The sequence below is a fragment of the Pezoporus wallicus genome, unplaced genomic scaffold (assembly GCF_028554395.1).
Source record: "Pezoporus wallicus isolate ANWC-B61680 ecotype Strahan unplaced genomic scaffold, APGP_CSIRO_Pwel_v1 scaffold_2584, whole genome shotgun sequence".
NCBI lineage: Eukaryota > Metazoa > Chordata > Aves > Psittaciformes > Psittacidae > Pezoporus > Pezoporus wallicus.
This window is the reverse complement of record NW_026642851.1, coordinates 6,514,539-6,616,898: the sequence shown is the minus strand read 5'-3', so window position 1 is coordinate 6,616,898 and position 102,360 is coordinate 6,514,539. Positions and strand designations below refer to the sequence as shown.

The window sequence follows — 102,360 nt, the reverse complement described above, 5'->3', positions numbered from 1 at the left end:
GATATGCAGTGTAAGGTATTTAATCTCTTCATGTCTCTGAAAGAACATGAGAAGGACCTGCTTTTGTGAAAGCAGTGATAAAGCAATCAGTCCATTGCTCAAAAAACATTTCCAAAACCAACAGACTACATATGCAATAGTTGAGAGTTGTGTACCTTTTAGAAACATTCCAGGCATCTGACAGGTTGATTTAAAAGACATGCTACAGAGCCGTACTTGAGATACTCAAGAACTCAAAGCTTATTCTTTAGCTGAGTGAAGCTCACTTCTTTTCAACTTTGTCACTAATAACAAGAAGAATTAGAAGAACAAGTAGTACTACAGTGCCTCAGACCGGAGGCTCATCTAATAAATTATCTTGTCTTTAACAGTCTAATAATGGGCACTTTTAGGAGTGTACAAATTAGCATGTACTGAATAACTCTTCCTTGCTACATCATCCTGTTTTCTTTGAATTAACAGTTTAGGAACCTCCTGAGATGGAGTTTACACTTGGATGATTGTATTCAAGAGCCCCTGTGGGCCTTCCCCAGAAACATGGCAAATTCATTTTTGACAATATGCCACCCTATGGTAACTAAAAAGCTCACGATTTTATCGGCTTCCATAATATTTACCCTCAATCACTTAGTCTAATGAAAGTCTAGAAAGCTCTTAGTGCATTTAAACCTCATTGAGTCCAGTAACCCCATTAAAAAGTTGATAATTTTGTTAACTGCCTGTCACTGTACATGTATTTTTAGGGTTAATTTTCCCAAATACATTACCTTGACCTTCATAACATTAAATTTGGTTTCCATTTTATTATCTCATATCTCAGCAGTGGACAAACCTGCAGGTGTTCACAGTCCAGCTCCAATTTTGACAACTGTGAATAATTATGAGTTATCAGTAAACACCATCAGTAGCTCTTCCCTTCAGGTGACTCAGGAGATTACAAATAGCACATGACCTATATACGCCACATTTATTGCATCTTTCAGGAGAGTTGTTAGGCCTTATTTCCCAGTACAAAAAACACACTTAATCTTCTCTAAGCTATCATAGATATTTCCTAATTCCTTCCTTATTACTGTTTTTACCAGTCTACCTGGGAGAAAATTATGTAAGCTGTTTTACAGCGCTCAGGAAAGATAAGGATTTTTTTACGGACTGATGTGCTATTTGTGACTTGCTGTTCCTTTGGCACTGGAGGTGTTTTCAAGAACAAGTTATGTACAAACAATTTTGAGTTCTTTTTGAACAACTCCTAGGATATTGTTTCTTTTTTTTCTTTTTTTTTTTTTTGGCCAATATGTCAAATTTGAGAAGAACGTGATCAGTATTACAGTAACGTTCACCAAGCAAATCATGAACAAGGCCTTGTGTTCCTGGTATGGATTAACCTTCTGTTGCAAGTTTTCACTCCACACAGCAGTGATGTGTGTGTACATGTATGTGTAGTGTTTGCATAACAGCACATGCGATAAATAAAAGTCTATGTACAAGTAACTGAAGTCTTCCATTATTAACGCTTTATTTGAAGCCTCTCAATCTGTTGCTGTTGATAGCATCTTAGTGAACAGCTGAAAAAATGAAAACAGGAGAAAAGAAGTACTGTTAGTAAGTCCACCGATGCTTTCTGACGTGTCAAAGTCATATTGCTTCTAAGTGCAATTCCATTTCACTTCTTGAAAAATCTGTAGAGAAATAAATGTAGCTCATTAAAGTCTGGAAAAACATAAAACTAACAAAATGGACATTTACTGAAAGACATGAAACGGACATTTACAGAAAGACCAGTGATGTGGTGAGATGTCTTCATCCTGACAGTAAGACAAAAAAGTTGGTAATAAAAGTGGCCATATTTATATCCCCAAGAGGGGTGAGTCTGGTGTGTAAACAAGTTTCTGAAAGTGAGCCAGGAGAATTCCTGTTAGTTGTGCCACTAATGATAATAAGCTAATGCTTTTTGCATTTTTGCAGAGATTTTCAGTTTTAAGATTTAAAAGCAATTAACTGATCTTGAGAATGCTTCTGCAAGACAAACACACATTATTATCCCCTCATTAGTGAGGGAGACAGAGGCACTGACTACCAGAACCAACAGTGAATCACCCACATCTTCTGTTGCTAATATTGTACGAACTGACCCTAATAGCGTAGATGATGACAAATGTCTACCTGGAACATTAAAGCGATGATCCCATAAGACTTGTGGCAAGGAGGAAGAAAAAAAATAAAAGGGAAAAAATTGTACACACATTAGAATAGACATTAGACTAGAAAAGGAGACAATTCTGGCTGGAGAGAGAAGACCAGGACTATCTTATTCATCCTCCCAAAAACGAATCATGAAATCTGAATCACTTTCCTCTCATCTCCACTGTTGTTCGTTTGCCTCCAGGTTCTGTCTTCCAGAGCGTTACCTGTTTTGTTTCACTCAAACCCTGCACCCTTCGTGCTGGCAGTCCCTCAGGGCAGAGGGAGCTGCCTTTCTCTGGAGGTACATCCCGGAAAACTACAGTAATTCACATGGCACCGCGTTGACCTGCAGAAAAAAACTCAGTCTCCTGTCATAGCACAGATGGCGTCGTAGGCTCCAGAGCTTCTGCCAGCGCTTAGTGCACTTAAACAAAACTAAAGCGGATGGCGGCCTGGGCCGGCTGAACGGCCGAGGCCCTCTGCTCGCTCGCTAGATGGCGCCGCCGGCTTCCGCGGGAGATAGCGCCCCTCGACCCCCAGCCGCACCGCGGCCGCTCTGCGCTGTCGGATTTACCGGTGCGCCGCTCTCACCGCATTCATCTGCTCCCCAGCCCCGACCCGTCAAACAAGGGAGAGCCCAGCTCCAGTGAGCCTGACTGGCTCCCATGGAGACGGAAGGGTAGGCTTCACCGCTCCCTGCCAGTGCGTGTAGGGCTGCGGGGACGGTAGTGCGGTGCCGGGGTCCTTTTGCTGGCGGTGCGGGTGTGGAGGGAACGAGAGCCAGGGATGGGTGGAAGGGAGGGATGCGCGCCGTGCAGACTTCCGAGCTGGGGAGCAGGGCTCAGTGCTCCCAGGACCTAGGGAGAACTCGCGGATTCGAGCCCATAGCTGCATGTTAACAAGGTGGAGGGCAACAGGTGGCTGTGTGCCATGGAGTGTGGGGCAAAAGAGGGAATTGGGAAGTCTCCCTTCGCTCTGGGGCACTGTTCATTTGTGGTGCCTGGCTCGCCATATTAGAAGATGCTGGAATTGTTGCCCATTTGCTGCTAGAACGGCTGTAGTAGGGAGGATGGCTGAGTCATGGAGTCGCTGCAGGGTTGAAGGTGGAAGGGAAATCACCTGGTCCATTCCCTGGCACTGAGCAGGGCTGTGGGTATCTCCAAGCCTGGAGACTCCACAACATATTTGGGCACCCTGTGCCAGTCTTCAGTGTACTCATTAGGCTCAAATCTGGGGTCTTTTATTGTGCAGAAGATAGGCTCTCCAATGGTCATTCCTCAATCCCCTGGCCAGAGTCATCCGGGACACCTAGAAAGTGGTCCAGGATGGGGAGGACCCTTATCCAAGGCATTCAAGTTGCTTTGTAGCTCCAGGAGAAATAAAAGCTTGCTTATGAGCTGTGGATGGTCTGTGATGCAGCCCTGTCCTCAGCCCCTGGCTCATGCAGTACTGGGATGCCAGTGAAGATGCCATTGTCATCTCAATGTCTGTGTGATCTTGTAGGAAAGACATTTCTCCATTTCGCAGCTTCTGCAAACCTACCTAGAACTTGACTCAGCCAAAGTTCAGAGTAATTTAAATCATGCAAGTTCTGTTTCTGTTAAAGAAGGGATCAAATCAGGAAGTGGAACGATGTCCTCTGGATCTATAGCAGATTTATGAACAAGGAATTCTAAAGTTAGGAACATCTGGGAACTGCTGAAATGCAATGGAGAAGCTAATGTTCAGTTAGGAAGAAAAATCTTGTCTCATTGTACTGCCGTGCTAATGAACATAAAACTTGTATCATTTCTTTTAGTTTAAATAATCTTTCTCAACCATAAAAGTTTGCAAAAGTTTCTTAAGTATTTTATAGAAATGCTGAAATAATTACATTGAGAACTTACATTTAAATGTCTTTCCAATATGTCTCTTTCAAACCTCTATGTGGTACATAGGTAGTCTTGGGAAACTGAATTTTCTCCAGGGTATCCTATATATGTATAACAAATTAGAAAAAATCTCTATGGGGCAGGCATAAAAGGCAAAATAAAAGCTAAAGATTCAGGGGAACAAAGTCATAGAACAGGAGAAAAGAGGAGAATGTGGCTAGGATCAATGATTTGTGCTTTCATAGGAACGTCTGTCAATGTTCTTAACATTTACTTAAGAAAAGCTCTCTGCTCAATTTCCATTCTGGATTAGTATGAAAAATAAAATCAACAGAAATTTTTTCATTTAATAGAAATTTTGTTTCCCAAAGTAATGGTTTTGAAGGGGGGGGGGGGGGAAGATCTACCAGGGCTGCTTTTGGTAACTGTTCTCTGAAATAGCCTGGAGCTATTGACGATAAATGTAATCAACAAAAAACGATTAGTGTGTGCTGTGCCAGATTGCATAAGATACCAATTAAGAATTGGATCCTGCAGAACTCAGTTACTGGGAGATAATTGATTTGGGCTTCCTATGTGTTAGTGGGAGTCTAGAGGTTCTCATCAGTCCCTATGCTAGATCAAGTAATTGCACCCTAATGTATCCATTTCTCTGCGCTGACCACAGAGAGGGCCTTGGGTGAGTAGTTTAGCTAGATATGCCTGCATTTTAGATAGCTACATTATGTGAGATTAATACCATCCCCTTCAGATGTCTTAAATAGCTGAGCCTATAAATGAAAGAGATGATAGTGTTATTGTAAATTATTATGATGGAAAATATTATGTGAAAATGTGTCCACAATTCTTCTTCCTGCAACTGTTGAAACTACCCTAAGACTATTTCCGCAAAACTTATCTTCATCTTCTGAAGACATAGTAGGGTTATTTGTAGAAATGTGAAGATTAAAAGTTTATTGTAATAAGCAATTTACACCCAGGTTCAGTCTTTATACTTTGTCCAAGTGCAGAGGTTTAAAATATGTAATTACTGAAAATAACCCTTAAAGTATGCAGGGTATACTTTACTTCTGTTTTCCTAAATGTTTAAAGTACTTAAAATACTAAAAAGACTACAAATTATTTTTATAATTGTAATGAATGAATTTGCATGTTACAAATTTTATATAATTCATACAGGGAATTTGTAAACCCCATGGCCCATATATGGTCCAGCCTGTTACATACAGCAGTTTATAAAGGTCAGCAAAGAGAAAAGTAAGCCTACTGATACCTTCTAGAGACTATAATAAACAGGTAGAAGAATATGAATTAATTAATTAATGGACAATAGCAAGAAGACTAATTGTTTCGTGATGCCTTTCAGGGTCCATTGTTTGACAGATAACAGAAGGGTTTAGAGAGAGGATTAAATTTTATCGTTCTGGGTAATGCATTTATTTTGTATAAGGGCTCATCGTTCACAGTGATGCTGCTGTGGGTCTTTCTCTTGCAAATTGAATGCAACCAGGTAAAACCAACCACAGGCAGCAGTGCCAGTCCTGTTGTCTATACTAGAATTTTTCATTCTGTCAACAGTTCAGTCCATTTTGCAGCAGTAGTATGAGGTACAAAGTGTTCTAACAGATGCAAAAGAAAATTAGCACAGAAAGCTGAAAAGATTAATTCTTGGAGAACGGACTTTGTAATTGTGAGACATCAAATTAGTTGTAATCCCACACATCCCCCTGTTTTAACTCTGGTATTTCAAACAGTATCATACCAACTCTTCTTTGGCTACAGTTGAAAAATAAAACTTTTCCTTCGGCTACAGAAAGACTGAAGATTCTGTATTTTCATTATTGAATTACATTTTCCTGTCACAAATTTACCACAGTCTAGTTGCAGAGGAGGTGGTGTGTCTTCAGAAACTGGTGAGGAAAATCAGGCAGGAAAAATCCTACATGAATACACGTACACGCATCAGTATAAACACTTATATTTGAAAACAGTGCTGGGGTGTTTTCTCCACTCTGAAGATAATTTAAACAGAGTCATTCAAACAGTGTTTTTCTTATCTCAAACACTGAACTGACAGTGTGTTTAAGTACACAGGACTTTTTGAAGAGAAGAGAGATACATGCAAATAACTGACTTGTCCAGAAACACTGGGGTTTGGGTTTTAAGCATTGAGCATTGAAAGGGGTAGGAGTCTCCTCTGCCCAGTACAGATTAACCAAGTGCAACCCAGCCATCTTCTGCATCTGAGCAAGGCATGAGGTGTGTGGCCAATGTCTTAGTCATATCCAGTATCAATTCCAAAAGACAAATACAGAGGCATCAGAGGGTTCAGATGCATTGGTCTCTGCCCCTGTGGTGGTTCAGTTATTTGAGACTTACTAAATTGAATGACCCAACCTTGCTATGGCAATACTGTTCTGTGCTGCAAGCAGTGGTTAACAAGCCTACCTGATGTGAGCAGGTCTGCTCAGGGCTGTAGCCCTCCTCTCAAGTCTTTCCCCAGATACAAGTACCACTGCCCTGGCTCACTCTGCCCTGGCCTATTTTCACTGCTGTTCTCACCACAACACTCTCTGTTGTTCTGTAGGAGGCGCTTCAGATCAACCGTTGCAGTGTCCTAGTATCTTACAGAAGGATCAGCAGCATACCTTAGGCCTAGCATGTGATCCTGTCCATTTCTTGGTCAGTCATAATGTTATTCAGTCTAGCTGCAAAATAGCTTTACATAAAATAGTATGTATACCAAAAGATTTTCGTATGATAACACAGATAGCTAGCATGCAGAGGAGCCTGACTATTGAGCTCTCCATGCTTCCTGAATAGTGTTGATACCAGCCCAGTTTTTCCTGTGTAGGCTTCTCTGGAGGCTCTAGGCTTTAAGTTAGTCACAAGAATACCTCTGTTATGAGCTCCCAGTTTTTACAGTTAACTTACAGAGAAACAAAATTTAGTCTCTTCTGTTGTATGTTTCCATTTTTCTTTTGGGAAAAGCAATTTTAATTTATCAGATTCACTAAGCAAGGCATATATGATAGGATGCAGCAGCCTGTACTGTTTGTAAGCATAGAACAGGAAAAGCACTTTCAATATTTACTTGTCCAAAAGTCAAGCATAGCTATATATTCCCTGATATCTGTAGCACACACCAGGAAACAATTTTATCTCTAGTCATCTTCATGGGAAGCAGGTGGTGTTTTTCTCATCTGCAGAGTTTTCTGCAAAGTTCTCTGAGCTATTTCCTGTTTCTTCCTGAAAATAGCAGTGAGCATTTCTTTATCAGAGGAGTTGGTATTACAGGGCTTATTATAGTAATTTCAGGAATTTCTTTTTATCTCAGGGCTTTTATCTTGGGGGTTTAAAAAGTGATCAAAGGACATTAATTGTAAAGTTTACTTTTGGTTTACTTAATTTTAACTCAATTTTAAATAACCTATAGGGTTTTTGTTTGTTTGTTTGTTTATTTGTTTTACCAGGTCTCTTGGTTAAGTAATGTCATGTATACAAACCAGAAAGGGAAGAGCAGTACAATCCTTAGACGTCTTTCCGTACCTGTGATTAGTGAAACTTCTCTACAAACTTAGCTAAAGGTGTGTCAATCCAGTAAAGAAGTGCAGTGGTGAAAACTGAAAGCTCAGATGAAACATATTGGTGAGGTGCCCCGTATTTTAAGATAGCCCTTGATAAAACTGAAGTCAGTATTCCTAAAGGAAGGGATTACTTACGTTCTAAGTACCTATCAATAGCATTTCTACTTAGGAGACATTATTGTTTACTGAATATCTAGAAAAATGGTAAATAATAGTGGTAACACAAATGTTCTTAAGCTGCTTGGCCATAGGCACAGATGTAGATAATAGACAGTATCTATTATTCTAGATACTGTCTTCTATTCAGCATGACATCATCTTTTTGACACTCAGAGATGCAGGTATTGTAACAGGTTTTAAATGAATGTTGAAAATCTGAAGTTAGCCATGTTCCCATCATACCCTAGATAACACTGAAGTAATACAGCAGGAAAAAAATATTTAAAGAATTGAGTATAATGATTTCCGTTGTGTACAAGAAAGAGAATTTCTGCATTGAGTTAAATAAAATAATTTCACATAGTAAATTTCTGTCAGGGCTTTCCTGTAACGCCTCTGGAGCCAGCTTTTCAGCCATGCTCATTTATATGAAAAATATGTGTACTACCCAAACTAAACAAAAGAAATTCCTTTGGAGGGGATTTTGGAGGGAGTATGTGTGTGTATTTATAGAAATCCACTAACTGTATTTGTGAAGAGAGGAGACTGTATCTGCGTAGGAAAATGCAAAACTGACGTAAGATTTTCGTGAGTTGGAACATACAGGCTTTTCGTCACCCTACATCTTGGTATGTGCATCTTTTTCTTGGATATCTGTAGTTGCTTCTAGTACACTCATTCTGGTCAAACTTTGTAGCAGGTTTTGTCTGTTGATGATGCTGGTGGGAAGTACTGTCTCCATTTTCCCTTCTGTAAGTGGATAAAATGAAATCAACACCCTTGATTTTAATTGATTTCAGAATCCAGTAGTGAATGGGATTGCTTTAACCAGAAATCAGACAAATACAATATGCATGTGAAATTTCTCTTCAACACTTATTTTTAATGGGCTTTTTTAGCTATTCAAACAAACAAAATATTATGTCTGGTCAAAACCAGATTTACTTCAGAATAATCTGCATTTGCTACATCTAGATACAGATTAAGTTTATAGACTTTATTTTAATTTTTTTGTTTTAAATGTGTAATTATATTCTTATATTTGAGCATTTAATTATAATTCTACTTAAAAGGAAGTATGCTTACCTATAGCTTCTCTTAACATCTCTGTGTTTTCAGGAGCTTTTCAAAGTAAAAGAAAATGTTTATTCTGAATGCTTTAATTAAAAAACAAAACAAAAACAAAAAACCAAAACAATTTAAACTTTCTAAGTCCAGATGCTCCTAACAATTCCCCCTAAATCCACTTACTGGTGACAACTGCTCTCACAGGGACGTGGAGCTACGTATATGTAAACCTCTAATAGGATGATTGGCTCTTTAATTCCAAAAATATCTGACATCCTCAGTTGAGATACCATACAAGACAGGAAATTAAGAATCAGAACTCTGTTCTTTCTAAAAGTGTTTTCAAATATTTTCATTTCGGAGCAACTGCCCACAGGATCCGTAATCCTTTTAAGGTGTTTTCTGAAACATGAAAAATTTCTTGAATGGATGTGTTGAGTGTTAGAGGTGTATCATGAGCATTTTACTTGAGCTGAAAAGGATCTTCTGTAAGTTTAGCCCCTTCTGTCAAGAGACAACCATACTGTGTGGACGTGTTTCCTGTGGTAATTGTACTTCCTAAACTTAGCAGGTAAGGGAAAAGTGAGCAGGAATGCGAAGTTTAACCAAACAAAATGTTCATGCTCTGGACCACTTTCAGTTAACGTTGGTTGGTAATTGAACTCATGCATTTTCTTGCAGATTATCATTTTGCAATCAGGATAGTACCAGCGTTTTATTGCATATGCTCCTACCATGCTGTAGATCAAAAATGCCACAAGAATGTGTCTAATCTTATTCCTCTAATGCATCAACTTAGCAAACAGTAATGAAAGGAATCACCAGTTCCAACATTTCTACAAGAAAGTTTTCCTTGCACTCATCAGAGCAAGATACAGCTTTTTTTATAATATATTCAGCCGAAAAAAAAAAAAAAATTGTTTTGATCTTAGTCGGTATGATATTTGAGGGAAAAGCCTACTAAAAACTGAGGTTTATTAAAAATGAATGGTCTTTGACAATTCTTCTAGCTAAGCATAGGGGTCTAAAGTATTCATGGTGGCTGTGTGGGACTGATGGTAATTTTACAGGATTTATGGGAGAGGCAGACTTCTGAGGAGGTAGTCAGGAGCTGTGTAGGGCTTGTCAGTATTTAGGCAGGTAAATCCTGCTATTGGGGTCTACAGATTTTTCACACAAGCCTATAATGTTTTACATATTACATTATATAATGAAAATATAGTATGAGGTATTATTTACCTTAATGTATAGAGATATTACTTAATTTTTGTTTTTTTTTACAGATATATCCTTTTTTGAATGAGCAGATGTTGGTGTTCCAGAAGCCAGACAGTGCATACATTTCTCTGCAGTCTTCCTGCCTTGTGTGTGAAGGTTCTCCCATTTGCCATTTGACAAAATCCATTGCAGATTTGTCTGTCTACACACACTGTTCTAAATATTTAAAATGAGCATATATGTATAAAATACAGGGGTTAAACAGAATAAGTTGTGATGAGGAAAACAAAAACGTTAAATGTTTCAGGTACATTTCTAAGCATATGTAAGGATTCTTTGAAATAAACTTTGATGTATTTTTTATATGTGTGTATTTTTCCACTATACAAAGTTAATTTCTTTCTAATATAACATATCATCATTTTGTATGATATGGTAATGTATAATCAAATATCGAAGATATTATCTTTCATTTTTCTTTAGTCCTATCCAAAAGTTTGGTGATTTTCCATGGAGTATCTTAATGGTGTCTGCCAGAAAGTTTACTTCAGTATAGTCTCCTACCGATACCAAATTGGCAGCTGAAAAAATATTAATAACACATCACAATGTCACATTTTTTCACAGTGTAAGTCAATAAACACATAAAAGATATGTAAAAAGATGTAAAAGACACTGATTCTTGCATGCAGTATTCACTAGTCTATTATATCACTGCATTGTATTTTGAGCATGACTCTGAGCTGTATGGATGCAAGTTGGCACAAGGACATGGATTTTGTTTAGCCTGTGGTATTTTGGAGAAGAAAAATTGATGTCCTTCAATACCATTTGGAGAAGCCCAAGGACAACACAGAATGTGGTGCAAGTAGGCTGAAAGTGGTACATATGATGTAGTTAGCACCAAGTATGTTACCACTACAACTCTATCACCCACCAGCGGCTCTGCAGCATTTTTAGCAGTGCCTGAAACTATGTACTGCAAGGGTAGATAGGATGTGTAAGGAACCCTTACACACTGCAAATTACACATATTACGCATTACAAATACACACAGCCTTGTTAGGGTCTTAAGAAAATGACGACCTTCCTGGCATGGTCAGTGGGTAAAATGTAGGCAAAAGTCTAGAATTAGACCAGTCTCCAAATGTGACCTTTCATTCTGGTTATTAGTGTGATATTTACATTCTGTAGTAATTTATTTTTCTGTAGAACCATTTCAGGAATTCTGCTGTCAACAGCTATAAAGTAAATTATCTTGCAAAGCTACTTTTTCTGTTTACTCAATCATAGGCTCATGTTTTCATACACATGAGGAAACATCCTACACATTAACACTATATGTCTGAGTGATACTTTTAATCATAAGAGAGAATATGAGGGTTTCTTGCAGCGCTTCCCTATGTGTATGAAAACACGGAATTCTGAAATATATGCTGCATCATGGCATTTGTCACTGGACACTCAGGAGAAGTCAGAAATGTAATATGTAAAATGTCTTTTTCTCTCCCCTGGTCCACATACTGTTCTTCTCTCCAGCTTGCAGAAGCTGCATGGCTGGGCGTGTTTTACTGATTCATACAAACTGAATGACTCCTCCATCTCAGTTGTGGGCCAGCCAGTGCGATCCATTTAATAAATTGTGCCCTGGAACTAACAAAGGCAGCTTTTCTATTTTACATTGTGTGGGGATTCTCTCTTGCTTGGGGAAGAAAAAGAAAATGTTTATTCTGAAGTCTGTGTCTTCCTGGAACTGTAAAAGTGTTTATCTTCCTACCCAATTACTGAGGTTTATACAACTAGTAGGAATTTAATTTTTGGGGGATATTCATATTTCACCTAGTATTTGAGATACCAGACACCTCTGTCTTTGACATAGTTTTATTGTGAAAAAGTACACTCAGAAAAGCAAGCTAAAAATCTTTAAGTTTGAAGTTTTAAAGTAATTTAAGATTTGCTTAGCAGTATCATCCATTCTTTCATGTGTTTAAATGACATCTTCAATCTTTCTGAAAAGAAAACCCACTCACCTAGTCGGGCACATTTCTGGTGAGCTTGAGACCAGCTGCTTCTCCTGGAGGTCTCAAAGTAATAGCAGTGACTGTGGAAAGGTATCCAGGATTTGTGTCGCTTTGATTCAGGGCATTTTCCCGGAAGTTGTGGTAGCTCAGTAGGGGCCATTACTGATAAGAGATCAGGTAGTTGGAATCCAGTTATTTTATGGAACTTTTTTTATCCCATTATATTATTTTTTATATCCCATTATTATTCTATGATTATACTAGTAAGACAAAACTAAAGAGACAATATTAGGTTTGTCATTGTAGAAGAAATGAAGCATGTTCTATACTGAGTTTGAGTATGGCTTCGATTTTGATTTTTAGAGAATATTTTGCTTTATTTGTCAAGGTGTTTGGGAAGATACACTAGTATACGACGAAGTATAGATTTCCTCTAATTATGATTTTTGTAATTACTCTAGTCAACAAAATATCCAGCTGGTTTTCTGGCATAAATATCTTCCTGATTAGTTAAAACTGCTGTTTTTAAAATGTCTTCTGAGTCTTCAGTCTCTCTTTTTGACAGGATCAAAACCTTATAGGAGAAACAGTGACTGTGAATGAAAGTGTTGGTATGACTAAACATGGCTTGCAGGATTTTTTTTTTTTTAAACTGCTTCCTGAATATATTCCATAGTGATTTATATAATGGGAAGATTTTGGATGAGGAGATAAATGCAGATGGAATGAAAATTAAATGTTCTGCCAAATTACATTTTCTTCCTGTGAGTCTTCTACAGTCTATTTCTTTCCCTGTTAAGGAACATTCAGCACTCAGATTAGATTTCCAGAACATTAAAGTGGAAAGAGACGTTTTATATCAAATATGAGGATTTTTTTCAAATTACATCATTTTAGACTGTATTTTGGCATGCAATTTTAAAATTTATAACTGTTCAAGATCCTCCATAATGTTGAGAAAAGCAAGAATATAGCTAAATTGTTATATTTATACTTGTTTCCATAGAAATCGTAGAAGTTTGTGCTTAGAAAGCTCCTCAAGGGGTTATTTATTTCATCCTTGTGCTCACAGGTGACATGAAGTTGATATATAATTATATAATTCCTAACAGATGTTCATCCTGTCTATTCTTAGCCAGCTGCAGTGATGGAGGTTCCCTGACCTACTCAAAGTACTTATTAAAGGCTTCTGTTTTCCTTGACATATTTAAGTCTGATACTCCTTTTCAACTGATAGCAGACATAGGGGAGAATTTAATTCCATTCCTTAGGGCTCATTTTTAATATTCAAAATTCATAATCTAGATCCTCTTTAGTCTTTTGCTTCTTACTCTTTTGTGCAACACCAATTATGATATTACCTTTAAATTCTTGTAATCCTGGTCATCTGAAAACTCTATCTGACTGAGAGCCTTTTCAAACTTTGGTGTCCCAAACTGGATACAGAATTTCATGATGTCTAATCAAAACAAATCTCATTGCAGGTGAATGACTTTTCCTATAAGAATGAATAATTAAGAAATTAATGCATATTCAATCCTTTGTTTCTTGGGCTTTTGGCAATTATTGTTATGAACTGATTTATTTCTGGGAATAATTCATGTCAATATGTAGAGCTAGTTAGTTAGCTACTCATGTCTTCCTTTATACTAATGTCTAAACCAAGTATTTTTCTAGTGGCTTCTTATATTTACCACAGTTGATAAATCTACACATCCTCTACTTAAAATGCTTTTATACAATTGCTTACCATCTGATTTTTTACAGAGAGAAAAGATTTTTTCCTTGCAAGAAGCTGTCTTCCAGGTGCCATCAGTGTCTAGGCAGACACATGCTAATGTCTGACCCTCAGGTTTTACTGATCCTTTAAAAAAAAAAAAAAAAAATCACTGATCTAGAGCATGTTAAACAAAAAAAGTTATTTTAATCCTTGTGATATAAATTTCAAGAGTAGCAATACAGAGCTCACTGCTATTCTAGCATGTACCTGAGTTTAATGCACTCCTCATTGTTCCATTTTCCTGTCATCAGCATGACCTCTCATGAGAGAAACGCAATCAAACTGTTGGAGTAAGGAAAAGGATATGAGTACATTGATCCTAGAAGTTATAAAGCAAAGTATTATAGCTCCCTGGGTAGTTTCACTCCTTTTTTAGAATCACAATATTGTAGGGTTTGTATTACAACTCCAGAAACACCTTTCTTTTACCCTTCTCTGTCTGTTCTGGCCTCCTTCGTGGTGGACAGCTCCCCTTTGGTACTGTCTTGTAAATCTTTGTTAACTTCAGCTCAGCCTGTTTGGTTGGTTGGTTATTTTCAAGGATATATACTTGAAAGGCACTATTATTTTCAAGAACTTTCTGTCATACCTTCTGTCTTGACTAATGAGTGACTGCCAGCAAGTTCTTTTGAATAGGAACGAAATAAAATAAACTGAGATAGTGCTTTATATTTGACTTGAAAAACTGACTTTAAATTGTAGTTATTATTGACAGAATCATCTAAATGGTGATTCTTGATGCAGTTATCATTACCTCTAGTTCTTAGGATTTCCCTTTCAACTACACCAAATCAGGGTACCTGAGTGCTTAGGAGGTTGGAACTTTGTCAAAACCTGAAACAAACTACTAAGTTGCCATGCAGAAATTTTAGGAATGTCTGTTTTAGTGGCTCTTGCCTCTAGTTTCTCAAGCTTGAGTAACTTTCTGATGTTATTTCACTCCTTTGAAAAGGATTTTCTGAAGGAGATATCTGCGAGTAACTTGAAGGTGAAGGAGAAAATTAGAATGTACCTTTGTATTTCTCCACCGCCCCAGTTGATATTTCTTGGGAGTGTTATTAGAGGAGCAGTAGAGCTATGTATTATACTGTATCCTATTTTCCTTCCTGCATGCCTTGGCCAGTGGCTAGATGGGCAAGAGCAGATTGACTCAGATGCAGATTAAGATGCTGTAGGATTTCTGGGTTTCTCTAGAGTTGTGGATGTCAAAATGAAGGGAGGATGAATATAGAGAGGAATTACATAGTGTGAAGGGCACGTTCTGAAACCATGATACAGAAATAAAGAAGAAAGGCAATGTGGGTGTTCAAATCAGTCTGTATTGACCTGAATATGTAGAATGCTATTTGCAACATTCTGAGGTTTAATTTCAGTGCTAGCAATGGAGAGAATTTGATTGCTTTAGAAAGCAGTTGCCATCTACTAACCCTTAGCCATTCAATTATGATTTTAAATAGAGAAGTAGAAAAGAATTGAAATCTTTCCTCCTGCATCCTCTGCTCTTCCTTTTCATGACTTAACTTGTCAAATATGAAAATACTCCTCATGTGTGCTAACTTCTAAAACCTGAATGTTACATTTATATTTTCATTTTTATATGAAAATCAAATCACTATGAAACCCAAAATTTGATTCAGTCTATCTAATATTTAATGCCATTTTGTGCTCTAAGATAGCTAGAATACTCAAACATTGAAATTTTTTATTGCAATTGCTAGTGTAATGGTAGATGAATAACCTGGGGAGAAGGCTGAACCAATATCTGTATCAAAGTGAACTGTTACTTGAAGTAACATTGCTCAGATTTAACGATGTTAAACACTAAGCAGTATTTACCTGTTGTATTTTGTGGCCATCTTCTGGATGTAAAGTATCAAACAAAACAGATTCTACAGGTTTTGGGGAATCTGGACCCCAACTTGTATAGGAGACAGCATTTCCATCACTCCAAAAGAAGTTGAGTTCACTGAGAATATCATTCAAACCAATCCAGGGATCACTTGAAAAGTTCTTCAAATGATATGTGAGAAAAGCTGGAAAAAAGCCAGTAGAAAAGCAGATAAACACATAATCAGACAAGATATCAGCTCCTAAACAAATCCTTAACTATTTAGATCATTAAAGTCTTGTATATATATATTTTATATATATATATAATTATATATATATTTTTAATTAGCATTTGATCAGAAATTTCACCAAGTTTGTTATTTCAAGGTTATGCTAAGCCTTTGTCTGTGAAAAGCCTCAAGCAGTTAAAGTATTTGGAACTATGAATCAAGCTTGGAAAGAGGAAAGAGAAAAAAATATGCCTGTTACCTAATGAAACACCATGTTACCTAATGAGTTCACTTATTTCAATACTCGAGATGAGCTGATTGACTAATGGAAATTTGTAGCTGTACACAGCTGCAGATGGATGACCAGGAACACAGGCAAGGTGAAAATGTGTTTTCTTCTGACATTCTACTATTGAATTAAGTTTCAGAATGCAGACAGTCATTTCAGAGAGGTATAGTAATATACCTCTTCCTATTTCTGGCAGAAACAGACCACGGATTCCTTTTCTTTCTCTGTGTCTAAAACTACAAATGCAAGGTCTCAATTTGTTATTTTATGATAATTCATACCCTATAAATAATGTAAAGTGGTTTGTGTGAAGCAGGAGGAGGCAATCTTTATTATCAATAGCATGCCCTAGACGGACAGCTCCAGTTCTTCTAAAAAAGGTTCATGCCATGGCCATATAACCCACATTGAGTATACATATTGTAAAATACATACATTTACATACTGCCTCTTTTTGCCATTTTCTTTGCAGGAAGTGACCATTATATACAGAGTAAATGCTATCTGTTACATGAAGGGCTGTTGCACTATACCTTGTACTTGTTCATTGTGTATGCTTGCCAGGTTTCCTCCATGGTCCAGATAAATTCTTCTTGCATTATACCAGTATTCATAGAAAGAGCCAAAAAATTTGTAACAGTGAGGAAAAATGAGAGTAGACCGCTACTGAGTGACAGCAAAAGGAATTTAGGTTTGAATTACACTAGTTTTAGTAGAAATTAGCCTAGCTCAGGCCCAAAAAATAGTTTTCCAAAGTTAACAGGGACTCAGCTCTGGAACCAGGTCAAAAGCACTGACAAATTGAAAATTTATTCTGTGTCTTTCTATTAGGGAACTGGGAAAGTCACAGCAAAGCTCAACCAACCATTTATAAACCACAACAGGAGTCTGATGAAATTCTAATGCATTAACTGACTCAGAGATTTTTGAGAAGCCATACTCCATTATTAGTAAAAGACAAAAGAGTGCTGACTGTACAAGAAAAGCCCAGCCGAGGGTTTTACATGAAATCACATGAACTTTCTGAAAAATGTTTCTGACCTGTGGTCAGTGTGCTTTCATGGATACATTGAGCCTTTTTCATTTTACAGCTCTTTAGTTAATGGGAGATATGATTCATAGTTATTAAAAAGTGTGTAGTCATCGTATTACTAATACTCACTCACCCTGGATTGGGTTTGATAATTATCAGTCTGCCTAGTGTGCCCTCTCCACATTTCCAGCTCACTCTCTGCTCTGTGGCATGGCAATAACACTTTCAGAGACTTATCTTGCATAGCTGGTGGAATATAACAATTCTGCAACTGCAATAAAAATGCAAAAAACCTGTACTGGCATAAACACCACTGGTGTGATTTTCTATGGTTGTTTTCATAACAATACTGTATATACTAGAAAAAAGAACTCTCATTCAATAAGTACATCAGATTTGTCCCTTTTGGGAAGAAACATGTAATTTACATTGAAATCTCTTTGGAAAAATTTGGCCTTATTTCTGGTTTGTTCCAGCTGAGATCACTGATGTTACTCTATAGCTGGTACTTGCAGTTGAATTCAGTTCTTTTTTTTTTCTAAGTGTGTGAAATTTAGCATTTTTTTCAGTTTATCTCAGATGACTACTTCTCAGGAAAACAGAAATCTATAAAACCTCGATTTTGCAAGCATTAGAAAACTGGTTCAATTTTTAATGCAGCTTTGGATAATCACTGTCAATCCATAACTGAGACACAAAAGGCCTCTTGCACTTTCTCAAGGACTAATACCATTGTGCTTAGATGGATGTTACCATATCTGATTTTTTAAATAAAAGCCAATCCTCAGGACATTCTCCAGGAGAAAACACTCTAAAATGTGAAACTGCATGTATGTTCTATTCCTTTGATAACTGTTCTCTAACTAGTTTTTGAAAGACCAATTTGCTGTTGATTTGAATAGAACATTTTGTTTGTGCAGCTGAAAAATCAGTGATGGAATTGTCCCTGCATTCCCCATTAAAATAAATTTCTTATATTCCACTTTCATGGCTAATATTGTTCCTGAAAAAAACTCAGATGTAATGACTTTATTATGTATATTTTCCCAATTTGCTGGGAAAGAATGGATTAAAATTGGTACGATATGGTTAACATATGGGGGAAGAACAGTACCCATAAAAATACCTTTTTAAAGAAGTCGTGTATCTCACCATCCTCATTATTTAAGACCACACAATTTTCTTGATCTGTGGCAAATTTGGGCTCACCTGGTGCCCAAGCTACATAATGCACCATGCTTCCATCCACCCAACTGAAAAAGACCAGCAACAAAACAGTAGCAGTTGCTCAGACAATGTTCATGGAAAAGTTCAGAAATATCTACCTTAGCACGACAAAAGTATTTTTTAAAAAATCACAGCCAAGTCTGTAATTTGAGTTTCCATTAGTACTGGAAGCCCTTAGACAACTAAATCCTTGCATGTTAAGTCAAAGAACAAAAATTCCTTTATTTTTAACATTACCTAAGTATTCATAGCATGTATATTCCCTATAAAAACATGTAAAGCAGTGGTTTTGCAATGTAGTTGAACCAAGGGAGAGCACTCATTTCAACGTGCAATATAAATCTCTGAACCTGCATTTAGCTCCCTTGTAGTGGTCCCTCCAGAAGGAATTCTGGCAGTACAGAACCTTTACAACCGCTTTCTGTGAGTCTTGATACAGCTTGTTTATCTACCTTAACTGTCAATGAGCATTCTGAATTAATCCTACGAGGTATGACTCCAATTTGCCATTTTTTAAGATCTAAACAAACAAAAAAAAAAGTGCATTTAGTTAGTGCTTTCTAATATTTAGTACTTATCTAATGTGAGAAAAAGTAACTTTTGTGTTATGGAAGCAAATAGAAGAATACACATTGTAGAAATGGTCATGTAGTGACCAGGGAGCACCCCTGATGAAGTAAATACCATACAACACATATTTTTGCTTTATCATCTTTAATGCTGCTTTCCCAGTTTTGGCTGCATTAGTGGTATGCTTTCAAAAGCTTTCGAGGTTGTTCTCAACTGAAGAAGAAATGAAGATCTGAGAAAAAAAAAGTATACTTTTTTTTGGTACTTAAGCAATGTGCGATTCATGTGTCTCAAGATGTCTGTTGTTTTCCTCCTTTCATATCCTTTCCCATACAATAAAAGCAGGCATCTAATACCATGACACAGAAAGGAGATTATGTGGCTACTTTGGTATTAGTAAACCTGACAGGATTATGGCAGAGGTTTGAGGAGGCAGCCATGCCATTAAACTGTTACCATGCCCCTGTCATAGTTTTGGCACGTGCCCAACAGAACAATCTCAGGCAGTGTATAGGCAGTGCCCCTGAAATACATGACCAGTTTTGATGTGTGTTGCAGGAAAACCAATTCATGCAGGTCCTAGTTCATCAGTCCCTGACCTGGATCAGGCTAAATCTTTCTTCGAATAGTTGTTTTGTGCAGCAATATGGCATGGTCTATGACCGCCAGAGATATGCTGCCAGTAGCCTCACATCTACATGTTACCATGTATTCTGGACTATGATATTCAGATGAGAAATAACAACCCTCTCAAAAAGACAGTTTTCTCAGTATGCAACCAATCTGCCTGTTCATTACTCCTTACATATATTTGGTCATGGGCAGAACTCTTTACCCTAGAGAAAGAATGTACCCACCCTAGTAAATGGCAAATTCTTTTGTACTTATTTTCCTAAAGAGAAGCTCTATTCTGTGGAATAAATATTTCTTTTTCATGAAACATTTATATCTACTGCTAATAAAGTGTTTTAGTATTATGCAACAAGCACGTTCTCCTGCATTTCACAATCATATGCAACAGGGTGTACAGGCCATATATTGTAGAAGATAGCCAAATTTCCTCTTGTACTTTTCCACAAAGATTTTCTTTCACTATTATTTCCAATACTAGCAAAATCACCATGATTGTTTTTGCAGAATGTTCTGGCTTTCTCCAGAGAGGTCTTTTCTGTGCTGAAAAAAATATTCTTTGTCTCTTTTTTTAATCCAGCCATCTTCTGTGACTTCAAATACTGAAACACAGAAGAGGAGCCTCTGTATTCTTCACAATTCTTATACAAACTTGGTGTTGTTACATGATACCACCCTTCAGATAAGAGAAAATAAACAGAAGCATACTGGCAGGAGGGTCCAGAGGTTCTGGTTTTAAGAGTGTCCCTGTAATGAAATGGGAAAAAAAAAATGAAGGTGTAATACGTTTCTGAAATATTAAACCAGTATAAGTGTTCAATTAGTGGAAAGTGTCTTAATGTCTATAAATTTTTCATATTTTACATATTCAACACAGAATATATATATATAGTATCTTTGGTACAGAGAAAAACATGGATGTTCAGGGTATAACAGTGGCTTTACAGGCCTACATCTCTGTCTTGGTAGATTTTTTTTTGTAAGTGCATCTTGCACATCAGGAGTGTTGCCTAAATTAAATGACTGAAGTTAATCTGAATGAGTACTTGTTTCTGAAAGAAAACTGAAGCATAAGAACACTTCACCTCAGAGATCCTTCATGGACGTTGTCGTATATCTGGACAAGAAATTCAAATACTAAGCATTGTTTTTTGCTTTGAAGTGTTTTAAATTGTATTAGTATTCATTTACTTATGAAACTTTTGGCTGTTTTGTTCTTTTGTTTGGGTTCTTTGGTGTTTGTTTTTTTCTATGAAGCCACTTTGTTAAGAATCACATTTGACTGAATTTCCATCAATTTTTGAGAAAAAATTGAAATGAGAAATTTCCGCATCACTCAGAGTGGGATACTGGAGCAATGTTTCTTCAAACATGTGAGGCCAGCATGCATAAAAATGTAAGACAAATGTCACCTTTTTAACTTTTTTCCATGGAATAATTTGTAATGTTTGTGTTGCTGTATGTGTAATTACAGTAAATAAAGTAAGTGTGTAACACACCTGCTTGGGTAAAAAAAAAAGTCATGTCACCTTTTAAAAATAGTCTCTGGCATGATTCATTAAAAGATTTAAAAGAAAAAGTGTATTTCTTTTCTGGAAGTACAAAGTATTATGACTCTTTCAACATCTTTCAGTATGATATTATGCACTGCTGACTAGTGATGGTAATTTCTTCAGGCTGTAATTTCTGTCCTTTATATACCACTAATAATTAACAGTATACAACTACTGACACTTTTGCTAATGATTTTTAGTTTAGTGCTGATCATGCAGGTGAGGTCTTACAAAAGAAGTTACCAGGAAATGTATCTTTACATTTCTCTGAGATAGATATCCATGACTATTACTTTTGAAGCATGAGAAGCAAGGACAATGTGTTTTGGTTAAAATCAGATTATTCTGAATAATTCACTAGCACAGAAAAGAAATAATGTTATTTAGAAAAATATCACTTTAAACATTAACCCTTACTACTTGTGTTAAGGAGTGCAGGGAGCCATAAAAAAAATAACCTTCATTTCAGCAAGCCTGTTGTTATAGGAGTTTCTTTACATGTCATATTACAAAGTGAATGATTCTAGTATGCTGGTAGACTTTAGATTAGAGTAGGTGGATTAGAGTAGGTGACTAGAGTGTCCTTGTGTAGCATTCTAGCTACACCTGGGTGGAGGAGTTTCTATTCACAAAGGAGACAGACATTTAAAGTGATTTTTTTTTCTTCCAAATTGTATTTTTTTTTCCCTCTCTGCCCCCTTAACCCCCAAATTGGGAATTTCCTGTAAGTGAAAGTTCCAAGAAATGTATATTTTCATGTCAGTTAAAGCATCTGTTTTGATAAAAAAATGCTTTTGTGCTCAGCAGTGGATTTTACCAGATAAGACCTTGAGGTTGCTTTTACCTTATTTTCTATAATTTCATAATTGTATAAGCAAGTATATTTTTAGCAAAGCTTATCATATAATACGCTCTTAAATAAAACAAAACAAAACAAAAAATTTATCAGGAACAGTTGAAATCTTTCATTCTGAAAGTATTTATATGTTTTGGCCTATTTGTCCTTAAGCAAAATTCCCGTTCAATCTACCAAATTTTCTACCAGCATGTAACTTGGAGAAATTCCGGTTTTGATAGAATGGGATTAATCTTAAATTTATTCCTAATGTGAATTTAGAGTATAAAGTAACCTACCTTTCTTTATTTTACAAATCCAGTTATGACAGGGCACCATAATCCAGAACATGGAAGACTCTTTCCTGATTGCTCCACAATATTCAAATGCAATGTTGTCAATATAAGCATTCTTCTCATAATCCACCTAAAGAAGAAACACAGCTTTGTTTTTCATTCTTATCATACAGGGGAAAAAAGTTGTACTCTGGAAGGAAAGAGAAGTAGAACTGAAGTTTCAAACCACTCCTTACTTTCCTCTTACACCTGTGCAGTCTATGATGTGGGCTATTAAAGCAATACAGTCACTCCACAAGAAAAAAGAATGGGTTTATGCAGTGTTTTACAGGCTTTTGCAGTCCCATGGAAACTTGAATCAAATGAGGTTATAAATCAATAGCAGGGGAAAAGAATGTGGCAGTGTATCACCAGAGACTAATAAAAATCAAGAGAAACATTTCTTGTGTTTGCCTCGTAGATAATCATGTCTGTAGCTGTAATTAGTACTCTACCTAGTTTTCTATGCCATCACTGTTGTGATAGTGTAGACTCAGGATTTATTCGCCTCTTTTAAACCAGCAGAGAGAATTACGATTTAGAGTTACCTAGGTAGACCTTTTGGGAATTCTTATATAAATTTCATCCTCACCAGTCATGAAAACAGCTACAACAGCCAAGGTCAGAACAGAAGGAAACTGGCGAGGTCAAATACTGGTGATCCATCACTCCAGGAAAGCCCAACATCAGAATCCAAACACTGCAAACCTATCCAGAAAGGCTGAGATGATGGTGTTTCTTTTTCTAGAGCATGAAAAAGCGTATCATGGAGGAAGGGGATGTGTGTGGTTAGCGCTGCTAAATTTTGAAAGTTACATGGGACAATAACTCTCACACTTACTGAAGATAAAATTTAAAGAGATTTTAAAAATAACAAAAGGGGTCAAGTAACTCCCATTAACAAGTAGGTTAAGGTCATGCCTTAAAATTTGCTACTTTGCAAATGATTGGGCTGAAAACACAGCACATTATTTTTCTTCACTGATGTCGTAATTAGTGTTCATTTTAGAAATAAAATGCTCAGATTTTCTGGAAGACACAATTTAATTTCAAGACAGTTCATTGAACAATCTTACAAATGGGCCTGAAGGAGAAGCATTCAGTTTGGTTGTTGGATTGGTATTCTTTAATTTAAGAGATTTGCAGTTGATGACAAATTTTAGGAACTCCAAAAATGTCTTTGAAAATGGTACCCATATGAAACATATTCTCAGCTCTTTTTCTTATGACTACGATGTTAAACAGATAAAGGTTTTCAGCTAATTATCTCAGGAGCAACACAAACATATTATAATTTAGTCCTATATAAATTTATTGTTGCACAAAAATATAAATTACTAGATAGTTTGTTTACTTACATTTTTAAGTTTTCTATCAGTTTGCTCTTCGCTTCTAATGGCAGCCAGGTCTCCTTCTATTTCTTTGCAAAAATCTCGGGCTTCATGTTTTCTTTTGCTTTTCCTCTCTCACAAAACCCTATAGATATAGGTAGAACAATGTTTCAGCATGTTAAAGACAAATCTGCTGACTGCCTTATACAAGCAAACTAGGAAAAATTCCATTACAGTTATGAGATATAACATGGATTAAAGATTATGCTAATTGGATAACCTAATGTATCACTGCCAGAGCGATAGCTCTGTATATTGTACATAAGCTTACTATGTTTATGCAATAGCATGCCATTCTCTGAGTTTAGATGCCCTGTTTGATGCTCTTCTGTCTCATGAGTGGGAGTGTTGGAAAAAATAATAATTACTCTGAAATATGAATGAATGCTATCGCTTGTATCCCAGCCCAAGGGACATCTGGAATCAGAAATGGTTTGGGGAACAAGAGGAAGAGTGATTATTTCAGCTAGTTTTTTGCATAGAAATTTTGCCTTTACTTCAAAGTTCTGAATATCCCATAGTACAGCTGCATTTCCAGTCCTTAGGACAACACAAACAGCTTCATTTCCTTTGTGACATATAAAAGAAAATTGAAATGTGTTTTAAAGTGGTTCCCTAGACAGTTTTACAGCTCATGTGATTAGTTTACCAAAGATTGTTCAAAATTTTAAGTGTAGTGTCTGCTGAAAGGAAGAGTGTTGTGAAAAGAGGAAACCAGCAAATGGAGTTCATCATCTTCCCTCCCCTCTGAAAAGCTTTACAAGCACATGAATAACCCCGTGCCTACCTCTTTCCTATACCACTCACTGCAAGGATCTGGCAGCACAGGCTGGGAGGGATTTCATGCTTTCCACTCTGATTTTACTTTTGCAGTGAAGAGCCAGGAAAGAAGTACTTTCATGGCATCATAGAAAATCACAGAATCATTTAGGTTGGAAAAGACCTATAAGATCATTCAGTCCAACTGTAAAAATAACATTGCCAAGTCCACCACTAAACCATGTCCCTAAAGCACCACATCTACATGCCTTTTAAATACCTCCTGTGATGGTGGCTCCATCACTTCACTGGGCAGCCTGTTCTAATGCCTGACAACCCTTGCGGTGAAGAAACATTTCCTGATCTCCAGTCTAAACGTCTCCTGGTGCAATTTAAGGTAATTTCCTCTCATCCCATCACTTGTTACATGGGAGAAGAGACTGACCCACACCTCACTACAACCTCCTTTCAGGTAGTTGCAGAGTGATAAGGTCTCCCCTGAGCCTTCTCTTCTCCAGACTGAACACCCACAGTTCCCTCAGCTGTTCCTCATCAGACTTGTGCTCCAGACCCTTCACCAGCTTTGCTGCCCTTCTCTGGACCCCTCCAGCACTTCAATATCTTTCAGTGAGGGGCCCAAAACTGAACACAGTATTCGAGGTGTGGCCTCAACAGCGCTGAGTATATGTATCAGTGACGCTCCTGTTTCAAAGGCAGAATGTTCGTATGTGCCATCATATGAATATATTTTAGCAAATTTGGGTAACAGTTTAGAATTATAACATAGAAAGTTCCTTAGTAGCATAAATTTATTCCAATGGCAGAGTAAGGCATTGCTGCATTCCAGTTTGTCTACAGAACGCCTTCAGCAGTCACCCACTTGAACATGCCTTGTTATTCTGTGTCTGAGAGACCAATCCAAAAATACTTCTCAGAGCTCAGACCAATGAGGCTGGTAGGTAAGCTTGCTCATATCTGAAATGACAGAAGTCAGATAGGGGTTAAGCCTAGCTTTCCCTTAGTCTGCCATTTCTCATCATCGTAAACTACACAAGACTAGAATGAATGGAGTCTCTGTTAGGTTTCCTTTTACATGGAAGTATGTGCTTAACTGGTACCAGATAGACTAGTTTCAATAGCAGGTGAAGCTGCACTATAGTGAAAAACTCCTCCTTACAAACAGAAGAAGCTGTGATCTGTTTTTTTTCAGAGTAAAGTGCTGGAAAACATGAATGTGTAAAATATATTTAGTTAGAAAAGACACACGGTATTTATTGTTGGTTTGTTTTGTTTTTTTTTCCTCAGAAAAAGTATATTCTTTTTTTCTGGTTTCACATTTTTTTCCAAAAAAAGCTCTCAACTATTTTAAAAAATTCCAATACTATTGCATCAGCTACACAATTTTAAACTGTTTCATACCTGTCTCCTATACTCTTTAAATAACTACTGCTCTTTTCGCAGGTTTTCTTTGCTTCTAAAAAGTTTACAGAGATACGTCCAACCAGGTAGCAGTAAAAACCATGTCTTTCCCAGCCCTGTCAAGAACATGTGAAATTTACTTGCAGTAGTAAAAGCATACGTTATAGTAGTTAACTTCAGTGTATACTCTTAAATCAACTTATTTTTAATATAACCAAATATGATAATGTATTAAGTTGAATTCCAGTATGCTACTGGAAATTAAGCTTACTAAGCATGTAGACAGAAGATTTAATGCATGAGTCCAGCTTTTTTAACAGTTAGTAACTGATAAAGAAGTCAGAGGCACACAGAATGGAGAGTGCATTCAGAATAAGGTGAATAAAATACTTCTTTGCTCAGAACCAAAGAGTAGTCTGTTTTATAGTGAGATGCTAACTCAAGTTTCCTGACGTTTCAATGCCAGAAGAATAGTAACTAGACTAATTATTTGGACTCATCAGTTCACCTAAAAAGTCTGACTGAAGAGGTAGCATAAAAAAATATTGAAAAGCAAAAACCTCAAAATTACACTTGAATTCCAAGTCACTTTTTCCCTTCTATACCAGCTCAAGATTTGCTTGCTGTACGCAAGAAAGGTAAATAAAATCTGGTTTCAGTATTTGACTGCTGCCTAGTTCTATCTAGCACAATAAGTCTTAGCTCTGTTCCCCGTATGGGGTTGTGGGAAATGTTACTAAATACAGAACTGTAGTACGTAGGAAAGTAAAAGGAGGGAAAAATAGAGGGGTGTGGGAAGAAAGCAATAGAATACAATTACTTGTTCAAAACAAACTCACTCATAAAAGCAATTTGATTGTTTTAGTTTGGCCTCAATAGTGAAATTTGTCATCATCTTGCATTATGTCACATAGTCCAGAAATGGACCCCAGTCTCTAGTACGTCTTAAGGCAACCACAGGTGGTTGTAGAATAATATAACAAATATGTAGAAAACCTCAGTAATGGCTTCAGCCTCTTTCACAGACAGTTCTGAGAGATAATGGGCATGACTCATATTGACTAAAAAAATTTCAAAATAACTATTTTAAGAAAGGGAATATAATGAAAATTATCACCCTGAATCTGATGTACAATCACACTTGTTGGGGGAGGGGAAGAGGGAGGCAAAAACTATCAATGTCAAGTGGAACTTGTGAAAACAGACTTCACACTTGGAAATTGTGCAATGGATTTTTGCTAACCAGATTCTTGGTTAAGCTTTCTTTTTACCTTCAGGCAGGCAGGATCAGCCTTTGCTGTCCCAGAAACTCCTTGTAGTGAGACTCTTCTGCAGAGTCTCTTTCTATCACAGGCACTGTCTGCCCAGTATCCATCCTAGATTCAGTTTGGAAAGAGGTGAAAAATAGTGAGGTAGAACCTGTTTGTTTTTGAAACTTTATTGATTATATTTTTTAAAATATTGTTTCAGTGGGAGAATAAAGATCTGTACTTTTTAATGAATTCCAAGTATTTATGCTTAATTGTGTGGTTATATTAAGCTAACTGTCACAGGCAGACTGTTAAGGTTTGCTTGGCATATAATGTACTCACAATCAGATATGAGCATTGATTTAGTTATCTTTAATGTAATTTTAAATTTAGCTTAGAACAAACAACTTTTGTAGTGAACAAAGATGCCGTTCTCTGACCTGTTTCTGACTTGCATTCAAAAAAACCCTAGAAAGAGAAACAAAAAGCAAATAGTATAGTGCTACACAAATGTGGAATGATTCTACCTCTCCTGCCACAGTGACACAATCTTCTTGCCCATTGACTGCATGGGTTGGTTCTCCAGGCAACCATTTGGTGTATGGCACAGGAGTTCCATCACTCCACTCAAAGTACATTTGAGTGTTGAGGTAATTCAGACCAATCCATAGCTCGTCCACAGCTTCTAAGAACAGAAATTCAGCTGTGTTAGTACCCAATCAGAAATAGTCCATAGGAGCAAAACTTCATGCAAATAAGCAGAAAGTACAATAGAAATTCACCCAGATTAAACAACAATGGAGTTTATTTTAAGATCTAATACACAGTCTTCTGTTAAAAAGTTAAAAAATTAGATACCAGCAGGAAATGAGACTCCTCAGCTTTATCTGTAAAAGCTCATTACTGTATCTATAGCTACAAGGTGTTTGAGGCAGATAATCAGCCCAAATATTGCAGTAACTTCAGCTGCTATTTCCTTTAAGTGATTTCATGCAGTAAAAAAAAATATTAAAAAGAAAACCAACAGAAAACCAACACCACAAATTAAAATCAAAACAGAAAGAAAAAGGAAATGAAGACAGCACCAATGACCCCTTGTGTATTTTTGGTGTTCAGTTGAGGGGTTTTTAAACCTACATATCTGCGGGCTTCCCTATAAATATTCATAACAAACAAAAAAAGATATATTTTTTAAACCTGTAATATGTCTAATAATATAATTCTACAACTATATCAATAGATAGAAATCTGTTACATCAGATAGAAATCTGTAGAAATACTCACTGTAGCCAAGTTGAGAAAATATGAAACCATGCTCTTCAGGGTTGTGGATACTGGCCAGATTGCCATTGCTCTCATTGCGGGAAATGAGGGCTTCTTTCCAGTCTCTGGGATCTCTGTGAACCACAAAACAGTGATCTCTATCAGCCAACCTTCTGGGCATTTAACAGGCTCTGCATCACCTGAAAATCAACAGATATTTCAAGTTATTAAGCTGTGCAAACTGAAGCCTAGAATAATTGCAAGTACATTAGAAATCAGGAAAATTAAATGTTTATAAATAAGTAGTACTTCATTCCTTGTACATTTTAGACTTCATTGTTGCACACTGGACTTTTGTAGAAAACATACTGCATTTAAACAAAAGAGGAGAATAATAGCTTCTGGACAGAGGACTATTTTGGAATTCCATGTAGTGTCTTCACACAATGTACCCCACTCAATTATGTTTTAAAGACATTATTACTGCAGCCCAAATAACTCTCTACACAGAAGGCTTTCCATACTAAGTTTCATTAAATAAATCAGAGAAAAGCATAGTAGAAAAGTGGAGTGAAGGATCTTGCTAATTTTGCCATCTTTATGTTCTCCAGAAATCCCACTGAGAAGCTGGTTGAGCCTATTGGTACCATTGTTCCAAGCTTTCCATGATAAGTCTCAGTGTTCTCTTATTAGAATGCTCCGCATGAAGGGTGAGGCATCTCTAACTTCATTTTCATATTCATGCAGTCCATGATACATTTGTGAAGGTGTATGGCTTAGACCAGTGCCTCTGGAGTTGTGAAGAGTAACCTGAAATAAAAATGGCTTCTGTGGTTTCCAGGTTCCAACAACATTTCAATATTTAAACAATTTGGTTAAAAAAAAACAACAGTATGCTTTGTGCTGCGCCACTTATTAAAGCAGAACAACAAATGACAATGCTTTTAAAAAAAAATATTTCAAATAGCCATGAAATTTCATTTAGTGACATAAATCCTGTTTTTGTCAAAGGGTTTTTATTTGCTTGACATACTTGACGGAAGAATGAAAGGATCCAGTGTGGAGTTTTCCTTTTTACAGATATAGCCAACTGTCAGGTCACACGGCTGTTTTTTCCCATTTGGCATCTCTTGTAGGATTTAGTACTGCACAGTTTCTCAGGCTGAGGCTCAGGATTTCCTTCTTTGAATAAAAATCAAATTAATTTTATGTAACACATATTCTATGTCAGCAGCTAAAAGAGCAATTTACTTCCAGCATTTTCATATGCCAATTGCAAACTCAGGACTTGCTACAGTTACTTTTCTACTGGAGATAAGAAATGTAATTTAAAACTACCCATCAAACACTTCTTTACTTTATAATTTTTGCTTGTTGCATAACAAACACTTCTGCCATATTTAATTACAGAATAGTAGTCTCAAAAATAAGACATTCCTATAAGTTTTGTGGAAACTGTTGGCTCACACTATAGAAATACCAAACTTTAAGCCTGCACTGATGGAAAGACTGCAGCAAGTCCTTTTCTTGTTCCCCCCTCCCCTCCCTATTTGATCAGCAGTACCTCCCTTAAGGAATACATCGCTCACAACCAGTTGCAGAATAAATTATGTTGTTGCCCAGTCAGTAGATGCTGGACTGACGAGCCCAGGGTACCTGTTACTGCTGCAGCTGCAATGCCCTAACACAGACTGTAGGAAATCGGAGTTCATAGTTTCACAGCTCATGAAACATCTAGTTTTACACACAATTGTTGCCAGGACCCAATTATACTAATAGGACTAAGTACTGAGCTTAAAACACTCATGTACATTCATAAAATCAGACAGGTTAAGTTTGAGCTGATATTTTGGGGCAGGCACACAGTAAGGTAACATCTTAACATAGCTCATATTCAGACAAGGAATTTTACAAATGTAAAGAGAGAAGAGTGTCCTTGAGAGTAAGAACCATCAGGTGCTAACAATAAAAGCAGACTTCAAAACTTTAAAATTAGAGTTCTAGCTCTGCATTGTAGAGCTAAACCAAGCTTAGTGAATTAATATTATTTGTTAAAAACATGAGACAGAAGCAAAGTGCCACCAGTTGGTTAGACATGTCTGGTGGTTGAGCAGGGAAGAGTGGGAACCTACTCTGGATGAAGCCTGGCAGGGTAAGCTTCCTCTTTGTGGGAGCATGTTAAATAGCTTCTAGTTTCAAGAGATGTGTTCAGCAGAGCACAAAAATAATAATATTAAATGCCTAAAATAAAGTATAAGGCAAACCTTTTGGATGGGACATACCAAATCGTATGTGAAAACTAATTTCCTCATTTCCACAATGCCCTTGTTGGGGAGTCTTTCCTTTCTATATGAGGTTCTGGTCCAATAGCTTTCAGTGGTATGCTGGAACAAAAAAGTTCCACTCAAGTCTTTGGGAAAGGACCTTTCTGCATATCCCTTTGGCAGCTTGGCTGCTGATTTGCTCCTTGCTGCAATCAGAGCCCAGTTACACGCACTCACAATTGCTGTCTCTTCTCTGCTTGCCACTGCAATCAGCTCTCCAGAAGGTTCTCCATGAGCACTGTCCCTGGAGAATGGACAGTGTTTTCCCCTTCTTAGAGAGATCTGCAGAGTGGTAACTTCCTTCCCCCCCCCCAAAGATACAACTTACAATAATTTTGCAGTAAACTGGACATGTATAATTAATTCATAATAGCCACCGCATGGGAATAAAGGAACTTCAAGGGTGTGGGATGTTTGACCTGAGAGCCAGCTGCTCCTCTTCTCTGCAAGGCTTAAGGAATTTAACCAGCTCAGCTAAAGGTAGAAAACCCTCTAGCAGCTCTGGGCTTTCTCTTTGTCCTCCGTGCGAGATAAAAACAGGTGGCACCTTTGAGACTTGTGGAAGGCCAATATATATGTGCATTTATTCACCAAGCAAACATACAGTATTTTCTGCAACTGGCTGTTGCTATGACAATCAAGTTACTTTCAAAGATAAACTGCCAGTGATGTGAACTCTATTTACAGTCTCACTTGAATGTTAAAGAGGAGAGAGTGAAAGAGGAAAAGCATAAACAGTGAAGGGGAAGGCTTTGCAAGACTGATGCTCACTGACAGCTGAGTCCTTGCAGGATGCAGGGTCTGATAACCATCGTGAGAGCTGAAGAGAAACACAGAGTATTTAACTGACTTGAAGGCATTTTTAGTATGCTACAGCTCAACTAGGGCTTCTCATTGAGTCTGTTTCTGGTACAAAATGAGTTTATTTAGCTCTTTTGCTTGAAGTTACTTGTGATATACCCAGTGAAGAAAAGCATCACTCTCAGCTTTTTAGTTTCACATATTTTATAAGCTTTCAACTCAATTCCCTCATGTTCATGGGGAATACTACAAGACTGTAATTAATATGCATTCATCATACTGTCGGGAAACATTAATTCAAAAAACTGCCAAGAAAATGATTACATGGTGCCCCCTTAAAGTACCTGAAGGGAATGCCACCTCTCCAGTGCCAGCCACTGTTGAGATTCAGACTGTTCAACTCAATCCAGAGAGAGGATCTCTTGCTGTCAATAAGATCTAGGTAACCAAAAGAGTTGAATACTAATAAAATTTCTTAGGAAATTGTCTGCATTGTCAAAGTTCAGAGTAGGATAATAAATGTCTGCTTTCTAAGTTTCAGTACAGATTCCTTATTTACTGGCAATAAACAGTTTATTCTGCAAATAAGGGTAGTGAATGGCAAAAGACTGTTTAGCATAATAGTTTATCTGAATGTAAGGCTATTCTATAGTTATATGTAAGGAATAAGCTTTGAAAACTGAAACACTGATATTTGACAAATATTTGATAATATTTGTTACAAGTTTGCTTCATTATAATGGAATTAATACAGGGCCTTTATTCTAGTCTTGCATAAATCCAGAAAGTCTTTAGATTTTTCATAGTGTTTTGTATAAAATTTGTACAGTATTTGCAAAAATCTGTTTTATAGATACATATACCATTTTTATATCAGCTATTCATCATAATGTTATTAAAACAATGAAACATTTGTAATCAGTCCAAAAACCTCCTTGCTTCTCTTTTAACTGAGTCTTGCTTATTAATTCGCCTTCTAGATACTTTTCTTCATGTATCTCTGTGATACTTAATAATTCTGCATTCTGCTGCTGGCAGCTCTTCCTTGCTTGTTGCCACGTGAGAGCGGACTGGTAGTTTATCTGGTAGTAGGTTCCTGTTAAAGGATCTGTATTCCAAAATCTGTCATTGTCTGTATGAGAAAAAGGAAATTTAGTGTTGCAGTTTGTATAAGCACCTTGCCCAAAAAATTATGAGAAAATTTAACTACAAGCTTACTTATGAAATGAGATTCTGGAGCAAATTAGCTCAGACTCTCCAAACCTATACTCTTCTGTTAGCTTGTTCTTTGTTAAGCAAAAAAGAGCTTGCCATTGATTTCAGCAGAGATGGGCCTGTCATCCTTTATTTTGAGTTTCCTCAGTCAATTTGATAATCTCCAGGTGAAAAAATAATAGTGTAAAGAGATCAATAAAGCAAAACTGTACCTTGGTCATTATCTACACTGAAAACCTGTTCAGCAGCTCATGGCGTATGCCTGAATAACGCTTGGCTGAAATACAACTGAAATGCAAACATTTCCAATGATAGACAATTTTATTTTCGAACTATGCCATCATTAATTACATTGGCAACACTACAGGCTTGGGGCAGAGTGAATGGAAAGCTGTCAGAATAAACCTGGGGATGCTGATTGATGGCTGCTTATCATAAGCCAGCTTGTGCCCAGGCAGCCAAGAAGGCCAGCAGCATCCTGACCTGTATCAGAAATAGTGTGGCCAGCAGGACAATGGCAGTGATCATCCGCATGTACTCAGCAGTGAAGAGGCTGCACCTCGAATTCTGTGTCCAGTTCTGGGCCCCTCACTACAGAGAGACATTGAGGTGCTGAAGGGGTCCAGAGAAGGGCAACAAAGCTGGTGAAGAGTCTGGAGCACAAGTCTGATGAGGAATGGCAGAGGAAACTGGAGTTGTTTAGTCTGGAGAAGAGAAGGCTCAGGAAAGACCTTATGCTCTCTGCAACTACCCGAAAGAAGGATGGAGCAAGGTAGGGATCAGTCTCTTTCCCCAAGTAATAAGCAATGGGATGAAATGAAATGGCCTCAAGCTGCACCACGGAAGGTTTAGATTGGATATTAGGAGAAAATTATGCACTGAAAAGGTAGTCAGGCATTAGAACAGGCTGCCCAGTGAAGTGGTGGAGTCACCACCCCTGGAGGTATTTAAAAGATGTGTAGATGTGGTGCTTAGGGACATGGTTAAGTGTTGGAAGTGGAAGTGTTAGATTTCCAGGTGGACTCAATGATCTTACAGGTCTTTTCCAACCTAAATGATTTGATAAATTTTGAAAAAAGTATTCCCTATTTCTAGTCTGCATGTTTTTTTAGGTAATTGGAATTTCTAAACTGTCTGGCGAGAGCTTACTGTTAGCAAAATTGTTCCCTGGGCAAGTGCTAATGAGCTGTATTTAAAACTTCCCCTAACTTTCTCTTTTGTTGAGAAAAGTATATGGAATTTCTTGATTGATTCATTAGAAGAGAAGTTTTCTATTTTTCATTGTGTTTCTTTATTGCTGATTCACTTCAGATTTTTAACATTCTTTTTTAATTGTAGACTCAAGCGTCAGTGTCCCAGCAATTTTATAATGCCAAATACTTCATGTTTGCAAGTTTATATCGAGGATGTCCTGGGATATTTCAGGGTATGCCATGTAATATTGCACCAGGAAATAACTGTCAGTAATACTAGTCAAAATTGTGGTGGTAGTAATTGGTGGTTGATATTGAATTACACTGGTTTTCCAGTGCAATTCCCATCAAAATGACAAATAGTGAGTCTGCGATATAGCACTGAAAAGTTAGCTTTTGGGCAGCCTTTCTAATATCTTCATTAATGCCGTATTTTGGTGTCCTTCATCCTGCTCTCAGATGCACATACATTTGTCTGTTAGGATAACTTTGTCTTGAAATGTAATTTCAGACATTACAAGGGAAGGGCTAGCACTGCTGCTATTTCAGTAAGACCTTTGAGCCAATTTTCTCATTTCATGTCTTTCAGAAAAGAAACTGCATCTTTCCATTGACTGTAAACCAATCTTGTAATACAGAACAAGGATTAGCATTGGTAGAGAAAGTTATACTACTGTTACCACAAATAGCGATGAGGCAAGGAGAATTAGGCTTAGTCTCACTTTTCAGATTATTTTCTGCTGAATGCAGTCATATTTAAAGCATACTGGTCTTTTCCTGGGTGTTAGCTACTGATAGACACACCCAGACAACTTTTACCCTGACTGTAGACTTATAGGAAACATTTTTGTTTCTTCTGTAAGGAATGCTGTGGCATGACAGAGACATCTTTTAGTAGATTGAAGTAGTTACAGGGCTTTTCCCTTCCTCTGGTAAGTACATGTAAATACAATAGAGAGGAATAAGAGCACATAAAGTACATCATGGCAGCATCAAAAATGTCATCACTATAATGCAATTTTCATTAACTTTCCACTGAAATACACATTTCTTTCAAGAGACCTTACTGAAGATTTGGAAGTTTGCCATCACTTCATGAGCTACAGATTTAGCTCATATCCATGGGTTTGCATTTGTGCTTAATACAGACAGTGAGTGAGCCTCCTGTGACTCTTGCTCCTTCGGCATGTTCTTTATGGTTTGGATTTCTTTTTTAGGAAGAAAAACCATGGAACAGTGACTTGTTATCTCGCCTTGTTCCATTATTCTCTCATCAGAATGTGTATCATAAGAAGTTGATGTAATTCACACAATCGAATCACAAATATTCTCACAAGAACCAACACTGAGCAGCATACAGAGATAAAGATACCATAGCTGTGGGCCTGTCTGTCTGTACATTGTCATGGAAAGGCAATGTGTGAATGCTGAAAAAACTAGCTAACACCTCCATGGGATTATAGGCAGCCTAATTTAGTATTCCATCAAGACAAACAGGCCCTTCTGGGAAAGGCTGCCCAGTACTGCAGTTGTACTCTTGGCATGTAAAGCAGGTCATTCAGTGCTGGGCATCAGTCTGAACACAGCTGCCTGCTTTTCAAGACATCATACAGCATGCAGCATAACTATGCCTCTCATCCTTACACTAAAAGCCATAGTGATTATTTCAGGCTTGTTCTGTTTCTTTCATTAGTGTCTACTCAGCCACAATCTTACATCTCACATCAGTCCACAAGCTCCATCTCATCCACACAACCTCATCCTAAGGCTAGGAGATACACATACAACACCCTATTTAATTCCTTTCTCTTTTTCATTTGTTGTAAGTCACTCACATATACAGACAAAGACTGTGAAGCACACTGTGAAGTCCATGAACTTCACAGAGCAGACATAGCCAATAATTAAGTTGTATCCAAAAGGAAATCTTTATCTGCACACATGACTCTCCTGACTTCTGATTCCCAGCTTTATTCTGTCTTGACTCTAAAAATGAACCAAAATCTCTGATTCTGTACCTATTTAAGCTTCTAAGACCACACCAGTTGGTTAGGATAAATATAAAATGCAGGGTAGTCAAGCTGCTTGAAAATCTCTAAGAGCCTGAGAAACAAGCAAGACAACAAAAATGCCCGCGTTTACATCCACTCTTGCAGGGGACAAAAGACAAAGACTCACCAAGTGTCTGGAAAGCAGTATGAACAAAAGACAAGAAAGCTAAGGCTGTAGAAAAATACAAGTGTTTCATTTCTTTCTTCATATTCACAAACAGATGAGATGAAATTAACTGCTGCAGTAGAAGTCCTTAAGGAACCAGCTGGTGGTGGCTCCTTCTCAGTTTTGGAAAGTTTTAGTTGAAAGAGAAAACTCTGGGCTCTAAATAAGGAAATATCCTGTCACATGTGGTATTTTGAAATCTATAACGAATTACAAAATTCAAACTTTGCATCTGAAAGTGAAGTTTCCATCCATTTGCAAGTGGCAAAGTTCAAACAGTATAACATCATTCTGCTGAATTATCTTTCTTGGTTCTGCTCTGGGATTGCGAAGTCTATACCCTCAAAGACAAAGAAACAGAGAGTGCACTTTAAATGAATGCTCTTGAAATCTCATACATATGTACCTGGGAAACTCAGAAAAAAATATGTGGACAGTTTTTGGCCAAATAGGTCTTCACTACTACAAGAGTTATACTCATTTCATTTGATGAACTGAACAATATCAACTCTTTCAGTGTGAAGAATTAACCTGGAAGGGAAAATTTAATTTTGATTGGTAACTTGACAGACTGAGCGCTATGTATACATTTGGCATTTATTGTCTCCGATCAACGGTAGAACTACTGTGCTGTTATTTCATGTGAATTTATCTCACTAGGGCCAATACAGATTAGCCTGATCTTTACAAACTTTTCTTTTAACCAGTGATTTGGAGAAAAAAACGGCCTTTCAAAATAGTCCACAAAGTACAAATTAATTTTAAAACTTAATTTTAAAGAGTGCAAGACAGAGGCAGTAATGGGGAAAACCAATTCATGTAAATTTTTGTTTATTCCAAACACCATTTTACTTGAGTAGCATATGCATGCTTCAGTGCATTATGGTGAGATATAGTCTTAAAACGCAGGCTTTGGGGTTGAGTGCTCTGCAGAAAGAGTGCTTACTGTATGTCAGCACTTGCCTGTATGTGATGCTGCCACATATCTCTAAAAAGAGAGAACAATAGGGTGTTTTAAATCTAACTTCCCATTAGCTTCATGCTTGTTTAATTAGCCATTTTATACATTACTGGGTTGCACTGTCATGAGAGTATTTTTCGAAGAGCATACAGCAATAGCTCTTAATCCTTTCCAAAGAATGGAATAATTGCTAATTTTAGTTCATAATATCTATTAGGTGCATTTCCTTTGTTCAAGCTAGATATGTTTTTTTAAGCTTAATCATCTGGCTGTGTTACCCCATTAGAAAACACTCTGCTCACTTTTTGTTGGTAGAATCATTTTCATCATCCCTTCGAGTTAGGGCACAGTTGTATTCTAGCACTGTGCTGTACTGCCTCGTCTCTCTTTCAGTCTCACTTTGAGTTTTGATCTTGAATAAAAAATAAGTAATGAAGCTCATTCCTAATAAAATGATGAGGACCAGAGTAAGTAGTATCCACATATTCATGTGACCATGTTCTTTGTCCTTTTTGGCATCTGTAAATAAATACAGCAAACAGAAGTGGGTGTACTGTAGCCATAAATAAATACAATATTGAAAACTATTGGTCTAAGTTCCCCCTTGATTACTAGGGACAAAACCTATTCTAATGTTTCTGTGTCAGTCACCCTCATAGGTCTTAGCATGCAAATGGAGGAGCAAAGAAGAGGTGGTCAGTTTACCAAAGCATTTAGTTATCCTAAGATGCCTTAAATGTCTTGTGGATACTGCTAAATTACGTTGGGAATTAATTCAGTGGCAACTAAGTAAATTAAGCCAATATAAATAAATATCTAAACCACAAATAATAAATAATAAATACCAAATCATAAAAAATCCCAAATATTTATTTTTGTGTCTCTTTGAAACTATTAGGAAGGAAAATTAAATCCTACCTTCTACATTTGCAGCGGCTTTAAGAATGGCTGTCAAAGATAAAGACAAATGTTTAGCCAAAATCTAAAAAGGTCACATTTTCATCCTGACAGTTTCATGTTAGCAAAAGGACTCTGCATCAAGGTTACCCCATCACTTCTCCTGGAAACGCATTTGCTAAATTAACAGAGATGAAAAGGTGAGATTGATTTTTAATCTGATATTCACTGTAATAAAACTGCTATTTTGTATATTAAAGCTCCCTTCTTGCTCCTTTTTCAATAACCGAAGAATCTCTAAGCACAGGTAGTGTCCAGCTGGTTTAGGTGAACTTTCTCTTCTCCTCTGGTTAATAAATCTTGCCCTCTTCACTGGTTCTGCATACCTGCAGAGACTGGAGACAACTTGGTCAAACACTGAGGATATTTGCCATTTTTCCTGTACTGCACACAGTTCCTTAGAGACCCGGCAGATTTCAATTTACCATCGCTCATTTGCATCTACAATTATGTTTAAGGTTTCTTATGCAGTTTTTCCTGGCTGTGCAAAGAGGGCGCCATCTGCAAGGTCTTTCCTGGCTCTCTGGGTGAATAGCGGGATGGCGGCCAGTGCAGGAACAGGTCTTCCCCATGGGCAGCCTGAGCCGCAGGGATAGTCAGGGTGTGTGTCCCAGCCTAGGAAGCACCAGGAGCTGGGGTGCTGCAGCAGAAGCACAGCAATGCTTTGAGCTCCTGGGTGTTTGTGAACAGGAAGGGAATGCGATTGTTAAATTGTCCCTTGGAAGGATGCAGAGCTCAATGTAACGTAATATTGGCTTGCGCTGAAATACTGTTCTGTTGGAGAATCTGTCAGGGAATATTCTCTATACTTTGGCATTGCACATGGGGGCTGCATCAAATAAAGTCTGTGTTGACAGGGAGTTTCTGTGTTTCCAACATATCTAGCGACAAAGGATAAGCCTTCTGTAGTGTTTATTGCCCTGACTATCCAAAGAAAACTAGGAGTTGCCCTAAAAGGAGAATTTTTCTTTTCAGGAAATGCTCTGACACCACTACGAATGTGTATGTCTGCTATACCCCTCACCTGCAGCCCTGCTCTGAGTGGCGGAAAAGGACAGAACCACAAAACCATCCCCAACCTCAGGGTTGTGAAACAGGGCAGGAAATCATACTTTTTTTCAGCATTAACAGTTAAACTCCAAAATACCACATGGCTGCTTGGCTCACGATATTGTGATATTTCTACTTCCTGACCAAAGCAGATGGTACACGGTTACACAGAAACACAATATTAAAAAGAAAAAAAGAAAAGCTAACAAAAACACTTCTACTATTTTCAAAGGTCACTATATGCTCTCTGGATCATGCTTCCATTCTGTTATTATTTAAATAGAATTGCTTCATCCATCCCTTTCTGGAACAGCATGTATCATAGTACAGGAAGAGGAAGAAAAGCAAAACATTGTCCCATAGAAAGTGAATACAAATGTTAACAGGAAAGTATATGTGTATGTTGGAGCAAAATGACAAAGGTGATTAAATTTTCTTAAAGAAAATATCGATCATCTTTAGTTATTAATTATTCATCACACAATGCAAGAAAATCTGAAGTTATGAAGCAGTAAAACATGAACAGAGCAGACAAGAAAAGATAACTATATATTCATATTATTTTTGACTGAATGCTGAAACAGGTGATAACGAAGACTGCAAATACAGCTTTTTATGTCAGTCTTTTGTAATTACCGTATGTGATATTAGTACTGAAATAAAACCATGAACGTGAAGAGCAAATATTAAAGAAGTCACTTACTCTTAGGTTTCTTACAAATAAAACCCCTTTGGGAAGAGCAAGGAAGGATATTCCACTAGCTGGATAAGGCAGGCAGCTCCACACAGCAGTCAAGCTCGTCCCCCAAGGACTATCCTTCACCCCAGCTGAGAAAGTCTAAGGCACTGCTGTCTTGCCAAAGCAGCTGCCCTGTTGAAAAAGTTAGTAGCAATACTAATAGTTCCATATCAAAGACCTTTGCCATTATGAGTGAATATTCATATTAATGTTATTACTTTACTTGGCCTAATAATGCAATCCTGCTTTCTTCAAATTCTATCTGTGGATGTTTTCTAATGCATTTTATTTCTTTAAATCCTTTTCTAAAAAACAATATAATTGCTTTTCCAAAATATGATTTGCAGATTTTCCATTCCATTTCCAATAGTTTTAAGTTGCATATCCCCATATTTTAGTCTAGGGTACTAAAGTTTCAAACTGAAAAGAAATAAAGCTAGGATTTTAGTTTCTAAATTAGTATTTCGTCAGTACTCGTTGAAAATCAAGAAATTTTTACTGTAATACCTAATTTTCCCCTTACACTAAACCAGAGGAGTTTGATGCTGTGGACTCTGGTTGGACTGCCACAACTCCCACGTGGGTTGCTCCCCAGCTATGAGAAGATGAGAGCCAGCCAGGCCATGTTTCCCACCAGAGCACAGAGCTAATCGAGCAGGAAAGGCTTTCTCACAGTTCAGGAGTAGGAAAGATGTCCTCACGGAGGGCTGAGGTCAGTGGCGCAGATAGTCAGTGGTCCTCTGTGAAGGCAACCATACTGACACTGCAACATAAGCAGCTGCACAAAACTATCATTGATTACAGCAGTTTCTGGATTGTTCAAATTTAGAAATGAGGCGCCATGATTGCCTCAGGTACGGGCAGCTGAAACTGCATGTTATATCTTGCTTTCTTAACACTATCTTCTCTGTTGTGCTTCTCAAAAGATATTCCTAACACGTCTCCATGTCTTTGCTACTGAACCAGATATAGACAGGATATTTGAATTGAGGCAGACCCAGATGAAGGCATCCCTTTGGTGGACACATGCAAGACCCATAATTGAAGCCAAGCAAATTTCTACAGCCTTTCACACCATCAACTTCCAAGCATTTTCATATTAAATGTTATCATTCTATCTTTTTTGGTTTTAACTACCTTCTATTGTACTTCAACTATTTCCTTAAAAACAACAGTGTATCTTATTCATATTTCTGTCCATTTAGTGGAGTCTATTTGTTATTTATAGAAGTTAAAATAGTTACCATTTACATTTCTATATATTCCTATCCAAAAAGCCACTTGTCTTGCTTGAGTACAAGTCTGCATGCTCTGCTAAAAAGTTTGAGTCAGTCAGATTGTCTACCGAAGTCAACATACTACCTACAAGAAAAACAACAGAAAATAACTGGAGATATCCCCTGCCACAGAAGTCAGTGGCATGTCATTGTAACAGCCTTTGATATAGGGTAAGGTTAATAATTAAACCTCTCCTGATGGTAAGGAGTAAGCAAGGATATAGAGACCAGAAAGTAGTGTTCATCTGCAGCTGAACAGCACCAACTGTGGGTGATTTCATCAGAAATGAAAGATGTAAAAGCACAGTGAAGATTAAGAGTTTTACACATCAGGCAAAATGCACATTATTTTCAAGTGAATGGATATTTTTATAGGTATTACAGATGTTTATTTGTTCTTCATGGTTTGACAGGATATTATGTAGCATGTAATACTGCACAGCAAACAAATTTACGATTCAAACTGAAGAATTATTTTTCTGGCAATGGTGGTGGAGGAAGAGGGCTAAGAGGATCTGAAAACATATAAAGCAGAAGGATCAATTTCTTTGGGGCAGTACAGTGCTTCCCTTTCTCTTTCATAGCCTCCTGAAGCATGGATGAGGTAGCTGATGATTCAGCAGCATAGGTGGAAGGGCTCCAAGGATCAGCTCATGGTTTTGGCTGAGACCAGATGCCTCCAATATGGGTAAGGGAAGCTTTTGCCCTCCCCTGGCTCTGCAGGCTGCCACAGAGCCCTGCTGCTAGAGCAAGGACTTTCAGGCAGTACCTGCAACCCTTTTTGGATCCCCCCATGTTAAGAATAAGTGATTGCTATTATGATATTTACTTCTGCTCTTGTGTAGGGACAGATAGAGAAAAGAAGGAATGAAGATAAAAAGAAGTAATTTAAAAATCTTACTAAAAGAAGATATTTTGTGAATAAAACATGAAATAAGAACAGCTGGGGAATAAAAACATCACCTTAATTTCAACATAACTGAAAAGCAAAAAAACATCAATGGTGAAAAGTAAATGCAATGCTGATTTTTTTTTTTAACCTGTAGATTTTGCTGCATTAGTTTTCAGGTGTTTTTTAAGTGAGTTTTCTTTATGTCAAGATTGAAATCCTATCTTTAGGTAAAAATAATAATTACCCAATTGAGTGCACTGTGTCACAGACTAAGCCCAGCTGGCTTGACTGGCATTGAAGTTATAGCAATGGCTTCAGAAAGGAATCCAATATATGTGATCAGATTCAGGACATGTTCCAATACCCTGTGGGGGATCAGAAGGAAGTACATCTGGAAGAAGTGAGACATTACAGATGCTTCCATTCAGTAGGGATAGCAGCTCTTCAGATTTGAGATCAAGTTTTTTAAAAAACTCTTTCTTAAAATCACTTAAAATATTCTTTGGCAGCCTGTGCTAGAATTGTCAGTGACTATATCGAGAGCGGCAATGAGGAGAGCCAGTCATAGCTGAATGATTCAATGAGAGCCTGCACTCTTCTGTGTTACCAAATAAATCAAACTAATCAAACTTGGACTGTCTCAAGGATATTTGAGTATTCTGGGGGGGTTGGTTCTAGTTTACTTTGTTATAAACAACAAATCTGTATAAATAAAAGGTACTGTAAAAAACAGAAAAAGAAAAGCTGTAAAAATCCCAAACCCTCAGGAGGTTCAGATAATAATTTTACTTTAAATGAAATAATAATCTAAATCATAGTTTGCTGTCGGAATTTCCCATTTAATATTATGCTCAAGGTAATAATCCTCATATAAAATTTCTGAACAGCTTTAAGTCTGACACTGCATGGAATACTCTGATGCTCATTGAATATTTATGTAGTAGCCTCATATTTTCCTGCAAGCAATGAAATTATGGAAACAGTAACATTGTCAATTAGTACATGCACTTTAAAATGAAAGTTGCGAATGAATAGATACAAAGTTCAGAGCATGGCCTGGAAAATGAATTAAAGAAAAACTACACAAAACCAGATCAAAAGAAACTCAGATTTTCCATGAAGTCTGTGTCACTAAAGCTAACAGCAGTTCTCTAATACAAATAAGAAAGCAAAGTGGTTCGGTCTCATCCTAAGATTTGCCTGTAGCTTTTAATTTGTAGCATTTCTGGGTGACACCCATAGAATCACAATGAAGTATGAACTTTTGTTTGGGTCAATAACAGGCTCTTTTTTTTTCCCCAGATACAACTCTTCTTCCTTTCCCCACTTTTTAGAATCTAGTAACAGTAAAGCTGTAATCAGTGTATGAATGCTGTTTATGTTAATAATTTATTTTATACTTAGTGGATTTTTTTTATTACAGTCCTTCCCACAAAATTCCTGCCAGCAGAAAGTTTCACATTCTAGACTTGAAGTGAAATGTTTAATAGTCCCATAATTTCTACGTTCTGTCTGCCTACAATGTAAGATAACTCCTACAGCCGTTATCACCCAGTACAGTAAAACGACAGTATCTTGGCTGATGAATGACAACTTCATCAAAATAAACATGCAAAATAAAGGTATTGACATTGCATATTCAGGCTTATTATTCCTTAAAATATATTTAGAAATTTGTATTTCAGTCAGAACAGATAGAGCAAGGTTTCTGCCATAAAACCAAAAGTCATTGCCATAGCTTACCCTCAGATTTTTTGCAGACAGGAAAGTGTTTTTCATTACAAGGTGCTGTTTTCCAGGCCCCACTGAGTTCTATTTAAACACAGGCTGTTTTTTGTTTTGGTTCTCGATAGCACCACTTTGAAAAATTTATTTTTCTTTTATCTGTCCATCTGTAATAGCCATGATGCTAAAATTGAAACGGACATTCAACACAATTTTTCTATGCTCTCATCTGCTGCTTATGGTGAGTGGATTTATACAAATGCACATTTTCACAGTCCCATAGAGAACTCAGTTTGTAGATCTGTGCTACTATTGTTAAATATTGAATTGAATTGAATCAGGACTCAGCAACGTAAAAGTAAAACACATCAGTATGTCTCCCATGCTGAGACAGTTTTGGATAGAGATGTCCCATGGATTTGCTGAGTGGAAGTATTAATGTCAACGTTGGTGATTACTGATCGCTTATATATTCTAAGAGCAAGCATTTTGCCTGATGGGGAAAGGCACTGTTGGATTCATGGAGATACATACTGTTAATCAACAAGTTCATTGGCTCAGACAATGCAGTGTTCTAAGAGGCTTTATTAGAGTGCTGCTCATTATGCAAGAAAAGCTATTTTTGCAAAATATTTATTCCAAGTTCTCCCTAGAGATACTGAGTTCCAGATACATTTTGCTATGTTATATGTCAGGGTGGAATCACAGCTTGTAGAAACAATCACCAGTTAAGAAGATTATTACTGATGAAAGAGCTCTTTTATGATCAAGGTAGTTTAGTTAGTTCAAACAACAATGCAATAGAAACATGATAATGAAGTGCATTGAACAACTGCATATTTGCTAGAGAAGCTGAAGCTCCTTCTGTCACTCAGTCATAGATCTAGTAAGACTGATGCTTACTCAAGTGTTCTCTTACGCAGTGGTGGACCTGGATATCCATATTCACTTCTAGTACAGTATAGCTTTTACTGCTTTTAATCTTTGGGACGAAGCAGGTGTAACAAGGAGGGTGTTCAGGGGCACATAATATGTCCTTGTGAACCCTTCTGAACAAAAAGTAATGAAAAAGTTATAGCTGCCAATGATCACGAGGCACTAGCCTTAGTGACCCTGTTGGTGCCTTACCTGTTGGGTAAAATTCCCTTCTTCTAAAAATGGCCACCTAAAAGTTAACCAGGTAGTTTTACCTAAGTGTCTAAGATTCCTATAGAACTAGTAAAGAGAGGCCAGCAGTGTCAGAGGTTCCCATCTTCCATTAGCTAAAATGAAGTTCAGTGATTTAAGATGGGTGAAGTCAAATGAAGTGGGTGCTGTCCACCGGTCCTGGGATCCTAAATCTATTCATGCTACAATTCTCCCTGCTGATAGTAATCCAATCATAGCTTCTAACTGCACCATCTATAAATTGATTAATCTTACCACATTGCTATTGAGCCTAATCCATAAGGGCTCACCATATTGCACTGCCTGCAGAAGCAGGAATGTATTACTGTAACAATCAAAACTGCTGGCAAACTGAAGATTTCTCCTTGCAGGCTTTTTTTTTTTTTTTTCTTCTTCCCAATTCATTTTAGAAGGAATGCTTAAACATCTGCTGTTATCATAATGGATGAAGTCAGAACCTGGAGCAGTTGTGGATGAAACCGTTCAGGCTCTGTAGGAAAAAGGTACAAATATGAGAGGAATGGGAGAAAACAGTGAAAAAGCAGTATTACTTTTGAGTAACAGATGACTATAGTGGCAGCACCATCATCAAGTTCTTACCTAAAACACTGAGATATATTTTAATGGTAAACTGGAATTATTTTTAACTGTAGAGTATATTCAGGGATTAGGGAGAGGCAGAAAATGAGTTGTGGACAGATAAAAAGGACAAAAAACTGCCTTCATATTCAGTCAGTATCAAGAACACTCTGGCAATTGTTTTTGTTACAATTTTTTTTGCTACAACTTTTTTGCTACAAAAAAATGACACCATTATGTATCTTTCTGCACTTGTAAGGAGCAGAGCCATGAAACATCTGGCCCAGCTGTGGCTTCTTCCTGTATTTTTAGTTGCAGTTCCCTATTTCTGTTTCTGCAGACTCTGCAGTAGGCTATGCTCCGGATGTATTTCCCACCCTGAGGATACATAAATTAAACTAGAACTTTCACCCTTCTGATTATTCCTGGTCTTTTAATATGAAAGCATTTTTAGAGACTGAAGAGCAAACTAACCTGTTTAACTGACCTTAGTTAACCCCCAGAGGAGTATGTGTGAGGGTTTGTGCTAGCTGGATAAAGCATAAATGGCTAAGCATTTTATCTATCTGTCAATAGATAAAAATGTATTTTGAAGGCATAGATCTTCTAACAACCTGTTTTGGACATTTGCCTCACAATGAGGCAAGTGAATCCTGCCTTCAAATTATCTACTCGCCATGTGCAGGCAACTGATCTGAGTGTAGATGTCTGTAGGGCAGGTGAAGTCATTCTCTCTAAGTGTCAGTGGGTATGCTGGTAGGGGAGGGGCTGTAAAGATGAAACTTTTCTATAATCCTTATCACAAAACAGGCTTTGAGTCCGGAATTCCTGAGCTGGGAAAGTAGCCCTACTTCTCTCACCCTGGCTGCTACAGGCGCATTCAAGCAGTTACAACTGAGGACGCGTATAGTCAGATTGTTCAGTAAGCGCCTTCCAACAAAGAAGGTAAAACATAAAATTTACTGCTGTCCATCTGGCAAATATAGCTTTTATTATGCTGTCAGTCAGCACTTTTCCAATACCTTGCTTCATGTATAGATTCTTTAGTCACTACAATGCAGTCAGTCTAGGGAAAAATAAAAAATAAAATTAGAGACAGTAAAATACAAAATGTCTGGTAAAATAACAGAAATAAGATTGGGGAGGCAAAGTTAATAGCTTTCTTTTCTCATTTTCTGGCTCTTATTTTCATTTATTGTTTCTTGGGAACTAAATGTGTTATATACCTCAAGCAAATGTATTTTTTTTGGCAGATTACTGGAAGAACTTTAGTCAGTTTACTAAAATTTCTTCAAGTACACCAAAGCTATTTATTTTTACCATGTAGTTTATGGTAATTTGTACTGAATATAGTTGCATTTTCAGATGGATTCATGCTGTACAAGGAAAAACAACAAAACAAAGTAAAAATCCCAGCTAGTAAACTGAATATTTCCTGTAAAATCTAACAATTCGAGTAATTTTAATTAATTCTTACAGTTATAATACAGCCCACCATTTCTACAGTTCTAAACTTCTGCAAAGGAATGACAATAAACGTAGACTCTAAACAGGCCTATTAGTCTCCAGCTACAGCTTTAAAAACTTGGTCCCTGAAATACTCCGTCGACTTCTGCTTTAAGCCATTGAAATATAGGATCCTATTTGGGACAGAAGTCAGGCTCATTACTCTAACTTTGACTATGTTATTTAAGTTACCTGTTTTCTGATTTTTTTTCTGTTTATCTGTATTGTAATAAACTTCCTGTCAGCTTGCATATATTTATCTCTAAATGGCAATCCTCTTACCCACTTATAATAGCAAAAAATTCTTTCATCTGACCAAATATATGTACTCTCTCTGTTAATGTCGTCCGGTCTGATCCATGTTTTATTGGCAACATCCTTTAGGTGGAAGGTGAAGAAGGCTATTATAAAAAAAAAAGATCATAGGAAAAGAGTAGCTGAGGAGTTGCCTTTCTTCAAATTCAGTGTAAACCAAACTTCGAATGAAACAACTAATCAACTTAAAAAATTTTGGAAATATAAAGTTCAGTATCGTTAGAGTATGAAAGAATGGTAAAAGAGAAATATTAACACTGATATTTGGACTGAAGCAGTTTGATTTCATTAAGGGAATACAAAAGGATATTTTTTATAAAAATGGTACAGACTTCTTGGGAATATTGTAGAAATTAGAGCTAGAAAGTACTTCAAAAGGATTAATCAGTCTTCCTCAAGGTAACATCAACTACACATATATCATTTCTGATGGATATTTGTTTACTAACTTGAATATCTGTAGGCATTTCATTACTATGAACTATTTACACCATCTTCCAAGGCCATGGGTAACAGATTATTCTGTTCCCTCCACATGACACTTATGCCAAGAGATAAGAAGTGTCATAATATCACACTCCAGTCTTCTGTCTGGATGAAGCATCTTCCTTCATAGGTTACACTGTTTAGCTCTAAAGGCTAGTTTGGCCTTGTCATTAGATGGTGAAATGTGCTGGGTTCATACTTAGTCCTGAAAGATTCAAACGTCATACCTTGCACTTGCTCATTCTGTATACAGGCCAAATTTCCCCCTAATTCTATACAAAAGCTTCTAGCAGAGTGCCAAGTCAGTCTTTCTTCTTCTCTGGATCCAAATATTTTATAACACTGTGGGCAGTAAAGGAAAAAACAAAATTTCAGGTGTCAAAGAGTATTAGAACCACTGGGTTAGATTAATACAGTTCTAGTCCTTGCATGTAGAGAGCAGCAGATGAGGGATCTGCTGAAATGTGAACTCTTTCAGCCACCAAGGTGATGCAGGTAATCACAGTGATGTGTGTGCACATTTACAAACCTGTGGGCTTCCAATGTTAGTGCTCGGCAAGAATGGGCAGCCTTCAAAAGCTTTTGAGGAGTTAAGTGGATATCCAAGGTGCACAAATAGAGGTTTTGGGTAACATAGAATCGTAGAATAGTTAGGGTTGGAAAAGACCTTAATATCACCTACTTCCAACCCCCCTGCCTTGAGCAGGGACACCTCACACTAAACATTACTGAAAAGTAGAACTTTTGAGGGACTGAAACTATTTCCTGATTGAGAACACAGGTTGGGGCAGGTATCTCTGAGGTCAAGTTCCTTCAGTTATCTATTGCAGATGTAGTGCTAAAGCCTGAGCTTGTGTAAACCCTCAGCCTAAGTGGAATGGTCTCAGGAAGAAATGCTCTTCTGTACAGTGTATTAGTATCCCATGGGGATTTTTCCCAAATACTGGTGTAAAAAATGTTGCTTTTGTGGTTGTATATTTTCTCAGGGACAGAAGACATGGTTTGTAACTGGCATATGCTGCTTCTCCATTTTAGTATCATTTGAATGCCTAAAACCTTTTCCTATTGTTTGTACTGTGGGATGGATTTGTGATTTTCATCTGATTTGGGGGCTTTTTTGAAGTTCATCTAGCTAGATGTACTTTCGCTTAACTTAGCAAATAACAACGCTTGCTTGTTTTCTATATTTCATTTGACATTTGTTGCTGCTTGTGTTACTCAATTTGAGTTCTTTTGGTAGCTGATCACATATGAAAAGCGTGACCTTTCATTTTTTTGTCTCTGTTACTCAGAAAAGGAGACAGGATAATGGAACAGGATTTCTGTGGAGTAAAATAAATTCTAGAAACTGAAAAAGTAGCTACAGCTAAAAGCACATGGACATTTACAAAAATTGTAACTTAAACCATTCAAGTTCAACTTCTTTTAGAATTAGATACACACTTGCCAGTATGAAAATTATTTCGCTGCTAATTAGAATACCACTTAGTAAACTGGTGAGGGAATTTATATAGTGAGATAAAAGGGACAGTTGTTTTCTCTGCCTCTAGTAAATTAGCTAAATATGGCTGAGATTTGCTACTGCACCTTGTTTTTAAACAAACGCCAAGTTTCAGGACATCCTCCCAGAGATGGAAGTACAGTAGGAGCAAATCCTGAGTACTTTGAATTCTGCCTTTCACAGATGAAGGCATTTTTCTCAGCACAGTTCACAACTTTCCAGAAACCTGTAAATAAATGGAATACAGAGAATCATTGTCTGAAACTCCCATACCACCATTACAGCATTAAGCCCCAGACAAAATTCATAAAGCACAAATGAAACCTTCCTGAGGTAGGTGAAACAGTTGCCATGTACACACTTACCCAAATAACTTTGGATGAGGCCTTGGGTGATATGATTTAGCGTAAGGTGTCCCTGCCCACAGCAGGGGGGTTGGAACTAGATGATCTTAAGGTCCTTTACAACCCTAACGATTCTGTGATTCTATGATTCTATAAATACACTCCTCCTTTCTCTGTGGTATGTTTTGTCTCCTAATAGTGATGGTGTGTTTTAAACCTGATCTGGTTTTGGCTGGGATAGAGTTAATTTTCTTCCTTGTAGCTGGTGCAGTGCTGTGTTTTGGCTTACTCAAAACACCAACGTTTAAGTTGTTGCTCAATAGAGCTTACTTGATCAAGAACTTTTCAGTCTCTCATGCTCTGCCACTGAGGAGGAGCACAAGAAGCTGGGAGGGAGCAGAGACAGAACACCTGACCCAAATGAGCCAAAGGGGTATCCATACCACAGCATGTCATGTCCAGTTATCTGGAAGGGACTGATTGCTGCTCAGGGATGGGCTGGGTATTGGTCAGTGGCTGGAGAGCAATTATATTATTCATCACTTGTTTAGTCCTTCCTCTATTTCCTATTATTATTGTATTATTATTTTTTAGTTTTATTTCAATTATTAAACTGTTCTTATCTAAACCTGCAGAGTTTTACATTTTTTCCAATTCTCCTCTCCATTCCACTGGAAGGGAAGGCAGTGGCAGCTGCATTGTACTTAGTTGCCAGCTGGGCTTAAGCCATTACAAACCTCAGCGTACTTGTTCTGAAAAGCTGTCAGTATTGTTCAACTACCTGCTTATAGGGTAGCCTCAAATTTAAACATGTAGCAAATGTCTGGGATTTTGATGTTAAATTTTCACACATATATTTCTTGTTGCTATTTTATTTATCAAAATCTGACATTATCACCCAGTTTTCAGCATTATTCACAAAATTGAATCCTTTTGAAGCCCAGGCAACATAATTCACTGGAGTCCCATCCAGCCAGCTGAAAGAAACAAGGAGACAATGCCTGCCAGACAGATCTCTAGCAGTCATTTTGTTACAAGGTCTGTTGAGGCAAGGGGGTAAGAAGGCGTTAGCAGTGATGAGAGGGCAATGGCTCTTCATATACTGGAGAGAAAATATCTGTAGCATTACTGCTGCTTCTCATCTGTTTAGTACTATCACATTCAAGTCCCATCCGTGTCCCATTTTGCCAGAGGTGGGATAAACAATGACATACTCAAAGGGAAGGCTTTTTATGGTCTCGACAAGACTGAAACCTCAAAAATCTCACCAATGCACAGATTTCCCTTTCATCCCAGAATGATGTCCTACTGGGAGCCTTCTACAAATACATTTCTAAAACAACTTCCCTACCAGCAATTTCAGAAAGCCATTGGGTGAGGTGTTGTTTACACTTCTTGCTTCAAGCTCGTATGACTTGGCATTAGTCTGATTAAACCATTACGGCTACATTTTATCAAAATCTTTCTCTCTAACCACTGGAGAACTGGTCAGAGTTAATCTCATTCTAAGGCTGATGTCTAAAGTAGATCAGGTGAATAACATCCTGAAATTAGCTGGTTCTCCTCAACTACGTATGAAGGGTTGCTTAGTTGTTTAACTCAGTTCTCTTAGTGTAAGACATTAAGTGAAATGTATCTTAGTCATGAACTTCTACTGGCATTGCTTTCCCAGATTTGGGAGGAAAACACATTGCTCTCCTTAACTATAGAAGAATTTCACATTTCTGATCTGAGGCTTCTCCTGAAAACTATCCAGAAGTCAGTTGCACTAGTTAGTAACTTGTGAAATGAAAGCACACAAGAATGCTCTCATAGAGCAAGGTGAAATTATCATTATTTGTTATCGCTTAACAATTTTCCTCTACTCACCTGAATTTCTTATCAAACCTGACAACTAAGCCGACTAAATGTAATTCCACTTGGACTTCTGAGGTAATCTAAAACAAAAATGATGAACAGTTAAACACTAAACAGTTCCTCAACTGCAAGCAAAAATCTGGAAGCCCATTAACCATCCCTGTGATTTTTTTATTCTGTTGGGGATGGAGGAGTGGGGGTAATGCTTTTGGTGATTTGGTTTGGTTTGTTTTTTTTCCCCAGTATTAGAGCCTCAGGCAGGTTCAGACCCAGATTTCAAGCAGTCACAGGGATATGGGAAACATGAGGAAAACTGCACAGGAAAGCAATAATCACTGTGCTGAACACTACGTATCTTAGAAGAGATAAGAAACCTGGGCCTGGAACTACCCTTTGCTGCACCTTTAGCATTCGCATGTCTTTTTCTTCTACCTATGAAAAGCAATAGGAATTTCTGTATAGGTTCTGAATAAAGATATTGTTATATAAATAAGTAATGTAGGACGATAGTTCAGGACTCCAGCCTAGCTAAATTCATAGGCTGTTCTATTTATTTTATCAACTGCTCTGCTTTAGAATTCAATTATAATTAATAGGCTTAGTGCTTACATATTTCCATAGAAATTGTCCTTCACTTTCATTCTCAATGACAAGAAGATTTGCAAACTTCTTCTGACAAATTCTCCGTGCCTCTTCTATATGGACACGTTCTTTGCTGAAATAGTACTGCTTATCTTCATATATAATCCGTCCATCATGGGTGTCTTGATATTCTAAAAGATAAAGAATATTACATTCATATCTGGTCTGTGCAAAGCCTGAAAACTATACAGTAAACTTTTCTTTGAAAGAGGAAAAAAATCCTACCAAGTTTGTTTGGTTCAGGTTTTAGCAGCGTACCTATAAAATAAAAGATCATCATGAGCAACATTCTAAATACAGAAAAAAATCAAGAGGGGTTTGCTTTATGTAGTTGCAAATTCTTTGTATAATACAAAAGGGGAAAAAAAAAAACCTATGAATTATTTAATGTAGTTTCAAGGTTTTAGGACAAATACCACTGGATTAAATTAGAAAAATACGCATAATTTAAAAGTAATTATCTAGTGAAAAATATTTAGAGTATATGTATGTATATCCAACAGTGCTGTGTTCAACAATCCAGGATGTACAGTAAACACTTCGTAGAAGAAGCTTACATCAATTTGAAAATTTATTTAGTATTTTTACTCTGCATGCTATTGTTAATGTTTTATATTCATGAGAATAGAGCCAAACAACATAATCCAGCCAATGTAGTAAATCCTCAAGTTTACTTACATAGTAGTAAACTATTCACAAGTACTGAAAGCTTAATGCTGGTATTTTATTAATACCACACCTAATTTCCTGTGTCTAGATGCATTCCTGCTATCCTGATGGCTTGGACTTTACTAGGAAAATCTGGTTTAAAGAGTCCTGGAGAGCTAGTAGATACCAAACCCAAGCTTCTGATTACAGGATGGACCAGGAGGAAGTAATTAACCTGTTGCGATTCCTAGAGCCACCTATAGCTCCTCAAAGGTAGTTCTGCTTTCACTTGGATGCCTGTTATCTTGTTCTTCACAAAGACTTCTATTCTTATCTTTTGCCATTTCTTCTGTGATTTGATGGAACAGGAATAGTTTAGATGGGAAATAAGTAAACAAATTAAAAAAATATTAAAATTCCTCAGTTAGGAGCTTTTAAACATTTTATTCTTAAGTACTGAGTGAAGAATAGATCTAAAATAATTCATCTATCATCTTCATGATGAATTTACATTCTGAATCTCATATTTATTTTAGTTTTTAATTCTAACATAACGTCCCTGTTTTTCAAAAATATGGAGTATCTAAAGTAAACGTGTCTTAAGTGAGCATGTGGGAATTAACACTCACGACGATCATATAATATAGAATCACAATAACAAGGTCAATTTTTTTCTTTTTACTTTTGAAAGGTCATCTAGGATCAAGACTAACTGATCAGAGTCTTTATGTAAGTAGAAATTTCTTGAGTAATCCCACCAAGAGCAGAGAACCACATCTGCACAAAGCAGCAGTGCTCAGCATACCAGAAAGGGCTGCACAGGATGTACTGCTTCGAGTACTGGTATGCAAAAGTCACTGTTTTGATGGTGCATTTGTATGACTAATCTACCCACAAGGGAACTATGACTCTTCCTTTTCTCTTAAGCAAGTTTTCCATGTTAGCATGGTGCCTTATTCAAAGGAAACTTTTGGCAGAGTAATCAAATATTACAAATACTCACTACTTTTTTATGCAACTACTTCTCCCTTCCCCTCCCAATTGTGCCTCACATCCTACTAGTTCCCTGTGCTCATCCAACTTTCTTTTATTTCAAGAAGCTTTTAAGGCTCTCCATGAAGATGCATACTCAGTTTACAACCAGGAAGCAGGGACATAAAAACAGGACTGAATAAGCAAGACAGTTTCTCTTATTATCAGCTACCACCTGGGGTCCTTAGCCCATGAAGACCCTGTTTCCTTCTGGCAGGCACCCCAACACATGTTCATCTGGTCCATTTTGTGCCCTGGCGTCAGGTGCAGGAGGCCTAGTGTTAGGGTCTGTCTACCCAGGCAAAGCTGGGGGATGCAGGAGTCCTTCAAGGCTACACCAGCCTCTACTTTTGACCTCTTTTTCAGAATTGCCTGTTCCTATAGCAACTGGTCTCTTGCTTTGGTACTCACTATTCATTTCACATTTCACAAAGCTTTTTTCTCTTTTGTACAGAGAATTCTGGTGTGTTGCATCTTTGGCTTTCCTGGGTAAGCCTGAAGCAGAAGATAGAAATACAGAGGGGAGATAAAAAGAGTAGGGATAAGGGCAGCCTTGTAAATTTATTCAACCCATTGCAGGAAGAGATGAAGCCAGAAATAAATAGGGACATCTTTAGCCTCCTTCATTTGAAATATCTCAATTTATTCCTCTTGCTTTATGTGCTCCCTTCACTGCAACTGATTTTAAAATAAACAATTTCCAGTATCTTTTTTCCTTTCAATTTGTTTAAATCCATACAATTTGGTTTTGAACATGAGTTTATTGCTCTGATTAAATGCAGAAGTCATCATAATTTTTTTTTTGTTTCACAAATCCAATTAAGTAAATGTTCACAGCGCAAATCATTCCAGCACATTTTGGGGGATTTATTAAACATAACACAATGTTCAATTTCTTCATAGGTATTGGGTTCATCTTCACCCCAGTTCTCATAAATTACTTATGTTGGAAATGTATCTCAATTACTATGTGATTAGAACTGAGTAGAAGTATTTGAGATTGCCACTGTAACACAACTTCTCAGGATCTCATCATCTCAAGTACCTACTTTATAGAATCACTAGGAGTTCAGATAGGGCTGAGAGGGCTGTGAAAGTCATGCTGATCAGCTTACTTTCCCTATCAATCCCAGAAGAAAGTGTGAAAATTACAGAGTATAGAAAAGCATGTGTCTGATGAAGGGAAAACTGATGGATGGAGGGAGTCTTGTTTATCTTATTTTGTGAAAGATGGCAACCTGCCTTCTCTGTTCTGACATACAGCAGTGCCCAGCTGGGGATGCTGCGAAGATCTAAGAGTATGGTCTGTGAAAGATGGGATATAACATAGTACCAGGAATGAAACAGAGCCAATTTTATACTTCCTTTATTGTGTTAAGATAGTAGCATCACTGAACACTGCAGTTGATCAGCTCATATAAATAAAGGGCTTCCATGCACTATTGAAAGTTTAAAAGAGATTGGGAAAAGGGCATAAAAATATGAAAATCTATGTATTCTAAAGGACAGAAAGTCAAATAATATTCAGCAAATAAGTACTCACAGAGGAACCATCAATCCAGGCAAATCCTTCATCAGGATTTAAAAGAAATAAACCAATTCAGAAAGCCTGAGTGTGCAGTCCTTTATCCCTAAAATAAATTATGCACTATAGCTACATGAGCGTAGAAAGGAGGGCCATGATATAAATGTTAGAAAGCATGGAAACACGCTGCTTTCTGTCACATCTGAGTTGGGAACTTCTCCTGCACTGTTGGCCCACAGCCAGGCTCACCACCTGCATTTCGTCAAGGGGTTTCATTGAGAAACTGTCTCCACGTCTCCAGACTCTGGTCTGTGTTGGGACCAGACTTGCTATACTTGAATGGAACTTAAAGGACAAGTGATGTAGCACAGAACTACCTCAGGCTAACATCCTTGTGCGTGCTTCTTGGCATTTTCTATGTAGTTTATTTAATAGTTCATGCTATTTATCTTGTTGTACCTATGGACCAGATTAAATAGTCCTATTTCATTCACTACATAACACAAAGATTTCCCTTCAAAATGATTTCATAGTCTAAAGCAAAGAGACTTAACAAACAAGTAAAAACACCTTCAGCGTCTCATAATACTGAAAAATAATAAAATGAAGGGTGAGGTCATGAAAACTGTTCTTTTTGATACTTTTAAATCTATTTGAGAAATTAAACCTAGATATACGACTAAGTGAAACAGTTCTGATTAAATAGCTATTTATTATATGTCATTGAGATGTCTTGACATTACAGAATACAGAATGTAGTCATCTAATTTTGGGGGAAAATAATGGCATCATTTCCTTATTGTGGGAAAAACATGGCATCCACAGTACTAGCAAGAAATAAAACGAATTCCTCTTTGATTTCAGGAGTCTTCAGTTTAGAGTCATAAAATTTCCACATTAAGTCCTTGGATTTTGGTTTACATTGCATGTTAACACAAGGGGGTTTTTAATGTGTTCGTTAAAATTTAATTGCAACAGTTCAGAAAAGGCATAGTTAGAGCTGAACGTTTTATTGTCTCCCTTTCAGGAGTGATACTAACATGTACAAAGTTGGTAAGAGCTGGAGAACAAACAGGATAAAAACGGATAAAAATTTCAAAACTATCAAGCTTTTTCTGAAATATTCATGATTTTTTTTTTTTAAAGCAATGTTTCAGGATGATATTTCCAAGTAAAAAAATTCAATTTTAATTAAAAAATTTATTCTGTTTATTCACTCACTTGCCCAGTTTCACATACGTTTCGAAGGAATTCTTACGTAACGTAGCATGAACATGAAAGATAATTGTTGTGCAAGTACTTACAATGCTAATTGCCATAATAAAATTTGATCCTCTCGAGTTAATTGTCACTAGATTTCTTCCTATTTCTCTACAGAATTCTTCAGCCTCAAACCAAGACTTCTTTTGATTTCCCTCTCTCACAAAAAAAACTATTGAGAAAATAAAAGGAATAGATTACTAAATGTGTAAATTTTGGCACATAATAATATATGTAATTTTGTAATTAAAATCAGTATCGCTTTAGCACCTCTTTATCCTTTCAAGACCTATAATATTAAACACAAGGACAAAAGTTATCACAATAGAGTATAGGGAATAAAAAAATAATTCATAACATAATTGGAACTTTGACCACTGAACGACTCAAAGAAAGATGGAATAGCTGTGTTGTGGTATTTTGCAGTAGAAAGCAGGAGATTTTTGAGAAATGAATGGTAGAGGGAACTCAATCGGTTGCAATAGAAGAGATAGTATGGATAGTGAAAGCTGTTTGGCAAAGTGCTGATCCTGACTGAGGAAGAGATTTTTGTATTGTGCTTCAAGCATACAAATATCTCTACTTTGTACTTTGAAGTATATGTGTTCTTGAAGTAAGGAACTGGATCCTTGACATTCTGGTGAAAGGATGATCAACAACTTGGTTATTGGAAGAACCAATAATGTTAGTTACAATAATTGTGTGACACAGAAGTTGAGATGCTTATAAATACAGGGCTAGAAACATCTCTGGCCTCCCAACAGGCAAAAAGTCTCAAGAAAGAAAGAGAGATTTTTGTAAAGACCTGAAGTGCATTGCTGCATCTTCACTTTTACTTGATCTATTTTGCCTCTTCTTTCTTTATTTTTTTTTTCTTTCTCTTCAGAAAGGAGACTTTAAGGCATTTTTAGCTAAGTCAAGAGAACGCCCAAACTCTTACTTGCTGAAGAGCCACCGATGTCAAACTAAACTTGGATCTAAGATTATCACTAAAAGTATCACAAGCTATGTGAGAAAAGGTTGGTGGAGGGCCAGGTTTCCATGATTTTTCTCCTGGGAACAGTCTTGTGCAAATGATGCTGCCAGCTTTTGAGATGCAACACTGTGCTTTCCTGAAGTCCCAAATTCCTGGAAGCAAATAAATTAGGTGAGGCTCTCACCTGACACATATTTACTTTGAAGCATGCGTCTGTCTGAGCAGCTCCATCCCAGCCTTCAGCACAGGCAGCTGCAGGGACCCGTACCGTCACAGCAGGAGGCAGCGCTCCCGCTGCCTGCTGTTTGCAAAGACAATTTGCTGTCTTCTCACAGCTAACAACATCCCATAATCCGGCTGCAATTCCAGTTCCCATGGCAACACAGCTTTGCTCTTTTGCTTTGTGATATGGAAAAGAAACGAGTAAAACCAGTCTTAATTTCTGTATAAGAAATGAGACCTTTGTTTTTACTCAGAGAAAATTATGAAAAAGAAGATGCAGATCATGCAGATTAAAAGTCGTTCTGGATATAAAATTATTTTTAATGCTTCCCACCAGAGCCCAGATATAGGCCAATGAGTCTCACAGACACGTTTGCCAAAACCAGAGATTTTCAGCTTTAGAATACAAATCTTCCTTATCTTGCCACCTCAGGGAAATCACAGGGCAAATGGCACTTGATTTTATTTACATATGTAGCAGATGGCCCGAAAACTACTTAGGGGTTTTCAATATCCAGGTACTTAAATTTCAAGAAGGCTGATGTCAAGTGCAACAAGTTTGTTTTAAGGCATAACTAGCTAACATTATGCTTTAATGCATACATACATACATACGTACTCTTATACATGGAAGAGTTTCCATATAGATGCTAATCAGTTTTGCTGAAACACACATGCAAAACAACTGGATGTTCACTGCTCATTTCTCAATATACACTTTGTGGGTGTCCTGGGTTCAGCAGTAGCAGTCATGGGTTTTTTTTTTTTTCCTTTGTGCTAGCTGGTGCAGTGCTGTGTTTTGACTTCCAGCCTGAGAACAGTGTTGGTGAAGCCGATGTTTTCAGTTGTTGTTAAGTGATGTTTACCCTGACCAAGGACTTTGTGAGGCTCATGCTCTGCCAGAGAGGAGGGGAAGCCGGGAGGAAGCAGAGATGGGGCGCCTGACTCGGGCTAGCCAGGGAGGTATTCCATACCACAGCACGTCATGCCCGGGGTGGGGGGTGACTGGGAGTTACCCGGAAGGACAGGGGCTTCCGGGTGGAACGCGTCTTCCCTGCCGGAAGATCATATTCTCTTCCCTTGTTATTTTCCCTTATCATTGTTGTAGTTGATAGTTGCGGTGGTGATTTGTGTACATTGGTTGCTGGACTGTTCTTGTCTCAACCCGTGGGAGTTGCACTCTCTCGATCCTCCTCCCCGTTCCTCCAGGAGTGGGGGAGAACCCCGGGGGGGGGGGGGGACACGGACCTCGATTGTTGTCAGCTCGGCACCACTCACTGGGAGTGAGTGAACAAGTTACCTGACTGGGTTTAAACCACGACAGTTCTTTTTGGCGCCCAACGTGGGGCACGAGGGGTTGAGATAAGAACAGATCTGACTGGATTGATAGTCACTCGTCACAATGCTGATTTATTGGCTCTCAAGGTTGTTCCTCTTGATCTCACAGTTTCAGTATATCGTATCTTACGTCCATCCGGTATTTGCTGTATTAGTGTTTTTCAAGTGTGGGGCTTGGGCTAAGGTTTTTGTCCCATTGTACTTTATGGTAATGACTTGTAATACAATAGAATCATTGATCATGAAACTGATCTGGCTTATGTTCCCAGTGTGGTCACCACCTTTATACTTTGGGAGGTATGTGATGGAGGTGCTTAGCAATTACACATCTTTTTTCTCCTTCTCAGGTGCTCAACCTGTGAAGGAGACATTCTTTTACCCTCCCAGTCGTCCCCCCAGACCATTTACATTTGAGAGTTTTGAATTTTTTGAATGGCATTTTAATGCTGTTGAGACTTGTTTGCTGATGGTGATGGGAATCACCATGCTAACACGCATACAGAGTGTGTTTTGCCCACTACTGATTTCAAGAGTTAAGCAGATTCAGGTTTGGGTCTTGTCTGGGGTCAAACGACAATGTAGGAGGACCGAGAGATTTTCCCTGAGGCTGGACAGCCATGAGTGGCAGGGTGTGTGGGATAGTATGGGCAAGTATCTAGGTCAGTGGGCCCCTCCAGTACTTTGGAATTTCACTACCGAACAACTGCAAAATCCAGAAGAATTAGTAAAACACTTAAATGAGGTGTGTGGTCATTCTGGCCATACCAGAGATGGACAAATCACGGCAACGTGCTGGGGCTTGGCCTATGCTTACAGAGCCTTGTTCAACACTATCCAGCACCTTCAAAAGGAAAAGAATGTCGGCGGATCTGAGGGCAAAGCAACAGTCGCTGCTCAAACTTTGGCTGCAATGAACTGCGCAGCTACCCCAGCGGCAAGTACAGCAGCTGCTCAAACTTCAACTGCAACAGACAGCGCGGTTACCCCAGCTCCAAGTACAGCAGCTACACCACCCCCAGCAACAAGTACAGTCGCTACTCAAACCACAGTGATAATCACTGCAGCCAAACCAGAGGACCAATTCGTACCAATATCGGTTGCCCCTGTACGCAAGAGAACAAGCAAAAAGGAGGCAAAAAGGGTGAAGCGAGATGAAGAACCAATGAATTCACCACCCGGTCCAGAATCTGATCAGGAGTCATCATCACATGACGAAGAAGAAGAAGAAGAGGTAACTTCTCGACCTTGGACCTCAACCGAGCTGCGGAATATGCGAAAAGATTTTACCCGTCAACCAGGGGAGCACATCATCACCTGGTTACTCCGATGCTGGGACAATGGGGCCGATAGTCACGAACTAGAAGGTACAGAAGCCAAGCAGCTGGGATCACTTGCTAGAGAAGGGGGAATTGACAAAGCAATTGCAAGAGAGAAAACGTCCCTCAGCCTTTGGAGGCGGCTCTTGGCAGCTGTGAAAGAAAGGTTTCCGTACAAGGACGATGTTACGAGTCGTTCGGCCAAGTGGACTGCTATAGACAAAGGCATCCAGTCTCTGAGGGAATCGGCCATCGTAGAGATGCTCTATCACATCAAGCTGAATAACGGGGATACACCTATAGATCCAGATGAAGTTGAATGTACACGACCCATGTGGCGAAAACTTACACGGAATGCACCGTCATCATATGCCCATTCATTGGCAACAGTAACCTGGAATGACATAGTACCACTAACAGTGGATGAAATGGTTCATAAACTCCGAGAGTTCGAAGACAACCTCACCCCTTCCATCATCTCAGCTGTGGAAAAACTGTCCCAGGACCTCGACAAATTGAGGGACGATGTATCTGATTTATCCAGCTCCTCACGTGTACCAACACACGTCTCAGCTATTAACAAAAGACGTCCTATTGTTCGAGAGAGGAGATACAGGAGGTATACGCCACGGGGTACCCTATGGTTTTACCTGCTGGATCACGGAGAAGACATGACAAAGTGGGATGGAAAACCTACTTCAGCTTTGGAGGAACGGGTGAGTGAACTGAAGAGGGGAGCAAGGGCCAAGACTGATCGTCCCATGAGAGCTACGGCTTCAGTCTCTGGTGAGCAGTTTCCCAGATGGAGTGGAAGAGCTGATTTTACTCCAGCTCCTGTGATAACGAAGAATAATCCCTTTCACCACGACTTAAGTGTCCAAAGCTGTGACGACCATTAGAGGGGCCCTGCCTCCAGCCAGGTGGAGGTAGGGGACAATCGGATTTACTGGACTGTGTGGATCAGATGGCCTGGCACATCAGTCCCACAGAAGTATAAGGCTCTAGTAGATACCGGTGCACAGTGTACCCTGATGCCATCAAGCTGTCAAGGGGTGGAACCCATCTATATTTCTGGAGTAACAGGAGGATCCCAAGAGTTGACTGTGCTGGAGGCTGAAATCAGCCTGACTGGGAGGGAGTGGCAAAAGCACCCTATTGTGACTGGTCCAGAGGCTCCATGCATCCTCGGCATAGACTACCTCAAGAGAGGGTACTTCAAAGACCCAAAAGGGTACCGGTGGGCTTTTGGTATTGATGCTTTGGAGACTGAGGAAATTGAGCAGCTGTCCACCTTGCCTGGTCTCTCAGAAGATCCCTCTGCTGTGGGGTTGCTGAAAGTTGAAGAACAACAAGTGCCAATTGCGACCACAACAGTGCACCGGCGGCAATATCGCACCAACCGAGACTCCCTGATTCCCATCCATCAGCTGATCCGTAGACTGGAGAGTCAGGGGGTGATCAGCAGGACCTGCTCACCCTTTAATAGCCCCATATGGCCAGTGCGAAAGTCTAATGGAGAATGGAGACTACCAGTAGACTATCGTGGCCTGAATGAAGTCACACCACCATTGAGTGCTGCCGTACCGGACATGCTAGAACTTCAGTATGAACTAGAGTCAAAGGCAGCCAAGTGGTATGCCACGATTGATATTGCCAATGCATTTTTCTCCATTCCTTTGGCAGCAGAGTGCAGGCCACAGTTTGCTTTTACTTGGAGAGGTGTCCAGTTCACTTGGAACCGACTGCCCCAGGGGTGGAAACACAGCCCTACCATTTGCCATGGACTGATCCAGACTGCACTGGAACAGGGGCAAGCTCCAGAACACCTGCAATACATTGATGACATTATTGTGTGGGGCGATACAGCGGAAGAAGTCTTTGAGAAAGGGAGGAAAATAATCCAAATCCTGCTGAAAGCCGGTTTTGCCATAAAACGAAGTAAGGTCAAGGGACCTGCACAGGAGATTCAATTTTTGAGAATAAAATGGCAAGATGGACGTAGACAGATCCCCACAGATGTGATCAACAAGATAACAGCAATGTCTCCACCAACTAATAAGAAAGAAACGCAAGCTTTCTTGGGTGCAGTAGGGTTCTGGAGAATGCACATCCCAAATTACAGTTTGATTGTAAGCCCTCTCTATCATGTGACCCGGAAGAAAAATGATTTTAAATGGGGCCCTGAGCAGCAACAAGCCTTTGAGCAAATTAAACGCGAGATAGTTCACGCAGTAGCCCTTGGACCAGTCCGGACCGGACCAGATGTAAAAAATGTACTGTACACTGCAGCTGGGGAGAACGGTCCTACCTGGAGCCTCTGGCAGAAAGCTCCAGGGGAGACTCGAGGTCGACCCCTCGGCTTTTGGAGTCGGGGATATAAAGGATCTGAGGCCAGCTATACCCCAACTGAGAAAGAGATACTGGCAGCCTATGAAGGGGTTCGAGCTGCTTCGGAAGTGATTGGCACTGAAGCACAGCTCCTTCTGGCACCCCGGTTGCCCGTGCTGGGCTGGATGTTCAAAGGCAGGGTCTCCTCTACACATCATGCAACTGATGCTACATGGAGTAAATGGGCTGCACTAATTACACAACAAACTCGAATAGGAAATCTCAGTCGTCCAGGCATTCTAGAAGTCATCAGGGACTGGCCAGAGGACAAAGATTTCGGAATGTCACCAGAGGAGGAGGTGATGCGCGCTGAAGAGGCCCCACCATATAATAAACTGTCAGAAAGTGAAAAGCAGTATGCCTTGTTTACTGATGGCTCTTGCCGTATTGTGGGAAAGCATCGGAGATGGAAGGCAGCTGTATGGAGTCCTGGACGACAAGTTGCAGAAACTGATGAAGGAGAGGGTGAATCGAGTCAATTTGCAGAGGTGAAAGCCATCCAGCTGGCCCTGGACATTGCTGAACGAGAAAAGTGGCCAGTACTTTATCTCTATACTGACTCATGGATGGTGGCAAATGCCCTGTGGGGGTGGTTGAAGCAATGGAAGCAGAGCAACTGGCAACGCAGAGGTAAACCCATCTGGGCTGCTGCACTGTGGAAAGATATTGCTGCCAGGGTGCAGAACCTGGTGGTGAAGGTACGTCATGTAGATGCCCATGTACCCAAGAGTCGGGCCACTGAGGAACACCAGAACAACCAACAAGTGGATAAAGCGGCTAAGATTGAAGTGGCTCAGATGGACTTAGATTGGCAACATAAAGGTGAATTATTTTTGGCCCGGTGGGCCCATGACACTTCAGGCCATCAGGGCAGAGATGCAACATACAGGTGGGCCCGTGATCGAGGGGTGGACTTAACAATGGACACTATTGCCCAGGTTATTCATGAGTGTGAAATATGTGCTGCAATTAAACAAGCCAAGCGGTTAAAGCCTCTTTGGTATGGAGGACGATGGTTGAAGTATAAATATGGGGAGGCCTGGCAGATTGACTATATCACACTGCCACCAACCCGCCAAGGCAAGCGCCATGTGCTTACCATGGTGGAAGCAACCACCGGGTGGCTGGAAACATACGCTGTGCCCCATGCCACTGCCCGGAACACTATCCTGGGCCTTGAGAAACAGATTTTGTGGCAACACGGCACCCCAGAGAGAATTGAGTCAGACAATGGGACTCATTTCCGAAATAACCTTATAGATATTTGGGCCAAAGAGCATGGCATTGAGTGGGTATATCACATCCCCTACCATGCACCAGCCTCTGGGAAAATCGAACGGTACAATGGGCTGTTAAAAACTACACTGAGAGCAATGGGTGGGGGAACTTTCAAGCATTGGGATACACACTTACCAAAGGCCACCTGGTTGGTCAACACCAGAGGATCTGCCAACAGGGCTGGCCCAGCCCAGTCAGAACTTTTACATATTGTAGAGGGGGACAAAGTTCCCGTGGTGCATATGAAGAATTTGCTGGGGAAGACAGTCTGGGTTATTCCTGCTTCAGGTAAAGGCAAACCCACTCGTGGGATTGCTTTTGCTCAGGGACCTGGATATACTTGGTGGGTAATGCGGGAAGATGGGGAAGTCCGATGTATACCTCAAGGGGATTTGATTTTAGGGGAAAACAGCCAGTGAACTCAATTGTATGCCGTTGCCTGCTGTGTAATGCTTTTATAGCCCATCAACTAGATGTCTCCAGGTCACCAGCGACTGGCCCTGACTTCCCTCCAGCCATCAACCCAACAGAGAATGAACTTTGAACATCATGGACCGAATGGACTCAGCAGCATTATAGGGATTGGTCCATGCACTAAGAAAATGATTTTTTCCTCTTGGTCTGTATGTATATGGATGTATATATATGGGAGAGCGATGGTGTATTGAAAATGTGGGATCTGAGCATGACGTGAATGGTATGGAATAAGGGGTGGATAATGTCCTGGGTTCAGCAGTAGCAGTCATGTTTGTTTTTTTTTTTTTTTCCTTTGTGCTAGCTGGTGCAGTGCTGTGTTTTGACTTCCAGCCTGAGAACAGTGTTGGTGAAGCCGATGTTTTCAGTTGTTGCTAAGTGATGTTTACCCTGACCAAGGACTTTGTGAGGCTCATGCTCTGCCAGGGAGGAGAGGAAGCCAGGAGGAAGCAGAGATGGGGCGCCTGACCCGGGCTAGCCAGGGAGGTATTCCATACCACAGCACGTCATGCCCGGGGTGGGGGGTGACTGGGAGTTACCCGGAAGGACAGGGGCTTCTGGGTGGAACGCGTCTTCCCTGCCGATGGTGTCGTATTCTCTTCCCTTGTTATTTTCCCTTATCATTGTTTTAGCTGATAGTAGCGGTGGTGATTTGTGTTGTACATTGGTTGCTGGACTGTTCTTGTCTCAACCCGTGGGAGTTGCACTCTTTCGATCCTCCTCCCCGTTCCTCCAGGAGTGGGGGAGAACCCCGGTGGGGGGGGGACACGGACCTCGATTGTTGTCAGCTCGGCACCACTCACTGGGAGTGAGTGAACAAGTTACCTGACTGGGTTTAAACCACGACAGTGGGTTAAAATAATCTTTTTTTTCCTCAATCTGATGAGTTGTTGTTAACTGGTGTTAAAAAAGTTGGGTAAAAAAAAGGGCTCATATACCTTGTTAACTCCTGCACATTATTGCCTTCACTCTTTCCTACAAACAAATCTCTTTCTGTACAACTTTGCAGGAGGTTGACTTACACAACACCTGACACTCAGCTGTGACAGTGCTTGTTGCACTGGCATCAAACAGAAGGTCTGATGGTGTTGGCCACCTGCAGCTACAAGCAAAAAAGGAAGCATTTATTATTTCTAACACTAGGGGATGGAAGCAAAAGGCTGCATGAATTGCAGCTGCACTTCTATCAACAAGGGTTGAGCCTGTACAGAGCTTAGCTGGCATGGCTGTGTTCCAGCGTGTGACGAGAGGAGTTTCACCACTGCTCCACCTGAAACTCCCTCGTTCTTCTGCACTGGAGAGACTGATCCAGAAATATTTGTCAGACCTCAGCCCCATCAGACTGATCAGAAAGGCTTGCTCATTTCTGAAGTGGAAAAGAGTGTCCTTTCACAACTTATTACCTTGCAATACTAATCTAAGTGATACAAATCATCATTGTGCTAGCATGAGCCCTAGGAAAGTGTAGGCAAAACCTCAGAAGTCTTTTAAGTGTAGTCAAAAGAATTTGGTGAGGGACAACTTTCTCCTTTCCCCCAGTTCTGTGAAATGTCACAAGCAACTACTCACATGGGCTTCCACTTGTGTATTCTGTTATTTTCCTTGTCTTTCCAAATCTTTGAGGTGCCTCAAACAGACCACCAAGTCAGGACCAAATTGTCAGCTTTGGTAGCCATCACCTCTGAAAGCAGTCATGCTCTTCAGAAGCCATGAAACCTGCAAAACCTGATTGAGGTATGGGTAGGTTGGAGATGATACATTTGGCTGTGGGAAGATTTGCTGCGTTTGTTTAGAATTTGGCTTAGAAGGTAGTTTAGGAAAATATTTCTGCTAAAGGTTTCTTATCATAAATAGATTAAAATTGTAGTAACTACTTTGCAACAGAAAATAAACCAAACAAACAAAATAAAACCACCAAAACCAACCAACCAATAAAAACTCACAGAAGTTTCTTTGATTAGAAATTGAAAGATAAGGGAAAACTGTTTAACTCATGAACCCTCAGAATGGGAATAATACCGTAAGTAGAAAGCCCTAAAGCAGAGTCTGTTTGGTTCTTTTTCCCCTCCAAGGATGATTTTATTTGGCTTAATACTACATTTTTTTAAAAAAGAACTGATAAAGCGCTTTAAAGAGTTCAAAAACAGGACAAGTTTTGCAATTTGATTCATCAGAAGCGCTGGTTTTGAAGTATACCTGCTTTCCAGCGTAGCTAGATCACCTTTGCTCTGTTCACATCTTACTTGCTTCTGAGAACATCGGAAGTGCAGAATAACCACCAAGTAACAGTGTAAACCATATCTTTTCCAACCCTGTGACAAATACAAGGTTATGTGCAATTGAAAGATATTTCAATACAGAAATTAGCTCTGCTCTTTTTTGTGCAAATACTCGATGTTAAGTTTGTTGCAGCTAAGCTAAAAAGCATGGGACTGGGCTGATCTTTTTATACACTAAAGCTGTGGGTTTTTGCTGTTTGCTCCCACAGAAGGCCTTTTTTTTTTGTTTAAAGGATGGCGTTGAGATCGTTGTTTCCATCTCTTGCAGGTGTCCATGACTTTTCAAAAACGGTGACTGTGCTATTTGCTAGTGCTTTTCAGGCTGGGATTGTGCAAACTGCACCAGAATGAGCCAGTGATTCATCCAGGGGGGAGCTGCAGCTCCAGCCTTCCAGAGCTGTGGGATCTGACATAATGAAATATAAAAATATTGCAGTATGGAAATAAAATCACACACAAGCACAGTTCCCTAAAGCAGCCCCTGCCATCCCTAAGTGCAGTGTCTGAAGAGACTGTATGAGCCAAGAGGAATCCAGTCAGTGGTTGTTACTGGGGAAAGTAGGAGTATCAATAGAACACCCCTGTTTCTTCCTGCTCTCAGAGAAAACTGTGCTGACCAATAAGATTTTCTGAAAGGGTCAATTCTGGAAAAAAATCTTGGGAAAAAGAAGCCAACTAAGGCCATCAGTAGGAACAGGGTACAGAAAAACTGTTCCTTTCCTGTTTTGAAATTATTTTCTTTCTTTTATAATTTTTATATAGAATCATAGAACAGTTAGGGTTGGAAAGGACCTTAAGATCCTTAAGTTCCAACCCCCTGACATGGGCAGGGACACCTCACACTAAACCATGTCACCCAAGGCTCTGTCCAACCTGGCCTTGAACACTGCCAGGGATGGAGCGTTCACAACTTCCTTGGGCAATATAATGGTGATTTTGGGCTGATGTAGTTATTAGTTTGCATTAATATAAAATGACTGGATGGTTATACCTGCCCCTTCATAATAACGCAGTCCTCCAGACCACCTGTATATGTGGAATGACCATGCTGCCATGTAATGAATGTCACAGGAGTCCCATCACTCCACTCAAAATAGAAGTGAGTCTTCAGGTCATTCAGTCCCAGACATAGCTGTTCGGTTGAATCTGAAGCATGAAAAGAAATAAGTTTGCTTATGGTGCACTGTGCAGTATGGTGAATGTTTTCTCATGCAGAACAGGGACTGCTGAACATGAGAGGTGGTCCTTGTGTTTTAACACAAATGCTGGTTTCCTCTCAGATCTGCAGTAACAGGTATCTTGGTTTATAATGACAAGGCCTCAGATTGCATACAGAAATGCTGAGTTTCATAAACATAAGGCTCTTTATGGCTGGCAGAGGACTTTTACAAACTTTCTGAGTTTCTGAGATTCAAAACAACATAATGGTCTCTAGCATGAAGGATAGGACAATGAGCGGCTGTGAGTGTCACATCTCTCAGAAAATCATACTGAGCCCAAGCCATGAAGACATCTGCCAATACAAGTCCCTAATAGTGAAACATTAGACGGCTTGTAATAGCCCATCAGGGGTGTTCACCAAGTCCAGCGTGTGCAGCAAGTGTCAGGACTGGTTAGTACATATCCGAGGAAAATCAGAAGTGAAAATGTATTATTCTCTTAGGAGGATATATAGCAAGTGGTTAACCTCAGCAAGAGGATTAAATCTAAGCAAAAATTTAAATTTCTTCTGAGCTTGGAGCTCAGTTCTGAAGATGTTTGCCATAGAATAAAGGTGCCCAAAGTGCAATTTTTAGTTGTCTTTAGTGTCTCTTTAAGGCATACTTTTTTTTTCTTTTCCTCCTTTATGATATTTTACAATCTAGATTATTCCTTGGTAAATATAAATATACTTCTATGTTTATGCAACAACAGCACATAAAGGAGCACTCATAAGTTAGATTTAGCCTTCCACTTGTGACATCTCAGAGTAAGCATTAATATTTAATATGAAGCCCAGCTTTCATGTTACAGATAGGGCAAACACAATACAGGCCTACATATATACTCACTGTAACCAAGCTGTGACACTAGAAAGCCATATTCAGCATGTTGTGGGCACTTGCCAAATCTCCACCTTGCTTCTTACATGAAGTCATAGCATCTTTCCATATTCTAGGCTCCCACTGAATGCTGTAGCAGTGACCTGTGTATGGCCACCAACCATCTGCGCACTCATTAGCTCTCAATTCCTCTAAAATCAAAATGCAATTTTTCAGATCAATTTTGTGGGAGGAAAACAGAGGACACTAGAATGAGATCCCTCGAGCACACTTTACAAAAGTGGGACTATGTAAATAAACATAAAGCTGTAGCTAGAAATGCAAAATACATTCAAATGAAAAACAAATATTATTAAGGCACAGTATGTTAAATATGCAAATAGAATTATGTCTCCTTAAGCAAAGAATCATTAAAAAATGCCTACACTGTGTCAAAAATGCAATTTGAAATAATGGTCTGGAACAGAAGAGAGACTCAAGAAGACATTAGTCTCTTCCCTCTTTGTCCCCCAGAGCAATTCAGTCAGTGTGCCATGGTTTCTCATTCTTTCTGTGACAGCTAACATTAGGCTCTGCTTTCTGTTCAATGTCTTCTTAAAGACTCGCAATATTTTCAGATATGGAAAAGTGTGAAGTAATTCCTTGGAAACTGTAGGTCAGTAAGCACTGCAAATTAGCCCAGAGCTGGAAGACTCCTCTTCATATTAACTCAGTAGCTTTTTTTATTACTTATATCCTTAAATATGTTTAAAAGCTTACCTTAAGCTTGCTTTAAAAATAGAATCCTGCATTTCTTTTTAAGGCTAATACTGGAATAAAGATTCTCTGAAATTATGTTTCTACTTTAATATAACCACCTCTTTAAAAGCAGCTTTTGTACGATTCCAACATGACAGCCTCCAGCAGATCTCTCCTGTCTGTGGGATCTGCTGACATGTGGATGTGGGATCTGCTGACATGAGATCCCACAGACATGTGGGATCTGTCTGATCCCACATGTCTGTGGCATGTTAATAGCCATGTTGTTGCCATCAAAGCTGTAGGTCGGGATGCCCCCATGGCTGAAATGTAGCCTGTACCAATACTGCTGCTTCTCATGCTCTGCTTGTATGAATGCATTGCATTGCATACTATTGTCACCAGAGTACTTTTTGTATGAATATTAAAGAAACTGCAGTTGCTCATTTGGAGCAAATGAGAGTAAGATTTCTAATGCATTTATGAAAATTTGATTGCTGGTGCTGGTTACCATGACAGAGCAGCTTCTATCTGTCCTGCAAGAATGAATAATAGAGTGATGGAAAAACATAATAATATTCTCCTATGAATGTCAATTACACAATGGGAAGACAAAAGCAATATACAAAGTCTGCCTGTGAATGCGTAGCTGTGTTTTTCAAAGGCTCCTAACTTCTTGGTTGAAAAATAATCTTGGATAACTTTTACAATTTGCAGATCTTTACAGACTGTTCTTTCTGGAAGTCAAAGAAAAATCTTTCTTTTTATTTAATTAACCCACCTTTGGGTATAAGATGTGGAACTGAGGCTTTTCTTTTTACAGAGATAGCCAAGTATCTGATTACATGCTTGGTTCTCCCATTTATCATTCTTTCTGGGATTCAGTAGGAAACAACTTCCTTGGAGTAAGAGAGAAAATAGGAAATAACAGCAAAATTAAATTAAAAAGATTGACAAAGCCTTCGTATTATCAGTAGAAACATCAACTTATTCTGATTTATGCAATACTAGATATGAAGAAGCCCTCCCCTACAGCATAAATGCTGCTGTAGCTTACTGCATGCTGGTTTTGGTCTATGTTTTGAGAGTGAAGTAATGACCTACCATTGACTTTGTGTCAGGATAATACTGAGAAATTTCTAGTTCTTTTCTTGATACCCTGGTGCTCACAGAGAGAACAGCTAGAACTTGACCATGTCAAAATTTCCAAGCCTTAAAAATAATGAGTTTTAAGTTCGATTATCCCTCCAGTATATCTCAAGATTTTGATAGTTTTTCTCCTTTCTTTGCAGTGTGTAAAAGACCAGCAAAGGAAGACTCCTGATACAGAATTTTTGGAAACATAAAGCAGTTTTTAATTATTCTTTTACTACCCTGTAAATTTTTTGAAACAGGAGATGGCTTGAAATACCCAGGGCACAAAGCAAACACAGGACCAAAAGAACAACAAGCAAAAGAATTCCCTGTGTGTCAACAGCACCACAAACCCACCTTCCTTGAGGTGGCCCAGTGAAATTTTGCATAAACCCTTAAGGAATTACAAGCTGGCTCTTTAAGCCTCTCAATAATATTTAGAATTTCTCCACACAGCATAGTGCCATTATTTTCTAAATATTTTGCTGCCATTGGAAGATTTCATTTATGTTCATAATCTTGGACAACGTTATGGAAAAATTCCAATCTCTGATCTGTGGGGTTATAGATCACTCCAAATGATACTCTGCTTTCATGAACAAGATCTTTGCTTAGATAAGAAAACAGAAGAGCCTGCTTTAGCTGATAGCCACAGCAAGCTTCATAATTTGGAAGTGTAATTCTTAAAGTAACAACCTAGATCTTCAAAAAGGCCTTTCCTGAAATAAAAGTAGCTATGCCAGTTTTGTTAGTTGGTGTCTCATCAGAATCCATTCAAAGATTACAAAATGGATACAGTTCTTACCTGGAGCCCAGTTTAAATATCTGAGAGGGCTGCCACCACCCACTGCCATCTACTGTTGAAATTTAAAGTGTTCAATCCAATTCAGAATGAAAGACTGAAATTTTTAGTTAGCTCTAAATTAGGAAAAAAAAAACCCAAACAAAAAAAGTAAGTTCCATCTCCCTATTCTCATTCTTAGCAAGTTTATCTGAAAGAAATTAAATCAAAAGTAAGAAATTTATATTTCTTAGTTTAAGCCAGCCCCAGACCACTAATTTCCATTTTACTGAGTTGCACAGGTTAGAAAGTAAAATAGGTAAATGGATAAACATTGATTTGGCAGAGATCTCAGTAGTTAAAAGGGCAAATCAACATCCTATTTCACTACTTAAATAAGAGTTTACTTCTCTCATTTTGTTTCATTACAACATAAGAGATGTAAAATATACCTTATTTTCATAAGGGAATTGTGCTAAAATATTTCTGTAACAGATTTCATGGAGTAAACACATCAAAAAGACAAAGGCAGTGTGCCAGTCAGTTGCTGCCAGATATTTTCAATGTGATTGGCTTCAAAGCCTCCTTCACAACATTTGTAATCAAACTGATACCATAATATTTACATTTGAAATCCACTGGAGTTATTTGGAGTTTATATATGTCAGTGTACCCATATTAGCACCAATCTAGCCATCTTCATACATTCCCCTAGCAAGATTAATAACCCTTGAAACACCAAGGAAATAGGTCACTTTGACCATAGCTGTGCTCAGGAATGAGTGCACCAGCATGAAGTCAATCGGAGCAAACACTCCCCCTGGGACAGGCGCAGAAGATGACGTAGTTCCCGCCTAGAGCACAAAGTTAGGATGTGGTCATCATATTCCCATAAAGGTTTAGGGCCAACCCTTCATATAAAACCACCAGCTGGTAGAAGGGTACTTCAGACCATCCCCCTTTTGGCAGCTGCTGAACCAGCCCTGACACCCTTTCTTCTTCACTGAAACAGAAGACAAGGCAGCCAATTTCATAGTCTAAAGCTCTAGGGAAGCATATTTTAAGGGCATGTTCTCTATCATTTTACCTCCTATATATGCTTGCTCACAAATCTCTGTGATGCTTAGTAGTTCTGCATTTTGCTGTTGACAGCTTTTCCTTGTTTGTTGTCGTGTTAGAGCTGATTCTGAGTTTATCTGAGAGCGAATGCCAGTTGAAACATCTTCGGTCCAAAATCTGTGTCATCTGGAAGAAGTGACACAGAACACTGCTGTTAGAGGACTGACATCACATAAACTAAAAGCAAATGAAGTATGTAATGAAGCAAAATCTCTAAAAATTAACTGCATGGTGTCATACACCAGAAAAATTGAAATCAGATTAGGCATCAACTAAAAAAAAAAAAAAAAGTAAACTTTTTAATTAAAAACATTATCCTAAATTTCTAATTTTTCAGAAGGGAGTAAATGGGTTTCCAGACTTATCAGTTGATTGATTGAAAAAAAGAGATTCCAGGGTGAAGTCAGAGAAGGAAAGTAAACATGTAGGTGAACTATATAACTCTGGAGGCTCTTCATCCCTGCAGAGCTGGAACTCCCTCTTAGCCCATCATCAAGAGAAACATCTTTTTTAAATGTGTCAGAACCTGACCCTGTATAGTCGGAGGAGCTACAAAGACAGTCTGTGTAGCACCAGCGCGCAGATCAGCTGCAGTCTTTTTAGCAGAACAACTCACAAAACCTTATGAAACTGTTGTAGGAAGGCAGTTGGTGAGAAAAGTGAAAAGGTTTGTCCTAAGGTGGAGAGATCCAACCATAATATGGTGTCAAAGATATAGTATAAAAATGGCAAAGGAGGATAATTTTAGCTGTAACATTTTTATGTAGGCTGGCAATAGGAGACAAGAAAAAGGTAGGAAATGGATGTTAGGGGGAAAAAACAGCATGTAGCAATTTAAGTGATAATTGACCTACAGGGCATGCCTGAGGAATAAAGAGCAATGGGAATTTTTTGAAAGGAAGATATTGGTCTGAATTTATGTTGGTCATGCCATGCACTAAAGTTTCACAAAATGAGATATCAAAGAGCGTACTCATGTCTCTGATCCACAAAGAGAAACTGGATTTAGAGTCTGAGATATATACCTTGTAGGACTGCCAAATTCTGGGATGATGTGTTGCTGATAAATGTGTTTCCTAAAGGCAGAAAAACTACAAGTAGATCTCAGACAAAAGTGAGTTCACTTCACTGTTGTATTCTGTAGAGCTCAATAGGTTTGTTTTATTATTCCATCTTTTCATTAATTGATCAAGGGATAGCTGACCAGTGAGAATATGGAACAGGTCATCATGAGCATATTTACACAGTAAAACTTTTAGGTTTCCGTTACACACTTCTCCATTCGAGAAGTCTTGCATAATCACCCCCAACTTAGACTCTCTAAGGTTAGCAATCTTTCACTTTTTTAAACTATCACAGTATTATCACACATACGTATCACGGTATCCTTCTATTCTGAAATTTCTAACATATGCTGTCAATGTGATATTCATGCAAGCACATTCATCCACTCAGTTCTACATACATTACTGCTTTACCATTTCTCTCTCTGGCAACACCCAAAGAGTGCTATACATCTTCAGATTAGAAGTATTCGTCTAATTTGGTCAGGCTGAGGGGAGGAGCCAGTTCTTCGTCTCTTCTTCGTCTTGTACCTCATGTCTTGAAGCAGAAAGAGGAACTTGCACAGCTATCATGAAAACATGGCTCCAAAACCCTTTTACTGATCACTGCACCATAGGTGTGATGGGGAGAATAAATAGAAAGAGCTCCATGATTCCCTATCTCTCACCACCCTCCCATATATGTATCTAGTTTAGTATTTCCACAGAATGGAATTCCAGTTTAAAGTTCCTGCTTTTGTTAACTCCATTTCCCCCAACATCTCCCTAAATATCCCCTTTTTTTTATTCTGTGAATCAAGAACTGCCAGGATAATATAAAACATACTCTTTAGATCATGTATCAAATCTGAGAACAAATACAAAATAATCAGCCTATACATAAAAACTGTAAAGCTGCCCAATAAAAAAACATTTTCATATGTAGTTTAACACAAAACCAACAGAAAACGTACCCAGTGACTCTAAGGAACCATGTATGAGGGAAAGAAAAAGTAGGAACCTGGAGAAACTCATTGCAAATGTAACTTTCTTTTCATTCCTCTAGCAGAAGTTGGACTACAAGACTGGCAGTGTATGAAATCCTTGTAAGTGAAGATAGTGACAGGTCCTTCTCTGTGTCAAAGGGTTGATGGATAAAGCTCTGTACTCTAAATAGGGACATATCCTGTCACATGGTATTTTGAAATAACTGGAGTGCACATTGCAAACGCTGCAGTCTTTGAAGAGCAAGTCACTTCCAAAACTGAAGTCTCCATCCTTGTAACTAGAGGTGGTGACATCTGCCTTTTTCTGGGACTTTGCTAGTATTGCATACAGGTCAGATTTTTGGGTGCTACATGGGGCAGGCCTCTAAAAAAGGCAGCTTGAGAGTTGGTAACAAGAAACCTGCAGTGAAGTGTCACTCATTAAAAACACAGTCTCTGCTCTAGCCCTTACACCTCAGAAAAAAAGGGAAAACAATCCACAGTGATTCAGTACATCACTATGACGTCACAGCTCTACATATCTAGAAGAAAGAGAGCAATTTTTACAGGCTCTGCAGTGTTCACTGTATTATGAATTATTGCTCCCTTTGTGTTTTTTCTGCACTATTACACTACTTCCTTTGAGAACAGTTTGCAGCTGGGCTGTTCATAACTACTTGTCAAAGATCTGAAAGAAGCAAAGATATTCCATGCTATAGGCTAGTGGTAAGCTTCCCTGTAACAGGAGGGAAAAGCTTGCCAGGAATACTTTTGCAAGCAAAAGGATGTGTTCATCTACCTGAGAAATTCCTAAGGAGTATGTTCCAGGACAAAACCAAATGTAAGCTAAATTGGAAAAGCTCCTTTTAATCTGTAAGCAGAGTGCTCATCTGGAAACGTATTGTCATGGCAATTCTCGTACAACTAGGCTGCAACGCTGTGCTGTCAAATATTCACATCCAAACAAGTCCTACTCTTCCTTCTGTTTATTTACATCAGTGAAATTGAAAGAAGTTGTGATAATGAAACTGAAATATGTGAGAAGTGAAAGAGCCATTAGTAATATATATATATAGAAGCTGAACAGATCTTATATGATGAGCAACTATGTTATTTGCTTTTGTGTATAAAGCATTAAGGAAAATCATTGCAAGAATTGGCTAAACTTGTTGACTGTTAGAAAATAGTAAAAGAGAAAAATATCTTCTTTTAAAAAATGTCTGGATTTCAGTAAAAGCAGGAATACAATAGACTGTTTAATAATAACTATTTTATTTTAAGGTGACATTCAGGGAGAGCTCAGTGTGAGCAAGGCTTGCAAAAGTAGCCCAAACTCATAAAGCTGAGTTTAGAGAGTGAAATCATATTTCAGGTACGCCTGAAATCACAAAATGAGATTACTCCAACAGGGAGGATCCCAAAAGACAATACCTGGAAGACACAATTCCTGCCTAGTTCCTTCTGATTCATGACGTGCCAGTTGTGTTCCACTCAAAACCAGGCTTTAGCCCCCATCTTGTGTAAATGGATGCTTGCGAGGATTTAGCTCCTGAAGGCTGCAGACTGATGTGGGAGATTAGTGCAGGAGCTGAGGTAGGCTAGAAGAAGAACTGAGCACTTCAGAGCTGCTCCTTCACATGACCAATCAGCTTGATGCTCGTTACAAACTTTCTGGGGTCAGTGCTCTGCGTGCTGCATTTCACTTGTGCAATGACCTGTTCTCACCAGCATGTTAATTTCTTGATTGTATTGATGCCAAGAAAAGGGAATTCAGTGCTTAGAAAAGAAACTTCATTGCTAAGCACTTTTCCCATAAAGTGTTGTCTGAATCATATTTGCAGCTCACATAATCCTATTTTGTACCGATTTCCATGTTCACCTAACGCTATTTTGTACTGCTTCCAGATGTTTTTTTAACATCTAGTCTTTTTGCAGATTCCTAGTGCGGCATCATCGGTTGCATTACTTAGTTTTCATTTCATTTTTCTTGCGTTAAAAAATGGCAAGTTGGTGCATGTTCATGCGGAATTCAAAGTGGCAGGGAGAGAAGCTGTCCTTGTTATTGACAGAAGGGTTATTGTGCAGACAGGAGCAACTCACTTCCCCTTTCCTTTCATTTGATTCACAGGGAAGGCTGAAGCTGAAAATTTTACTAATAACTTCATTTATTTCAAACCATTAACAAAATGAAAAGTTCAAGGGTGAGAAGATTTTAATTCATGTTAGTGAACACACTATTGCTAACAATCATATCAAAAGAAAAAAGACCAAAACCTGCACCTGAGCTTAATACACTTTGCTGGTATGAACTGTATTTTCCATAGCAGAAAATCTAAATAGTAAGGTTTTCTATGCCAAAGTTACCTGATATAGCTAAGTCAAGAGCTAAGTATATGAGGCACCACTTTATAATATGAAACAGCTTTTGATAAGGATAAGGAGCAATAAAATATACTGATATCAATAAGAAATAACCAAAGTTCTGGTCTGATGGACTGAAGTTTGTGGGGCAAAATGAGACAAAAGACTTTGCTACTGCAAAAAGAGAAAACATTTAAGATTACCGATATCCTCTCTAGAGACTTTTAAGGTACATCCTTTATTTTCAGCAAATAACTTGATCCGCTGAATTGGCAAGTGCCAGGGGATCCATTTTCACCAACTCTTCAGTCACCAACACATCAGTTTAGAAGTGCTTCATTGCCCGAATCTGTTGATAGTTGGTTTTGTCTTTTCCTCTTGTACAAATAAACTGACACACCAGCTCCAAGAAGGGTGAGAATAGCCAAGAAAATGAGTGGCCAAACAGAGCCATGAACATGTGAATGAGTTTCTTCATTATTTTCCTTCCCTGAATGAATCCGTATAACTTTGAGAAACCTTAGTAATTTTTTACACAACATAAACCATGAAAAACACAGAGGAGGGGAGCTCTTTTGTCTGAACTTGGAGTCTGCTCAGTTTAAGTCAGCTCCAAATTGTTGCCGGCCAGAAGCCAGGTCTCTGTTGCTGAAGATAATGTGGTTTTAGCAATCTTGATTACAGTGATACACAATGCGTGCAGCGGATGCTTGTAAGAATTTAATGAAAATGCATGCGTTAGATATGGATATGGGATGCTAATTGTCTGAAAACTAGTTTGCAATATTTTTATCTTACAGTATTTGCAATAATACTTATGCAAAAATATTGCATATACATCTACATAAGTTTTAATAGCCTAGTTAAAGCTGTCTGCCTGTTCTCAAAGTTAGTCACAAGTTGGGTCACTGCTCAGGGTTACCCCTTCAGCAGTCCAGTTTACCAATAATATGTGAGTGTTCACATGCCTGTAAAAGGCACCATGGAGCTACTCTGATTTATAATCATGCATCCCAGTAACTGTCAGCAGGACTTGTTCTCTAAAAGGGGGTGATTTGGGAAAACTTGGATTAAGTTCTTCTTGTATCAAGAGTTTTGTAAATTCTCATAGGAAGGCTCTTACCTTTTCGCTGTAGAGGAATCCCACTTGATTCCACTTGAATGAATATCAGAGAGAAATAATATCACACTTCATCAGAATTCATAAATTTGAGTGTTTTGCTAAAAGTATACAGGAACAAAAATTCTTTAAGTATTACCATTGCATTAATAAAACATACGTCTATTATAAAAGGTAGCATAAGTGAGGCAAACAATATGCTACTAAGGTTTTACAGTCCTATGTAAGATTACCAAACTATAATATTATTTCATGTAAAACTTTACACTGTTTTTATAACTACCAACATTCAAATACTGTTTTCTTTCTATATTCTCTTAAAAATAATTTTCCATGTTTTTCCTGAAATATTAATTTTCATTTATCAAGAACATGAGCCATAATTTCACATAGCACATTTTAGGAAACTCTCTCTGAATCAATGCTGTAATCTTCCCATTTGCCTATGTGCATAAGAAAGACACAGAGAAAAAGGTCTTCAGAAAAAATTCTTTTCCTTAAGGAGGTTCAAAATGCCTTGATTCACATTAACTCCTCCTTGCATGGATGCAACAACTGTTCCAATACTTAGTTCCTTGAAAAGTCATAAATTTGCACAAGTATTTGACAGACGCCATACTAATGTTTGTGTTACGTATTCCAAAGGTTTCTGCAAGTAGAGAGTATACTCTCTAGAGGCCTGACTAGTGCAGACTAAGACTTATAAATTGGATATTTGCATTCCTGTGCTTTAGGTTATTTTGATTAAATCTGGATATCTGAGTGTACACCTATTTCAGATCACTGGTAGAGAGGATATAGGCCTAGATGTTTAAGGCATTTACTGTTTTACCCTCTTGTCACACAGCCTGAGACTTTGATGTTTGTTAATTGACCACCACTCCCTGTTCACTCAAAGTTGTTAACCTGTCTGTGAGTGCTGCCTGAACAATTGCCTCTACGTTCGAGTCAGGCAGTGTGTATTTCCTCTTTTGAAATGTGAATGCATTCAGAAGAGCTATAACTGGTATTAAGCAAACTAAAAATGCCACCCTAAAACTATATGTTTACTGTGCAGGGAGAGGGAGTTCTCACAAGCAAGTTAGCTATGAGAGTGAACAGTCTACAGGAGCTGATTGAAGTGGGGGGAATAGATTTTACTGATGCTGTAATGAAGGTGAAGCATAGTGCTATCTGTGCTTTGCCTTCTCTATTCCCATTGTAGGGCTGGGCAGCAGGGATTTGCATAAAGTTCTCCAGCAGGAGAGTCAACATTCATTACTCATTTTGGTACCAAAAAAGTGAAAACAAGCAAACAAAAAAAAATCAGCATTCTTCTATAATAAAGACGCAGCCAAAAGGCTGTACGTTTTAACAGTCATCACACTCATTCAGTTGAAATGTCAAGAGAGAATTAAATGCTCTGCTCAGAGACAGACAGGTGTACAGGTAGACCACTACAAGAACATGGTTTTGCACTGCATTTAAAGAGGTTGCCAAAAAGCCTCATATTTCATTGAGAAGAAATACATTTCCATCTTTTATTCTGTAGTATTATTCATTATTTAAGTACAAAACTCCAATTAAGATAGTAGTTCTTCTCCAGCAATTTCTGTGGAACAAATTATGATAAGCCTTAAGACTGGTGGAGCTCTGAAAGCCTGAAATGCTCAGAATGAAATTCAGAGCTGAAAGAAATCACATCAGATTATATATTCGAGCTTATCTATCCAAGATGCAGTTCCTATTTAGGAGACTGGGTTGAACAGAGCTCACGTGAATTCATCTGACATGTATAGCCTCTCTTGTTGCCACAGATCATTTCTCCATTTCCCACCTAACTCCATGATGAAGACACAATCTATCTGGAGGGGAAGATACCCAGCCATTACAAAAGTCAGTCAGGAGGTGGTGAGCTGAAGCACCTATACTCCTAGTGCAAGCCTGGTAGCAGAGAGAAGGGAGAGGAGGAAAATCATATAGCTGTCTAAAATAAACAGATTATTTAAATTTCTGGTACCTCACACAATGGTGCCTGTCAATGTTTCCAAGTCATAATAGTCAAAGTGTTTTTTGTTTGGGGTTGGGGTTTTTTTTTGGGGGAGGGGGTTCATTTTTTTAGCAGAACAAAATGTTCTGTGTTTTATATTTCAGGCTGCAGCTTGATCTGAAGGCAAAGTAACCATGGCAGCTTTGAATGAGCCATTTGAAGCTCCAATAGTAGCACAGCTGTAGCCATTTGTGCTTAATTTGAACTGCCTTACCCTTCTGCTCCTTATCCAGGGCTCTCCACGGTGTGTGTACCTGTTTATAATTTGTTCAAGCTATGGCATCATCACATTGCAGGCAGCAGGGGAAATATACCAGCAAGTAAATTTGAAATGAAAATGCATCTGAAATGGATGAGATCCAAAACAATGGATCAAGATAAAGGCACAATGTAGTGTTCAAACATACTTTATGAAATATGTACCACATTCTGGGGGCCAATTTCTCAAGTTAATATAATGTTATCTAGGGATTCAGGTTGCAGATTAAGATACCTCATTTCAGTCATCAAGATATACACTAGGCTTCTAAGCTCCTATTATAGTCAATAAAGAGCTAGGGCAGGATTCATTCGTCTAAACAGAGGTACTTAGTACCGTTTGGGAGGCTATGCAAGGTACCTGCAGAGAGCTGACAGATATGGCATTGTTTCTGTGGGAAGCTTTCAGTCAGGTGGGGCAACTCTAGGGTGTCACAGGTGGCTACAGTCACCTACATATAGGCAACTGAATACTGCACTGGTACCGATTGCTCTGTGGACAGTGCTGGTTCTTCAGGTGAGATCTCCATGTGACCAAAATGAGACTTCAGAGGTCTAGCTTACGTTAGTTACATCTTGTTTTCAACTCAAGCTTGATGCTTTCCTTATGGTCCAATTCAGCTTCCCACATGTAAACTTTTGGCATCTTTTGAGACAAGATCAGGAATGCTCAGCCATGTATGCAGAGCTGGTAGATATGCCAGGGACCAGTGGGATAACTGCCTCTTTCTGTATCAATAACTAATAATCAATAAGAAGGACGGATGCACCTCAATCAGACCAGATGCCTGTGTTTAGAAAAGTGAACCTTGTTGGTGTCTCCATATAAAGGCAGAAAATCAGGTGGGATTGCTGAGTCAATTCATCATAAAACATAAATGGGGAGATTGATTTCATTGCACATACGTTATTGAGCCTCATTAGCCTCAGCTAAGTTACAGAAATACCACCAAGAGAAAAAAATAGCTCTAGGATTTACAAGATATTTACATTGAAGAGTAATTGCAAGCATGTAAAAGTCTTGAGTCATTACATGTATTTGTCTTTCTCCCTTTCTCACTGGCTTGTACCTTCAATCCTCTTATTGTAGCTGTCATAAATGTTTCTTAAGTTCATAGGAGTGAAAAGAGAGCCCACTCAAACTGTTAGAGTGAAAAACCCTATAAAAAGGTGTAATATCAGTCTTATAAATCCAGAGACATCTGATTAAATTACACATAGTACTAAAATCACCCAGTTTTAAGAACAGAGATTCTTCCATGACTGGTATTTTCATCAGTTACTGCAACTTCTTGGCTTGTCACTGTAAAGAAATTGCAGAAAACAACCATAAAAGATTGCGTGACAGCTGACAGTAGAAGCTTGACAGCATCAGTTATAATCCAAGCAGAGACAAGTAAAATCTAATAGTTTAGGCTTGTTACTTACCTTGCTCCGAGAACATTACCACGCTATTTTCCTCATTATTTGCAAAGCTGAGTTCATTAGGTGCCCAAGCCACATAGGCTACTGGAGTTCCATCTATCCAGCTCAAAGAAAAGATATACAAATAGTTATTAATTAATACATTTCAATTGTGAGATGAGAATCCTAATTAACATCTTGAATAACATCTCACAATTAAAGCTCAGCTTTATGGTATGGAGCATGGTTTAAGTGTGTGTGTTTATAGGTATAAAATCCAACATAGTAAAGTATCACTCCAATTTACGGGGAAATCTTTGACAGAAACTTGAGAGAGCATGTATGAACAGTACAGCTGCCAAGCCTCTCTTCGGGTAAGTGTTTACTCAAGAAAAAAATGTTCTTTTCATATTTCTTTTTGGGGAAAACTAATGCACTTTAGAATATTCTAGGACTGTTTTGTTCTGCTTTGTACTTGTTATGCGGGACTGCCCTCAGCCCTTGAAAACAGCACATTTAGTACCTCCAGCTACACAAAATACTGGGTTTGCTTCTACATGTTAAGAGCTGCAGGGATCATCTTTGCTTACCCAAACTTTTGTCAAGACTCGCTCTTAGACCAGAGAAGTATCCTTCTGATGAACTCCAGAATTCCTTCTAAAACAGAAAGATACTATTTCAATAAATAAATATTTTAAGCAAAACAAGCAGAAATGGATGTGTCATTGATTAGGTTCACAGAGAAGTCAATGAAGGCACCAGCAGTAAGGCACATTCTTACAGTAAAGCACAATGATGTGTTTGCACACTCAGACATAGCAGAAGCCAGATTTTTATCTGGAACATCACAGCTGAGTCCTGCAGCATTGAGGGCTCTTAGGATGGAGTAGGAGAGAAGCAAATCTTGTGTCAGAAGCTGGTACACATCTTTGATTCTTCCTCCAGGACTGCAGAACCTTCTAGTGCCGACCTACAGTTTCCCCTCTCATATCAGCTACTTTCCAAGCCAACACAGCTGGCAACTTCACACATTGCTCTGTCCACTAGCTTGTCTCATGGCCTCAGCACAGCTGGCACAGAGCAGGACAGACCAAATCCCACAGGACCAAAGGGCTCATTTGGGGTGAACGTCGTAGATCTCCTCTCAGGTGGATTTCATTATTGAAAACGCTGATGGCTCTACTTCTGAGGCAATTGAAGTTTTGCAAGCAGATTGTCGAAAACATTTCTACTTTAGGCTCTTTGTTTATAATGATTCTTACATTTTCTTTTAGTGCTCTCTGTAGGAATATTCTCTCAATATTGCTATCAATAAAAGCCAAGTATGTAGAATTCATCCTGCAAAACTCCTGGGCTTTTTCCATGGAGGTATATTTTTTGCTGATGTAGTATAGCTTATCTTCATATATGACCCATCCATCTGCAGTGGTTTTATATGCTGGAAGGTAAATAAGGTAACCTTAAATTCTGTATCTGTAGAGCACAAAAGCTCATTTTAGAATAATGATTTGATAAAAAAATATTGAACAAGATTGCATGTACACAAAAACCTACCGTACATGTTGACTGCTTCATATTTTAGTGGCACTCCTGCAAAACAAGAGAATAGAAGGCATAATGCATGTTCACAGTGTGCTTTACGATGTGGCTTGTGACTGACTGCAAGGAGCAGAGTGAGGAACAGGGCACGATTTTACACTCACTGTCATTGACTGGAAAGCAGGCTTAACCCCACATTTCAGCTACACATTATGCAATATGCATGGTCATCTACTTAGAATTGTGTATCATAAGCTGTGCTCCATGTCAGCAAAGCCATAGCTTTGGCTGGATCACATTTCTACACAGATCAATGTAAGAGAAAATTTTTCTTCTGGTAAGTAAGTCACAGTAGGTTTATCCAAAACACTTTCATTTTTGAGTTTACGGCCCCTTGACTGATCCACCAATAGACATTCCATAATCCTCCAGAGGAGCCTCCTTATCAAGAAAAAGAATGTTTCCACTAGATGTATTTAAGCTCTATTAAAAACTTCTCTCACTCCCAAATGTTCTTGAGCATTTCAAGCAATTGCTTGAAAGAGTCCAGCGCAGAGCTACAAAGATGATTAAGGGAATGGAACATCTCCCTTATGAGTAGAGGTTGAGGGAGCTGGGACTCTTTAGCTTGGAGAAGAGGAGACTGAGGGGTGACCTCATCAGTGTTTACAAATATGTAAAGGGTGAGTGTCAGGATGATGGAGCTAGTTTTTTTTCAGTGATGTCCAGTGATAGGACAAGGGGCAATGGGTGTAGACTGGAGCATAGGAGGTTCCATGTGAACATCAGGAAAAATTTCTTTACTGTGAGAGTGACAGATCACTGGAACAGGTTGCCCAGGGGGGTTGTGGAGTCTCATACGTTGTAGATATTCAAGGCCCACCTGGACAAGTTCCTGTGTGATGTACTCTAGGTTACCTTGCTCTTGCAGGGGGGTTGGACTAGATGACCTTTTGAGGTCCCTTCCAACCCTTGGGATTCTGTGATTCTGTGAAAAGGAAATACAACTATATGTACTGCCTGTTATTTCTGGTTCTGATAGAAAAAGAAATGCTGCTGCTTTGAACCATTGCTTTTCCAAAAGCAGTTAAATCCTGAATAATATTAAAGGAGAACTTGGAACACCACTAAATGTTTTGTGTACAAACATGTTTTATTTGGTTTTTAGCTTTACCTGTGTTAGTGTAAAAACCAGTATTATATGGAATTCACAACTCCTTACTTCCTACATTACAAAAATATAACCAAAAAACTTCTCAATATTCACAGAATTTGTAATCTCTGAAAACCTCTGAAAACACATGGATTATTTATGCATCCTAACTTATGTGATAATATAAATTTATTTATTTTCATTGTCTATCATTGAAAAATCCTGCCCTATGTTACACAGTGCTCTTGACCTCCATTTAGAAAAAGTAGTTCTTCAAAATTTTATCTTTCTCCAGCAGCTTGCACTAGAAAGCAGCTACTTTGTAAAGTTAATTTAGCTTCTTGTTTAAGGAGTAGAATAAATCTACCTTTTTTTATTTGACAAAGCCAGTGAAACTGTTCTTCATAGACTGAAAGTAGCCATTGTTTAGAATAACTCCTAGTACAGCACAGAACTTGCATCCTCCTGAATTTCTTGAATCATCCACCCAGTTTGTGTGCCTAACCTAAAGAAGAAAACACCTTGGTTACTTTTTAAACCTGTTTCAGTAGTTATCCACTCCACTAGCAAACAAACTATTTCTGTCTGAATGATTCTGTCTCTCACTAAGAAAAGGTATAAATACAGGGAAACCTATGGACTGTTTCTTCACTTAGCTATGAAGTGCACCTTCATTCCACTCATGCCAATCATGTCCAGAGAAGGCAGCTTTCACTTCATCTACTGTCACCTGGTTTAAAATTACATTGTCCAAGAGCTGTCTGGTGGTAGTGACTATATTGTGTATTAAGTCATAGAATCATAGAATAGTTAGGGTTAGAAAGGAGCTTAAGATCATCTAGTTCCAACCCCCCTGCCATGGGCAGGGACACCTCACACTAAACCATGTCACCCAAGGCTTTGTCCAACCTGGTCTTGAACACTGCCAGGGATGGAGCATTCACAACTTCCCTGGTAAACCTATTCCAGTGCCTCACCACCCTTACAGGAAAGAACTTCCTCCTTATACCCAATCTAAACTTCCCCTGTTTAAGTTTTAACCCATTACCCCTTGTCCTACCACTACAGTCCCTAATGAAGAGTCCCTCCCCAGCATCCCTATAGGCCCTCTTCAGATACTCGAAGGCTGCTATGAGGTCTCCACTCAGCCTTCTCCTCTCCAGGCTGAACAGCCTCAACTTCCTCAGCCTATCTTCATACAGGAGGTGCTCCAGTCCCCTGATCATCCTTGTGGCCTCCTCTGGACTTGTTCCAACAGTTCCATGTCCTTCTTATGTTGAGGACACCAGAACTGCACACAATACTCCAAGTGAGGTCTCACAAGAGCAGAGGGGCAGAATCACCTCCTTCGACCTGCTGGTCACACTCCTTTTGATGCACCCCAGGATACGGTTGGCTTTCTGGGCTGCGAGTGCACACTGAAGCTGGCTCATGTTCAGTTTCTCATCGATCAACACCCCCAAGACCTTCTCCACAGGGCTGCTCTGAATCTCTTCTCTGCCCAACCTGTTGCTGTGCCTGGGATCACTCCGGCCCAAGTGTAGGACCTTGCACTTGTCATGGTTAAACTTCATGAGGTTGACATCAGCCCACCTCACAAGCGTGTCAAGGTCCCTCTGGACGCATTCCTTCCCTCCAGCCTATCAACCAAACCACACAGCTTGGTGTCATCGGCAAGCTTGCTGAGGGCACACTCAATCCCACTGTCCATGTCAGCAACAAAGATGCTGAACAAGACCGGTCCCAACACCGATCCCTGAGGGACACCACTCGTTACTGGTCTCCAGCTGGACATTGAGCCATTGACCACAGCTCTTTGTGTGCGGCCATCCAGCCAGTTCTTTATCCACTGAGTGGTCCATCCATCAAATTGATGTCACTCCAATTTAGAGACAAGGATGTCGTGTGGGACAGTGTCGAACGCTTTGCACAAGTCCAGGTAGATGACATCAACTGTTCTACCCTGTCCATCAGTTCCGTAGCCCCATCATAGAAGGCCACCAAATTGGTCAGGCAGGATTTCCCCTTATTGAAGCCATGCTGGCTGTCACCAAGCACCTTGTTGTTTTTCATGTGCCTTAGCATGCCTTCCAGGAGAATCTGCTCCAAGATTTTGCCAGGCACAGAGGTGAGACTGACTGCTCTGTAATTCCCTGGGTCATCCATTTTCCCCTTCTTGAAAATGGGGGTTATATTTCCCTTTTTCCAGTCATAGGGAACTTCACCTGACTGCCATGATTTTCCAAATATGACGGACAGTGGCTTAGCAACTTCATTCACCAGCTCCTTCAGGACCTGCGGATGGATTTCCTCAGGTCCCATGGACTTGTGCATGTTCAGGTTCTTAAGATGGTCTTGAACCAGATCCTCTCCTATAGTGGGTCCAAGGTCTTCATTCTCACAGTCCCTGTGTCTGCCTTCCAAGACTTGGGTGGTGCGGTCAGAGCCTTTGCCAGTGAAGACCGAGGCAAAGAAGTCATTCAGAACCTCAGCCTTCTCCAAATCCTGTGTAGCCAGTTCTCCTGAGAGCTTCCTGAGGGGGCCCACGTTCTCCCTCATCTGTTTTTTATTTGCTATGTACCTGTAGAATCCCTTCCTGTTATCCTTAGCATCCCTAGCCAAGTTTAATTCTAACAGTCCTTAGCTTTCCTAACCTGGTCCCTAGCTTCCCAGACAACATCCCTGTACTCTTCCCAGGCCACCTGTCCTTGCTTCCACTTTTTATAAGCCTCAGAGTTCACATCTTCCATTCCTTGTGGTTAATGAGAGAAGGAGTGTGGTTTCTGGGACAGATGTCCTGCAAACCTAGTGAAGTTATGTCTTAAGAAACTAACATCCAAATCAGAAAGAAGAACCATGTGATATAACCTACTTGGGATTTTCAAAAAGTTCTTGATAAAATAGCGTCCCAAAACTTTTATGGAAACTAATGTTTGACAGGATAATAGGAAATGTCATTAGTTGTGTTAAAAAATAAGGAATAGAGAGCAGAAGTAAAAAAGGGTAATAAGGAGGGGAATCCTGCAGCAACATTTCAGACCTCTGTGGATATTTATGTGGTCTCCAGAAATGACTCACTAAATTCATAGAAATAAATAAATTTAGACTACAGGTCTGAGCTCCAGTTATGAAAAACCCTGAGCCATCACTTACTGGGGGAATGCATGAGTATATTGAGAAATATGCTTTGCTGTTTGATTAGCTCTTAAGATGCTTCCAGCCACTGCCAGAGACAGGATGCAAGATCTGGTATGATGAACATTTATTTTCTACATTATGTGTTCATATTATAGTATGGAAAAGAAAGTTTGTTGGAGTGCTGTGCAGAAAGCTGGAGTTCCTGAAGAGATACAGATAATTTCTATGTATTCAAATGTGTTGCATGATTTTAGCTGTTGCCATGATTATAGACATGGTAATAAGGATTAGTGTTTTCTTTGATGAGGATACCAGTAAAACCCCCAAAACATCTTAGCAAACAAATGTAATGAAAAATTAAAATATTCACTGGAAAGCCATCACTCCAGGCAAATCCTTAGTTTGGAAATTTGGAAAATAAACTATTCCAAATTGTTTGAAAGCTACAGCGACTGTCACTAACAGAAATTACAAGGCAGAGCAGTGTGTAAACATCAACACAAAAACCACACAGAAGCACATTGTTAAGCATTCTGGAGCACACTGCAAATTTCAGTGAAGTTGTAATAACCACCTCATTACCTTTTGTGAAGTGCATACATATACCTACGTTCTTCATAGAAATATGTCACATTTCTATGGCTCAATGGCAATAGCTTAATTATCAGTCTTAGTACTAGTACTGAACCTGTATTTCCTCTATATTCTCTTAGGAAAGGCCTTCACAGATTCAGAAACTGATCTCAGCATTGACTGCTTCAGGGTGAGTCAAAAGTAAATCTGCTGGTCATGGTTTCTACCCTACTAAAAATACCACCCCCCACAATTCCATCTACCTAGTAATAATGATACTAGATTTTTTTAATTTCCTGCATACAAAAAAACCTCTTTTTTACATGAAAGAGTTAAAAACATTCATGAGCAGACAAAATTTCTAAGCATCACAATTTTTTTGCTTTTGAGAAATTTTTATGTTTCAGAAATCATTTAAGAGCATTCATAACAGCTCATATGAAACGTCTCTTAAATCTGGCAAGATAAACACACAGCAAATACTCACTATACTGCTCTTCTTAGTAATGGTATCTCATCTTTACTGTTAATATTGGCCAGATTCGCCTCTATATGTCTACAAAACTCTCAAGCTTCAAGCCATGATTTCTTTTTAATATCCCATCTGTAAAAAACACTATGGAGAAATTACTTTCAATCACATTATAGATGTTATAGTAAAGAATCAGTCTCACTCACCCACAAGTGAGGTTTCATACAAGCCAGGTAAATATCCATAAGAGAAATAACATTAATTACTCTATTCATAAAATTTTTGCACTAGAGCCCTCTAGCTAGTTAGAGCAGTGGTGACAAACAAAGGGAAGGAATTCCTAGAAAGAAATACAATTCCCTTTAGCTTGTTTTGCCTAGAGGAGAGCCCAGGCCACCTTTCAGATGAAGGGAAAGGAAAGTGTTTGTGATAGAGAGCAAGGCATCCTGGGAGGAGTCTGAAGATACAGGGTGTGGGGTTTTTTTGGTTGGTTGTTTTTTTTTGGTTTGGGGTTGTATGGTTTGGTTTTTTTTTGTTGATTGGGGTTTGGAGGGGGGGTGTTGGGTGTTTTTGTTTTTCCTCTTTGGTTGGGTTGTTTTGTTTCCTATATTCCAATCTCAGATATTGCAAAATGAAAACAACACTTAGTTGTTCTTCCCTTCTCCGCTCCTCCCTCAAACAGTTGAAAGCCTTTGTCATTCTTTTGATTAATTAGGCACTTACTTTAAAACAGGAACTACTAGGGTACTTTGATATCCAACCTTCAGGACATGTGGGGACTGGAGCAGTAGTTGGAACAAGTGGAGTTGTTGCACTCTTTGCCCACTGCTAACAGATATATTTCTGCTCTGTCTCACAGTTAAATATACCCCATAATCCAGCTGCAGTCCCAGTTCTCATGGCTACACATCCTGGATTGCTTCTTTTGTGAGAAATTAAAAACACATTGTACATCTTATATGAAATTGTTTAATTCTTATTGAAAACCTTTGAGCAGTAGCCATTCACTTCTTGCCAGATTACACTTAAATAGCAGTTATAATTTAGGTGGTTTTCCCACAGGCAAAGAGTAGCATTTTCTGTTTGAGGAGGCCATGACCAGTTCAGGATAATTTTTTTTTTTTTTTTTGGTTGGTTGTTGGTTTTTGGTGGATTTTGAGGGTTTGGTTTTTTGTTGTTTTTTTTTTTTTAGTATCCTGCATAGTTTCATGCATAGAAAGAAAGTTTGTGTTGGCTTTTTTGTTTGTTTGTTTGTCTGTTTGTTTTTTCCTACAGTGAAAACAAGTGTTTTCAAGTGAGGACCTGTTCCTACTTACATTAAACCTGTTTCATACCCAGTACCACAACCTTGGTCGTTAGTGCTTTTCAAACAGATGGAAACAAAACCCTTGGTGCATTCATACGGCAGGCATGGAAACCCTGACAGAGACAAAATGAAGCTTATCCTGTGTCACTTCTGTAATTTTAGTATATTCTCTCAGAGTGAACTAGAGGAGCATACATCACATAAGATACATTCAAATGCATGGAATGAACTTACATGATGGCTTATTTGTGTTCTTTCTACATTTCCTAGGTATTCTTAACATTCTTATTTGGTTTTTGATTCCTGCTTGTTGGAGACCTGATGTTTTAAAGAACCTGTCTGTCATGGTGCCAGGAATTGACTCCTGAAATGAAATGGTCAGCTATAAGTCCATCAAAAACATTAACCTGCCATTTTACCATCATGTTTGGTCACTTATTCTAACAATATTAACCTGTGTTTTCTCACAGGTGCATCTTCACTATCAGAAATAATTTCATATCATCAGCAAATCTATTCACCTCACTATTTCACCTTTTCCATATTGTCTGTAAATATGGTGAACAGTGTGGGCTTTGGCACAGATCATTATGGGACACCTTTATAGTGAAAACCCTTGTGGTGAGAACTCTTCTACAGTAAAAAAAAAAGCAACCATTAAAAAAAAGTATAAAATAAACAAAATCAAAAAAAGAAACAAAAAAAAAACACAATAAAAAAACATACCTTCCATCCCCTCCTTTTCGATCAAAATTTTTATTCAAGACCTTTCCTGTGTCAGATTAGCTTCAAGGCTTTTGGTTACTGAGATAGACCACACAAACTAGATATCACTTATTTGTATGCTTTTGGCTCCTGTGGGGAGCTGCGGGAGAGCTCTAAGCATGACCTTCCTTTACACAAGCAATTTTCTGTCTCTTTCTCACTACAACTTCTTTGTTCTATCCTTTAGTACAGATTCTGCTAATTTACCAGTGACTCATTGGTCTGTATTTCGCCACATCTCCCTGGAACCATTTTAAATGTTGATAACAAATTCACTCTTTTTTCATCCGTTAGCTGTTAAGGCAGTTTTAGCAGGTACTCGCAAATTAAAGTGAACAGTTTGCTTAATGTAACCTTTACAGCTCATGGATGCTTCTGCAGCTGTGCTTAGTCCTGACTTACTATTCTTCAAGTCATCTATTTTTTCCATAATCTAGTTTCCTGGCATTTCAGCTTGAAATAGACTCTCTAATGGTACCCTCACAAAGAAACTTTCCAGCACAAAAGTAATTTTCTTCCTCAGTGAGCACAGAGGCAAGAAAACTAATTTTTCTTTACTGTTCCAGACTGATCTGAGTGCTAACTTTATACTCTGATTATCTGCTGGCATCATAGACTCTCTGGCAAGCTGTCTTCTCTTGGCATTTATAGAAGTTTAATTACTCTATGTCTTCTGGGTTTTTTTATTGCTTTTATTTTATCTTACATTTTATAACCTCACTGAAGATTTTTGAGAAAGTTTTCAGACCAATGATCACTAGGAGGGACATTGCATATCTTGGGGAGAGCAGATTCCTTCATGGCATTTTGAAATCTTGTTTTCTGTGCTGCTGCACAGCATGATTTTGTGAATATATTTCTCTTAACATCACAAGAAATAGTGACATAATCATCTTTGATACTGATTTTTTCATTCTAACTTGAAATCCTTTTTTTACAGTTGCCATTTCAGACTCTTCTCTGAGGTTAACTTTTCCACCAGAGAGATGAGTGTGGAATAGACTCAGGACCTGCCTGTAATTCGTGTTTATCTCCTCATGAAGATGAGACAAAAAGTTAATCTTATGGGTGAATATCTAAGATGTCCCAATATAAAACTGCACTTCAAATTGTTCCCCTTGAAATTAAAAGATGGTGTTTTAAAATTGCCAGTTCTTGTAAATATAATGCAAGCTTAAAGAGTAAAACTCAGAGGACATTGTCAATACAAATCCAAATAGGGATGACGACCTCAGTCAGAGATCACCTAGCACCCACTGCCGCGGCACCTACCAGGCATTCCCGCATCCCAGTGTGTGAAAGAGACAACTTCACCATTGGCCCACCTAAAAGTGCCTTGGCCATCCATGTCAGAGAGACCAAGCCAGAAATATTTCTCAGGCCTCAGCCCAGCAAGGCTAGCTTGCTCATACCTGTAAAGGGATCATAAAGACACAAGTGACAAATCCTACTTGTCTGATCTGATGAGCCCTTTTCTCATTTTCCTTGCTTCAGACCTGGGGAGAGAACCTTGTGACAAGATTCTGACTCTCTATAAATCAAAAAACCAAAAGTGAGACTTTTTTGTTGTTCAACTAGAATCCTCATTTGTAACTCACCTAACCTGCCTAATTTGCTCCTTGATGTTGTCTTAGATTTTGTAGTTCCAGGAATATTTCAGAACACATAACATTTATCTATATAAGCCAAGGAAAAGTTATTATAATACCTACTTTCAACTGTGTCTAAGTAACCATCTTCTTCACAAGTGGTATTTGCTTTTGAAAACATTGCTGGAACATGTCCAGTAAAATAGCAGTAGGTTCCATACCTTCTTCAGACCTGTAACACAATTACAGGATTTTCGTATAACTTTTTAATAATTGTGATGCGATATATATGAAGTGAGCTATAACATTTTGAAATTAAGCACAATAATCATTAATATTATGAATTAAAAACCTTTTGCAATGAGATTAGTTTCCTTCTAAGCATTTTTTTAAATTTCCGTCAAAAAATTCTGTAAACTTTCTAAAGTTTAAAGTAAGTGAAAGAAACTACATAATAAACCAAAAAAAAGTAAGTAAAATTAATAAAAAAACAATTTAAAAAAAATCTAAAACATCTATACATAAATAATATAAATAATTCAAATAATTCTAGATGATTCTCAAAGTATCTAATTGATTTGGGAAATAGATATTAATTTCTATATACTTACTTTTTTGCGACCTTAATCAGTAGTTTCCTTTTCTCCTGATATTTGTGATATAGCTTTTCTTTTGCAAATGTAGCCAGCTTTCTTTTCACAGACATAGTCTGCCCAATAGCCATCCTATGGCAGGAAAAAGAATGAAATAACCAAGAGATTAAGAGGAATAATCTAAAGAAAAAGAATAATTTCTTTATAATGTAAACTATTAATTTTCTTTTTCCTTTCATTTTGAAGATTTCTTTTTACCTTATCCGGTTCACCTGGTTGATAACAAAAAAAAATATGCTCACATTCAGTGATATAGTAGACTGAGTTATAATAGTACAGCTACAGCTGGTAGTGGTAAGAAGGGATGATGATAAGGGGAGAATGTACTCAAACTACATTCAGAGATCTGTTCTATAGCCTTAATAATTTCATTGGTGACTTTCAGTTAGTTTCAATATTGAAGTAAAATTTGTATTAAATAATGTTACCTGGCCCTTGATCAGTACACAGTCTCCTGGCCTGTTGTTTCTGGTGGATGGCTCTCCCAGGTGCCATTTTGTGTATGTCACTGGTGTACCATCGCTCCATTCAAAATACGTTTGAACTTTATGATCATTCAGCCCAATCCATGGCTTGTCTGTAGACTCTGAAACATGGAAACACAGAACTAGAAGACCTCTTTATGCCATTGCATCCTTTCCACAGTGCCCTCAAGCTCTAGAATGTATAATTCCTTTCATAAGTTTAAGAAACAAAATTTAGTGTTGTATGATCATTTTGAACGCAAAGACATTAAAATATACTTTGAAAAATCAGAATGCAGTAAAAGCCCTGCACTTCATTAAAAATTTGTACTTCTCCTCCTCATAACAGCGGGAAAAGAGTCAGCCCAATGTTAATACTCTATGTTGGTAAGACAGAACTACTCTTTAGGTTTTGTTGCAATGGTCAGGTTTTAAAATACTGGGTTTATGTAAATTGAAGCATGAATGTTTTTAAAGCTACTTTCAAGAAAATGAAGAAAGCAGGGAAAGCCCCTAAGACCACACTCACCAGCTCAAGATCAATTGTTTAGGCAATAAGTAACATCAGAGGTTTGACAACATCCAAAACTTTGCAGGGAAAGTCTGTCAGCAGCCACATCTAACTTTGAAGCTGGCCCTACTCCAAGCTGAGTCTGGACTAACAACACCCAGGGTTCTTTCTGGCCTAAACCAGTGTATGATCCTATGGCTTTAGGCATTCTTAACAAAAGGAAAGCAAGAAAAATGAAAGGTAAATTTAGACAGTATTCACAAAAATGAGAAAGAAAGATACAGAAGGATGCTCACAAATTCTTCAGTAGTCACTAAACTATTCTATGATACCAGAATCAAAAAATATAAGAAACAGAAACTATCTCCTTGTGCGGATGGACACCAAGCAGGAAAATTACTCTTTCTGAATAAAAATGTTTTCTGCCTTGAATATCTTCCACTTTTTCAACAATTATATTAGGCCTTTCACCACCCTAATCATAGAAAAAGGCAAATAGTTAACCGGGGCAAAAAGCAGCAGCAGGTCTACAGACTCCTCATGTTTCTGCCAGGGATATTAAAAAGACCATGGGGATATTAAAAAGACCATGGCAAGACCACACTGACATGTTAGATCCAGTGACCTGAGTACTACTCTTTAGGCAGCCCAGGCAATTCCACAGCTTGCTACGTGGAAACCACATTGGCTAGCTTTGCCTATCATTTCCATCTGGCAGTGAAGAAAGCTACACTTTTCTTTAGTAGGTTTCGTCTGTCACTTCTTCCATCATGCAAAGACCTGTGAGCTTGCTGATCTGGCTGCTGGTTGACCACAAGATGCAGAGAATGACTTAAAGCCATGTTGTAAGTTCCCTAAATGCACAGAAAGATGTACACATATGTGGTTTTTCCATAAAAAGCATTTTTTCGAAGCGGAAGTTATATTTCACAATCCTTTTACTAAGAAACCTCACTGGGATGACTGATGTCCTTCTACCCTCATGCAAAGCAAAGCATAAGTCAAGACAGTTGAGTAGGTCTGCAAGTTGCAGCACAGAAGGCAGCATCTGTTTTAAATCTGAAACGAAAGCGTTGCACTAGCCTAACACCACTGGACCTCTGTCTCATGCAGGCATTTCATGGTAGTACAGTTGCTACATCTCAATTCAGCTAACTGGTACTTCTTATATGCAAAGGCAAAAGCCCTGCCCTGGAAACACTCACTGTACCCAAGCTGAGACACCATAAAGCTGTGTTCCTCAAGGCTTTGGATGCTGGCCAGGTGACTCCCTTCCTTCTGACAAGAGGCCAAAGCTTCTTCCCATCCTTTGGTCTCCCTGAAGATCTTATAACAGTGATCTATATATGGTACCCATCCATCTGGACGACTAATAGGTCCAATGTCACCTTGGAAAAAATACCATCATTTTAGAGGAGTTCAAATGCCATGTGAGGGATATGACATTGAAAATAATTTCACATATTCTGTGCAGAAGTTCTCTTTGAAAATTCTCATTATAAGGAAATGATGGACACAAAACACAGTAAACATAGGTACAAGTCTAGGTTGTAAAAAGCAAACCAGACACACGAGAAATAGCTTCTATTTCTAGTAAGCTTCTGTTGCTCATCCATGTCAACATGAATGCCAAGCAATTCACGTAATGGCTTCTACTTTAATTATCAACATATATAAACTTACCTGAGGGAACCAAGGTAAAGTTTCTTTTTCTACAAATGTAACCAAGTTTCTAATCACATTCCCAATTTTCCCATTTAGCTTTTGTTTCAGGATTTAAAACCATGCAGAGTTTTCCAGAACCTGGAGAAGGGCTTCGTTTGGGAAAGGTACAGGTGAAAGAAGTGAACTTTTCTGAAAGGCAAATAGACCTCTAAGCTCAAAGATGCACGAGAGGAGATCACTCCTGGCTGAAGTGAGAGCACCACAGATCATGTCTCTCCCAGCTTTAGAAAGAACTGAGGTAGCTCTCTAGTAGTGGGCATGTTTGCATGAAATGTAGTATCACTTAAGTGGATATGAACATGTAACCCCCTCATAGTTTTATTGTTAGAGACAAGAGAAGACAGAGTAGGTTGGGAAAGACAGTATTGCCTTCAGAGCTAAAGTAGTTTCAAAGTACATAGAAGTTTCTGGCTTATATCTCTATAGAAAATAAAACTTTTTCTAAAGCTAAAGCAAGAAAGCTAAAATCCGTATCTCGGGGCATATCTATATAATAACAGAATTTAAAACAGTATTTAAGGTATGTAATTTTTTCTTTATTTTGAAATAGAGAATCAAAGTCATGGCTACCTGAAGCCCAGTTTAAATATTGGAAAGGGGTGCCTCCGATCCACTCCCATCCACTCCTCAAGTCCAGTCTGTTGAGTCCAATCCATAGTGCAGAATTTGTACCTTCTGTTAACTCTATGTAACCAAAAGAAGATAAATGATTTTCTAAATCACTTTCTTATTTGCAATAATCACTAATAACGTCTCTAGGAAGACTAGCAATTCTTAAATATCTAACTGTATATGTCATTAGATACTGAGATACCTGAAATATTGACATAGGTCAAAGCTTTGATTACTGTAAAACCAAGCAAACAAAAAAATCCTGTTTTATTCTAGCACTTAATGCAAATGAGCACAGATAAGATTCTACAAAGTATATATAAAAAATAAAAGTGTTTTTGTAGAATAGGGTAAATTCTCTACAACACTGGATTTATTTGGTACAGTGTAAGTTTAAACAATAAAGCTTTTAGAAGTTAAATTTATCATTAAAAACAACAACAGAAAGTTTCTTCCATACTGTTTCTCCACCAATACATGGGTAGGTAGAGCCATGCTTTGGGAACTATGAATAACTGATATGTTTCAATTTGTCAAATGAATGAAAAAAATATCAGATATCAAACTCCATTTGCAAAAACCACATCTTTCTTTAGGCACAAAGATATCTCTTAATTCTCATTTTCAATTTTAAAGCTTCCTTTTGACCAAAAAATGAAACTTCCATTTACTTTTCAGATCTCTTTTTCTCAAAAACGAACAAACAAAAAAAACAAAAACAAAACAAAAACAAAAACCAAACAACCACATCAAAAAAAAACCCTCAAAGTTTTAATAGAACATTTTTAAACAGGAAGTCAAAGTTACACTTGCAGGATACTGGAATGCTTTGGATTCTGTTTAAACTTGACAGTGATTTTGATATTAACTTGCAAATTCTGAAATATTTTGTTTGCTTACTCATGCTTATTTAGGTCCATAGACATTAGACAAAGTTATACTAAGAAGTCTTTAACTGTGATGATAGACTGAACAGATCCTGAATGTAAGTCAGGGTTTACTTCAATTCCTTACTTTAATGTATATTTGTTCATGAATGTCTGCGATGCTCAATAATTCTGCATTTTGCTGCTGACAGCTCTTCCTTTCTTGGTACTACATAAGAGCTGATTCAGAGTTTATTTGGTAGTGAACTTTTGTTAGCAGAACTGTAGTCCATGTGGTGTCTTTGTCTGTGGAGAAAATAATTGTTTTGGGGATGATAGTAACTCCACCACAGAAACAAATGGGCCGCAGGTTCTTGTTATGCACGGATTTCTGATTAAATATCACCTGCACTGTTCTTTCAAGAGCACCAAAACTGTTACGAGCAGGATGGGGAAGGATGAAGTTAAGTCTGTAAACTGACAGATAGAGCTGTCAATATTGCCTCCTGTTCCATGAAGATGCATATTTCAGAAATTACTAGAAGAGCAGTGATCACATAGAAAAATATGTGGCATGGAGTGCTGTGTCAGAAATCCGGGGGGAAATCAATAAAAAGATATGCAACATCTCCTCCTTTTCGTTCTGGACAGCAGCTCCCACCGAGAGCTGTGAGAGCCAGCTCTAGCCCTGAATTTAGTATCAAAACAGTTCTTAGACAAATCCCCACCTTGCAACCTGCTTCTGGATGTGCTTCTCACACAGCTTCAGAACATAGGCACTACAATGGTGCTGAGCTGGGTTGCACCCCTCTTCTAATTACCTTTGCATCTTTGTTCTGTTGAAGAACTATCTATACACACTCAATCAAGCACAATACAAAAGGGAATCAGATTATTATTCCCAAAAGACTGTATGAAGTTGAATTGGAAAAAAGAACTGAGAGATGGGACTGACTTTCAAAAGCTTTAAAAATTATTCATTGGCCTATATCATCACATACCTTTTGGGGTCACTGTCCTAGGTGACTTTGTAGGGACTTGGAAAGTGTATTTGACTATGGATTTTAACCACACCAAAAACACATTTTGAATCAACTGGAGTAAAGGGGAGTTTCAACAGTAAAAGACATAATGCTGAACAGGAGCAATGGGGAGGAACATAGGGTAAAGCTCAGAAGTGTTAGGATAAGCCTTCAACACTTTGAATGCAAAGCTTTCTTGTCAAGAACAAGTCTATGAGGGGAGATGGAGAGGGAAGTGATCCCAGAAATGGAAAATAGTTTTCAGAAAGTGATTGAAGTTGTAAAGAAATTCCAGGGATGGAGCTACAGAGTTAACTGTCACAATAGAGTGGAAAGACTGCTTCCCTGGAAATATGAATAGGACTTGATATCATGGACAAAAGGACATATTTCACTTAACTAAAAAAAAAAAAAAAAAAAAAAAAAAAAGAAAAAAAAAAACCACAGCAAAAATCACATGAGAATCATGAAGACTGACATGTTAACTTCATCATTAATCTTCCCACATCATTAATTTCTGTGTCCACATCCATTGCAGCAGGGGTCCTCAGAAAAGGATTGTACAATGGTGACAGCACACATCCTGGCTGGAAAACAGTGAGGAGCTCAAAATTATCATGCTGCTTATCAACACCCCCACAATTAGTGGGAAGTGCATGCTGGTTTACTCTTCAATGACATCTTTCACCACATCTTAATGTGGCATTTTATTTCCTTGTATAGAGAGCTTCTGAATGTACCAATACATCATATACTAAAACACATTATTGTAAAATATGTGTTATTATAAACATTCATATTCCACTAGTGCTGTTTTGCCCATACCGCCCCAAGGGAAGCTACATGGGAACAGTGAACTTACCTTTTGATGGGCAAAATCCATATTGCTACTCTGTGTCATAGTTTGCAGTGGTTGCACACCATAGCCAGCCGTCTGACCAGCCAGCCTCTGTGCACTTGGCATACCACTGCTTATTGCATATGAAAGGGAATACACAGGGTGCCCCAAAAGCATTTCCAAGCAGTTTAAAAGTCTCTGAGAAGACAAAATGCACAGTATGGAAAATAATAGATGGATGTAAAGTGGAAAATGTGAAGCCTATGCTTCATCACAGTATCACAGTATGCTAGAGATTGGAAGGGACCTCGAAAGATCATCTAGTCCAATCCCCCTGCCGGAGCAGGAACACCTAGATAATGTTACACAGGAATGTGTCCAGGCGGGTTTTGAATGTCTCCAGGGAAGGAGACTCCACAACCTCCCTGGGCAGCCTGTTCCAGTGTTCCGTCACCCTCACTGAGAAGAAGTTTCTTCTCAAGTTTAAGTGGAACCTCTTGTGTTCCAGCTTGTACCCATTACCCCTTGTCCTGTCATTGTTTGCCACTGAGTAGAGCCTGGCTCCATCCTCGTGACACTCCCCCTTTATATATTTATAGACACTTATAAGGTCACCCCTCAGTCTCCTCCAAACTATAGATACCCTATATGGCTCTATTCATGGCTGAATTGCATCTCCAAGTACTTTCCATGTTACCTTTCTTATAACAAAATTCATTTTAACACTTTTTCAGATTTAAGCTGCTGACAGATGTTTTACAACAGCATTATTCTGAGGTAATATTTCATAGATGTGGTCTACAACTAGATTTTTTTTCTGACAAAGATGCTTTTACAAATTTAAGTCTCCAGAGCTCTACCATAAGATACTACTACTGTAAACAGTGTTAAGATTTACATATAATGTGTAAGAGGAGGAACTAATTTTTAAAAGTTCTACTTCCTGGAAAAAGTAAACATCAGATTAGATATTTCATCTCTGGTTTTATTCCAGTGAATATTTAAGTATCTCACATACAGTGGAACAGCTCCCACATTGCAAGGTTCAGAGTTTAATACTTCAACTATACCTTGAGGTGGTTTTTTGAAAATTCATCCTAGATGTAGGAAGGCCATTCAGAACAATCAGACTTCAGCTAATTACAAAAGGTAATTGCACTGTTAATTACAATCATTCCATGAGCATCCCCATCTGCTGAGTCACAAAAGCCATGTTTCCTCTGCCTACACTGGTACTTCCAGCCCTTTCTCAGCCCACACATAATGTGTTTCTTGAGGATGTAATTTCATTTCCATGTTGCTGTAGAAGAAATGTATCAGTGTTTATACTCTTTATTGACAATGTAGTAATACAGTATGGTAAGCAACAGTGACTCTGGAGAATAGTTACATACAGTATCAAAGCAGGTATATCTGTATACACTTACATATTTAGATAATACAGAGAAAGCACATGAAGTATATGAAATACTTTTAATACTAATATCCTATAATTAATATACTGAAATAATGTGTATATAAGATACATATAAAATATATATGAAATACATACTTAGCAATAAATATGAAATTCAAGGCTAAATACCTCAGTACACTGATTTTTTTAAACTCTGAACGTTACTGAAAGAATCAGAATAGTCAGAGCCAAAGATCCAAAACACTCTAATGCTCACAAAGAAACTGGTGCAAAACGTGAAAGAATCAATTTTCTGTACCTTCATATCCCCAGGAACATAAAATATCTATGGCCCCAAAGATCTTCCACTTACTCTTCACTCTGAAAAACAAATCTTCTCCTTGGATTGCAAGGAAGCTTTCATTTCTGCATTCCCACCACTGGAGCTCACTTGTTCAGCTACATGGGTACAGGGCAAACAGAGCCTAACCTTTTGATGGCACCCCTAGGCATAGGTTCAGCCTCACACTCATAAGCTGATAATCAGTGATCTACCTGAATTTTTGTGATTCATTGTCTTGATTGCAAGTGGCAGTTCTAGCAGAGTGTGCAACAGATGCCTGAAGACAGGCCTTGTTGAATTTATTATATATTAAAAACATTTCAATGCCTGTAAAACAAAATAAAACAAAACAAAAGCAAAAACCTAGTAAATGGTTAATATAGAAGATATGTATAGTGGAAATATGCCATGATTCTATCTCCCATTCACATAAACAAGGAGTAATACCATTTATATCAGATAAAAACAGATGGTTTTGAATAGCCCAGTGCAACATCAATTTTGTTTCACAAAAAATTTACTTCATCTGCTTTATCAATGACAGTGAATTCAGTGAGTCTGTCCAAAACAATGAATGAAAATAATCTTCTTTATAAGCACTAAGTCTCCCTGGTTTCCACAGCGGTCATCTGTGAGTATCTTTATGTCCTACAAAGAATTCCACATTTCACCACTTCTGAAGTTTTTCCTGCCTAACTTTGTTACCATTACCCAGACACCAACAGCTAAAAAAATCAGAATACACATTTAAACATATCTCATTATTTTTTTCAGTCTGATCTTCTTGGGTTATTGAAATGACTGTGCCACTGTATCTGGATAAAGCCGTTAAGAATTCAGTCTTTTCTTCCTTGTCATCCATTTCTTTTTTTTTTTTTCCTGTTAGATCCTGCCATTAAGAAGCTCCCCATCCATATGTCCCAAACTACTAACGTACATATAGGCACTGCCACAGAACCAAAAATCACCCAGAAATGCCAGAGGACATCAAAGCAGTTTCACAGGCAGCTTCATAAGAGACAAGCTGGAGGTACTTACCCACCAGCTGCAAAGCACTGTGGACAAGAGAAAGAACAATCAAGAACCCAGAGAACATAACTGCAAATGCTGTTTCCTTCTCTTCCCTTCACCAAAAGCTGGATATGAGAACTGCTGGCAATAAAGTGCTGCTGAAGAGTGGACAGTGACCAATCCTCCTCAGTTTTGAAGGCTGGGCGGATGGATAGAAAGCTCTGAATGCTAAAAAAGGAAATATTGTCACATGCCACATTTCCAAAAACACCAACACACAGCACAAACTTTGCCTTCAAAAAAATAATGACCTCTCACTGAGAACTGTGCTGCCTTAGGAAAGCAGGTATTACACGGACAGTTATATCTCAATACCTTCCAGC

General features: G+C 38.5%; 1 pseudogene; it reads right to left on the bottom strand.

Annotated features, from left to right (window-relative positions):
* Positions 1–9,898: 9,898 nt before the first annotated feature.
* On the bottom strand, positions 9,899–99,353 carry LOC130611668 (macrophage mannose receptor 1-like; annotated as a pseudogene).
* Positions 99,354–102,360: the final 3,007 nt, after the last annotated feature.